General features: G+C 34.8%; 3 protein-coding genes and 1 long non-coding RNA gene across 4 annotated transcripts in view; all 4 read left to right on the forward strand.

The window, feature by feature from the left end:
* The first annotated feature begins 7817 nt into the window (after nucleotides 1-7817).
* On the forward strand, nucleotides 7818-78509 carry LOC129224443 (succinyl-CoA:3-ketoacid coenzyme A transferase 1, mitochondrial-like). The gene is made up of 15 exons (XM_054858898.1): nucleotides 7818-7964; nucleotides 15064-15172; nucleotides 22578-22711; nucleotides 36543-36635; nucleotides 52459-52608; nucleotides 53725-53831; nucleotides 53920-53980; nucleotides 58002-58109; nucleotides 59623-59731; nucleotides 59807-59901; nucleotides 60056-60177; nucleotides 60459-60534; nucleotides 62292-62468; nucleotides 69372-69473; nucleotides 78217-78509. Exons 1-15 carry the CDS (start codon nucleotides 7905-7907, stop codon nucleotides 78250-78252), a joined length of 1539 nt encoding a protein of 512 aa, XP_054714873.1. The 5' UTR covers nucleotides 7818-7904; the 3' UTR covers nucleotides 78253-78509.
* An 8344-nt stretch (nucleotides 78510-86853) lies between these two features.
* LOC129224445 (innexin inx2-like) lies at nucleotides 86854-87987 on the forward strand. Its single transcript, XM_054858899.1, has one exon. It carries the CDS (start codon nucleotides 86869-86871, stop codon nucleotides 87985-87987), a length of 1119 nt encoding a protein of 372 aa, XP_054714874.1. The 5' UTR covers nucleotides 86854-86868.
* A 23062-nt stretch (nucleotides 87988-111049) lies between these two features.
* LOC129224448 (uncharacterized) overlaps nucleotides 111050-125000 on the forward strand; it is a 49833-nt gene continuing 35882 nt past the window's right edge. The window contains exon 1 of the long non-coding RNA XR_008580691.1: nucleotides 111050-111160. This is a non-coding gene — a long non-coding RNA (uncharacterized LOC129224448). The remainder of the gene's footprint in view (nucleotides 111161-125000) is intronic.
* Nucleotides 118362-119901, forward strand: LOC129224446 (innexin inx2-like). Its single transcript, XM_054858900.1, has one exon. The coding sequence runs from the start codon at nucleotides 118411-118413 to the stop codon at nucleotides 119515-119517; it is 1107 nt and encodes a 368-aa protein (XP_054714875.1). The 5' UTR covers nucleotides 118362-118410; the 3' UTR covers nucleotides 119518-119901.

The raw sequence follows: 125000 nt of genomic DNA on the forward strand, positions 1-125000 counted from the left end.
GCCAGGCAGCCAACAAACCAAACCCTACCACCCGCTCGTTCAATAAGCCAGCCAGCCAGCCAACCTCTCAGCCAACCAAATTAACCAACCAACCAACCAACTAACTAGAAAGCCAGCCAACCAACCCTGCCAGGCAGTCAACAAACCAAACACTACCACCGCTCACCCACCTAGCCAACCAACCAAACTAAATAGACAGCCAGCCAACCAACCCAGCCAGGCAGCAAACAAACCAAACCCTACCACCCCGCTCACACCACCAAGCCAGCCAGCCAGCCAGACAACCTATCAACCAACCAATTAACCAACCAACCAACCAACCAACCAACTAAATAGACAGCCAGCCAACCAAACCTGCTAGGCAGCCAACAAGACAAACCCTGCCACTCGCTCACCCACCAAGCCAGCCAGTCAGCCAGCCAAACTATCAACCAACCAACCAACCAACTAACTAGACAGCCAGCCAACCAACGCTGCCAGGCAGCCAACAAACCAAACCCCTACCCACCCGCTCACCCACCAAACCAGTCAGCCAGCCAGACAACCTATCAACCAACCAATTAACCAACCAACCAACCAACTAACTAGACAGCCAGTCAATCAAACTTGCCAGGCAGCCAACAAACCAAACCCTACCACCCCGCTCACCCACCAAGCCAGAAACAGCCAGCCAGCCAACCTATCGACCAAACAATTAAACAACCAACCAACCAACAAACTAGACAGCCAGCCAACCAACCCTGCCAGGCAGCCAACAAACCAAACCCTACTACACGCTCACCCACCAAGCCAGAAACAGCCAGCCAGCCAACCTATCGACCAACCAATTAACCAACCTATCGACCAACCAATTAACCAACCAACCAACCTTGCCAGGCAGCCAACAAACCAAACCCTACCACCTGCTCACCCACCAAGCCAGAAACAGCCAGCCAGCCAACCTATCGACCAAACAATTAACCAACCAACCAACCAACTAACTAGACAGCCAGCCATCCAACCCTGCCAGGCAGCCAACAAACAAAACCTACCACCCGCTCACCCACCAAGCCAGAAACAGCCAGCCAGCCAACCTATCGACCAACCAATTAACCAACCAACCAACTAACTAGAAGGCCAGCCAACCAACCCTGCCAGGCAGCCAACAAACCAAACCCTACTACCCCGCTCACCCACCAAGCCAGAAACAACCAGCCAGCCAACCTATCGACCAACCAGTTAACCAACCACCCAACCAACTAACTAGACAGCCAGCCAACCAACATTGCCAGGCAGCCAACAAACCAAACCCTACCACCCCGCTCACCCCACCAAGCCAGAAACAGCCAGCCAGCCAACCTATCGACCAACCAATTAACCAACCAACGAACCAACTAACTAGACAGCCAGACAACCAACCCAACCAGGCAGCCAACAAACCAAACCCTACCACCCGCTCACCCACCAAGCAAGAAGCAGCCAGCCAGCCAACCTATCGACCAACCAATTAACCAACCACCCAACCAACTAACTAGACAGCCAGCCAACCAACGCTGCCAGGCAGCCAACAAACCAAACCCTACCACCCGCTCACCCACCAAGCCAGAAAACAGCCAGCCAGCCAACCAATCGACCAACCAATTAACCAACCAACGAACCAACTAACTAGACAGCCAGACAACCAACCCAACCAGGCAGCCAACAAACCAAACCCTACCACCCGCTCACCCACCAAGCCAGAAACAGCCAGCCAGCCAACCTATCGACCAACCAATTAACCAACCAACCAACCAACTAAGTAGACAGCCAGCCAACCAACCCTGCCAGGCAGCCAACACACCAAACCCTACCACCCGCTCACCCACCAAGCCAGAAACAGCGAGCCAGCCAACCTATCGACCAACCAATTAACCAACAAACCAACCAACTAACTAGACAGCCAGCCAACCAACCCTGCCAGGCATCGCACAAACCAAACCCTAACACCCCGCTCACCCACCAAACAAGAAACAGCCAGTCAGCCACTCCTATCGACCAACCAATTAACCAACCAACCAACCAACTAACTAGTTAGCCAGCCAACCAACCCTGCCAGGCAGCCAACAAACCAAACCCTACCACCCGAACACCCACCAAGCCAGAAACAGCCAGCCAGCCAACCTATCGAACAAACAATTAACCAACCAACTAACTAGACATCCAGCCAACCAACAATGCCAGGCATCGCACAAATCAAACCCTACCACCCGCTCACCCACCGAACCAGAAACAGCCAGCCAGCCACCCTATCGACCAAACAATTAACCAACCAACCCAACCAACTAACTAGACAGCCAGTCACCCAACCCTGCCAGGCAGCCAGCTAACCAAACCGTACCACCCGCTCACCCACCAAGCCAGAAACAGCCAGCCAGCCAACCTATCGACCAATAAATTAACCAACCAACCAACCAACCAACTAACTAGACAGCCAGGCAGCCAACAAACCAAACCTAACCACCCGCTCACCCACCAAGCCAGAAACAGCCAGCCAGCCAACCTATCGACCAACCAATTAACCAACCAACCAACCAACTAAGTAGAGAGCCAGCCAACCAACCCTGCCAGGCAGCCAACACACCCAAACCCTACCACCCGCTCACCCACCAAGCCAGAAACAGCCAGCCAGCCAACCTATCGACCAACCAATTAACCAACCAACCAACCAACTAAGTAGAGAGCCAGCCAACCAACCCTGCCAGGCAGCCAACACACCAAACCCTACCACCCGCTCACCCCACCAAGCCAGAAACAGCGAGCCAGCCAACCTATCGACCAACCAATTAACAACAAACCAACCAACTAACTAGACAGCCAGCCAACCAACCCTGCCAGGCATCGCACAAACCAAACCCTAATTTCGAAGAAGACCCTAGTTTAAAAAACTTAAACGGGAAAACTAAAAACCTTACCACTTCCTGACATTACAAAAAAAATCTGGGCTGCTTTTAAAACTTTAATATTAAATATTTCCGGGGGAAAGTTTTAAACTTCATGCCTTTGGTCAATGTCTTTAAAGATGGTCTTAAATTACGTTTTATTAGAGACTTCAATTCCGAAAAAATTCGGAGAACATCAATGAAGATCCCCTAACACTGCATGTTTGAAGCTTTATTATCGAAAAATTGAGGGACAGCTCCCGATGCATCCCTTCCCTTAATGCTATCAAAGATGGTAAACAAGAGCAGTTTTAGGACTCCAATTTCGAACAATTTCTGGTGGAAAGTTCCGAACCCCTTTGCTTTTTCCAATGTCATAAAAGATGACCTACAATTGCGTTTTCAGGACTTCACCTTCGAAAAATTTCCGGAGAAGTTCCTACATCGTAACATTCCTGGGGAAAAGTTCTGAACTACATGTCTTTTGCTATGTCTTGAAAGATGTCCTCAATTGCGCTTTTAGGGGACTTCAATTCCAATTTTTTTCCGGGTGAAAGCCCCCGAAACCTCTTGCTTTGCATCATTTTAGATTTCTGAAATTGTATTTCTGCTGTCTAATATCAAAACGCAACAAGAGAGAATTTCTGAATCTGATCCTTTTCCTTCAAGTCACCAAAGATGGCAAACAATTCTATTTTTGAAAATATACCCTGAAAATTTCCAAATTTTTTCGGAGAGGGTCCTTTAAACACCTCATATTTCTATTAAATACCAAAGAACGTCTGAAAAATGCGTTCTGAACAAAAATATTTGGTAGAGAGCCCAAAAACACTCTTACTTATGCAAGGATATTAAACTTTTTAAAATTTTATTTTCGTTAGTCTCTCCCCCCCCCCCCACATGCATTAGTCATTCGCCACTCCTAAAAAGAGTCGTCTGGATCCGCCACTGCTTCAATTCCGACTCCTTTGCCCCAAAATCAGTCAGGGCTCCACAAGCAAGGGGCCGGGTTGCGCCGGACTTAGAGGGAAAGTGACTGACTCCGATTTCGACTTTTGAATCTGACTCCGACTCTTTTGCATCACCAAAATCAGTCCGACTCCGACTCCGCTAGCAGTGGGAGAGTTGATGAGGACTAGGAGGGAAAATGGCAGACTCCGGATCCAACTTCAGTAAATTTAAAACATTCGCGCACCGACTCCGACTCCACACATGCAATGACGGAGTTGCGGACTTGAAGCGAAAATGGCTTACTCCGATTCCGACCTTTGTAATCTTAAGGCCTCTTCGAGTAACCGACTCCGACTCTTTTAACTCAAAATCCATCCTACACTAGCAATGAGATAGTTGTGGCCTTAAAGGAAAAATTATAGACTCTGAATCCGATTTTTGTAAATTTTAAGCCTTTAGAGTATCAACTTCAAATCCTTTATCCCCAAAATCAGTTCGACTCCGACTCCACAAGATGGGAAAGTTGTGAACTTGGAGGTAAAAACGACTCCCAACTCCAGACATTTGTAAATTTAAAACTTTTGAATGACGACTCCATCTCCTATACCAGGGGTGCCCCACCCACCCTAAGAACCAATTGTGAAAATCCCCCCTCCCCAAAGGCAAGAGAACCCGAAAGTGAAAAATAATATTTAAAACATCCCCTCTAAAACTTTCAATGGCGCAGTCAGCGCCATGACCCCCTCCCCCCCCCCAGTGTGACTGCCTTAATTCCATCTCACAAGAGAAAATTCAAATTGAATTGAAAACAGATACAGATGTTGAATTCTCGTGAAAAACTCCTTTGGAATAAACGAAACCAATTTTAATTTTTTCACGATAGTAGATATCAGGGGTGCCCACACTCCCTATGGAGAAGGGCGCGTCCCCTAAATTTCCCGAAGCCCCCCCCAGAAATGTAAGAGCCCCCCCTAAAAATGAAAAAATACCCCTCAACTCCTTCCAAAAAATTTCAATGGCGCATTCTGCGCCATGCCCCCCCCCCCTTTCTTAGGTGAGCACCAATGATTTTACCCCAAAATCAGCCTGACCTCCGATCCGACTCCGTAGCCCTGAAACAGACGGATGAATTTCTAAGAAAACAAAAGATAAGTAATTTACTAAGGTTTCCATATGTGACTGCCTTAATTCCATCTCACAAGTGAAAATTAAAATTGAACTGAAAACTGATAGGCGTTGAATTCTCGTAAAAAGTTCCTTTGCAATAAACGAAACCAATTTTAAATTGTTCACAATAGTAGATATCAGGGATATGCCCACACCACCTATGGACAAGGGCGCATCCTCTTAAATTTCGCGAAGACTTCCCCCCGAAATGCATCAAGAACCCCCCGTTAAAGTGAGAAAAATACCTTCAATCCCCCCCAGAAATTTCAATGGCGCAGCCCTGACTTTACGCCAAAACCAGCCCCAAGAACAAGGGCGCATCTTCCTAAATTTCGCAAAGACCCCCCCCCCCCCTTCGAAATGCAAGAGTCCCCTTAAAATGAGAAAAATATCCCTCAAACCCCCATAAAAATTTCAATGGCGCAGTCTGCGCCATGCCTCCCCCGCTTAGGTGGGCACCCTGACTTTACCCCAAAATCAGCCCAAAGGACAAGGGCGCATCCTCTTAAATTTCCCGAAGACATCCTTCCGAAATGCAAGAACCCGCTTAAAGTAAAAAAATACCCCTCAAACCCCCCCTAAAAATTTCAATGGCGCAGTCAGCGCCATGCACCCCCCTGCTTAGGTGGGCACGCCGGATTTTACCCCAAAATCAGCCCCAAGGACAAGGGCGCATCCCCCTAACCCCACCAAAATGCAAGAACCCCCCTTAAAGTAAAAAAATACCCCCCCTTAAACCCCCCATAAAAATTTCAAAGTCGCAGTCTTCACCAGGCCCCCCGCCCCCGTTTAGGTGGGCATCCTGAATTTACCACAAAATCAGCCCTAAGGACAAGGGCGCCATCCGCCAAAATTTCGCGAAGACCCCCCCCTCGAAATGTAAGATCCCCTTAAAATAAGAAAAATACCCTTCAACCCCCCTTAAAAAATTTCAATGGCGCAGTCGGCACCATGCCCCCCACCGCCGCTTAGGTGGGCACCCCTGATTTTACCCCAAAACCAGCCCCAAGGACATGGGCACATCGCCATAATCCCCCCCCCGAAATGCAAGAACCCCCTTAAAGTGAGAAAAATATCCCTCAAACTGCCCCTCAAAATTTCAATGGCGCAGTCTGCGCTATAACCCTCCCCCCCGCGTATAGGTGGGCACCCTGACTTTACCCAAAAATCTGCCCCAAGGACAAGGGGCTCATCCTCTTAAATTCGCGAAGACTTCCCCCCGAAATGCATCAAGAGCCCCCTTAAAGTGAAAAAAATACTCTTCAACCCCCTTAAAAATTTCATATGGCGCAGTCTGTGCCATGCCCCCCCCCCAAGCTTAGATTGGCACCCCTGACTTTACCCCAAAATCAGCCCTAAGGACAAGGGCGAATTCCCCTAAATTTCGCGAAGACCCCACGAAATGAAGAGCCCCCCCTTTAAAATGAGAAAAATACCCTTCAAACACCCACTCAAAATTTTAATGTCGCAGTCCTGCAACATATGCCCCCCCCCCCCCGCCTTAGGTCCGCACCCTGACTCTACCCCAAAATCAGTCCCAAGGACAAGGCCGCATCCTCTTAAATTTCGCGAAGACTTACCCCGAAATGCATCAGGAGCCCCCTTAAAGTGAGAAAAATACTCTTCAACCCCCCCTAAAAATTTCAATGCGCAGTCTGTGCCATGCCCCCCGCCCGCTTAAATGGGCAATCCCTGACTTTAACCAAAAATCAAACCTAATGACAATCGCGCATCTCCCTAAATTTCCCGAAGATCCCCCCCCCCCAAAATGCAAGAGCCCTCTTAAAGTGAGAAAAAATATCCCTCAAACCCCCCATAAAAATTTCAATGTCACAGGCTGCGCCATGCCTCCCCTGCTTAGGTGAACACTCCCGACTTTACCACCAAAATCAGCCCCAAGGAAAAGGGCGCATCCCCTTAAATTTCGCGAAGACCCCCCTCGAAATGCAAGAGCCCCCTTAAAGTGAGAAAAATACCCCTCCAACCGTCCTAAAAAATTTGAATGGCGCAGTCAACGCCATACACCAACCGCTTAGGTGGGCACCCGTGACTTTACCCCCATAACCAGCCCAAAGGACAACGGCGCATCCCCCTAACCCCCCATAAAAATTTCAATGTCGCAGTCTTCACCAGGCCCCCGCCCCCGTTTAGGTGGGCACCCTGACTTACCACAAAATCAGCCCCTAAGGACAAGGGCGCATTCCGCCAAAATTTCGCGAAGACCCCCCCCCCCCCGAAATGCAAGATCCTCTTAAAGTAAGAAAAATACCCTTCAACCCCCTAAAAATTTCAATGGCGCAGTTTGTGCCTTGCCCCCCCCCCCCCCCCGCCCTGCTTCGATGGGCATCCCTGACTTAACATCAAAACCAGCCACAAGGACAAGGGCGCATCCCCCTAAATTCCCCCCTCCCCGGAATGCATTAGCCCCCTTAAAGTGAGAAAAATACCTCTCAACCTCCTCCCCTAAAAATTTCAATGGCGCAGTCTGCGCCATGATCCTCAATAGGTGGACACCCCTGGGATATAATAATCCGAAATTAAGGCTCAATAGCTTGCTGGCTATTACGCCTTAAAAATTGCTGGCTCGATAGCCCAGTGGCTATTACGCCTTAAAAATTGCTGGCTCAATAGCCCAGTGGCTATTACGCCTTAAAAAATTGCTGGCTCAATAGCCCTGATGCTATTACGCCGGTAATAGATGCCGGGAACATGATTGCCTGAGGCTATGCCGGCGTAATAGCTGGGGAGCTATTGAGCCAGTTACCGGCGCAATAGCCACAGCCTTTTATTTATTACTATTATCTTTTTTGGTTTCTTAAGTAGGTACTAAATGGTGAATGATGCAGTATCAAAATTAAAGTAGTTACTGTGGTGTTTTGCTGCAAGAAAATGCGTGTAATAAAAATTTTGAAACGTGTTCACGCATTGAGTAACAATGCGTATTTAAAGGTAGGATTTAAAATTTTAACAATATAACCTGACGAAACTTATTTTTAATGTACAGTAGGCGCCGCTTAATGTGATCACGGTTAATGTTATCATTCGCTTAATGTTATCAGAATCACGAAGTCCCGGAACACTTGTATGTTAACACACGTTAAAAAAGTCGGATATTGTAATCAGCTTCTTCGTTTATTGTTATCACTTCTTCATAAACTTTCAATTTTCCCCCTGATTTTGTTCCTCAATTAACAGAAATACATAGGCAAACCCTGATGAGACTAACTTTCTGTGCAGCATTTTGTGGTTTTCAATAGCAGTTCAAAATTTTTCTTGGAATGAAGCTACAAAAAGATCGTCCCCAGTGACCACAGACTCCCCCTAAGAAAACTTTCTTTTGCACCTAAACAAATTCAGTCGCTGGACATGGCATTGATGTAGGACCTCCATTGTTGCCATTGCTTTGTAAACTGAGTTAAAGAATTGTGTCGAGATTGAAAACAAGGCGAAGTTAAATTAAAATTTAAACAACAAGCAAAACCATGCTGGAAAAGTTAGAAAAGCTGAACGTGATTTGAAACTGGTTTACGAATGTCAGGGAAAACGGTCATATTTTACTTCACCTATTACTATGTGATTAAAAATTGCGTAATTTACCTTTTAACTTTTTATAATTCAGATATTTCTATTCTGTTAATTTAATAATTTATAATTTAAAACTGCGTTCAGTTGAGTCATTGTGATTTTAATTTGAGGTTGCCAAAATAAATGCACTTTAATTGGAAAAAATTCATTATTTTGTGTCTCCTGGATTCTTTTCGGTTATTGTTATCAGTCTGTTATTGTTATCAAATCATATTTGTCCCAAAGTGATCACATTAAGCGGCGCCTACTGTATGTACTAATGTTTCTTACCTACTCAGTTCTCCCCGACACTTTTCTTTTTTTTTTTTTTTGAATAAAATGAGATGTGCATTTTTAGGTAAACTACTCAGAAGAGAAACATGTTCTGAGTCAACCAAGAAAATTTTTCAGAAATGCTATGTTTTAAATATTGAATTATTGTACTGCTATATAATTCGCGTGTAATTTGTCCATCCCTACAAAGCTAATGCAGGGTTCGTACGCTCCTTCAAAACTCTTCCAATACTCCTTCATTTAGGATATTTTTTGAATGGCTCTTCAAACTCCGTTATTTTGGTTTGAACTCTTTCAAAACTCCGTCTTTCTTAGTTCAAGACTACAGTGCTGGTAAAAAAAATTGCATCACCCTCGCATTTTCACAACAGTGGGATTATGTGAGAAGTTTTGGTCAACCGAAGTTTTGGTCGAACTGAGAAGTTTTGGTCGTTAACGATGAATGTAAGTGAAGTTCTGCAAAACTTATGAAATAAACATTTAACAGCAGGAATCCAATAGTTGTTTGCGTAGATCAGGACTGTTTCCGGGCCAAGGTAAACTGCTGACCCCATGCTGATTTTTCCATTTCTGAACCTGTGTGTGAGTTTAGAGAAAAAAAATTTCTTAACCCCATCTCAATTTAAGTCTAATGGCAGGATAAAGGTTTTTAAATTGTTACTTACCGGTTTTGCCCTATGGCAGAGAGCAGAATCAGCCTGGAAAATGACGTTTGGAATTGAAATAAAGTTGTCCCGGATAGTAGGAACATACCTGCCAACTTTACTGATTTTTCCGGAAGTTTCCTCAATTTTGATCATTTCTCTCGATTATGTTTTAGATGTAAGGAACATTTGGTTGTACTAAGAAGGATAATGAGGAAGTTCTTTATTTCCTAACTAAGAATGAAAAATCGGTCATTAACCTCTACACTGGATTTTTTAATGATCTGCATTTTTTTCCAGTAGATTTTGGCAGGTATGGTAGGAAGCAATTTCTAGTTCAAAATGCCAATATACACCTGAGCGTTTACTGTTCCCTGCACAAAGCGAAGCCTACCAACTCCTCGATCAGAAATATATCTTCAAATCATCTGGGATACAGGATGCTTGACTGTGTGTTGAATGCAGTCAGGATGGTATTCCTCTCCTTTGCGGCGCGGGTGACGCAATTTTTTTAACCAACACTGTATATAGCTGTATAGTCTTCCTCTATGACAGTAACTTGAAATATTTCGATCGAGAACTTATCTTCATCACAAGGGCCATTTTAATGTAGTAATTTCGTACATTTTTTTCCTCACAAAGATGTGATTTACAAATTGATCATCGAAACTATAAAAGTTGCAGGTGAAAATATTATTAGATGACTAAGACATTTCATAAATGAAATAAACCATGCTCAAATGGTGCTTGGCTATTTTTTTAAGTTAAATGATTATTGCTTTTCCCTCCACCCTACTCTCAGTGGCAAAAGTCAGTTTGTCTAATTATTATTTAAATATTTAAAAATGCATAAGCAGATGTACAATATTAAGTGATTGTGTTAAAAAACAATCGTTTAGCAAATTGCAGTTATGATATTGTAAAATGAGTCATCCACAAGAGATGACTTGAGAGCCTTGAGGGGGAGACAGGTTCATGAAATTGTGACAAGTGGAAGAGAGAAGGTGACAGAAAGTAACATGCAGTTATTTTAGCAATATGTTTTTAAAAATATGACATTTGACAAGAAGAGGAGTAAGATAGTGTGTGACACTTTGTGATAAAGGTGAAGGGGGTCAAACATGTTGATTACTCCGTCAAAATCTTATTTCACTCCTTCAAAAACTCCTTCATTTTATTTCTGAAATTGAGTACAAACCCTGTAATGTGACCATTTATTTATTTTTTTTACTAGCTGCATTGCATGGTCTACCTTGAAAATTAAAATTATGTCAAGTGAAGCATGTGCAACAATGGGGTTTCAAGGAAAAAGAGGTGTCAACTTTCTGATTGGTTTTATTCATGCTAATTTAAAATAAAATTGCGCATACATACGATAAATTTCCAATATGAAAATAGAGTTCCATTAGGCTTAACAGTGCTTTTGAATTTTTTCCTTTTTTTTTTTTTTTCAAATTTGAACGAATCCAATGACGTGGGCTTTCGAATGGCGCCAATATCAAACTGGTTGAATAATTATTTCGGGTACAAAGAACCATTTAATGCCATTTTCGGGCCCTAAAATTGAAATTCAAACGGTTCGGTTCTGTTTTGGCATCTAAAAACCCCCCACGTTTCTTTTTGGGTGCCCAAGTACCCCTGATAAATTTGGTCCAGATACGACGAAAACTGGATTTGTACAGGCATTATATCAGGGGTGATTGTGTTCCGGTATTTTACCGGATTTTCGGTATTTTCATCTTGATTTCCGGTATCTTCATCTTCGAAAATATCGGCACTCGTATATTTTCAGAAAAACCCACTTTTGTTAAATTTAGGTTGATGTTGAATGAAACGCCGAAAGTCCAAATCGAAGACGTTTCATTAGGTATAAAGCGTTTAAGCTATCGTCATATTTTGCAATCTCTAATTATTGAAGAACAGCTGGGGTGGAAGATGAAATAAAGGCTAGATAAGAAGAGGAAAGGGGGTTACTTGATATTTTTCCCATTAATATTTTCTTTTGAAGATGTCTAATAGCGTTTCAATGTTGCATATCTTAATATGCAGATGATGTAACTAGGGGTGCCCATTCCCCCCCCCCCCCCCTCCCTACTACGATGGCACCCCTCAATTTTACCAAGCCCCCTTTTCCCTCAAGAATTGCCACCCACTAATAAAAAGATTTAAATTCTTCTAAATTAATTTCTCGAAAAGTTTCTGTATTATAATCTGCCTCATGACCCCCCCCCCCCCCACCCCGACACAAACACATGAAAATCCTTGCTGTAGCTATATTATTAGAATAAATTGCTAAAATATTTATTCACCAAAATGGCCTATGGCTTTTCTCTGTTGCAGATGCTTATGTAATAGGATTTGCAGCCCCCCCCCCCCATTAAATGTTTAATTTAATGACCTATATATATATATATATATCGATATTTGGAGAGCGATATATCGTGGTATTAAACTTCGGATATCGCATAGTCCTATTGCACAGTAATCATAATACATGCTGCCCCTTTCACCCCAAACTTATTTAATTCTAAAACCTTTATGCACTTTTAGTAAATGAATGTAATTAATGGTTAAGGATTCAGATGCAGTGGAGGAAAATAAAACATTCTTTGAAAAATTTTAAGAAATGAGAAAAATTAAAAGAATTTAATTCCCTCCATGCACATGGACGTATTAAGTCCAATTAAAACTTTGAGTTTTAGCCCCAACAAATAATTATGTAAATAAATAATGTGTGCATATACATAATGTATGTATGTATGCCCATCAAAACACTCGTTCTTCTTGGAAAAAAAGTTCAGGTATTTTTTCATGGAGTCACAATTACCCCTGATTATATAAACATACACATATATTCTTTGTTTTATTTAATATTCCCTGAAAGACAGGACATTAAATAATTTGGAGAAACTACATTATGTAGCCTATTTTTTACAATTAGTGTTTATAACAGGAAAGAGCAGAAAAGAAAAAAATGCATTTAATGAAGGGTAATGTAGTATTTAAAAGGGAATTCTCGTCAGTTTTTCAAGTCATCAACATTGCTTTAAGGACTACAATTTGCATGTACATTTTTCATTAGTTCACTTGACATTTCATTAGCAAAAATACCTTTTCTACCACTATTGGACTTGGAGCAAACATGTAATGTATTTTCAATAGTATTACAAAAGTTCGCATCTATCATCGCAAATTATCAGTCTCCTCCTATGCATTTGAGTATGTATTTTCATGGATCAATCAGGACTCAAATCGGGTCTGTTTTGTGTGGCCCTCACAAACTTCCAAAAATTTGCATCATAAAATTGCCCTTTTCACAAAATTCTTTTACCACAAAATTTTTATGTGAGCACTAGGGTGGTCACAAGGTCCATGGGGAAAAACTTTTTTCAACTAATCTTTTGCGGCACCCCTCTAAAATATGCCAACAGACTAGAAAATGATTCGGAAAGTTTCAAGTCATTTCAATGAACCATGGTCATGGAATGGGTTAATAAAATTAACAATTAAATTTCAAGGTTTGAGTAAGCATATAATTGTGGATTGTAGTCACTTTAAACATTCAAATAATGCAGGTTTTTGAGGATTTCTTTGATTCAAGTTCAAGAGCGTAAACCACATTGCTAAGGTTTAGCCTTGAATTTAGTTTAACTTTTATTATCAAAATTAACTTTATTATTGCTATTATTTTTTATTGTTTTTAGCATCTGCTAAAAGGCAGATTTCAATTAATTTTTAATTTTCTCACTGTTTATAATCTATTTTCTTCATTAAAATATACAATCATGTTGTGAATATGCCTAAGTCAGACGCAGAAAGAACAAGAGCTTGGTGTGAGAAAAAAGTACGGGTGAAATGGCAGTTTGGAAAGAAATAAAGGAGATAAGATAAAAGTTTTTCTTCTGTCTTGGATCTTTACAGCACACTTTTTTTGTCACACAAGCGGAACTTTTTTTTTTCCAAAAAGCTATCAAGAAATGTATTCTTTACGAAAATAATATCCATTGCAAGGACTGTATTTTCAAGAAAACTTCTTCCAGGAACTTTTTGACTTTCATTTCTGCCACAGTACTTCCAATATTATTATTATTATTATTTAGCAAGTAACATATAAAAGCCTATTTTTCCTGGGACTACATTTAAGAGTGTGCTTTTTGAATTTTTCCGTGAGCTTTATGTTGAGAAAGGCAAAGTTGCATTGGGAAGGAATTCCTATCTACAAAGTCATGTCAGCTCATTTCAAGCATAGTCATGATTAATTACGATGCAGACACTAACGGAGCGAATTTTTTTGTCTGCAACAGAGGAGTGTCTGCAGGACAGGGGTTTAATAATGTTATTTGCCTTGTAATCAGGGATAAAAAATTGTCCGCTTAACAGGGGTGTCCGTTAGGAGGGGTTTTACTGTACTTACTAGACCATCCCCAGTAAGAGAACCTCATTTTTAACTAACTAGAATATGAAAAAGATCATTATTTCTTATGTCAAATTTTATTTAAAAATTCAAAAAAATATGATCCCATTTAGATCCCAACTTGAAATTTCATACAAACAAAGATAAAATGCACACAAATTTTTGGGAATTTCTTTTAAAAAATTCATTAAAAGTTTCCTCAGAAATTTTAAATTTAAGTTTCATTTTTTAAAAATAAAAATTTTTATGAAATTAGTCATGTTGCATATCATATTAAACAGCAACTAATCTACTTTAAAATGCTTTTTACAGAAATTTTTTATCTATATTTGGTGCTGAGTTATCGTCCATTTTATGTTCAAGCATCCATGAAAAAAAAAAGGTTTTTTCTAAAAGTCTAAGTCTTGTAAATAAAAAAATGAAAGGGATAAAAATCTAAAATATGTGGACTTTTGATTACCTTGAAGAGTACAATTGATGAGCCCAATTTCAAAGAAATACAAAAAGGTGTCGCATTACATAAATTTTATTTTTGAGGTACAAGCGGGGCAAGGCAGCTAGTTAATAAATAAAAACATTTAAGCAAATGAATTCAAACTAAAAACATTTGAGCAAATGAATTCCTAATTAAAGTAGAAATATTGAAGCAGTTAAAAACAACAATCACTTGTTTAAAAAATAATCTTTTTTGGCTTGAAATGACAAAAAAAGCACTATTTGAACCATGATTTGACCCTGAAAATTTTGGAATTGAACTAAACTTAAATTATTTCTTTTTATGCACAGCAGAAAGTTTACTCCTTCAGCTTTATAATGAGCCGTGTTTGATCGTTCTACTAATTTAAATAAATTTTTTGGAACTTTTAGAAAACGGATTAAAAATGCCAAATTTTACTCATACGCTGTAGCTATATCTCAGGAATCAAGTTTTTCAAAGGAAAAATATAACACTTTAGGAGTTCAGAATATTGGAAAATGTTACCTATCAAATTTTATCAAAATCAACAAAAGGCACAGCCCATTTGTTGATTTAATATGAAGTAACCCACAAGCAACCAATAAATTCAATGAAATCACTAATTGTATCATTTTGTATGTTTGTCATTGTAAATAACTTACATATACATTTCAGGTTTTCAATGCCAAATTTTCTTCTACTGTGTGTACTAGAGCTCAATTTTTTGAAAATCCTCATGATGCAGTTCAAGATATATCGGATGGTGCCAAGCTTTTAGTTGGAGGTAACTCTCAATTACATTTTGTTTCTACCGAATATACCATGGGTGCAAGACCTTCCGTCTCAGGACGGATTTCCGTCTTGGACAAAATTTCTGAGACGGAGGTCGGGACGGAAAGAAATTCTATTGCTTTCCTTCAGTTTTTACTAAAAAAAGAAAAATTGAGTGTTCGAAAAATATGCTTTAATTGCAGGATCTTTCCATAACCACGAATTTACATGGACATTCTCTTGATTTTCCGCCATGAGCTTATTTTGTTTACAACGTGCTTTTGGAGGTGTGTGTCCTTTCGTTTTTTTTCTCATTTGCCAGTTCATTAATCGCCCAACCCTTCCCCCACCTTTCATTCTTTTCTGGTTTGTTCCCGCTATCTTGGGGAGACTTTCCGATCAAAACTGGTTTATGTTGCAAAAGTGAAAATCTTATGTCAAATGCGATTTTATTGCTGCAATAAAAAGATTTAAGATTGGCAGAAAAACTAATGGCTTGGAGCCCCGATTGCTTTTACGCCTAAAATTGTGTTTTTGGAACTTCAATTTCGAAATATTGCCGAAGGAGAGTTCTTGAACTCCGTCCCTTCGATAATGCATTCAAAAAGCATGTAAATGTTATGAAAGAGGGAGTACAATTTCATTTTTAAAGCTTCAATTTCGGGGAGAGCCAGCTATAATATTTTTGAAGATCACCCAATATTGTGATTTTGGTACCCCGAACATCCCCTTTCCCTGAACTTTACCAAAATGGCCTATCATTGCGCTTTTTAGACTTCAATTTTAAAAAATTGAAGTTTTTGAATTCCGGGAGAGCCCCCAGACCCCCAATTATTGGTGTTTTTTGGAACTACGATATCAAAACTCTTAAAAGTCAAAAGTGAAAAATTCAAAGTAAACACAGATTCCAAAACTGCCATACTCAAAATCTACAACATTTATAATCGTAAATTTTTCCTTAAGCACGCATGTGTGTATGGGGGGGGGGGACTCAAAATATTTTCCGTCTTGAACACATCCCCAAACTTGCACCCATGGAATATACTGTTTATAAGATAAATAAGTACCTTTGTACTGAAAAGTAAAGTAAGAAATAACAAAACCAAAAGCAAAAATTGCAGATTATTGCAGACACGTGTTTCGACTTGATGAAATGAGCTTATGGAAGAAAAGACATCGAATAAAAGCATTATGTCGGATGTCTTTTCATCCACAAGGCTCATTTCTTTTGCATTGAAAAAGGCGTTCCTTGTAATGCCCAAACAGTGGCGCTGACTCCATGGAGCCTGAGGGGGCAGAGCCCCCCCCAATAAATCAAGAAAATTATTAGTTATATTATGCTTTATAAACTCACAAATTTATCTTTTATGTTCCTTGTTTGAAGATGCAAGATGGTTTACCTCGTAAAATACATTCAGTAATGAGTTAAAACAAATAATTACTACGGTAGAAGCAGGTTAACTGAAAACAAGTGTTGTGAATAATGATAGTGTTGCGGTGCTGCAAGCACACTTAGAATTTGTCCTAGTGCGCGAACTTATGGGTCAAGTCTGTTGCCGGTGGGCAGCGCTTCGGCACGCTCATCTAAGTGTTGCTGATCTGGAAAAAATATATGAGGGTTTCATTTGTATATAAAATGGGAGGCGTGATAGTTTTGAATACTTTTAGAAATTGTGTTTAAAAGAAAATCTTCACAAAATCGATTCACCTTCGCTTCCTTGGAATCAATGTATACCAAACAAGTATGAAAACAATGAAGCCAGCTGATCGCACACTTTCAAAATCCTAAAGGAAGAGTACTACAAGGCACTTTATATTGAGGTTTGTGAAATGGTGCAATCTTGCATTATTGGATGATTTAAATCAACTGGACTCACACAGGTCATTGCAGTTGAACAAGAGTGCTTGCTTTTATTAAACAAAAGTGAAACAAATTTTGAAAAAGTGACTGAGTTTTCAAATATGACCTGGACATTGGGAGACTGTGTTTACACTTAAATATGTTAGTCAATATCACTAATGGAAAAAGAACTGGTCTTAAAATACATGCGCAAATTAAATTACCTTTTTACTAGAGACGTACCGAGTAGTTGCAAAAAATTGAATATTGTCCAAGACATATATACTAAAATTTATTTTAAAAAAAAAGAGCAAGCATTATATTCTGCAATCATTTACAATTAAAATTTATAAGTCAAATTTAAATTTTGAGAATAATGAAGTTTGTAATGCTTTAATGGAATAAATCTTCATTTTAATGTCCCCAAAGTTTATAAAACTTATTTATTAAAAATTACGCAAAAAAGGTAAGTATAGAAAATATGGAATTTTTATATTAAAAATGGATTTTTGCTACAAACAAAAATTAGTTATAAAAAATGTAAAAATACCTTTGCTTAAAAAATAAAAGGTAATAAAACAACGCTAAAAGTACAATGCAGAAACTCTGCAGACACGTGTTTTGGCGTTACAAGGAATTCCTTTTTCAATGCGCAAAATGGGAGCTCGTGGATTTAAAGGCAGCCGACAAAAGTCAGATTTTTTTGCCGTGTGTCTTTACATTCTTTAGCTCACATGTTATACACTGAAACAAGTTCCTTGTAACGGGGGGGGGGGGGGGGGGGGGGGGGCAGAAACACGTGTCTGCAGTGTTCCTGCACATTTGTTTTATTAGCTTTTAAAAATTATTTATGTTTGGCGGACTATAACTATAATTGAGTGGTATAAAGTGAAACTCCTCCTAACGGACACCCCTCTTATGCGGACAATTTTTAATTCCCCAGTTCCAATGCAAACAACATTATTAAGCCCCTGTCCAGCGGACATCTCTCTATTGCGGACAAAAAAAATTGTTCTATTAGTGTCTGCATTAGAGGGATTTCACTGTTATTTGTTTTAATTCCAACTTGAGTAATCATACCTTTTATTTATTTATTTTTAATTTTTAAAATAATTTTTTTGTAAAATTTTTGACACAAACAAAATTGTTTATATAACGCGTAATTAAATTTCAGCAAGAATTTAGTTTTAAAAACTATTATATGGACAAGGAGGTTTATACTACTATTCCAATAAGTTCAAAATTCATCACATGTGTGTCGGTGGTTCTTCTTAAAACATAATTAGTACTTGGTAACTCGACCGAGTAGTGAAAGGCCGAGTACTCGGTAACTCGGTACTCGGCCGAGTAATGAAAGGCCGAGTACTCGGCTACTCGGCCAAAGTGCTACTCGGTACGTCTCTACTTTTTACAAAAATACTGTGAGTGTTTGTATTTATTTTTTCCATTTTTCAAAGCCAAAAAAATATCTGTCAGGCTTGCCGAGTTTTCGAGGTTCTAATGTTGATGATTATATGACTTTAAAAAATACTTGGAAAAAACTTTAAAACTCACTATTTTGCTCTCTAATCTTATATTCCCGCGGCAAGATCCCCCAGTTTGACCCCCCTCCCCCGATTTTTTTTTTTTAAGTCAGCGTCTCTGAGAATGCCCTTCCATTCAAGTCAAGTTTATCACCTTATATTGATGCCTAGCTACGGCAGTGCAACCTCCCCATAAAATAGAACAAAAAAAAATCTTTTTCTAATACAAGTGACATGATTTAGTTGAACCTTAAAATTTGTATATTCAATTTTTAGATGGTTTTATTTCGAAAATGCCACGTCACATACTGTTTGTTAAAATTATACATATCAGAAAATATGGCATTTTCAAGGTACAAAAATCTGACCTTTATTTGGGGTGGGGGGACCTTCGAGGGATTACATAACCCCGGCCCCCTCAATAATTTTTGCGAGTCGGCGCCCCTGTGCCCAAACATGTGACTGCAGTAATCTGCAGTTTGTACTTTTGACGTTGTTATTTCTTACTTTGTACTTATGTATAATTGATTTGCATATATTCGGAGGTGTCCACTAAAAGAATGTCATGGCACAGATTGTGGCATTGAAATTTTTAGGGTAATTGTTTTTAAGAGTACAGTGGAGCTTCGCGAATCCAAAATCCACTTTGCTTATTCTTTTGCAGTAAAGCAATTTTTGTTGACATAAAACTACCATATTTTTAGACCATGAACTGCTGATGATTAATTTTAACCTGTTAAACCTTGACCATGGAATAGACCGTAAAATATTCACCCACCTAATGACCAATGTACCAAAATGTAGTAATTGGGGGGAAATTAAGAACTAACAAGCACTTTTTTCAATGAATTTTTCCTTTTTTTTAACATTTTTTTTAACTTTGAATGTACTTTCCGCACTTATTTTTTTCTTCCTATAATCCATATCACAATTAATTGCCCAATTTGTTTTTTAGCTCGTAAGCTGCGTGTAATACGTCTTATCATGACTTGCAGCATGTTTAGTTTCAAGTTTGTTTTTCATCTTCTGTGTTTGCAACCTTTTTGCCTTGTCAAGCCTACAATTGTTTTGTTTAAAAAGTTTACTCTGATGATTTGGTTACAATAGTATGCATTGTAAAAAAGCAGTTGAAAACTTTGTACTATGGAACGAGTAAAACAACAACAATGTGCGTAAAGTACAAATAAAGTAATAAAATAGAGTTAAAAACTCAGCAAACAGCTGTTTTGGGGCTGTCAAATGCTAGCCCCTTCATCAGTGCATAAAAGAAGAACAAAAAGTCCACACAATGTAGACCGAACGACAAAGGAACAAAAACCAAAGGAAGCAAAGTAAATAGACATGGAAACTGGAAACACATGCGTCACAGAACAGCAACGACACCTATAGTGCGGAAAAACGTCAAAAACAGAAAAAAGTTTTTCAAAATAATATTTCCAAACACCAGGGAATGGGAGTACTCGACAAATCATCAACATTGAAGCAGAATTTTTCCAAATGTAGTAGGATTCCCAAAAATCAATTTTTAACTCTATTTTATTACTTTATTTGTACTTTATGCACGTTGTTGTCATTTTACTCAATAGTATGCATAGTTTTAAAAATAATATCCAGTGTAGGGCAATTAAATGAAAAGTGCTCTTGATACACCAAAAATTTTTTTTTTTCACACAATATAGAAACATCTTGTTTTTTGACAAAAAAATATCTGTTCTGTTCAATTCCAGCATCAATTTTGTGTTTAAAATATTTTTGTATCAGATTCTAACCTCATTTGATAACATTTAGACGAAGTAAAAAAAAAGAAACATTTTTAGTGAAATAAATATAAAATCCATTTTTTTACTTAATCATCATTTTTTTCTTTTTTGAAAAAATTATTAAATATCATGAACACAGATGCTTTACTGTAATTATGAGTTAAACTTTTTTAATAAATATTTTTGATAAGTTTTTAACTCCCCAAAATAGGCAGGTCACTTTTTGTTGATCACACACGTAACGCAAAAAGAACAAAAGTTTTTCTCCAAGGTTAAATTGGGGAACTAGAAGAAAAATATCTCATATCATAAATTAACTTGATGCATAATACCTGTAACCAGACTTTCATCCTCAAACATTAAGCAGAAAATTTTTAACGAGACTTTTTGAAAGATGTCACACACATAATGTTCCTGAATGGTTTTCATTACAAGTTGGGTTTTTGCATACTTTACATAATTCAAGTAAAAATATTGTGTGCTGGCACTGAATCCAAGATTCAATGAATGTTAAAAAAATAATGATATTGATTAAATAAATAAATAAAAAATTAAGAATTGTTTTCATACCTAAAAAGCAATTTAAACTAAGTGTTCACAATCTGCATACTCTAAGATAAAAAGTAAAACGTTCTAAGTACCTTAAATTGCATCTATATTTTTTGAGAATTTTTGATTTTTGAGAAAAAGTCTAAATTCTACGCACAATTTGAAACATCCCAAATCTTTTAAACCACATAAGTATAAGTTAGAAGTTCGTGATAGTTTATTAGCTTGACATTTACTGTTTTGTATACAAATAAAAATTAGTTTCATCATCATTCTTTATTTTGTGAAATTATCCTTTCAATTTAAGTATTTACTAGCTGTGTTACCCGGTGTTGTAGGATCTACTTCGAAAATAATAGTTGCATCAAGTGGCGCATTTTCAGCAATCAGGCTTAGGGTTAGGTTTCCCGTCAATGTGTACAAAAGAGCAATTTTATGCCTCAAAATTTAAGTTTGGACGTGTTTGACTTTTTTTTTAATTAAAAAAAATATGTTATCATTGTTACTGATAGGCCTCACTCATCCCGTTCTACAGATTTTCTGGAAAAAACCCCTAAGGGGTTGACCAACCCCCCCATAGGGGACGAAAGTACCCCTATGTGTATTCTTGACCATCGAAGGACGGAGTTCTGTGCCAAATTTGGCAAGGATCCGATGTAAACTGAACTTTAATATTGAAAACTCCCGTGGGGATGGGGGCTGAAAGCCCAAGAGAGGGAATCCCCATGTAAATTCCTGAGCACCAAAGAACCTCTGTGTGCAATTTGACAAAGATCCGACGTAAACTGGACTTTTGTTAGGAAATCCCCTTAAATTGTTGCACGCTGTCACACACGTAACGCTCTAATGTCACACACGTAACGCTATTAAAATATTTTTTGTTGCTATTGTACGAGCTTTAGAAATTTTTTTTTTAATTGAATACTTATTCAGTATACTTAGACACATGCACAAAAAATACTGCTCATTTACCTTTCAAAACTTCACAGGAAATTACAAAATAGTACGAGCTATAGCTAATTTTCAGATTTTCTGAGTCGCACACGTAAGGCTGTATTTAAACTTTTATAAAATTTTTTTAGAATTGTCCTACGAAAATAAAACTGTCACCTAAAACATCTTACATATCTTCTGTTCATATAGTAGAAACTGCTAAAAAATATTTTTAAAATATCATATTAGTTTTTATTGTTATTTACAACAAAATGGTGTCAAAAAGTCACACACGTAATGCTGGAATGACCTTGTAGATCTTTATTATCTGTGAAGTCGAGTCTTTTGGGAGTATACTAAGGCTTTACTTTATAGTTTCTTATCTGGAATACTACATGTTTTAGTTTTGCAGTTAAGACATGAGAATGCAACAGGTCTTGCCTCATTTTTACACATTATTCCGTCATGCTGATTGCAGCAATCAAATATAATCACATTTATTCTAAAAAATATATTTATATTTGCTTTATAGGCTTGTATTATGTACTACTGAAGAAATAACAAGAAATATCATAAATTGAAAACAGATGCCAAAAGATTGCTGCACAGTTACATGAAAACGGTAATGCTAGGCATGACATGGGACATCAAAATCACATGTGGCAACAATTAAAGATCCATTTTCTTTTAAAATTATTACTTGGATTATATTTCATTTAGTTTTTGTAGTTTCCTTTTCTGGTAAATTTAGCTCATAGATTATTTAACAAATAACGTGTCAAAACTGTAATTTTTAATTCAATGTTTCTTAAGGTTTTGGCTTGTGCGGAATTCCAGAAAATCTTATTAGTGCCATTGTTAACAAAGGTGTGAAAGATCTTACAGTAGTCAGCAATAATGCTGGAGTCGATGATTTTGGGCTGGGATTGTTACTTCAAACTAAACAGGTAACATTTTTTTTAATTGATATTTTTTTATTAGTAGTAGTAGTATTTGTATAAAATGAAATTGAGATATATTTTTTAATGCAGTTGAGTCTCGACTTATGCGAGATAACTTTAATTGTTCTTGTAGCCTTTAAAATAAATTAATCTGTGAAACACCCAGAAAAATGCTTCAGTTTTATTTCTTATGAAGTGTCTAAACTGTATTGTCCGCATGAGGAGTAGAACGCTTCATGAAACCTGTATCTTGTCAAGTCTTTTACCATATCTTGTAACTACGTGAATTTTTGTATTAGCCATGGTATGAGTATTCTTAACAATAAAATACAATGTTCCCACCCTAAAACTTGCACATTTTTTTACAAACGGAGAACAAATAACTTCAAAATCGATCGATTTGAATTCATTAATAACAAGTTCTTCTTGGGTTTAAATAAAGAGTAAGGATATTTTATTTCTTTTTGCTCTTATAAGAAAATATTTTAATAAAATCTGACTGAAAATGTTTATCTTGTTCATTTTGGATCAACGGAGCATTTTTTTTTTTTTTTTTTCAAACAACATGGTGGCGCAAAGAAAGCAAAATATATGTTCGCTATTGAAAATAGAAACGGGAAAATTATTTTGCTTTCAGCAAAATGTTTTAAAATTAAGGAATATAAGAATCAGTGACTTGAATTTAGAATAGTGGTTTTTAACCTGTGGGTCCCAAGGAGTGACCGGACTTTTTTTAGTGTTTTGTAGTGTAGCGCACTACTACTACTTATTATTATTATTTTTTAAGTAGAGAAGCTAGTAGTTCAATACACACACAAAAAAAAAAGGAGTTGGTAGCAATTTGTGGAAACTACTTAGAAATTAATTTTAAAAGAAAAACATTTTATCTTCAGCCTAAGAATTCATTATCAGCGTTTGTACAGATCTAGGCCCCTAGCTAGAAGTTCAAAAATTATTAATTAGATCCTACAAAATATTAGTTTATATAAAATTAGTTCCAATATAGAAAATTAATACTTTTCTCCTCCATTTAAAAGATGTTTTCCTCATGCAATCAATTTTATGTATGTGTATGCCAATGTAAAATTTAAATCAAATTATGACTGATTCTTTACATTTTTCGAATAGCCGAATTGTAAACATTTAAATTTTTCAATTTTTTCTTCCTTTCTTACAGCATATTTCAGTAAAAATGGTTTAAAAAAGAAAAGAAAGGAAGAAATGATAGTTCTAAGTACTATGACATGTTCAAATGAGCTAATTTATTAATTTGAGCAAATTTTCGTTTAATCCTCAAATGATGTGTGTGTTTGCTTTTTTATTTTTTTTAAAAATAGCAACAACATTTCAAAAGTAGTTTGTAGTTGCTTCATTAAAAAAGAAGTAGTTGTAGTTATAATTAGCTACATTTGTAACAAACTAATTGTAGTTGCAGTTCGCTACAAAAAACAAAAAAAATGTAGCTTTTCCAACCACTGGTCCCAACATTATTTCTATTTTAAAATTTGGACTCAGTTTTTAGTCTATGAAATAATAATAATAATAGCATCATTTTTATTTCCTTTGTAGCAATTAGGCCCAAGACTAGGATTTCTCAAGAAAATTCGTTCTAAGGAATTTTCCATACATGGCAACAATGCCAAAAACTAAAAATTGTAATTAAAAAAATAAATGAAACGAAAATAAAGTTTAAAAAATGTTTGATGAAACTTATTAAGTAATTTATTGGGGATAAAAACGTGCACTAATTTTTCAAACTTCTTCTTTTAACAAAGTTCTTAATTTTCTACAAAATTGTACATTTTGGAAAAAGTGAACAACTATCGCTTTGTATCTTGCATTAATGTTTATTCAATAAAAATCACAATCAATGAATTAAACAGGAATTCCTTAAAAATTAAATCATACACCAAAGGAAAACTGCCAAGCCTGTCATTTCCAATTTTCCAGGGAACATAATGCAAATTTATCGAGAAATCACAAAACTCATGCTTACTTATATGTGAATACATCATTTGTTCAAAAGCAGAGGTGGTGGGCTATTGTCCCCTCCTGACCCCCCTAAATGACGAGCCTGAATAGTTTTCTTTTTTTTATTCTCGCTACATTTTACATAAGTCAAAATTGATCTAAAATCTCCTTTCACAATAAATAAAAGTATTAAGGTATTTAGCTTTACCAGATCAATCTGGTAAAGCTAACTGGTTGAAGGAACTTCAACCAGTTTTTCATCATTGAACTTCTCCAGCTTAAATTTTTTTTAACTGAGAAGGGATAGTATATATTTCAGAAATATACGGAATAACTTTTATTTTAATTACTTTTGATTTAGTTATTATTTTTTTACAGAATAAATACAAATATTACCTTAGATGCTTAGCTTTGCCAGATTGATTCAACAGTTTTTTCATCACTGATTTTCTCCAGCTTAATTTTATTTAGCTGCGAAGGGGTAAAATATATCGTAGAAACATACGTAGTAACTCTAACTTAAACCAAAATTAAAAGTAAAACTATTTGTTTATTTAATTATTGCTCCAATGGAAGGGGTTTTTCCTCTAAAATCTTCCCATTCGGCACCACCTTGGTAGCAATGCTAATTGCAGTTAATTTTATCAATTAACATATATTATTTTAAATTCTGCTTATAAGTTGACATTGAGTTCCTATTTCTTCAAAGTTCGTTACATTTTTATGTCACTTTTCGTAACTTAAAAATTATATGTATATATATCTTTTATGATTCCTCTATACAACATGTGTATGTTGAATCAGAAAATTAATATTTGATTGCAATACCTTTCAAGGTTTTGAAAATAGTTTAGAAAATGTATATTATAGTAGTAGCAATCTCTTTTTGACTTATACAACCCATTGTATTACTCACAGTATTACCACACAGCTGCATTCGCATATGTACATGCCAAAAAATATGCTGAAGCTAGTATCTTTTTCATGGAAAAAGACTTAGTATATTTCAAGCAAATGTTCCTGCGAAAGAGACAAACTATTTTATTTAGTTGTTTGTGCATGTTATGGTGGCAGTAAAAGCACAATTAAATGCAAGGATGAAATTGAGAATGAGCAATATTCAAGTGACTTTGCCAGTGACTGAAATTAGTTCCGAATTTAAATTTATTAATCATCATCATTAATGCTAGACATTCAGATATCAGTATGGTTGATGGGTAATTTGCAAGATTTTATTTTTAATTTTAAATTTACTGTTTTACTTTTACATTTAATTTTTATGATCGTGATATATTTGGTAGAAAAATGGTTAATATTTTAAAGCAGCCATGCATTAATTTACTAGAAGCCTCTCAATGTTTGTGACAAAGCTTGTAAAATTGCCTTAAAATTTCAAGGGGGCATTTTCAGCACTTTTAAATTCTAAAATCTTTCACTTATCAAAGCAATATATATCTTTTACTGCTAAAATTTAAAGCGAGAAAATGTAAAAATAAAGGAAAAAGTTGAAATTTTGAAAAATTACTTTGAAGTTGAAAAAATACTAAAATTTTCAAAAGAAACTCGAAGAAATTACAAAAATTGCTACCAGAACAACTCAACTTCAGCGGCCTCTAAAAAAAATGTGCAACTATTTTCATGGGAACATTGAATTTTCTGATATATGATACTTCTAGGCCACTGGAAAACAAATTTTCTCCTAGTTACCAACTGTGGTAAACAAAACTTGATTTCTAGGCATCTTTCAGTGTTTGTCTTGCGGTCTACTGGATGTTACTTTCTTGTTAACTGTTTTATAAATCTGTGCATCATTTCTTTTAAAGCACATTTTTTTTCTATTGATCATGGGGGAGGGGGTGTCTTTGCAATATTTAGGGGGTGCGCCCTTGCTCTAAGGGCTTGTGGGCACTCCTGTCTAATTTTCAAAACTTTCCCAAGGGGGAGAAATTCTGGACACCCTAAAATTGGGGATATTCTATACCTCACTTAAAGGGGTTCTCTGAATCACTCCCTTGTCTCCCTTCAAAAGTTAATCTAGCATACCCATGTCTTTAAGGGGCCAAAGGGCCTAAGCGTTGACCTAAGATTTATAGCGTTGCAAATATACACTGTAGAAGGGCCCTGCAGCTAAATCCCAAAATTTATAGATCAGGGCCTGCGCACACAAAACATGGCTTCATGAATCAAAGAAATGAGACATACATTAAAGAAAAAATTGACAAATGGCCTTTCTTGTCACCAACTTAAAAGTTGTTTGTACTGCAAAAGAGACCCCATGTGTGAAATAGCTTAGGACTCCATTAAGACTAAATACATCCCTGCTCAAGGAGTTTTCAAAAAGCAAAATAACGTATGATATTTCCAAATAAAGAGTTTCTATGAAACTTTGACAAACATAGCATTAAATGAACAACATGAAAAATTATTACCAAGATTTATAATAATCCAAGTGACTTATGTACCTATAACGAAAATGACCCAATTACCTATGTTTGCCGTACTTTTATATGGCAAGAAATTCATAATCTTAAATAATACATAATTAATACATAATATTAAAAAACATAATCTTTTTTTTTGTTTGAAAGCTCAATTATCTATGTTTACCAAACTTTTATGAGTATAAAAAACCATCCAAAAAACTATTCATTAAAGAAGCATTGCTTCTAACGCGAGTACATGAGCACACGCTTCCATTCTGTTGAGTTATTCTCGGTACTTGCACGGCTTTGCTCGCAGTAGAAAATTAAAAGGTCATTTGGTTCGCCTGCATATTTATAAATAATGGATGATGAATTTCTCGCCAATATGCTAGGTTAATTTGCTCGTCCATGTTATGGTAGTTCGCTCTTCCATATTGTGATAATTTGCTGGTCCATGCTGAGATAATTTACTCTTCCATGTTGTGGTAATTTGCTCAGTTAAAGATTCTTAAAATTGGAATAGAAGGAGAATAAGATCAAATTTTCAAAAAATCGCTTTGAGGCGCTTGCCCCTATGCTACAAACTAATTTTGTGCCATGTTTCATGAAAATCGGCTAAACGGTCTAGGCACTATGCGGGTAACAGACAGAGATCTGGACACACAGATTAAAACTTCATTAATAGTAAAGATTTTAAAATGATAATTAATGAATGTAAAAGAAAGTTGTGTGGTGTCCGCATAAGATTTTCAAAAATTCTTTCTGATTGTGAAAAAGTACCAGTCACTTACTTAGTGTAAGAAATAGACTAAGTTTCTCATAATTTCAGTCAGCATGCCACACGCGTCTTGCAAATTTGTGAGAGACACAATTGCACTTACTAATTATATACCACCCTTTGTTAGCTTGCCGTTTTTTTATTTTTTTTTTACATTTCAAAACAAGCTCCTTCTGTAATTTTTCTGGAAAGTGGTGTTTGTGCTATTACTTCTGAAAATTTCCTTTATGTCTCCTGAAATACATTATACCCGCAAGAGTAAAAGGCTGGGTGTATTTTTTAAAATGAAAAGGAACAAGTGTTATATTCAAGATTGCTTTGAGACTAACACATCAGTGGGAAAAAAATTAAATCCTGCGCAAGCTCACTAATGAAAAGTAATTTTAAAAAATAAGGTAGTTATTTACATTTAAGAAATAGCTATTATATTACATGCATTCATCTGAATTCCACTATGACAAAATTAGCAGTAAAACATGGTACACTTTGAGCTCTGGGAAAAATAAACAAATCCTTCCACAGTCAAAGAAATATTAAAGAAGTGCTACAACTAAAAAGCATAACCAGTAATAGATACTTATGCTTGAAATTCAATTTTGAAAATTTCATTTGTATTTTTCATCAAATTCTGTCGTGCTTGATTTTGCCTACAAATTTTTAGAATTTTTAAGCCAAAGATTTTAATTTATTTTTAACAATAAGCAATTAAAAGTAAATATCTTAAATCTTGGATGTTGTTTAAATTTGACTTAATGCAATAAAAAATATTTTTTGTTACTTAGCAATCTTATTAACTAGATAGAAATAACTGCATTTATTTTTATATTCAAATAGGGTATGACCTTAAAATATTTAGATTGTACTATATATTTATTTCTATAACGGATTTTATGCATAATTTATTCATGTATAATTTCAGCTTTTTACCACTGGAATCCCTATAGCAAAATTATTTTTATCTTGTGTATTGCAGCAACCAGGATTAGTTTTTTAAAAAAAATTTTAAAATAAACAGCATTTTGGTTTAAACTGAGTTTATTATTGTAAATGGGGCATTCCAAGGTATTTTTGACATTTATGTAGAGTCCGTAACGTGACCTTTTTTGCCATAACTTTTTTATTTACTGTTTGATTAGCATATTATTTTATTTTGATCTTTTCCTACCAAGACACCAGCTCAAATTAAAATAATTTGCAAATCAAATGGTAAATTAAAAAGTTATGGCAAAAAAAGGTCACGTTACAGACTCTACATAATGTCCAAAATACCGTGGAATGCCCCAAATGCTTTTGGTAAGGAAAACAATTTTATTTTTAAAAAGTCACGCTTTTATGAATTATTCATTAATGAATGTTTATTGTTCATATCTGAACTCAATTTCTTGATGATTAATTGAACAACTAGGAATAAAGTATCTTAATTTCATTTCCTCATAAATATAGCTTTCTATAGGGAAAAAATAAATAACTAACTCACATACATTAAGATTACACATAGCAACAATGCAGCTAGAATTACCTTCTGCTGTTTGAGCAAAATACTCCTTACATGTGTATAAACTAGTGATGTTCCGGATATCCGTATCCGCGGATATCCGAGGGGAAATACAGATCTGTATCCGTATCCGTTACTCTTTTGGCGGATCTTAAACGGATCATTTCTATTCTAAAAATATTTAAATATTTGAATAAAAGACTCTTAAATTCTGTTTAAATTAGGTTTTATTCCCTATTTAAATTTTTTGAGGTATCATTTCAGAAGCCAATTTGTATCCCCTCTCCCCCTGTTGCAAAAAGGAAGGGCAAATAAGTTTTAAAAGTGTGTATCAGTGTGTCTTTTTGTGGCATCATAGCTCCTAAACAGATAAACAGATTTTAATAGTTCATTTTTCATTCAAAAGGTGACTTGATCAAAAGTGTTCTTAGCTTGGCCTCATTTTTGTAGAACTTTTAATTACCGGAGATATTAATTAAAAACCAACTTAACGTTTTTCACAATTAGGGTAGTAAAAATTTACCCGTACGTTAAAAATGTTGGCCCTAATTGAAAGAACGAAGTTTTCTGCATTTGATATTTATTTGAACCTTCCAACTGATATAGAGTAGGAGCTATAATCTTGTTAAGTCAATTTTAAATGCAATTCTAAGCCTTTATACGCGTGATTGGTACCGATTTCATAGTCTGAATATAAGGAGAAAAAGCTCAATAATTTTTACCTGCTGTCAGTTCATATTTGTTAACAAATGTGTAGTCTGACCTGCGAAATTCATCTTAATATGAGGTCAGCTCTCTGGGACATGTTTTGGTTTTTTAATTTTTTATTTAATATTAGTTTTTGTTATTGATTTGGGGTTTCTTTTATTCTTCATTTTTGTTTTTCTGGCATCCTTCCAAAAAAGTAAGACTAAATTCTCTATTGTATTTACTGTTTGTAAAGGTGTTCCCAGCTCTGTATTTTGTTGGTTGGAGTAAGTTCGGTGGAATGGGTCAGTGCTGCATTAATGCTGAAATAAGATGCAAAAAATTATTTCTAGCCTGTCCAGCAGCAGCTTTACACTCTTGTTCCTGTATCCTACATCTACCAAGCAAGCTAGAAATAATTTTTCACATTCCATCTAAGCATCAATGCATCACTGGCCCATTCCTTCCAACTCTCCCTCAATTTTAATGGAGATTTCTTTAAACAGTAAATCATAGTCTTGATTATATTTTTACCGCAGTTGACATTTTTTGAAGAAACTGCCATTATCTGATGGGAATACCTTCCATAACAAATTTTACACTTGGATAGTTGAATTGGGTAAAAAAATTTTGAGATCTGTATCCGCGGATCTTAACACTAATGATCCATGTCTGCGGATCTACTTTTTTAACGATTCGGCACATCACTAGTATAAACTACTTTCAGGGGTCGATCCAGGTTTTATTTTTTGGGTCCCCATTTTGTGAAAAGGCAAAATATTTTTGTGAAATTTCGTTATTTTTGTGAAAAAGCAAAATATTTTTGTGAATTTTCTTTATTTTTGTAAAAAAGACCTTCTCGTGATTTTTTTCTTGGAAAAGATTATATTAAAGCATTTTTAGCTGTCGTATCGTTATAGAAAAGCCCTAGATAGGTTTCAGGGGTGATTGCAAGTTCTTGAAGAATACCTGAAAGCTGACAAGAGAAAATGCGCTGGGGGAAGGGGAAAGTAAGACCCTTAACATTTTATTCGTAATTTGACACATACATTACATTTATTGCTTTTTACAAATATACATATGCAAGGCACACTTTCTTAAGGTGAAAAGTCTCACAACAGATTTCCTGTTTGCTCCTCTCAAATACTTTAAGAGCAATGAAAATTGCACATGCTGCTGAACGTAATGATAACTCCTAATAAATACAATATGAACAGACTCAAAGATATCACATATTTTTTAACACAGAAGTGAAATACTCATTAAAGATTCCATGTATGTGTTTGAAAAACTTAAAAGTAATTAAAACCCAAAATAATACTGCACCAGCATTCAGCGTTTATTTTTTTGACTTTTGACGTTCTTACAGAGTAGGTATTTCGTTTAAAACTTTGCAATTTAATGATGTTAATAAATATATAAGAAATTTTATTTGTTTGCCTCTTAACAAGGTACAGTAAGCATCAAAAGTGCGAAAAATTCGTTTACCATGTCCGATGTAAGGAAATCAAGATCTACAAAACAAATAAAAATATAAAAACAGCATGTAAAATAATTTTATTTTAAGTAAAGTTATTTTAGAATTGAATTTTGAAACTCAACACAAATTAATACTAAATATATATTGCGTAATCAAAGTAAAATTTAGGATTAACCTGAAAACAAGCTACCAATCACAAGTGTCCTTCTCCCGTCCCCCCTCTGACGCTCTCAAGCAAAAACACCTCACGCAGCAAGCAAAAAGATAAGATGGGGAAAGGTGGAAGAGGCTCCCGCGTAGATGCGTACACATTTGCGGTTAAAAAATATTGTGAAAAGGCTGCCTTTTTATAAATTTTTGTGAAGGGGCTGCTTTTACGACGCTGAATTTTGTGAATGGGGCCGCTTTTGCCATGCGGAATTTTGTGAAGGGGTCGCAAAGCGGCCCCAATTTGGCGCTGGATCGACCCCTGACTTTAAAAGGATTGTCAATAATGTTAAAACCAAAGCCTCCGAGGGCTGTTTTTACCCCCAAAATCCTACCTTCGCTGCACCACTGATGTACTGTAAAGCTTATTATATTACTATATGTATCCAGACCTTTTTCTAAATGATTAAAGAAATAATTATAATGAGGGTTAAGACATGATTAATTTAATACCTAAATAAAATCACGTGATTAAATTACTTCAAAAAGTAGCTTTTTATAATAAACTAAATAAAGGTAAAATTAAAATCATATTTTTAATCATAATTTGCAAACATGGGAATTTTTTTCTGTACTACAAATAAATTATTTATTATAAATCAGTCATTTTCTATGAAATGAAAGTTCTTTTTAATGTCATTCAGGGCTCCCAAATGGTCCGCTTTTCCCGCCAAAGTCCGTTTTTTAGGATTAAGTCCGCTTTAGACCGCTTTTTAGCATTTTGGTCCGATTAGTCCGCTTTTATATTGTTTTTACTTAAAAATTAGATTTTAAAAGTTTTCCATTACGTTAAAAGATACTGTACACACAAACACGCGGCCGCGGCGCCTTAACCTGACTTTCCCGTATTATTTCACTTCAGATTGACGTCATTACTCCTCCTTCAATCGCTGCAGCAAGGAAATCCATTAAAAAGAGGTTTGGGTGAGGAGTTATGACGTCGAATCGCGCAGTAGGATGCTACCGATATTTCTCCGAATTTCAGCCTCACGTTTACAATAACGAATAAACTTTCCGATCTTGGATCTCAATAACTCGAATATTCCTTCATCTCAAAGTTTTCATTGGATCCCAAGCTCTTGAGACTGTTGTGTGTGGAAACTTCCCATAACTCGGGAACGTTTTAGCCGGTCCCTTGGGACTTAGAGTTGTCGCGTGTTGACTGTAATCCCTTTGCAAATGAAATCGGAAGTAATCTTGTGATGCATGCGCCATTTTTTTTTACAGGCGCATATGTTCGTAAATTTTACGCCCTTGAAAAACCTTGAAAAGTTCCTGAAAAAAAAAGTTCATTTTCCAAGTGCTTGAAAGTTTTGAAAAATTATGAAAAGTTTCTTTATTCTTGAATTTTTTCAAAAATCATTACAAGCAATCTAAAGCATACTTTAGATTGCTTGTAATTCTTTTAAAAGCATTTCATTAGTGCAATTTTCTGAACATATGTTCCACATGCAGTATCGCGAAAAATTGCTTTCGTGTTTGAGGTTTCAATCCTTTTGCATCTTGTAAATATTTTGATGTTTTTTACAATCGGAAGTTATTTTGACATGTGCTACCGTAGATTAGCTTATTTTTCGTTTAATTTCAGTAATTAACGAAGAAATTAGTTTGGAAACCATGACAACATTGAACTTACTCGGACTTCACGGAAAACTGCTTCTCGCGTTTGAAATTTAAATCCTTTTGCATCTTGTAAATAATTTGATATTTTTGACAGTAGGAAGTTATTTTAACATATACTGCTTTAGATCAGCTTATTTTTCGTTTAATTTCAATAATTAACGAAGTACTTATTTTGGAAACTATGGCAACATTGAACTTACTTGAACTTCGCGGAAAATGAGTTTTAGTGTTTGAAATTTCAATCTTTTTGCATCATGAAAATATTAAAATTATTTACCCAATCGAATGTTATTTTCTCAAATGCTACCTTAGATTAGCATGTTTTATGTTTAATTTAGTAGAAAGTAAATTAATTTATTTTATGGGAAATATGCCAAAATTTGAACTTTGTTCGTGAAAATTTGCTTATCTGAGCTTTCAATCGTTTTGCATCTAAAAAATATTTTTATATTTTTGGCAATTTGAAGTTGTTTTGACATGCTACATTAGATTAACATGTTTTAATTTTTATTTAAATAACTAAAAAATTAATAATTTTTTGTTTTTAATTCAAATTTCTAGTTTTGCAAACTTAATTTTAATTACTATTAGCTTATTTTCGGTTATTGCTGTTTTTTATATGGGGGGATATTAAATGTAAACAATTGAGTGCATAATATTTTAACTGTTTGTATTTGAAACAAATTTGAATTATAAAATTTTATAAAGTTGAATTTATGTACATCATTTCAATCTCATGATGCCTGCTAAAGAGGGGAAATATTCCCTCCATAAAAGTTCAAAGCACTCATGGCCTCGCGATCATGGAGGTTTTTTTTTTTTTAAATCTAAGTTTTATGATTTTTGAATATGAAAAGTGCAAGACTAAGCCTCATGTGATCTGCTTCTCTTTGTGATTAGGCATTTCAGATATTTTTAGGAAAACTTTCAATACCGTAAATTTTTTATCAAAGTGTCTCTTGTAGAAAAAGCAGTTTGTTTTCCTATACTTTTAATATTACTTTCTGTTATTTATATGTTAGTATTAAATGAAATCTGCATGTAATATTTATAGTGCAAATTAAGGGTAGTAACTTGAAAAATATTTTTTTACTCTTGAAAAGTGCTTAAATTTTTTCTCCCAAATGGTATGAACTTTGTGATAAGAGATTAAATTTAAAATTCAAATATAAAATAATTTTATTATAAACTCAGTTGTAGCTTTCTTTAAAATCAAAAGAATATTTTTTAGGTTTCTGTGTGAGTCATGAGGAAGCAGGGTTGGCCGGATTGGACCCAATTGGGTTGGACCCAATGGGTTTTTTTGAAAAAACCCATTTAAAAAAACCCATTATTTAGCCCACTTTTGGGTTTTTTAAAATTTTCTGAGAACTTTTTTTTTAAAAATAGTTAATTTAAATACTTTTACAATTTAAACTTCTTTTTTATTTCTTCTTCACAATAGGCAATGGACATAAAAAATGAATTTTGAACTTTAATAGTATTTCTTAACTCTTAAGGGCATTAAAAAATGCTTCAAAGATTTTAAATAAATATATTTAACCTTTTTCCTTCAACTGGTCAATAAGGAACTCAAATTATCTTGACTAAGTCCTGTCACGTCAGATTTTCTCAATATTTGCAGATTGTACAAAGGATACTACTTTAGCTAAAAGGCTCTCATGTGAATTATTTTCTGCAAACTAACACGTCACAAAACTTGAATAAATAAGGTATATTTTTTAGAAATTAACAGGTTTTACAAATGGTCGGACAGAAAACGGAATAGGATGTACAGTATTTTCATTATATTACGAAAAAGTTTAATATTTCTTACTCTGTACACAGAAATAGAAAAACAGGCAACATAAAATTCAAAGAAATGTCTTGATTAAGCTGGAATTCAGTAAAAAGGGATTTAAACTACTTGAGGTTCTACAGTAGTTTTGCATAACAAAATGAAATACAATAAAGTAAAATACAAAAAAAAAATGTCGAAATTAAAAACAAACAAATAAACAATAGATTTTATCTCTCAAGAAGTAACTTTGCCAATCATGGCAAAGTTCAAAAAAGCCAATCATGGCTGTTGGTAATCATGGAAACTAAAAAAAATCTGAAACTTCTCCATTCTTGAATTTTGTCATCTTTTATACCTTTCTTCAGAAAACGCTGAATTTTCCAGCTTTTTTTATCAAGACAATTTTTGTGCTTTGTCCATATACTTATGCTACAATATGCTACGAGTACCCCACCTTTCCCCTAAAAAAAGACAAAAAAACCCACATTTCTTCTAAAAAACCCAGCCTTAGTTGGGTTTTTTGGGTTTTATTTAAAAAAAAACAAAAAACCCTGGGTCCATGGGCTTTTTTAAAAAAACCCGGGTTTTTGCCAACCCTGTGAGGAAGTGCAAATTTCTCAGCAAATAGATGAAACTGATGAAGATGGGAACAAAATTAGAGACTGGGGAAAACAAAAAGAGAATAACTTTTTTTTTCTTTGATGTATGATAACGCTATTAAGAAGCATTGCAAGGCAGAAAAACATAAAAATAATTTTAAACTAAATAAAGATGAAGCGCAGCTTCATCTATCCTTCAGTGAGACTACCAGCATCCCTGGTTCAAGTCAAAATGTATCATTATGCCTATTTAGTTCTAAAGAGACTGCCTTAAGTGCTGAACTAAGTGCTCCCCCCTCCCCCATCCAAATATTTGAGTAAATAATATTATTCAATGGATAAAAAGATCAGTTTCACAGGTGATAAAAGAATTGTATATCTCATTATTATAGTTAATTTACGAATTATCTTCATGAATTTAGCCCAGCTGGCAACTAATTTGCCTTTTGGTGCTTCCCTGGGTTTAACTATGAGTGGTACTCCCAAGGTCTTCTTTTTGATCCTAACTGGTCCTCTTTAGTCCCCTTTTTGATTGAAAATGGTCCTCTTTTACCCTTTTCTGAAGCTAAAATGTGTTGGGAGCCCTGGTCATTGTAAAATTCAAAGTACCAGGTATAAAGTGTGACGCTGTATATTTTGGGATTAAAAAAAAAAAAATCTTGAATTGTAATTTTTGGATCGGATCACAAAAGTTTCATCAATTTATAATGAGCCAAATTGATGTTCATTATTATGTTTATTGATGTCATGTTTATTCATTTGATGAATTTTATGTTTTGTATTATTATTTATAGATAAAGCGAATGATTTCCTCTTATGTTGGAGAAAATGCAGAATTTCAAAGACAATACTTAGCTGGAGAATTGGAATTAGAATTTGTTCCTCAAGTAAGTTTTGATTCTCTCTTCTGCTCTTGTATTTACAAACCAGGTCTACCCCTCGCCCTTCCCCCAGAGCCTTTGGTTTTTAACACATATTCCAATACAGTAGCATATATACAATCTATATATATAAAAGAGGAGTTTGGTAAATTTGTTCCCTAAGATCTCAGAAACTACCCGGCAGATTTGGCTGAAACTTTCACCGTTTGTTCTTCTTGGTCCTGGGGAGGTTTGTAGACCAGTTCGAAAAAAATCCGATTTTTAGTTCCTTTTTTATTCTAATTTGTCCAAATTTTTGCATAAATGCCTCAATATGACAGTGAAAAAATACGTGCACATATTAAAATTATGTGTCCATCGAAAGTGCTTATTTTTCTGCTGAAGATGGCATCTGTTAGAAAGTTCTAAGTTGTATGAAAAACGAGATATGAGCTTTTTTCGTTCCATGTTCGAAGGCTCTCCTCAACCCAATTCATTATTTAGTGTATCATCTCAACTCTCAGTTGATAGCTGGAATTGTTGTACTCTTCAATATTTTTGCGTTTCGTGTGACTGTTCGAGACTTTTCTGAAGTCAAATCTTAAATCACCGTGTTTTCACAAGATTGGCTGATAATAAAAGGATTTGGCTGATTATTTTGCATTTAAATGGAACTTTAATGAAATTATTGTTATATTTTTATTATTTGTGCTGATCAGACTCATGATCCAATCTACCAGTAGAAATCTCGCCAAACTCTTTGCAAAGATTTCAGAAGCTTATGCGAATACATTTGTGCAATTTTTTCAACTGTCGCTGTTTTTGAAGCCAATGTTTCTCAGCTTTCACCATGTAAACAAAATATCGCCATTAAAAGAATCTTTAAAACTTTTTTCAAGACGTAAAATAATCCACCATAAACTAAATTAGGCAAATCCAGTAAAGAGCACAAAAACTTCCATAAATTTTTCTTTTTACACATTTTCAAACAATTGCCAAATTTTACTACTCATTTTGGAAACATTTTGGATGAAAATGTTTAGCTCCACGTTATGGTGACTAGAAGTATCTCATGATTTGGCGACAATATCTTTTTGACGAAAATTAGTAACAGACCGTTTTAATTTTTGTTAGCTGGCCGAAGACATGGATTTTAGCTGTATTAATGAAGATTTTTACTATGTTTACTAATTTTAATGTAATGGAGATTTTTAGATGAGCCGTTATCGTTATTTCAGAATGGTTGATGTCGATTTTGAGGGACTGACGTCCATATTCTAAGATGACGTTTCGAGAATTCATTAAAAAGGGAATTTTTTTGAAGCTATTGTGCCTATTCTGCTGGGGTTAAAAAAAGGTGTCTTCCCAGTTTAGCTGACGTCTCCCTCCCCCCGTTTTCTGATTTAATCATACCTTTTGATATATTAAAATATTAAAGGCGGGAGGAAATTTGAAGTGTCGGCAAAACTGGGGATAAACCAAAACCAAAAACAGAATGTTGATGTTATTTTGAAAATTTTTCTTATTCCGAAGGGAGGGGGGGGGGATGAATATTTTCCTTATTCAGATAGATATTTTTAGAGGGACTGTTGATGATATTTTAAAACTGAAACCCTCATTCTAACTCTAATCTGAACGTTTTTTCCACTTCATAAGTATCCAGATTTTGATCGTTTTATGTGTTTAAAAAGTATAGTAGCTTAGTCTTATTTAAAAATACTTTACTTTACACCCGTATTGTTTTTCATAATATGCAGCAATATTGAAAATTATTTTAATGCCGTCCGGAATGGTATAAATTCAACGCTGAATGGGACACTCAAATTGATTTCAGCCTTGCCAAAAATGTAATTATTTTCTTGCACGTTCTGTTGTTGATATTTTCAAAATTTATGGAACTCTCTTCTTCATAAGAGACATGTTAGTAAATTTTCAGATGGTTATACGTATAGACGAATATCTCCTAAAAGTCATACCATCCGATTACTAGAGAGCAAACATTCTTCTGGCATTTTTTCCACTTCAAAATGATATATTACTTTTTCGATTTGATATATTTTTTCAGTTTTTTTTTCTCAAATTTAAGCATTATTATCATCCTTAAGATTAAAAATTTCAATGTGTCCGCCATTGTTGTCAAGCTTAGTTTCGTCTTCAAAGTGACTTTAATATTTCTTTGAGGAGTAAACATTTGTATCTTCCAACGTTAAAAAAATATCGTTTTACTATTTTAAAGAAAAATTAGCTTCTAAATAGTAAATTATCATTTGAAATGCCCCGTAAAAAAGTAAGCATTGGTAGATACTCTAGAGAAGCATTGCAAATCTCTGCGAGCAGAGTTGCGGAAACATTTGAAGAGAGAGAGGCACGCCTGGAAAGTGAACGAATTAGAGTTTCTACTTCAAGAGCTGCTGCATCCCCAGAAGAGCGCGACGCATGACAGGAAACTGAACGCTTACGGCACTCTCAAACAAAAACTAGAATAGATCTCAATAAAGCGGCATTTAACTATGAAAAGGACTTTGATTACAAAATGCATCGCGATGTTGTCATTGGTCCAATGTCTACAATTTGCGTACATTGTCGCGCTTTGAAATTTCAAAAAGAGACTCCTGGTATGTGTTGCTCCAATGGCAAAGTAAATTTGCCACCGCTTGCTGAACCAACAGAGCCACTTCTAACCTACGTGACTGGAATTACACGGGCGTCGAAACACTTTCTGCAACACATTCGTAAATATAACTCGTGCTTTCAAATGACATCATTTGGAGCTACAAATATTGTACAATATAATAATTTCATTCCCACATTTAAAGTACAAGGCCAGGTCTATCATCAAATTGGTTCCCTTCTTCCAATGCCAGAGGAAAATCCCAAATTTTTACAAATTTATTTTATGGATAATGTAGAGACCGAAATTGACCGACGATGTACATTAAGTGTTGCTACAGATCGCAATATTATTGCTGATTTACGAGAGTTATTCCACGAACACAACAGCTTGATCAGAGATTTTAAATCTGCATTGGATGGTGTGAGATCTGACGATTTCAAAGTAATTATCAGGGCAGATAAAAAGCCGTCCAATGAGCATGAAAGGAGATTTAATGCTCCTATGGCACCTGAAGTAGCAGCTGTAATTGTCGGGACAGAGATTACAAGGCGAGATATCGTCATCTGCAAACGAGATCAAACGAAGCAACGTGTTGCTGAAACACACCGATCGTACGATGCACTTCAATATCCAATTCTGTTTCCTCGTGGAGAAGATGGATATCATTTTGAATTGTATCAAACAAATCCCACCACTGGTGCTACCACAACGAAAAAAGTTAGTTGTATGGATTTTTATGCATACCGTATAATGATTCGCGCCGAACAATCCAATCATCTCCTGAACTGTCGGCAGCTTTTTCAACAATTCATCGTTGATATGTACGCTAAAGTCGAAAGTGAACGACTAGATTACATTCGCTACAATCAATCGAAGCTCCGAGCCGAAGAGTACATTCATTTACGCGATACAATCGCGAATGAAAAAAAAGTTGCTGACATTGGACAAATGGTTATACTTCCAGCAACGTATACTGGTATACGCAAATATGGACGCCCAGATCTATTTATAACGTTCACATGTAACCCATCTTGGGTTGAAATAAAAGACTTACTTCTGCCTGGCCAGCAATCGTCTCATCGACATGATGTCATTGCGAGAGTTTTTAAGCAAAAATTGATCCGCTTCATGAATATTATCACTAAAAATCATATATATGGAGAAACTCGCTGTTGGATGTATTCGGTTGAATGGCAGAAGAGAGGTTTACCGCACGCTCATGTCTTAATTTGGTTGGTGGAAAAAATTGTTCCAACTCAAATCGACGACTTCATTAGTGCTGAACTACCAAACCCAGAAGAAGATCCTGAGCTATTTGAAATTATCAAAAAGAATATGATACATGGCCCATGTGGGCCCCACAACCCTCATTCGCCATGCATGAAAGACGGTAGATGCACCAAAAATTATCCACGTCAACTGTTAAAAGAAACACAAATCGGTGGCGATGGTTATCCGCTGTACAGACGACGAAAACCTGATGACGGAGGGTATACAACAACTATCAAAATCAATAACATTGATATCGAAATTAATAACAAATGGATTGTGCCTTATTCTCCTTTGCTTTCAAAATCATTCAATGCGCATATCAATGTAGAGTCCTGCAATTCAGTGAATCAATTAAATACATATGTAAATATGTGAATAAAGGTAGTGATATGGCAGTTTTCGGGCTTGCAAATCCCAATGCACCCATCAATGAAGTCGACCAATTTCAAATGGGACGTTATATAAGCAGTAACGAAGCTGTGTGGCGAATATTTGGTTTTGACATTCATGAAAGGTTTCCTGCTGTTGTGCATCTCAATGTTCACTTGGAAAATGGTCAACGAGTCTACTTTACGGAAGAGAATGCACACCTGAGAGCTGCAAGTCCACCGAATACAACATTGACCGCTTTTTTCCAACTGTGTTCAACTGATGAATTCGCTAAAACATTGCTTTATCACGAAGTCCCGCAGTATTACACTTGGAACCAATAAACAAAAACGTTTAGCAGAAGAAAACGAGGTGCAAGACATTCTTCGATATCTGGAATATTTTCTACTGGCACGTTGGGCCGCGTGTATACTGTTCACCCAAATCATGGTGAATGCTACTATTTACGAATGCTGCTTCACGTGATCAAAGGACCAACATCGTTCCAAGCAATCAAAACCATAGATGGTCAAGAGTATCAGACATATAGAGAAGTTTGTTTAAAACTTGGAATGCTTGAAAATGATCATCACTGGGACAATGCATTAACAGAAGCCTCTGAAACACGGCGTGCTGACCAAATACAAACTCTATTTGCCATTATTTTGACAACCTGTGCTCCTTCAGGTCCGAAAGATCTTTGGGAGAAACACAAAGAGAGTATGAGCGAAGACATACTGCTTCAAGCACGCAGAGCCAGCAACCTGGATATACAGTATTCAGAAGACATTTTCAATGCAGCACTAATATCACTCAAAGATACGTGTATCTCAATTAGCAAAAAAAACCTAAATCAACTAGGGCTATTTTCTCCTAGACGTACTAGCATCAATATAATCGATATTGACGTATTGCGGGAAATACAGTATGACGTCAACGCGTTGCAAATTAATGTTGAGACTCAGAAAAAGTTACTGACAAATGATCAGCGACTCGCGTACATCACAGTTATGGAGCACGTGCGAAGTGGAAATGGGGGAATCCTTTTCCTTGATGCTCCAGGAGGCACAGGAAAAACATTTTTACTCAATTTGGTACTCGCTGAAATTCGAATGAAGAATGATATTGCATTGGCTTTGGTGTCATCGGGAATTGCAGCAACACTTCTCGATGGAGGACGCACTGCGCATTCGACTCTTAAGCTGCCGTTGAATTTAAGCCTAGCTGCACACCCCCTTTGCAATATCGGAAAAACATCTGGAATGGCAACTGTGCTGGAAACATGCCGACTCATTGTTTGGGATGAATGTACCATGGCCCATAAAAAAGGACTTGAGGCGCTTAACCGTACTTTGCGAGATTTCCGAAACGATCAGCGTCCGATGGGTGGAACTGCAGTACTTCTCGCGGGTGATTTCCGTCAAACTTTGCCCGTTATGCCAAGATCAACACTAGCAGACGAACTGGCAGCATGCCTGAAAAATTCAGCTCTCTGGAGACATGTGAAGAAAATTACACTGTCGACTAATATGCGTGTGCATTTACTTAGAGATGATTTTGCAGCAACTTTGCCAAACAACTTTTGGACATGGGCGACGGCAAACTTGCTGTTGATCCAGAAAACTTCTGCCAACTACAGTCATCAATAGAAGATCTTGAGAAAAAAGTTTTCCCGAACATTATAAACAATTTCAGGAATCACGATTGGCTTTGCGAACGTGCTATCTTAGCCCCAAAGAATGATGACGTCAATCGAATCAATAACATGATTCAATTGAAACTTCCTGGTGCAATCATGGAATACAAATCCATTGATACAGTCATAGAAGAAGATCAAGTTGTTAATTATCCAGTGGAGTTTCTCAATTCATTAGAACCACCTGGAGTTCCACCCCACAAACTTAGGCTGAAAATTGGTTCACCAATATTGCTTCTACGAAATCTCAACACGCCAAAGTTATGCAATGGAACCAGACTTTCCGTGAAAACACTGATGCCGAACGTGATTGAAGCAACAATAATTAATGGCAAATGTAAGGGTGAAGATGTGCTGATTCCGCGCATTCCTATGATTCCTACTGATTTGCCCTTCACTTTCAAACGACTACAATTTCCTGTGCGCCTTGCTTTCGCAATAACGATCAACAAAGCTCAGGGGCAGTCGCTGCGTGTTGCCGGACTACATTTAGCGAATCCATGTTTTTCGCATGGACAGCTATATGTGGCTTGCTCCAGAGTAGGAACACCAAATTTTCTATACATTTATACACCAAATCAGAAAACCAAAAACATTGTATATCCACTTGCCTTAAGCTGGATGAGAATAAAAGATTACTTTTACTCAAAGTTCGTTCGATTACATAGTTAACAGTCTGAAATATTAAAGAATAAATACCTTTGTGCTTGAAAATTAAATGAATGAATTACCAACGTTTTAATGCCAACACACCCACCATATGGAGATAAAATATATATCTATAGGCAGGACAACGTCTGGCCGGGTTCTGCTAGTATATATATACAGTAGCATACCTACTAACTCTCCTGATTGTTTCAGAAGACTCCACAACTTTGATACTTTCTCCCTAACTACCTAATGAACTACATATACAGTTGGCTCTCTTTTTAACTACCCTCTATTTAACGACGGCTTTTCATGGTCCCAGATTATCCACGGTAGTGTTAAAAGCATTCTATTTAAGGACGTTTTCTACTTAAGGACGATTTTTTGTTGTCCTTGAAAGTCATTAAACAGAGAGCCAACTGTATACCCCAAATTTTCACCAAAACATCGACGTTCCATAGAAAAGAATTAACAGTAAAACAATAGCAATTCCAAAAAAGAAACATTTTCATACGCAACTGTAAAATGCAAGCCTGTCATTTGGGTGATCCGGAGGATGGTTCAATTACCCCCCCCCCCCCCCCCGGATTTAAAAAACATTATGTTATTTTGCTTTTTTGCTTGTATTTTGATGCTTTTTTCCTATCAACTTATACCAGTGATGCAACGAATAGTGATTTGACCGAATATTCGGCCACAATCAAGGCCAAATATTCGGCTATTCGGCCGCCAAATAGTTAACTTGTTTTTGTCTAAAAACAAAGTGCAGGTTCCATTTAAAACATAATTTTGTGTGGTTAATAATTCAATATACATTAATAATGATCACAAAAATGATTTGAAGCAATTTTTTAAAAAAATGATAACATTAGTTTAAACTTTAAAACTATTTGGCCGGAAAATTACAAAAAAAAAGTCTTAGCAACAGTTTATAAATATGAGAGTCCTATATTAAAGCTATGAAAGATATTTTCTCTATTACAGTCGTAAATTCATAAAGTTTCTCAAATTAAAGAAAAAAAATTTCAAATACTGTCGAACTCGCTTATAACGAGCGCAAAGGGCCCACGATGTTTGCTCATTATAACCGATTGCTCGTAAAATAAGAGTTCGTGAAAAAAATCGCAAAAATTCATCATTAATGCCTTTTTTCTTCTTTTTTATCACTATACAGTTCCAAAGAAGTTGGTTAATTTGCTTTGAACTGCCTGAATGTCTCTTTCTTGTGTCATAGTTTTTCAGGAATACATAAAACACACATACATAATTTTTAAATGCTTTTTTACTCCACAAATTAAAAATATTCTGTCATCGCTTGTTCTCAGGATTTATGATTTATCACTAACCTCCAGTTGATTTCGGAATGTTAAAGAAAATTTACCAAAAAAAAAGATAAGCTGGGTTGAAAACCAGTAGAAATTTTATAAATCACGAGGTATTGCTCACTTTAAAAGGAGTTTTGCTCGTCAAAAGAGCTATGCTCCCATAAATTAAATATGGTACCAATCAAATATTCCTAATTTCCTCGCTAAATCCAGGTTCTCGTTAAATAAGGGCTCATTATAATCGAGTTCGACTGTAACTGAAATATTCAACGTGGAATCGCACCATATAAATTTTTTATTGCATAGACATTTCCCAAATTAGCAATAACAAACACAATTTCGCTATGAGAAAATTTAATTTCTGTAGTCATTCAATAGAAAAAAATTAATTTTACTTAGGTAAATCCAGACTTCTATTGGTGTAACTACCCAGGCCCGGACTGGCCAGGTCGGTGAGTCGGCGATCGCCGAGGGTCCCCAAGCTAGGAAGGGCCCTCAAACAAAGTGATTTTTTTTTTTGCGAAAAAGTTTTTTGATTGCCTTGCAACTCTTTCAATCTGTTTCCTTATACTTTTAACCAGGAACAGGGCCTGATTACTAAATAGACCGTAGTCTAATGCCCCTGCTCTTCAGGGGCCCCAAAATGGTTAAAATTGTTTTATCCAATGACTACATGTCTAAGGTTTGCCTGCATGGGGGCATTCAAAAATGTCTTGGCCTAAGGCTCACCACAGTGCTGGACGAGTCCCAAGTTTTTAAAGAGGCCCCGCCAGAGCCCAGTAGCAGAAACTTTCTAGCCAGTCTGCGACACTATTTTCGGTAGTTGAAAATAATCTGCAGCATTGTTATTAGTTTTATTTTAAGTTTTAATAAAATACACAAGTCCTTTGTGAAGGCCAAGACTTGGACAATTTTCCAACTGGCCAGTGGCCACTAGACCCGAAAAACTTGTGGCTACCACTGTCGCTGAGTTATAAAGCAAAAGGGGGGTTGGAGGAAGCAGCTTTCACCACTTTCATAAAAATAAATAGAACTCTACACACTATGAAAACCAATTCTTCAGGACATATTAATTTTAATATGGAAAATTTGCTCTGAAATAGGTTTTTAAATTTTTAAATTAGTAAATGAGAAGTTGGCAGGAAACTGCATTTTAGATGAAATATTTAGCTCATAGCAAAGCCTTCAAATCAATGAGGATCAAATACAACTGTGCAGATAATAATTCGCATTTTTCAAAAAAATATTTTATAAAAAGAAAAAAAATACACGTTTTATTGAACACTTTATGTTATCTTCAATAGTTTGTGTTGAGGTAAACATCCAATTCTGTTTTTGGAAACTTACGTAAGTATTAGTATCGTTTATTTCTATCTTGCGAATGACCAAACATGGCGTCTACGCGAAAAATTCATGGTTATAAATAGATATTTGAATTTGTTGCTTAAAAGTAGTAATAAATTCAAAATCCTTAAAAAACTACAATTTAGGTGAAATAGTCAGTTTTTAGCACATTAGCCTCTAAAGCAATGAAGATAAGATAATATTCTGAAGATAAAATTTTGCAATTTTAAAGACAATAATTAAGAAGTACCAAAAAAAAAAAAAAGACACATTTTGCTTAATTTTCAACAGTTTGCATTGCAATAAACATCCAATTCCGTTTTTGAAAACGTAGGCACTTCTTGAGTCTTACGTACCAACATCTTGGGAATGACCAAACATGGCGACTACGCTAAAAATTAAGATATTAATTTCTGAGTTTGTTGCAAAAAATATTTTCAAAATAAAAATCCTCATGAGACTAAACTTTAGTAAAAAAGTTTTAGCGCTTTTGCGTCCAAAGCAATGAGGATAAGGTGAAATTTTCACATAAAATTTTTCATTTCTCAAGAAAATTATTTTAAAAAATAAAAATAAAAAAACGATTTGCTGTAGATTTTAAGTTATTTTCATTTTTTGGCAGAAAGATAATACATCCAATTCATCTTTGTTTTTGAAAACTTTTGCACTTTTCTACTTCGATTTTGTGAATGACCAAATATGGCGACTATGTTTCTAATCGAAATGCTGAAGCATCCATTGCTCAAAAAGCGATCTCCAAACGATCTTTTCTAAGTTGTATTTTTTTTTTCTTTAATTTATTTGTTTTTTTTTCCCCTTTCTTTCGTTTTGTTCTTTAATAAAATTATCTGCAGGCCGCCGAAAAATTGCGACGCACGTCTCGCAGTTTCTGCTACCGGGCGCCAGAGTAATCCTAAAGCCCTTGATCGTAGGTTTTAAGTAGCGAGACGATGAGTAGTCGGCCATGTTGGGGCCAAACACCGGCTGTCTTTTTATCATGATTGCTATAATGAAATATTTATTTCTTAGTAACTTCTTGTAAATAAATGTCCCTAGATTCTTGAAGATAACATAGATTTGACTGTACATTAAAGGTTTTTTTTTTTTTTTAAATTTTTATTTGATAAGGAAAGGAATTTTGGTATTAAACCATTTTAATGTGCAAAGATGTTTTACAATGATTCTCAATCATTTTGGAAAACATTTTTCACTCTCGTCCCCAAAAGCATCGAAATATAATATTTAAAGAAATGGATATATTGAATGTACTGATTATCAAAAAAGCATAAATAATCAGTGGGGGTGGGGAGGGCAGAGTCGGAAGGTGCCCGAATACTTTTGAGCTTTATTTTCAATTTTATTGAATTTTTCCGTAAATTAAACTTAGTTTGAAAATGCTTATTGTATTTTTTCTTCAGTACCAGAGGTGATCATAATAGCATTAGGTGCTGAATTAAATTTGTAGTGTACAAAAATGATAATTTTAGGTTTGAACCCAATTTCAGAAACACTGATTTTGTTGCACTCAGGCAGAGCTTGAAAAAGGCTTTTTGGTCAGGATTAGAATATAGCGACGTAGATCAGCAGTGGACGGAATTTAAAAAAAAACTTGCTAAATTGGATGGGGATTATGTTCCATTTAGGAGAAAAGGTGTTAGTACCAAAATTTCGTTCATGTGTTTCTCCAGGGAGACTAAAGAATCTCTAAATTATAAGCAAGTCCCTTTTTTACAGTTTAAGAAACTGGTCAGAGTGCGGAGAGGCTCCAGTATGGTAAGCCAAGGTGAAATTTTTAAGTATTTGGTATGGATTCAGAAAAGGGAATTGAACAAAGGCTAGCAGATGACATTGATAGGAACCCTAAAAGGTTTTTTGCTTACGCTAATTCTGGGAAAGCTTAAAACAATCAAATAGGGCCATTGGTTGATGAGTATGGAAATTTAATCCAAAACGATAGGGATAATGCAAATATTCTAAATAACTTTTTTCCAGTGTGTTTAACTATAACTGTATCTCAACAGTTGACGCTAACAATTCACAAGCTATTTTATAGCTTGAGGATTTTGTATTTTCCAGGGAGGAGGTTCTTTTTCATTTGAAAAAAATTGAAGCAACTAAAACTCCAGGACCAGATAATATTTATCCAAAAATTTTAGTAGACTGTGCAGCTACTGGTACCATTTTTTGCCCCTAAGCAGAGGAGAGGTTCTCCTATTATTTGTGCTGATGATCTCCATTTTTTAAGTTTGGCACTTACATCCCTTTGCTTCTCTCTACCTCATATTAACTTGAGTATTGCATTTAATTCGATCAACAAAACAATACCTTTATTGCCTTAAAAAAAAACATTGTTCTGTAATGCGCTCTCAACCTTTCAGGCTCTGGCTATGTGTGCCCATGGAAAGTAATCCCTCCCCCCCATACACAAGGTCTTTTCAAGTAGTGCAATCAGAATCTGAAACTGACACTGCCATTGTTTGCCCTCCACAAATTCTTAACTGATAAAGCACACCTCGCTTTCAATATTTAGTTTGATATTTTGACTATGCATGTAAAACATTTTCTTGCGGCTATAGTATTCATTAAACTTTAGCTAGTTTTACTTGATTATTTTGTGCATCCACGCAGTAGCATAACAAGGGGTTGGCAGAAGTGGCTCTCGCCAGGGGCGCAGCAGCTAGGGGGCAGTAATTCGACTCATTAAAGAAAAAAAATGAACAAATAAATAATTTTAAAAAAAAATGAGTAGAAAATTACATTTATAAATGAAAGTAAAAATAATAAAAAAGTCTCACAAGAAAAAGAGCTAGAGGGGAAAATAAAACAATCCTTAATTCTCAAAAAAAGGGGGGGGTTACCCGTGGTGTGAACTTTTGTTACGATTCATTGAGTTAGCTAAAGACTTATACACACAATTTGCACACCAGGGAGCTGTGGTGGAGAACTCTGTATGCTGGATAATTCCTCCCCCCCCCCCCCCGGGAAGGGGGTGACATTGTGTTGGGTTAGTTTGAAGTATATAGTTTTTCTTAGGCTAAGTATTTATTCTCATAAAAATAAATAATATAAAGTCTTGTTTGAACAAAATATTGAGCGGCCTTTATTTGCAAATATATATTACTTTTATTTTGCCTGTGTGTAAACCGTTATATTTTTTAGTCAATTTCAAATTAGTAATGTTTTTTTATTTTCTTTGCCTTCCTAATTATAATATAGCTTTTTAAATGCTTTGATTTTTATTTAAAAAAAAAGGTTTCTTTCTTTCATTTAGTTAGTGTGTAAATTATGTTTATTGTACATTTTCCTAATGGTTTGAAATAAATACTATTTAAAGTTGAAGCTGTTAAAAAAAAAACATACTTTGCTATAAATGGAAGTTAAAAATGTTTATTCTCATTTGGTTCAAGAACGCACATTATATTTATTAACGAATTGCAAATAGTATTGGTTTTATTGAATTAATGTGAAATGGTGGGAAGAGAACTAAAATTTTTGGGAAGGGGAGAATTCTGAATATGGCAAATAAGAATATTAAGGTCACAATATTGTCGCCTAATTTGTCAAATCAATTAGTTAAATGTTCCCCCAAAAAATTTTTTGGGAGGCCACAGTGACCTCGGTGACTGTTCATCAGGACAACATGGGGGGAGGGGGCACAATTTCTTAAGTTTGCCAGGGGCACCAGACACCCTAGATACGCTACTGCATCCACGCCTCCCTTGAAATTTTTCTACATGCCCTGTAGGGGTTAAGAACCACTGTTCTAAAACATGTAATGACATTTCAAGAGCATAAACTGTCCAGAAAATTTATGCATGCAACTGCCCACCTCATCTTGCAATTGCCCAGCACTAATAACATTAGGTGAAAAAATACATTAAAAAACAATGCTATTAAAAATTATAAATCAACAGGGGTATCATTCTTACGACTTTTTTTAAATTTCTGAGTTTATTTTCAATTTTTTTCATTTCAAACGTTCCAACTATTTCCCTGGTAAGCTCTGAAGAATAAAATTACAAGAGAAGAATAATGAGCCTCTTCAAAATCAGAAACTAAAAGCTGGATCCACCCATTCCTCATCAACTATATATTAAAATCTGTTCGTGTCCGTCTGTCTGTCTGAAGATCGATCTTCTCGAGAACTGCTGCGAATCGAGAGTCAAACGAGATATTAATCAATTTGAAATTTTCCAAAGAAAACAATAGGACCAATCTCGTAATTGTGCGTCTTTAATTTGCAGAGATATTAATTAAAACGTTAATTAACATAACGTTATTCAGGAATTTTTATTTCTCTCCTGTTGCCATTTTGCATATGCGTGAGCAAGTAAAATTCTAATAATTGTTTTAAAAGAGATTTTTTTGGCTGCTGTCCAAATCTTAAAACAATGTTTCCATCTAGAATTTAATTTTAAATTAGTTTAAAATTGGTTGCCCTATTCGGACATAGCCTTTATTTTATCGTCTGTCCTTTTTTTATTTTTTACATTCAACATTCTTAACTCTTTTCAGCGTATGAAAGTTGTTTCTTTAGCTATGTTGATTGATTGTAGTGTAAGTTTATCATTCACCGGCCTCATATTTTGGTACACTTAGGATGTTCGACTAATTATGTTTATTTTGTTGGACCTTTTCCCGTCACATGGATAAGTTTTCGAAATGTAACAAGTCTCTTTTTCTTTCCTGTTTCCATTTTTAAAATACAGTTTATATCGCTAAAAGAACATGTTAAATTAAGATTGTTTGGATTTCTATGTGAAACAGAGTTGAACAAAAAAGATTGTTTTTAAGGATTTTAACTATAGCTAAATTGGAATCTGATGACTTGGTATTAAATTAATGCTTATTAGTAGTTATTTAGTCTTGGTGCTTTAGTTTCACGTAATCATTCAAAAAGTATATGTCATCCTATGTAAAAAACTGATTGTAATTGTATATAAATAGTTCAGATATAGTCTATCAGATGTAATTCATTTTAACGTGAGCACAGATTATAGTTGATAATGCATATATTTTCATCTTTTGTGCTAATTGAAAATACTCATAACTTGTATCATTGATAACTATGATTAACGTTAAAGAGATTTTTGCCAAAAATATGTTCTACTGGTGTTTTGCAAACCCTTCCATTACGCGTATTTTATTTAATCCTTAGCGCTTTAGAAACTGATGTGAGAGTAATACAAAAACATCAATTGGACATCTCTTTCATTGTTTAAGTAGCCCGTGCAACGCTGGGCACACAGCTAGTCTGCATTTATAAAATACGAAGTAACTCCCGATTATCTGCAGAATAAGGTGGCACCGTAACCGCAGATAAGCGGAAACCACGGATAACCCGAATAATAGGTAAAAAATTATACCTAGGATATGCAATAGCTAGAAAATATAATTAACACTCACATTCACGCACATTTAAATTGAACTCCCGATTATCGGCGGTCAGGTTATCGACGGTTTGAATTATTCTCGGGACTTTTCACACTTCTTTTAATAATGTCGTTTAAACTTATGATTCTGTTGTTCGTTTTTGCCTCTTACGAATATTTTTTACATTCAATGTTGGTAGATGCAATGATGCAATGTTTTTAGCTATAATTTAAATGTATCTGTGATCGTTATTGATATTTTTCAGCGAATACTGGTATCAGTGGCGGCTTGTGCCTTGAAAAAGTGAGGAGGCCAGATCATCTGTGCACTTGCAGCCCCCCCCCCCCCCCCGCCCGCTTTTTGAAACAAAAGAAACATTTAAACTTTCTTTAAATTATAAACTTTTTTAATAAAATAAAATTAATTTTAAACTTGGGACTAGCTATAAAATACTTAATCTAATAAGTAAATCATGAAAGATATTAATAACATTTAAGCTATGTAAAATAAACAACATACAGGTAGGGTAACGGATTCTTTGATAACAGTCTCGGCGAACCCTGCTGTAAATGTCGAGGTTCAATGCGTTGGTGTTGAGAGAAAAAGCACACACACAGGTAATCCTCATTAATTTTACTTTTTAACAGATAATCTGCGGATTATACGCAGAAAAATATGATACAATCTTTTTTTTTAATTTCAAGCACATACACACACACACACACACAAAAAAAAAAGATAATAAAGTAAAAAATTATAAATTAGTGTCTGAAAAAAGTGAGGGGGCCCGGGCCCCCTCTGGCCCCTCCCACGAGCTGCCACGGACTAGTATTTTTTACCTATTATTTGGGTTGTCCGCGGCTTTCGCTCATCCCCGGTTAACGTGCCACCCTATTCCAAGGATAATTGGAAGTTTACTGTATAACTAAAAACATTACTATATTGCGTCTACTAACATTGAATATAAAAAAATATGCAAACAGCACAATCATAAAAGTTTTCACAAAAAATTGTGAAAAGACCCGCTGATAATCTGACCACTGAAAATCGAGAGTTTACTGTACTCAAAAAATGGGATTTTTTTTCTTTTATCTGATGTGCCAGGCCCTAAGGGTTCTTCCCTTGTTGCCCCCTCCTTCTTAGTAGTCCTGTATCTTCCTAAAGCCAACTCTCAAAATCAATTGATTTCTTTTTTTTTTTTTAACGCAGGGCTCTTTAGCTGAACGGATTCGAGCGGGAGGCGCCGGAATTCCAGCTTTTTATACACCAACTGCATATGGTACTCTAGTTGAAGAAGGTGGAGCACCAGTCAAATACAATGCAGATGGAAGTGTCGCTATTGCAAGTGAGTCAAAAGAGGTAATTTTTTTAAAATGTCCGACACCATTGAACGGTTATCTTATTCATTGCATTTATACCAACACAGGATTTTTAAAGTTCATCACTGGTGTTTCATCAGTGCTTTATTTAAAAAGAGACATAGAGGAGCACGTTTCCTCTAAATATTTGACTTATTGTTTTGAAAATGATTTTTGAACTAAGCATTGCTTTCTTCTGAAATCCTCAGATGTGCATGTTTTTGAAAAAGGCATAATTGACTCTGCATGTTATTTATCCCCGAAAAATTTTTCTGGAATATAATCATTCTCATAAGAACAGTTGTTGATTAGGGGCATGTATTTTACCTTAAAGCTCGCATAGAAAAATTTTCAATTTTTATTGTGTTATATGCCTTCTTGATTTTGACTGTTTCCATCTTAATTGAACCACTTTCTTGAAATTAGGTTTTTATGACAGGATGGCCACTACTTTCATGGATCAAAGTTGTGGAAAAAAAGTCTTTATTCTGCAAAAAGTTAATTTTTTAAACCATTTTTGTTTCAAATGAATATGAAATGGTTGTATTATTATCTTAAAATTTTTCAGAAACATAGCAAGATTAGAATCTTAAGTTCAAGAGCTGCTTTTGACAATATTTATATAACAATGTATCTTTGAAAACTTCTCAAAATTGTGGAAAACATTACTTTAAAAGTTCAAAGCAAACAATATTTGAATGACAGCTGTTTTCATTGTTATGGTGCATTGATTTTTTACTCACTTAGAAGAGAAACTATGCTGCAAGGCAAATTGGCTTGAAAACTCTATCAGAAAAAAAAAACTAGGCTTTATTTTTGAAACTACAAATTTTGACAATCCCACCTTTCAGACTGCCTGTGTATCAATTACCGTTCATATAGAAGCTGTAAATGCAATTTGTTTGTCTGTGCACCTCTAACAGACACATGGCTGTGATTTTTAAATATGTATGTTATGTATAGCACGATAAAATTTGCAATGAATAACAATTACAAACTCTAAAGAAATTCAAAAGTTTTTAAAGACATACCAAATTTTTAGAGCTATGTTATGCAAATAAAAAGTCGTATGTCACCAAAAAAGGTACTGAAATTCATTCTTTTTTTTTCTTTCCAGGTTAGATTGTTTGATGGACGATCTTATATACTTGAAGAAGCTATTAGAGGAGATTTTGCATTAGTGAAAGCATGGAAAGCAGATAAACTAGGGAATTTAATATTTAGGTAATTGTATACTTTTTTTGCTAAAAGAAAATTCAGCTGTATTTATTCACAGTTTAATAATCCATAATTAAATGTTTTTATGTTTCAGAAAATCTACACCTAATTTCAATGCTCCTATGTGCAAAGCATCTCCTATTACAATAGCTGAGGTAAAAAAAAAGTCTTATATTCTGAGCAACTGTAGTGGAACACTTTAAAAATGTGAAAAAACATTGTTTTTGATCTAAAATATTAATTTAACTCTTTCTAACCAAAACAACTTGCCCAAATTTAGTTTGCATAATGTGTTTTGATGCATAAACAATGTAATCAAAAATTACCCATTAAAAGAGCATAATTTAGAAGAAATTCAGGCCTTAACTACTGTCCAGCTCAAGGTTGTTGCTGCTTCGCCGTGGAAAAGTTCACTTCAAAATTGGTTGAAAACAAGAAAAGTATGAGTTTTTTCAGTCCAAGCATTGGGGAAACAAGTTTTTTTTGAAGCGTCGCTGTTTTTTTTACAGTAAGAAATAAACTTCAATTGAAATCTGGCGCCTAACTCCCAGATAAGGTGTAGACTGCAAAGGTCTTGGATTTCCTTGTTGCGTGCATTGCCCTCTCCAGTTATTAAGAATTCAATTTTGTTGATTCTTCTACTGAGCACCATCAATGCTGAGCCCACAAGATGATCCAGAGGTGGTCATGGCCCTTCCCAAAACCTTGTGCTTGTATTAATTTTTAAGAAGAAAAAGAGTAAGAAAACATTATGAGAAGATAACAAAATTTAACACATGTGTTTTACTTTGACAGAAATTTAGGTCTAATTGGGAGAGAAATTCTGTCCCTCTCTTTGAAAGAGAACTATTATTTACAAAATTTTGCTCCATCGTTTACATCATTTTTTGGCGATCTCTAAATACTGCTATCCTCAGAGTACACCTATTTTTCACGAGACCAAAGAGAGCCTAAATTTGCGTTTTATGGTTTTAATTTCGAAACTTTTCTAGAGGCGAGTCCCCTTTTCCTATGCTCCTCCACAAAAACCACGATAGGTTACCAAAAGTGTATTTTAAAACTTCAATTTTGAACATTTTTTACTTAAACTAGCTTTTAAAATTTCAATTTTTAACATTTTCAACTTAAACTAGTTTACCCAGCCCATATCCCTTAACTTGCTTAAAAGTGGTTTAAAGGGCCCTTTTAGGGCTTTTATTACAAACAAATTTTGGTAGGCATTCTCCCCCGCCTTCCCCCAGTTAATATCGTGATGACAGCTTTACAATGAGGTTTTTGGATGAAGAGCTTACGAATCTTCCATTCTTTTCTGTAATATGTCCAAAATACCTTCAAATTGGATTTTTAGAGCCTCAACAGTAAAATATTTCTAGGAAGGAGAGATTCCAAGCACCGTCACTCTCCTTTTAACTTCAGCAAATATTACCTAAAGGCCCATTTTAGACTCGGCAGCAGAAAAGCTATAGGAATACCTATCCTCTCTCCTAATTTCTCGACATAAAATGGCAGAATATTTCAGTTTCTAAGCTTCGTTTTCAAAAGGTATTTTGGGGTTAGCACCCGGACCCTGAACTTTCTTCTTACATTATCAAAAACAGCGAAAAATGCGTTTTTGGGACGCTAATTCTCAAAAATTACTCTTTGAGACATTTTCCTAGGAGATTCCTGCATCCATCCCCCTTACCTATTGTCTCTAAAGATAGCCTAACATTAAGTTTTTTAAACTTCATTTTGATACAATTGCTGGGCATTTGCTCAGAGTTTTCGAATGGCCCCTCCCAAAATGAGCGACTAGATCCTTCACTGGCTGAGCCACACAATATGTGCTACTAATTTGGACCAAACCAGTAAACATAACATTATACAGTTGAACTTGGTTTATACAAACTGTCAAAAACCCTTGAATTTGTTAGTATTTGGTGTTATTTGTAACAACCATGAATGAGTGATAGGGTGAAAAAACGAGAAATACTGACCTACCTACATTTAAAAAATATTACTACTAATACCCACATTCTATTCGAACTATTTGTATGCAGGGCCGGGTCGTTCCTATGTGCGAGGTTGTGCAGCTCATGACGGCGCAAGAGTCCTAAAGGCGCCAAGCTCTTCCAATCAAAAATAGACTTAAGTGGGGGGAATCTCCCCAACCAAAAACCAAAAAACCTCCCCAACCCCAAAGAAGTGCGCGATCCTTTCGAGTCAGTTTAAAATTTGTAAATGGCAAGTGTTCCATTTTTTGCCATGAAAGTGCGTGTTTGAAATTCTGTAACTTTTGATTGGTTGAATAAAATACAGCAAAGTAGCATATCAAATTGAAGGAAATTTAAAGCTCTACAACTTTGTCATTGATAATTTTCATGAATACTGATCCTGGGAGGCACTAGGAGCAAATGTTAGACAAAAAGAGAGAATTTTTTCAAAAATCATCGATTTTTCAGAACATATACCCAGAAAATTATTGGAAATTTGACAAATATGTTAGAAACAGTTTCATAGTAAGTTTATTTAGCTTCAATTTTTATTTTAAACGCATTTTTTCCACCGTTTCCGACATTTTCTCGAAAAACCCAAAATTTTCTTCCCCCCTCCCTCCCACCTTTAGCTCACCCCCCAAGGTCGGGAACTTTTAGTATGTTTACTTACTAACTACCTCTAACAATATTCTAAAGTAAAAAATTATCGCATATTCCATGCACGCTACAAAGTGTTTATTGACTGGACTAATATTCAATAACAGAACTTGTTATAGGGTTCAAATAGTACATATTTTGTGTGTCAGGATGAGAATGGATATTACTTCGTCTTTGAAAGTTGATCTTTAAAACTACTGATCTCTTCATAGTACATTTAACAGTTAAACCAGTGCTCTCAACATTTCTTTCCTGTGACTTGTGGTAACAAATCTGAAAGTAGATTCAATATTGTGTTGTTCCAATATAAATTTCAAGTTTGTAAGCAAAAGTTTCTACTTGAATTGCCTTGTCATATCACTAACATGTCATACCATAATGATTTTCGCATGCTTAGGAATTTTTAAGTGTAGTTTTTATGATTTTCATCACATAAGATAATGTACTAGTAGTGGCCACAGTTAAGCATATTTTGTGTATTTTTTAAACTGTGGGTCTACAATATTAATTCCATTTTTAAAACTCAATGAGCGTATTATAGCCCAACTATTCCTTAATCGTCCCATTTTCTAAAAATGCCCAAGTTTCAATTTTTTCAATTTTTTATCCATTTTTTTCCCAAACTTCAAATTTGATCCAATAGTGGCCACTCCAAAATCTGAGATTTTCAGTAGTGGCCACATGCATGAGTCAATAGTGACCATCTGACATCCTTTCCTTATAATTTACACTACTTAATTTAAATTCAAATAACTGATGAATAAAATTGATTCAATATGATAGTTGCATTAAGTACCAATGTACAGTGAAATCTCATTACAACAAATACCAATACATTAAGGGGTATTTTTGTCTTGGGGAGGGGTTGTGATATTTCAGGGAGTGTGCCCTTGCTCTTGGAGTGGAATGGACACCTTTGTGATCTTATAATATACCACCAAGTTGATGACAAAAGTGATTTTTAGAATCTGATTTCAATTGGAAGCTGTTGGTGATCCATATAATCATGTTAAAATATTTAGTAAATTACCGCCCATTAGCCAGGGCTGAAGCAGAAATACGTGAAATACACCGCCAGCTCAGTCATTTCCAGCCGAGGACTGCAGTTTCGTGCTTATTAGCACTCATCAGTTAGATTACCTGCTGCAAAGACAAAGGATGTTCAGAAATTTTGTTGGATGCATGTATCAGCAGACACAATATGCATTTGATTGAATTTCTTGGATGTGTACACTTATGTCGTTAATTGTTGTTGTTTTTTTTAAATTACAATAAGAATTTGTTTTTTCCTTAGTATTCAATGTAATTTTGTTGTAATATATGTTGATTAGAATTTTTTAGTACTGTTAAGTTAGACATTATTGAGATTTTGATGCTTAGTACTTCGAAAAAATAGTTGCAGAATTTTTCATTTCTCTAGATTGGCAGATCTGAGTTTATGTTGGACTATGTATATATCTATATTATTTTTATAAATCTGTGTATAAATTATGCAGCACATTTTGTAACTATTAATCTGCAAAGTTTTATTTTTTACCCTTAGGTAGAAGAAATTGTAGAAGTTGGGGAAATACCTCCTGAAGACGTTCACATTCCGAGCATTTATGTGCAAAGGGTATTACTTGGAAAAAGTTTCGAGAAAAAAATTGAAGTGAGTTAACTGATTAGATTTACCGACAATGCTTACAAAACAAAAATAATTGATCACATCTTGGTACGATAGTTTAAACTGTCAGATCAAAAACTTTCTTGTTAAAAACTGTGAATGTCATTAATAATTTCTAAATTTGATTAAAAGAAAATATTAATGATCTGTTAGTTGAATTTGAACTTGAAGTAAAAAATATACTGATCCTCATATCAGCATTATGCTGTTAACAAATAGTCAAACAAAAGTAAAGTGTAGATACAGCTAATATTATTTTTGATTTAAATGTAATGTTAAGATTAAAATGCTTAAAAAAAATGGAACTATGTAATTGAAAAAAAAAAAAAGAATTAAGGAGGAAAAAAACAGAAATTCCACCCCTTCTCACCCACTAAAACATACAAAGACTTAAGCAATTTTTTAAAGCTCAATATTTGGATTATTAACTGAATATTTAGTTTAGTTTAATCTTGAGAAGTACAATATGTTGAGATTACTAAGTTTTATTGAACCGCTTCATAAGTATTCAATAGCTGTGTAATTACTTCACCTTTTACTTGTCTATAAGACTTTTTTTTTTCAATTGACTGTAAGGATGCAAATAATTATGTATAGATAATACTTAAGCACTTAATATGTCGTAAAAAGAAATTAAAAGATTAAAATACTTTATTTTACTAATGATTAGTGCATTAATTATGGGCACTATTAGTGCATTAATTATGATCACAATACAAATGAGCTTACTTGATAGTTAAATATGTAGTGTATAACATTTAAAAAAATATTATGTACTTGTGTCAGGTTAGCCATTTTTAAAAAGTCTGGTATGTGTTTTTAAAGTCCTGTGTACCCCACTTAGTTTGCTTAATGCATATTAGATATTTCAGAAATACAGTAGAAGACCGTTATAATGCACACCTTGGGACCAGAGCTTTTGCGTTATATAGGTCATTTCACAAATTTTGAAACTAATATTCAGAATATATCTATATATTAGCAATTCAGAATGAGTTTTTCTACAGTGAGCATTAAAGCACTAATTATACAATTTGTTATTCACAAATAAATATGCTTTACAATTAAAAGAAAGTGAATTATCCTGCACTTCTGCCAGCTTCATAGTTTGCATAACAGCTGCATTTTCAAGAACCATCTGATATTTTCTGTTTACTGTGAATATTAATTTTCATTTAAAAGCTTTGAATTAAGCTGAAAAGATGAAAAACTGTTTCAAAATTTAATTTTCCTAACAATTTTTATGTTAGCAAGGCAAAGCAAAGGGATTTTTTAAACTTAAAAACCTACTGTTTACTTCTGAAAAGTTGTGCGGTTTGTAGAGAATTACGTTATATAGGTCGGCGTTATAAAGGTATTCTACTGTGTGTGCTACTTTACCTTTAGTCTTTAAATGTGAATTTTTTTTAAATAATTATCATTTTTTACTTGATATATACTTACTGATATATACTTAAGGTCATTTATGTAAACTTTGAAGTGTTTGATTTTTTTTCAGAGATTGATGGTTAGAAAACTTACTACCAGCAATGAAAGTACGCCAGCTGCTAAAGTAAGGGAAAGAATTGTGCGTAGAGCTGCACTTGAATTCAAAGATGGCATGTATGGTATCCTTTGTTTGCTCTTGCTCTTTGATTTATTTTACCAGAACTCATAAGTATTAAATTCTTTAACTTTGTAAGTTAATTTGGGCATTGGTATGCCAGTTTTGGCCAGTAATTATATCCCTCCAGATGTTACAGTTCATTTACATTGTGAAAACGGAGTGCTTGGTTTGGTAAGTTTTGACTTATTTATTTCATTGCAAGTCATTGTACTTTTAAGTTTTGATTATTATGTATTTAAATACTTGTGACAGACCTGTCATTTAGGGGGGTCAGGAAGTGAATTATGAATAAGGATAGTCATGTTGTACATTTCTTCTTTTGTAGGGGCCTTATCCATTAGAAAAGGAAGTTGATCCAGATTTAATAAATGCTGGAAAAGAAACAGTGACTGTTCTTCCTGGTGCTTCTTTCTTTCCAAGTGATGAATCATTTGCTATGATAAGAGGGTAACTTTGTTTTGTTTGACTAAATGAATTTTGATATAAAACCTAAAATTAACAAAGCATTTAATGTACAATTATGAATTTCACTGAAATTTGCGAATAAATTCATAGTTTTTACAATTAATTGATCTTCATTTATTTTGTAACATCAAACAAGTGTTTCTTTGAAAAAAACTTTCCCGGCATATGATTTTTTTAAAGCTAAAGAAACATTATATTTATGAAAATATGTTATGATTTTTTGTGTGAATATTAAATTCTTATGATATTTCTTTTTCTTGTAGCGGTCATATTCAACTTACTATGTTAGGTGCTATGCAAGTTTCAAGATATGGAGATTTAGCAAATTGGATGATTCCAGTATGTCTTATCTATCTATACTATTAAAACCTGTATCTGTCTGTGTGTGTGAGTCTAATCCTATTTTCTCCAAACTGCCAATGTCTACCAGTTCAATAATGAGACCATTGGATACAGTGCATCCAGGGGAAGCCATTCTGCCCTGTCTGAAAACTCTAAACCTTAAAGGGCGGGACATCTAGAAGTAAAAGCATTAGAATCACCAATTGACATCCACTGCAGGTGGCATCGAGCTTCTGTCAAACGGGTTTGACAAGCGAAACGAGCAGGGGGCACACCTAGTTAATTACTGTCTTATAATTAAACACTGTTTTATTTGCAATTCTTTATTCTATATACATTCTCTTTTACAAATTTCAGCAGTGATGGGTTCACCTTTACATTTTCCATAAAATGGTTCAATCTTGTAAAGAATAAAGCTACAACATTTTTCTGAAACTTGTCATCGTAATGCAGCCTTCACTGCTTCCTGAGAAAGTTCATTATCATTTAATTTAAATATTGACTTTAAAGTATATTTTTAGAACTTGGACATTGACAAGAGGATTTTGAGAGAATAAAAGAGATTGGGAATGCTGTATTATATAATTATAAAACTTATCTGATTCTATATTACTGCTATTTGATTTCTAAATTTCTATCGCTGTTGCATCATAGTTGATTCAAGCCAACACCAATTTCAAAATTTTGCTTAAATGCTTACTAGACTTCCCAAAGATCTAGTAAACGGAGATTTTAATAAAATTAATTTTATCTAATAGTCAATAGCGTTTAGGATGGTGATAGATTCCTGAAGTCAAGGATCTTGGAAAAATTAAACAGAATATGAGGAGATAACATTTCCGGGCTTATTGGCCGTGGTCTAATTGGAGTAAAAATTCCAGACGTTTCGGCTTGCTTTGCTGCAGCCATCATCAGTGGTTTGAGTTTGGTGAGACTAATTCCTTGCATCGGTGGCTCCGGTATTTAAGCAAACTGCTGCGCTGCTGGCCCTGATTGGGAGGCATTCTCAAGCCGCTGGTAGAATAAGGTTCCTGATTGGATGAGATTCAAGCCGCAGGGTGAATTTTTACTCCAATTAGACCACGGCCAATAAGCCCGGAAATGTTATCTCCTCATATTGACGCCGGCTGTGAAAGCCTTAAACAGTATTAAACAGAATGTTGGAAAATTTGAGTTACTCAAATGCAGAGAGTCATAAAGTTATAGTAAGAAAATCACAACTCTTGCTGTCATAGTTTTAAATGATTATTTATGTGAATATAACATTAAAAAAATTGGGTAAACTAAGTTCTACTGTATATTTGTATCTTGTGTAACTTAAAAGTGGTAGTCATAGGAGGTTGAAATTTTGTGCATGGGACCTGGATAATTAGTTACACACACCTCCCTTTTTATTTGAAGGGCATGTTTCTCCAGATTCTTTGCCTAATTTTTATGAAATATCAAGTCATTTTTTTTATATCAAGCTATTTTTTCCTCAAGGCAAACTTGATTCTTTTCCATCATTCAATCTATTACCCCTCTTTAACAAATTGTTTCATGCAATCAAATACATTACTAAATGTTTTGTTTTAGATTTATGAATGATTTAGAAAAAGTTTTTATATTTAATCTATTCATTTTTATTTTATATTTCTTCATTTCTCAATATTATATGTGTGTATGATGTGCTGATGATGATTTGTTTATTAAATATAGTTCCTGTTTCATTTCTTAAGATTAAATTTCAGTTCTTTCTCCAATTTTTAATATAGGGAAAATTAGTCAAAGGAATGGGTGGTGCAATGGATCTTGTGGCTAGTAGTATCAGTGGCACAAAAGTTGTTGTTGTAATGGAACACACAGCAAAAGATAATGCTCCTAAAATTGTTGAATCGTGTTCATTGCCGCTGACTGGGAAAAATTGTGTTGATATGATCATCACTGAAAAGGTAACTTTTATATTACGAACAATTTTTTGTTATTTATATATTTTTATCACAGGTGTAGTCACGTGTCTTAATATTAGATTAGTGCCCACATTTTGGTCTTTTCCCTGCCCCAGCGACCTGTGATACAAAAAAGAATTTCGAATGATTTCTTTTAGTGTTTGCTTCCGCTAATAGAAAAGATACCAATTGCTATACCGAAGTACGTAATGAAGAAGTATACTTACAGCTGAAAGAAATAACTGTCAGGGAGGTTGACTAGTTTGTCACGCTTTTGGTCTAAATGACCCACATACATTTTCAAAAGTTATGCAACCTTGAAATTATTGTTGTCACATAAGATAAAACTTGGGGAAGTATTTTGAGTTACATGTCTTGGAAAAGAAATATTTAAAAAATAAATATATTAGTCCCTCATACCGTCGCCTCACAGCAACAGTAGGATATCTTAGTGTTATTCTTGGGATTAGATATCTTAGTGTTGCTCTGAGGCGACAGTACAACAAATTACACTCTATAACGTAAAAATAGATGCATCTAGAAGAAGTTGCCTGAATGAAATAAAGTTTTACTTGCAAGGGCCTCAATATAAGAAAGTGATTGCAAAATGAAAGCAAAAGAATCATTTATTACTGGAAAAACCTTCAAATGAAGGTTTTAGTACCCCGTTTAGACACCTAGAGTGAATGTACAAGAAAATACAAACAAGCATTGAGATATAAGTCTTCAAAGTCCTAAGTCATCTCATTCCACAGTTATCATAAATAGTCCACTGATTCAGTAAAACTTGTAGTCTGCCTGACTTACCGTTTCAACCGATGTGAGATATGCACAATCTGTGACAATAATCCCGGGATCCAATAGGCCAAATAAAGTGCTATTGAAGAAGGAGAAGTGCTCTGACACCCTTGTTGTGTATGACCAAGCATTGTCCTAATGAAGAAAAACTCCTGGGACCTCCGCCATGAATGCAAAGATGTGTCTTAAAAACATGCTACAGACCATTAGGCTGCCATGGTGTTATGGATTAATATTAGAGTTGATTATGTATCATGTCATAGCACCCAATAGCATCACCAGCTGCACATGCAGTGTGCCGCTAAAAAAGAAGCCGCTTAGGGGTTTTTCCCAGAGCTGTGGAGTCAGAGTCTGACTGACTTTGGCGTCAAGGAGTTGGAGTTGTTCGAAAATATGCCAACTCCAACTCTGACTCTGGATTTCTTTTTTTTTCTTGAATTTTCACTGACTCTCCTTGCATTTAAAAAAAAAAATGACTACCAATTAATTTGATTGCATTTATAAATAACAAATAACTACTAATACGAAAATAACTCATCGTGGCATCCAGCTGGCTTGATTGTTTATCGAACTTTCTGTAACGGTAACAATGCACCGTCTCCTAGTTAGCTTATTTTCTAACTTTTTTTAACTGATAGTAACTGTCGGCAAACATTTTCTAAATAATCACTTTCAAATAAAAATAATAATACATTTTTTACCTTGATCTCTGTTATAAAATAGTAAAAGGAATGTATGTAACGCTTAAGCAAGTCAGGAAACTTCTCAGGGTGCTTGGTAAATTCAAAAGAGTGTTGACACAAAAGTGCAAATCCAAAAGATCCGCTAAATTTTTTTAATGTTTTTTAATTCTAAAAACTTTATCTAAGAAAGCTTGAATAACACTGAAAAGTACAAAATAAAATTAGTACATGATTTATTGGTTACAACACTCAACAATTGTAGTTAATCCTAAAATCTTCATATGAAGGTTAATTCTGAAGCTGCCATTAAAAAAATTTAAATAAAAAATTGAACCAAGAAATGTAGGCGTAGTTAAAACTGATGCGCGTGTTCCGTTCATTTCAGAGTGACTGCTTAATTTAGAGGATAACACACATCTACAAAAGCTGGCATCCCTGAAAGCTAATAGATACTTCCATTTCTGCTTGTAAACTGAATGTTTGACTTTCAATCTCATCAGTGGTCAGATTATAAAGACTATTTTTACTAACTTGGTTTGCACTAAAAGTATGAAATTTAAAAAAAAAAGACTTCTTGAATTATAACCTGCAAAAAATGAAATTGCTTTTTATATTGTTATATTTATATGTTGCTTTTTATGTATTTACATTTATGCTAATTCTAAACCAGTTAATAAAATTTGAATGAAAAAAATTAGGGAATAAATATAGGCGGTAGGAAGTTATTCGCTCAAAGCTGCATACTATCCGTTCTCCTCTCAAGTTTTTATTTTTAATTTTATTAACTGCTTTAGAATTTACATAAATATCTATCTAAGAGAGCAACAGCAATTTTCGAGTGTTATAAATGGAAGTCTTTTTTATTTTCTACTTTTTAATGAGAACCAAGCTAACAGAAATAGTCTAGATTTATTTCGTTTTTAAACATTTTTTTCATGTAATGCAGTTTTTCTTTTGAATTAAAATAAAATTACCTTTAGAAGGTTCCAATGGGACTAATGCTGCTTTGTAGACTGCACTTCGTTTTCTTCAGACGATGTTAACTTTCTCTTTTTAGGGCAATCTTTTCGTCAGTTTCATTTTTTTTCTTTGGGTTTAAAAAAGCTTGTTATTCGTTTTGCTCGCTTCATTATGCAACAAGTTTCACTTAGAATGTACTATTCTAAACAGACTTTACGCTTTGGAAATGATACACAGTAAATACTGGCTGAAAAATTAATGTGATTGGATACTCTGGTTAGCAAAGGTCATTTTGACTATGACCTATAACACACGAGACCAACAAAAACCTCTATCGTCTCGAATTTCAGTTATCATTTTCGGATTCAAAGCCCAATGATCTTTAAAGCAACAAACAAAAACATTTTCTTCAACTCAGAAACAGAGGAATTGTCTTCAAGAACTGAGGGAGCAGTGGGAAAAAGGGAGAAATAGGAAGATTAACAAAAGGACAGTCGTTTTGAGCACTTTCTTGGAAGAAGAGTAAAGGGGTGAAATTCACAGGTTTGACATGTAAGATGAACATTTCAAGTTCATGTTAAAGGTCATTCAAGTTAAAAGCCATTTCGCTCTGTTATCTAGATTAGTTCTTTGGTTGCTCTCTTTCTTAAAATTGTGATTCCTTAGAAAACCGAAATGATAGGAGTGAAAAGAAAGTATAAGACTTTTTCAAGTGATGGAAAAAGGAAAACTGTAGAATACTGGCCATGTTAGATTTGCAGCAATTGCTAACCTCAAAACCTCAAGAGAATAAATAATGAATCCAAAAAAAAATCAGGTACCAAAAAGCAATAAAAGACTTTTTCTTGAAAAAGATATGCTTGAAGTTTCTTTTAGTGTCAAAATGATTTCTTAAACTTGCAATAAAGCATTTAATAATGTAATAATAGAATAAATACCTAACAAAACTAATACAGATGAATTTTAATCAAGAGTCCATATTTTCTTTAGTATCAATTTCAAATTTTCATCATCATATTCCAACTTTCTATAAAGTTTCTTAAAGCCCCCATGTCTTAAAACCTCTTCATCTAGAATTTTTTTTCTTTCCTGTGGAATTCGAAATATACAGGCTCGACTGTGTATGCAATGTTCCCACTGCGAGGCTCATAAAATCAAACATATTTAGCAATTTGCAGGATCTATGACAAAGAAAGGCTACATATACGTGGATTTAACAAATTAATCTCATTTCTAAAGCAAAGTGTCAAATTTTACTCAATTATCAAAAAATTGTCGCAGCAGAGGGTGGTGTCTTTATGCTTGAGGGTTACTCATGGAGCCCCCCCCCCCCCTTAGTTACTCCCCTAGGAGTTCAGCTGCTTTATAAAACAAATACCTCAAACAACGAATGTAATAAGTGAAGTCGGCTCTAAATAAGTGATGCATCTACTGTTATTTGGTTTTTATCCTAATGCAAAACTTCAGAGACAGTTATTAAGATAAGTTCATGAAACTGAAGGATAATACATAATATAGGAAATTTCAAATTTTTGTGTGGTAGCACGTAACAAAAAGAAATTCATTAAACTATGTGTTGTAGCTCATTAATAGTTTGTTTTTCAACATGTTTTGTAAACTATTATGAGCATAGAAACATTCATAAAGCAAATTTATTCTGTTTATGCAAAAATGTTCATATTTCAGCTTAATGTCCATATTAAGCTGTTCTGACTTATAGTATGTGAAGCTAAAATGTAGTTCATGATGAAATCATTTCCAATCATGGTAGACATTGTAACTACAGTGAAGCACCCTTTATACATTTCTCTTTTATACGTTTTTATCATTTATACGTTTTATTTCTCGGTCCATGCAGAGTCTAATACATATTAATTATAAAAAAAAATGTTTTATATGTTTTCCTGAAATCACAATTTTATTTACACGTTTTTTTTCTCCAAGTCAAAAGGAGAGAGAATGTGTGATGGAGATAAGCCTTGAAACCAAGTAATGATCATCCTTTCTGCCTCGAGGCAACAAAGAATTTACTTTTGACTTGTGGCAGCAGCGTAAAAATAGAATAGGATTTTGTTTATTACAATGAAGGTGACATAAGAAGAATTTGGCCATTTTCATTGAAAGAAGTTTAATTAGATAGATGTAAATAATGTGTAAATAATCTCAAATGAATGTGTTTTTTAATATGAGCTTTTTCTTTCAAGAACGTCATAAATTGTAATATTACTGCGTAGACAATTTGGCTCACAAAGTTAAGAATGTGTTATGAGACGGTAACATTGTGCATTTCAACCTCAGCTCCTAAGCTGCTGACTGTCCAGTTCCTTAGATATCGCATCTGACCTTGACCTATACTTGCCCAGTTGAACAAAATCCCTATTCCAGTTGAAAATAAGCACCCCACCCGATCACCACACAAAAGGTGATAAGGATTCACGTGCAATATCCAGTCAGCAGGAATCTCTTTCCTAACAGTTTTTTCAGTTTCTGGATTTTATCATTCACTAGCAGTTATAATGACTTCGCGTTGTAGAAAATCACTGTCGTTAAAAGAAAAAATGCACATTTTGAAGGAAGAAGATGAAAATAGACTTTTAAAAAGAGTGGAGCTTGCGAAAAAGTAAGGTTTCTCCGTGTCAACTATAAACACACTCATTTATAAGCGTAAGATAATAGAGGAAAACCAGAGAAAGTGCGTGTAGAGAAAGTGCTTTTATAGTGGATCAATCAGTGTCGCAGTGCCAAAATTCCCATCAGTGGTCCTTTGCTTATTGAGAAGGCAAAAGAAATTTCGTCGAAGTTAAATGTGGAATGTGATGCATCATTTTCTTCGGGTTGGCTTCACAAATTGAAACTAAGACACGGCATTACAGGTAAAATTGTAAGTGGAGAATTTGGAGATGTTGTGGATGACTGGATTCAAAACCAATTGCCAGAACTAATAAAGGGATATAAAGTAAAGGACATTTTTAACGCAGATGATACAGGTCTGTTTTATAATCTTCTACCATCTAAAACTCTTGTAATCAAATCAGATACGTGTCATAGTGGCAAAAAAAGCAAAAGTGCGATTGACCGTGTTATTGTGTGCCAATGCAGATGTGTCTGAAAAATTACCTCCTGTTGTTATTGGCAAATCAAAAAACCATGCTGCTTCAAATATGTGAAAACCTCGCCAACAATATATGTACATGGCTAATAAAAAATCTTGGATGACTGTGTCTTTTTTTACCGATTGGTTAAAAGAGTTAGATGATAAAAAAAAAAAAAAATGGTGAATCATTTTATTCATCAATCAATGTCCAGCTCATCCACCTAATACGGACTTTCTAACAAATGTAACTGTCAAGTTCTTCCCTGCAAATTGTACGAGTAAATTCCAGCCGCTAGATTTTGGAGTTGTTAAATCCTTCAAACAACACTATCAGAAACTCTTAGTTCAAACAGCTATCGCCAGTTTAGACCAAGGAGGTTTCGAAAAAATGAGCATTGACATCTTGCAAGCTATGAATTTCGTAATGTTGGCGTGGGAGAATGTTTTACCCAAAATGATAAAGAACTGCTTCACCATTGGCGGATTTTTGTCTTCAATGGAAGGTCCTTTTGAAAACGCTGAAGTTACTCATTTGGTTCCCCCTGAAAACTGGTCAAATTTAAGTAACGTTTCTTTGTTTGATGAATTTGTTAAATGTGATTCAGAACTCGCAACTTGCTCACTTCTAACAATCGATGAAATGACCATTAATGAAGAAACCAGCAGCGAAGAAGAGGATAATTGTTCTGAAAAGCCACTGCCAGGTTTTCAGCAATCTTTGGAGAGTTTCAACACCATGCAAGACTATCTTATTAGTAGTGATTTAAATAATGTTAAAATGGCACTTTTAACTGTAAACAAAGAACTTTTTTCTGTGCATTCCAAAAGAGCCCTACAACCTAAAATAACAAGATACTTTGCAAATCATACCGCGTGAATATGAAAAGTAATATATTTATATTAACTCTGACATTAAAAGGTTAGTACATGCTTTATTTCATTGTATTACATTATTTCATTTTCCTTATCACACATTAAACTATTTTAGAACTTATAATACTTGTATTACAAAAATACTCGTTTATTTATTTTTTTCCATCTTTTTTTGTAATTTCCGTTTATACGTTTTTTCATCAATGTTTTTTTTTTCTTCAGAGTCCCTTAAAAAACATATAAACGGTGCTTCACTGTATATTGTTAAAATACTTTTTATGTAAGAATAAAGTCAGTGTTCTCCTTTTCTAAGTGAAGTTAAATATTTTGACAGTTCATTTGGGTATACTTTTGGTTTTGAAACTTATTTTCTTAGCAAATTGCTCATTATTTCCTAGATTTGTAAATTATATATGTGTGTTGATTATTAATACCAATTTCTCTTATGTACAGTATCAAAATGAGGCTTTTTGCAATCATTAGTGCATTTTTTTTCAGGGTGTTTTTAATGTTGACAAGGAAAATGGATTGACCCTAGTTGAGTTAGCTGATGGTGTAACAGTTGAAGACATTATATCTACTACTAACTGTCAGTTTGAAGTAAGCTCACTTGTAATATTTTAATCACTTTAGAATGCCTTTCTAGCATTTATAAAAAACAATTTTCAAATTGATATAATTTTGTCATTAAAAATAGGTTAACAAAAAAGAATGATTCATTTGAGTCCACTCCATCCGTGTTTTTTCATAAAATGACACATTGAGGCAAGCACCGTTAATTCACTACTTTTGAGTTTTTGACAGATATATGAATTTAATTAATTAAACGTGTTCAAAACTTTTTGCAGTTAATATAATATTAGAACAATATTATTAGATGGATGATGAATGAGATTTGCAGGGCTCCCAAATGGTCCGCTTTTCCCGCCAAAGTTCGTTTTTTAGGGTAAAGTCCGCTTTAGACTGCTTTTTAACATTTTGGTCCGTATAGTCCGCTTTTATATTGTTTTTACTCAAAAATCAGATTTTAAAAATTTTCATTACATTAAAAGATACTGCGTGTTGACGTTTTTTACGCCCAAACACGCGACCGCAGCGCCGTTTTTTTATTGAACTTGACTTTCTGGTATTATTTCGCCTCAGATTGACAGATTGAGATTTTTGGGAGGAGTTATGACGTCAAATCAAAGCATTTTGCTACCGATATTTCTCACGGAAGAATGTTTCATTAGTGCAATTTTCTGAACTTGTGTTCGATTATGTAGCATCGCGAAAAATTACTTCCTGTGTAAGCGAGTTCAATCTCTTTGCATCTTGTTAATATTTTGATATTTTTGACAATCAGAAGTTATTTTAACATTCATTAACTTAGATTAGCTTATTTTATGTTTAATTTAAAAAAATAATAAACTACTTTTTTTTTCGGAACCATGATAACATCAAACTTTTTTGGATTTCACCAAAAATTGCTTGCTGGGTTTTGAGATTTCAATCTCTTTGCATCTAACAAATATTTTGATATTTTTGGCAATCGGAAATAATTTTGACATAACACCTCCTTAGATTAGCTTATTTTTTGGTTAATTTTAATAGACAATTAACTTTTATGTTTGGAACCATAGCAACATTGAACTTTCTTGCACTTCGCGGAAAGTGCTTGTCGTGTTTGAGATTTCAATCTTTTTGCATCTTGTAAATAATTTGATTTTTTTGGCAATCAGAAGTTATTTTGACACACTCCACCATAGATTAGCTTATTTTTTGTTTGATTTTAATAGGTAATAAACTACTTTTTTTTCGAAATCATGGCAACGTTGAACTTACTCGTACTTCGCGGAAAATTGCTTGTCGTGTTTGAGATTTCAATCTTTTTGCATCTTGTTAATATTTTGATATTTTTGGCAATCGGAAGTTATTTTTACATACGCCACCATCGATTAGCTTATTGAGCAATCACGATTGCTTATTGTTCTCATTTGACCGTTTTTGGTGCCCGTGCCTTTTCCAACTTGGACCAGGGACACCAGCACCACCGCCCACCGTCCTCTGCTGGCGGCGCGGCTGCTCCGGTTTTGAGCTATCCGATCTCCTGATCGGAGGCGTCCATGTCCTACGCACACACACGTTCACACACATACACACACACACGACTTCATACACATACACTCACACACGCCTACGTGCATACACACAGGTCTACGCGTGCAGACAACTATGCACACGTAGGAGGAGAGGCAGGCTTGGGGAGGGGGGACAGGAGCTGTTTCTAGAAACAATAACTCCAATGAGTAGGGTCCTGTCTCAGTTCGTGATTGCGAAAAACATAATTTGGATTCAAAATTTCAGAATTCAAATAAATTTTCTTTTTTTTTTTGTGTAGTTTTAATAGATAATAAACTTACTTATTTTTGAAACCATAGCAGCATTGCACGAACTCGAACTTCGCGAAGAATCGCTTCTTGTGTTTGAGATTTCAATCTTTTTGCATCTTGTACATATTTTGATATTTTGCGCAATCGGATGTTATTTTCACATATGCTATCCTAGACTAGCATATTTTCTGTTCAATTTTAATCATGTTTAGTTTTAGAGAATATTTATTTTTTTTTGGAAATTATGCCAACAGTTACTTCGCGAAAATTTGATTCTCGTGTTCAAGATTTCAATCCTTTTGCATCTTGTAATTATTTTAATGTTTTTGAAAATTGGAAGCTGTTTTGACATGTGCTACCTCAAATTATATTATTTAATTTTATTTTAAAAACTAAAACTTTATTTTTTTTAAATACTCATTATGAGTATTTTCAATTTGAAAATATAGCTCTATGAATCTGAACTTACACATTTATTTATTACATTAAGTTATCCAGTAAAAGCAAGCTCTAATTTACATTTAGTGTATTAATCGCTTAAGTAGCATTTGTATATTTTTGGGTGTGGTGACTTTAATAAATAATTTTCTTTCTCACTAATTTTTATACATACTTGAAGACAGTTACAACATTTTTTGGTGCCCGAACAACTAATACATACATATGAAGAAATGATTTTGGATACTTAGGATACTAATAAATGATTTGCAAACCTCTAATATTTTTGAACTTAGTCAGTCAGTAGCGTAGCCAGAAATTTCCTCCTGCTTTGGTATTTGGTCATAAACTCTCATATGTATATAAACTTACCATATTTAGGCTGGAAATATGTGTAAAAACCAAGGACTGTGGAGGGGGACCTCCTTGGCTCTAAACTATATCTTCTTGTCTTGCTGTACCTTATATCAAAATGAATGGGGTCATTTCCAAAATTTTAAAAGTATTTTTTTTTCTGAAAGAGCATGCTTAAAAACATAGGATCTAACCATTTTTTAAATAATTTCTTTAAGCTTAATATTTTTAAAAAATTACTTAAATCGGTGCGCTTTCATTGTTTACACTTCTGTCGTGTGAAATCAAATGATGAAATGCCATTCAGTGTTGCCATTCACAGTACAAAATATTTAATTCACATCTTTACTCACGTGCATTGGCAACGATATGGTTGATAGCAAACGTAGAGCGCAATTTTAATTCGCTGCTTGATTATCATAACGTGGAAACGCGGTAGAAAGATAAGCCAAAGTGCATCATTTGTGACGTCATAAAGGCCACGCCTTGTTTGAAAAATCGGACATTTAAAAAAATTAATTTAAAAAAAAACTGTATGAAAAATGAAAGTATTTTCTGGGTCCATGTTATTTTTTTCCTCATTCTATCCATTTCAATGACTAAAAGTAGTAGTTTGACTGAATTAAATCACCCCATTCCCTTTAAACTGGTTATGTGAAAAATTTTGTAAACTACTATGTGCTAAGGTGTTTACTGTAATAACTGTATCTAAAAGGTCTTTATTAGGTATGCACTGATTCATTGGTCACTTAGGTGATTATTTTTAATTAGTCAATTTTTACCTGTTAATTAGTAGAAAATTTATTTTACAATTAAAGTTACTCTGTAAGATGGTCAGTTACATGCTTGCTTATCACCCCCCCCCCAATCCAAATGTGTGTAAATAATATAATTCAATGGATAAAAAGCTCAGTTGTACAGAAGGTGATAAGGATTTATCATTAAAAATCATTATTATGGTTAATTAACGAATTATCTTCACGTCACTGCCAGGCAGCTAATTTGCCTTTTCGTGCTTCTGTGCGTTTAACTATGAATGGTCCTCCCAAGGTCCTCTTTTTAATCCTAACTGGTCCTCTTAGGTCCCCTTTTTGATTCAAAGTGGTCCTCTTTTACCCTTTTCTATGGCTAAAATGTGTTGGGAGCCGTGGATTTGCATTGGTAGCTTCACCAGGCTTCAATTTCACACCATTATTTTTTTTTTTTTTTTTTCAATGTCCTTTGAGAGCAGAAAGTTTTTTTTTTTTTTTTGGAGTGCCATCAGTTGAGTGATTCTCTATTTAATGACTTTCAATCATGATTAAATAGGGAGCCTGTCAAACAGATTTTTTTCGTACATAATTTCAACAAAGTCGTTTTTTCTTCACTCTTTTGAAGCTTAGTCAAACATTTTTTATGTGTAGAAACTTATTTTGTTTCATTTTTATTACAATACACGGTAATATTATTAAATTGAAGATGAAAAAAATAATAAGATATAATAAATACCAGGGCATAATCTAGCATTAAGCCCATGGCCCGCCCTGGCCCAAGGGCCCCCTAGCTTTCGGGGCTCACAAAAATTACAGACCATATAAAAATTATGCCAAAATATGGTTTTAATTTGTTTGTTGTGGTGTTTAAAATCACAATATACTGAGTGTGGCAAATAAAAGTGGTCCAGAGAGCCGAATTTACAATTAAAGCATAGTAAAGCAAAGGTTTCCAATCTGTTGGGTGTGCCTCGGGACAATAGAATAATTTAGGGGGTATGCAGCTGTTACCAGCATGTCATTTTTAATACACATACACAAAATCAAATCAGTGTCAGCCTCAAAGCAGAATACTACTAAATTTGCGACGTATGTCGCAGAACAGATGTTTAAGTTGCTATACAATTCTGTTCAAATGAGAGACGAAAACTCAGACAAATTTTCTGCGGAAATTCTAGAAAAATTTGTAGAATTTCTGCAGAAACTGCAGATTTTCTACAAAAATCTTTCCATTAAAGATATAATTCTGCAGATTTCTTCAAATTAGAAGAAAATCTGAAATTCTCACAAATTACACTTATGCAGCTGAAAGCTTGCGCAAAATGTCGGAATTTTATGCCTCATTTGCAGAAACTTTAAAATTTACTTTGAACTTAAATCTGCAAAATGTGTGCAACATTAAAGATGTTTTCAGAAATTCCATAGGATTTTGCAGAAATCATCTTTTGACTGCCCGTACCTACTTTATGCCCTTAATCGCTGTACGGGTTTAGATTTTTCCGGGTTTTACTGGAATTTTAGCTTTTTATGTTTTTGAAGTTTTCTTCCTTGTTCACTTTTTTAGACCTCAAAACAATCCTATATTTTTTATAAATCCCAAAAGATTTTTCTTGCATTTTTCGTTCCTTTTTCTCCATTTTTCCCAATCGATCTTCATTCATCACAATTTCTGCTGTAAACGCATGTTTCGGAAGCATACCAACATTGATTCACCTGTCTCACTGAAAATTGCATGTCTTGCTTGAGATTTCAATCCCTTTGCATCCTGAATATATTTCAATGATTTTAAAAGTTTTGAGGTATTTTATTTTATGCTGCCATAACTTGACTCATTTAATATTATTTTAGTAATTCATTTATTTATTAACTTTATTTTAATTGCTTATTCATACTATGTTAAATTAATTTTAAAAAACGTAGTTTGACACCCAGACTAGGATTTTAATAAAACTTTGTTTGCTTTTTCTATGCATTTGGAGAATCTTACATGGTTTAGGTTTAACAGCCTGTTCAAGTTTTGGAGAGATTTTATAGTTTTCATGATCAACTAATTTTATAACTTTTCTACGTGTACAATGCTAGAAGTACTTGCAGAACAGTTTTGGGCAAATGATTTTACATTGCATAACATCACGAAGTATTCTGCTTTAGGGACTGTCATGAAATATGTAAAAAGCAATACTTCATTGCTAAGACATTTGGGTTTGAACGCCCACACTAAGAACATTGTTACCTTTTCGATGATACCATGGTTTGAGGCATTTTGTACAACTTGTTAAATGTAGTAAAAATTATAAATTGTATTCATATTACAATTTAATAATAAATAAGTTATGCTTTCTGAAAACTATTTTGTATAAAATACAGGGTGCTTATGCTTCAAAAATCCTTAAACTCAATTTTCATTTTCCTTTTTAATGGACCTTAAAACATCTTAGTTTCAGCTTTAAACTCCTTAAGTTTAATTTTTGTATCTTCCAGAGTGCATAAACATTTTTTAAAATCAAAATGAAGGAGCTTTTCAGGACTTTTGAGTCTAAAAAAGCTTAAGGACACAACCAAAAATATCTAAATTAAATTTTCTAAATTGTTTACTTACATTCAACACTAAATCCTCTTCACTAATTTATAAATAAAAAAACTTAACTGCTTATTGCATTAATATGTAAACAATAATTTAATACATAAAAATGTATTTATTAGTGCCCCCACCACCACACTCGTGGAATGGGGAAATTCACACAATGCTCCACATTCAGTAGAAACAATGAAATCTGGAAAGTTGGTTCTGCTCTACTCCTGGGTCAACTTCACTTTGTGAGCTGGATGATGATCTCTCGATGAAGAAGGATCTCTTGATGAAGGATCCAAAATACATTCTGGAAGCACTGCTGAACCCACAGAAGTATCGCAGCCTCATAGATGTCATGCTGGTACACATTTTGTTAGATTTTGACCCCCTCTTCAATGAAAACAAGAGATGCCTTACAGCTTGCGCAAAATGTCGCTCCACATCATGACAAATCGAGGTTTTTGTCAGTGTTCAACAATGTACTGGAAACATTGGAGGACCAGACTCGGTCATTTAGGGAGTTATGCTCCTGCTCCAAAGGGAACAGCTCGTCCGTGAAGAGGATGCTCTTCTTACATTAAGCTGCAAACAGACGCTTGAGTTGATGGCATATTTGGAGCTGTGCAGACTTGTTGCCTTCTGTGAGCCACTGAATTTTTTGATAATTATACAGCTTGAGATGGAGTTCATTTTTGGCTATTTGCCTAACTGCTTCGCGAATGGATTATCACAGGCAATTTTTTGCATGAAGACTCTCTGATTCTGGATGACCTTACAGTTCCTGGCGATACATTTTCATCCTCTTCCAGGTTGGTCACCTTCATGGCTATTTAAAACGTTTGATGTCCTTGGATACAGTCTGTCCTGGCATACTGAGTAAGCGAACAATTTCACACTGTCGCTTTCCTTGATGAAACAGCTCTAATATTACAACATGTTTGTCTGTTATCTTAAAAAGAAAAGGAAATATTTGAGCTAATGAAAACGCAAAAAAGCATGGGTATTTCAACAGAACAACGTTTTATAGGTTACAATTTCGCATCAGTCTGTGTTAAAATTGTCTCTGTTGTTTTGTGTCACCCTGTAGAAATAACTTATTAAAAGTAATGGCAGCTGCCCTGCAAAGCTCCCATCACAATTCAAATAAAATAAAATTCACCTCTCCTTGGAAGAAAATGTTATGTAATAAGAGCATAAATAATTTAATTTAAGAAAAATCCAACTCTTATCTGTTTAAAAAAAAACAATTAGTATGTCGATCATAAAAAAAGAGTAATTATTCCAGCCAAAAGGAATTAGCTTTTTTGCTATTAAATTAAATAGAAATGTACAAAAATAATTTAACCTAGACTACAAGCCTTTTTTTCCATAAATCTCCCCCCCCCCCACCCATCCAAAAGAAAAAAAAAGAACAGAATTTAGTTGAAATTTGCATGAATATTTTTTCCTTAGATCTTTGAGGAGTCCAAGCCTTAACATGCCAACCATAATTTATCGCAAATGCACTTCCATTTCCCTCCTGGTGTTTCAATCGAAATAAAATGAAATAAACACTCAAAGTTCTCAAAATGAAATAATCCATTTGCACACTGCAAACCTTCAGTCACTTTTTGAGCATCGACTCTTGCTTTTCTTTTAGAACATTTTGAAGTGCATTTTTTGGAAGTTTTCAAAACACTTCCGAGAAAAACTTTTGGAAAAGCGTTTAAGAACATCTTTTGAAGAATGATACCTGCCTTTTTTAGAACATTTTGTGACCCACATTTTTACAGCCCTTATGGAATATTCCTTTGTTTTTTATCAGTAAATTTTACTGTTTTAAGCATTCTCATGGGGCAGCAGTCAACTGCCGCCGGGAAATGGGCATTGTTCAGCCAGGAAAGGGCCATCCTTTTGAGCGACAAAGGTGACACTAACTGGCTGGGATTCATGCCTACAAAATTTCTTGTAGTATCACTGAGAGATTATATTGACTGGTAATTAAAGAAAGCTATTGCAATTTTATTTGGACGAAAAAAAGGGATGATTTTCCATGTGCACCAAAATGTGTTTCTAATCTGTTCTCAAATGTGTTTCTAAATTTTAAATTTAACAAATATTTTCTTGAATGAGATACATTCAGAGCACTTATTGATGTATTTTCTGTTTAACAGAGCACATTTAAATGCATAATCAGGAACAGTTTTTCTGAACTAAAGTGTTCCAAATGTGTTTTCAATATATACTGCAAATTTACAGTGAAATATTTATTCATTCAATGCTGTTTCACTGTCAGAAAAAATGGGTAAAAATTCCAAGCAAAGTCTTTCTTTAGTGAACTTGAAAAATATTTCAGGATAAAAAAAAAAAAAAAAAAACCTTCTTTTGTGAAAAATGGATTCTTTCTGAAAAGAGAGAGGCACAACTGCAAAAAGTTGAGAAGGCATTGCAGTAAGAGAAAAGAAAAGTTCTCTAACCTGCTATAGCAGATGTTGAAAGTGACAATCATTCATCTCTTGATGCTTTTGGGCCCTGATCAGAAAGATGTGGAAGGCTCATAGAAGTTGGGCTCTGATATTGCTACAATCTCAACAAAAACATTTAGCCGCAGCTCCTGATAACTGTAAGGTTTGTTGCCTTAAACATACGCTTCTTTTTGTGGGGAACCCTCAACTCTAAGGTGCATCATAAGTCTTCATAGTATTCCAATTCCTTCCAAAACTGTAACAGAAAATTTGATGAGATTGCAGATTGAACGAAATATGTTTTAGCTTAATTGTTGATATCTTTATAGTGTGTGTCTGAAACGGATTGCTTTCAATTTTCTATTTGGTAAATAAAATTGAAATTTCAGTTCTTTTTTTTTTTTCTTTTAGATTTCTCCTGATGTAAAACCTATGGGCCAAGCGTAAGATTAGCAGCTGTTACTGAGAAAACTATTGAAAAGTCTGTAATTTTTTACAAATTTAAATTGTACAGATGAAATCAAATTTTTGGTTTTTACAGAATGGCATGTAACTATTTTAGTCATGTAAATAATTTAATTTCCTATCTTGAACATAAGTACTTAAATTATTCAGAGAGTTGATATCTCTGGATTATGATAAAATACATTTTTATCTTCATTGATCAAAAATCTACTTGTTATTTTATAATAAAATAATACTTTTGAGAAAAAAATAGTTTCTTGTTTTTATTATGTTATGCATTTATATTAATCTTATTTGAAATTATAGTTTCTGTGACCAGAACATGATGCTTAAATTTTGGTCAAATGATTTATTTATTTTATTTTTTAATGATGAAGTCAATCTATGTCTAGTAAAAAGAAAAGTAATTTCAATAATCCGCTAATAAAAACCTGTATTTTAAATTAGTAAAAACTTCATACACTAAGTTATGTATTACATTTATTATTACCATTACTAATCGCTCAGCTTGTTGTTTTTCAACTTGATTTTATCGTTATTTTATTTTCACAATGACTTATGACTTTTACCCAACAAATCCAAAATAATAAACTGGAAATTTTAAGATCAAATTTAAAGAATCCTCATGTAAATAATAGCCAATGATCGAGTAGCGCTCCTGACGTCATCAACAATGAATCTCGCGCCACGGCATGATAATTTGATAATATGTTTTGGTAATGTTTCACATGCAGGGAAAGGCTTTAAATTGTGACAAGGCTGAACTATATCCGATAACTTAACTGTTTTACTGGTAAGACTGTGTCATTTCAGGGGAATCAGGGCCATATACAAGGGAGTGTTCTTAGAGTTCACCTCCTTCCCCCCCCCCCCCCCAAAAAAAGTTTGGTTTGACACTTAAATGTTCGTTTATATTTAAAAATTTCTAAAAAATATTGTTCCAAAACTCAAATGTCTTTCATATGTATATTAATTGAATGCAACGCTTTCATAATAGATAACCCAAAGACTTGAATTGCACAAATAGCACAAAGCTTCGCATGAGAATTTTTAAACCCTCCTCATATTATTTTCTGATTGATTACAGCCCTAAGGGGAATAAAGAAATGAGAAAGTGATCAGCAATGAATGCTATCTGGAGTTGACTACTGGAGTTGAGGGTTTATCCACTGGAGTAGGGTTAAAATTTCAACAATCAAAATATCACCAAACAGGCAATTGCTTCATTCAAATGTAGAAGCAATTTTCACCCATCATACCTTGAAGGGCGATTTTCTAGGATTAAGATAAAAGATTTGGTAATGTAACAACTATAACATTAGACATAAGAAAACAAGGTAATATTATGAAAAGAGAGAGAGAGAGATTGATGCATAGAAAAAAAATAGCAACAAAAGACAGAAGGGAAAAATCGACAATACTAGCAACGCCGTTAGTACTACGGATGCAAGTGTTTTATAACCATTCAAAATCACACAAAGTTTTCACCTAAAAAACACAAATAAATGAAAATAAATTTTCTAATGGAAATCTATAAAAGTAAGATAGTTTACATAATGAAACCTTTTACTGTTACATAAAATAAGTACAGTCATCCCTCACTACTTCGCGCTTCGACTTTCGTGGCTTCACTACATCGCGGTTTTTCTGTTTTTTTTTTTTTTTCAAGTATAGTAATTAGCATTTTTTATGCACTCGTGTAAACTGTTTCCTACATAAGAATAACAAAGTATGTCTTTTAAGTGAGGTAAATCCTTCTGAGGGCTGTAGTTGTACTAGGTGAGGGAGTGGCAGTATAAAATCGTCGAAAGAGTTGGGAATCGCTATCTCATTTTAATCGTTAAACAAAAACTGAAAAGTATAAATCACTGTATTATTACGTCTATAATTGTAAATGGTGTTCAACAATGTACTAGATTTTTAAGTTGTGTTCGTAATACCTTAAATGAGAATAAATGTGGAGGAAGAACAGGGGCACATACAGTCACTAAGTGGCAATTAATTCATCATTGAACAAGTTGAGCTATTTTCATAGATTAATAGTAGTGCGTACGAACTGCATGTGTATGTAGTTTATTTCCCAATAATTAACAATGTGATATCTATTAACATATCTCATTTTCTCATATTTTGTGCAATTTTTTAAGTAATGCAAATGTAATGGTGGCTACGTCTCATGTCTAAGGGGCTCTACCTATGTTAAAAACCTATTTAATTGTCTTAAGTAAGTTTTATGCACTCCAATTAGGAAAATATACGATTTAAAATTACAGAATCCTACTTTGCGGAAATTCAGTTATCGCGGTAAACGAGGGATGACTGTATTGCAGTAATCGGTCAGATAATGCAGTGTTAACTTACATTCTTTTCAAGATTTGTTTCACAGTAACTTTTTTTATCCTTAATATCTGGTTTTCAATAATTGATAAAATGTGACAAGTTTCATTCTTTTCAGGATGTTTACGCAATCTGAAGAACCTTGAAAATAGTTAAATTTTGATCAACTTTTTAAGGCTCTGAAAATCCTGGAAAATTGGGATTATCTGCAAAAACTTCTTAAAATCCGTTGATTTTCTTTATCTCACTTGCCAAGCGCATAACATAAATCATGTACACTCTTTTCACTCCATATTTGTCCTGTACCTACCACTCTTTGTGGTAGAGGTGCGATATCGATGGCAAAACATCGATGTTAGAAATTAAAACATCGATAGTATTGATACATTAACCAAAAAACATCAATGTTTTAAAACATCGTTCTTTTTATCAATGTATAACATATATTTTTGAATATACTACACTAATTTAGGCAATACAAAAGAATACGTATCCGATGAATATGTTGAAAATACTGAAACTCAAATCATGAATATAATTTAATAAGAATAATTTCGCAACATCTTGGTATTATAGAAGGGCAAAAATTGAGAATAAAAAAGCACCGATTAATATAACTAGTTATAGTAATAAGGAAATATATTCAAACAGAATGAAACTAAAAGTAAAATTACATCAAAAAAAAAAAAAAATCTAACTTGTAAGAAAAATGTATCATAGCACTTACCACTGGTCAGTTTAATGATGAGAGAAAGTTGTGCTAATAACCCCAAATATTGGTGTTGACAGTTTGAGAAATAGAAACTTGTTTACTTTGTTCCCCAGAAGCGCATTTCTCTTTTCGCAGACTATCCCACCAGTCAGAGAAACATCTCTTTCCGATGGAACATAAGTTGCCATCACTATCAAATACTTTGAAGCTATTTTTACCAGCTCTGAATTTTTAAAGTTATAATTTCCACCGTAGTAACATAAAACACACATACAAAAACTAAATAAATAAATAAAATTAAATATAAACAAAATAAAATTAAAAAATAATTAAAATTTAATTAAAAAAATTTTTTTAATCCCCCTAAAAATTTTGAAAGTGCAACTTGTGCCATAAGCTCCCCCGTGGGCACCCCTGTATCAGTTTTCTGATAAGCTACTGAGATTTGCTACTTTCTTCCCCAAAGCACTATGACAACCAAAAAACACATTGATGAAGAAGTCTGATGCACCAAGTCGATCTCCATACAATATAGAAGTTCGGCTAGTCATTTTTTCTTCTTCCTCTCCTCTGTCTAATGTGCAGAATCTAATGTGACAACGCTATGAGCTGTGTAATGTGCAGGCGTGGTCAGGAAAACACCAACGGTTTTTATTTATCATCATCTAAAAACATCACAGCTATGTTTATTCATTATTCCTGTACAGTACAGTATTATACAAATGCTACTCTTAATTAGTATTACTGTATGCTGTATGTTTAGTACTGTGCTTCATATCTTTCTTTCATTAGTTTTGTGCATTTGCAATACTATTCATTATTATGTTGAATAACATTCCTTTTTCAATATACTATTTATTCATTTCTTCATGAGGAAAATGGTAATATTTAGTAGGGAAATGGTTTATAGCACTGAGAGTTGGTGTCTATAAGTGTGTAAAACAATTATGTATGTGTTTCAAAAAGTCATATAGATATTGACTCCTCGAAACGCATACATAATTTAACTTAAATCAATCGCCTATTTCACTAAGTGAAATTTAGATCTGCGTGAAGGTCTTGGACAGGCCCAGTATTTAAGGAGGGATGGAGCAATTGACTCCTCCGGCTTTGGGATATCAAATATAGATGGGTATAATATGGTTTTTGTTGTTTTTTGGTGGAATTAGCATTGAGTATGCACTCATCCCCCCCCCCCCACACCGGGAAATATTCAAAATGAGGAGCCTGGCCTTGCAACTCATCCCTCAAAAAGTCAAGACTCCTCTGTATTTCATTTTTAAATTTTCCCATTGAGTGTATATAGTTCATTACAACTCTCTAAAATTACAAAAGAAGAAAAATGTTTAAAATTGAATATGAAGCACAGAAGTCTCATGTGCACAGGCCCGGACTATTCGGCGATCGCCGAGGGCCCCCAAGCTAGGAAGAGCCCCCAAAGGAAGCGAAAAAAAATTTGTAGCAAAAAATGATTTTACAATTCTTTGATTTCCTTCTAACTATTTCAATCTGTTTCCTTATACGTTTTGCCAGGATCAGGACCTGATTACTGAATGTACCAAATAGGCTGTGGTCTAGGGCCCTTGCTTTTTAGGGGCCCTCCAATGGCTAAAGTTATTTTAGCTAATGACTAAAAGTAAGATTTAACTGCATAGTGGCTCCAAAAATATTTGCTTAGAACCTTCCTATATCTTAATCAGGCCCTGTCTGGGATGCTTTTGATCTCTAGTTTTATACAAATAGCACACTGGACCTAATTAAAGCCAGGTAGGGCCCCGGGGCAAACATTATTTTTAGGTTAGGGGCCCGTAGGGCTTTAAATTCTCTGAATTTGTCCCGTAAACAGGGCCGGATTAACAAATAGGCAACTTAGGAATCGCCTAAGGGTCCCCAACAGAAATGTTCAGCCTCCCTGCAAAAAATCATCTGGGCCCCTAACCGCCCACTGAATTGCCCCCCATCCCCCACCCCCTCGCTCAAAAAAAAAAAAATTAAAAGAGTGGTTGTTGTTTGTGTTTGTATGCTTCAATATTTCTAGGTTCAAATTTTGGGGAGGCCTGTATTCAAACTCTATACATTGGCTAAAATAATTTTAGCCGCAAACTAAAGTAGTTTCAGCCATTTGAGGGCCCCTAAATATCCAGGATCCATGGCTACGGCCTAGTTGGCCTATTCAGTAATCAGATCCTGGAGGTGTTTAGGTGTTCGATTTATTTTTAAAAAGATTCTTCGGTTTCTCGGCCCATGGGCCCCTAAGAGGTGTGCCCTCCCCCTCCTCGCATTACAGAGTCTGCGAGTACGCAGATCTCCAGAGTAATCCTAAAGTTGAAAAAAGTTATCTTTTGCAAATTCCAACAAATAAAATTTAACCAACAACTTTTCTTTCCTTCCTTCTTTCTCCAAGTGTACTACCGAGGCCTCCGGGGGTGTTGGCGGTACTACACAGGAGTTCTGTCTTTGTCAATTTGGTTCCACGCATGGTTAAGTTACTCCAGTGACAGGAGTAAATTAGGACCCCTTGGAGAGTGATGTCAGCTTTTGTGATCCAGGCCGCTAAAGGTGCGCTTCTCCACGTTTCTGCAAGTTCTTGTAGAATCAAAAAGATGAGATAAGACAAGAACTTAGAATTTGGGTATGGATGATGACCGTGTGAAAAAAACTCAAACAAAAGAGAAATGCAGGTGTAATAAAAATAGGAGTAAATAAAAACTTCATGACTCGTTCAAGACTCAATGGGTTCATGTTGATTGCTTTAGTGCCCCATCTCCTTTGCTTTTAAACCAGTAAATAAATGGGAAAATTGAATGCATATGGAAATCTTTCCGATAGGGTCCGACTGGATATTGGCTATAAAACTATTCCACGTGGGGTTTTGTCTTCTGCAATCTGCATTATAGTAAGATAATTGAAGGTTTGTATTTTACTTGCGTGCAAGCCAACTATAATTTTTATTATGGAAATTAAAAGATAGATACATTGGGACAAAATAGTGACAAGATGAAGCAAAAAATGTATGATAATTTTCTACTATTAAGGCATTGCTTTAAGCTTAAAATAGCGTGTGATAAAAAAAATCTCAGTCCCTTCCAGCAGTGGCTCACTCACGGAGAGGATAAGAGGCTCCCTCTTAGAGACTAAGCTACCCCTCCCCCCCCCCCCATTAGGCCTAAAAATGGAGAATTTTACATCTGATTTTAAAAATTGTTTTGAATTTATATTTTTAATAATCAAATCAGTTTTCCCGTGCGGGAAAAACAATAGTATTTCCCAGGACAGTAAATACCGGTTGTGGGAAAAATCTTTCCAACCCTGGCCCTGCATCACAATCCTTCTCCACATAGTCTCCGCTTACAAGGTAAATAAAATAAAAAAAAAAATAATAATAATAAAGAAAAAAAAAAGTTCAATTCAGAAATAATGATAAATAAAATAACGCACCTTTAATAGATTTTGTAAAAATGGTATGAAATTTCCTTCTGCTTCAAGTAAAACTTCAAACACATGTTTTTTATACATAAATTTAACTTTAGTTTTATTATTTAACATGTCCAAAAAGAAAAAGCAATTTTTGAAACAATAAAATTCTCACATTTTCGCAGGAAAGGGCCCCAGGAACCTCCGTACCAGGAGGCTGGGGCCCCTTTCTAGCACCTAGCCGACCACCCCAGAAGGAGCCAGTCCGGGCCTGCATGCGCATGTAGCCATCAGATGAAAACTTTTGAAAAGAAGGGAAAGGAAAAAAGCTTCAAGTGTTTTAACCCAATCTGAATATTCTCTGTTTTTAAAAACTTGCATATCAACCATGGAAAAAAGAAATAAATTCTTGACTATTCTTCATACAATGGAGCTGCCTGCAGAAAACTTTCTTTCTTAAATAGTTGAAGTGCAGAAATTAATATGTTAGACTGTTTCAGAATGACTGGGAATGACTAAGAATTCCTCCCTTAATTCTTCAACTAACAATGCTGTTGTCAAACTTTCCCAAGGAACCATGGGCAATCTGGTTAGAAAAATGAGCTGTTTGGACTATTAAAGCAGGTCAGCAGGTGTAATACTTCAAGTAACAAAAGTATTATCTCTGCTGGCACTGTACCACAACAGGAAACAACACAAGCTTGTGGACATCTAAAATAGCAAACAAATAAGGGGGGAGTTGAAAGCGACAGGGCTTTATACCTGGAACAAATGGAATGGCGAATAATAGAGTTCAAAAGAATTCAACAATGAACACCACCTGATGGCAAGGAGAAAGAAGAGGAGGGTAACAGAAGACAAAAGGGACAAGAGGCAGGAGAAAAAGAGAATTTGAACCTCTACTATGAGGATGGCATTTTTGCGGAAACTGCACAAAACGAACTAGAACCCTAGGTGGCTTATTTAGATCTTGAGCACCAAAAAAGTGGGAGGTCAAAGGAGCGTGGGAGGCAGGCTCCGATAGGTAATTCCCCTAAAGCTGACTTTAAAAAAAGGAAAATTGAATTTTAATGTCATTGTTGATTAAATGAAGAATTCAGGCCATGGCCTCTAAAATCGAGACAAAATGGCCACAATAGTCTCCTTTCTTCAGTTTCAATATTTCAGATTTTAATTTTTGTGAGAAAATATAAAGCACACAAAGTCAATTCTTCTTTCTTAAAATACGTGAATCGATCAATTTTTGCTCTATATCGTTAATGTCGAGCTTAGAAAAGTGAATGAGCAATGCCCCTTTACTTTAGGAACTGAGGGGAACCCCCCCCCCCCCGCGAGCCTCCTAACCTATAACAAAATATTTTAAATTTATTTCATTCTTCTATCGAGCATTGCGACTGAGGAATTGTCCAAAACTGTTATAATACCTGTTTTTTTCTTTTTTCAAAATGTTTGCCCCCCCCCCTTTTCACAAAGTGTCACTTTACCTTACCTCTCGCCCATGGGAGCTTAAATCATTTGTGAACCATAAGTTTGCAAAATTCCTTTTCAATGCTTTGTTCTTTTCAAATTTTGTTAATTTTCATTCTTATTTTTAAATATTGATTTGAATGATAATTTGTGTTGCAAATTTCTTCTTATCGATTTCGTTGAATCTTGATAACAGGCCCGTCATTTTGAATTTTTCCAAGGGGGGGGGGGAGCAAAGGGTCTATAATCAATGCAAATTTTATCGAAAAATAACCAAAATCATGTTCACAAAACACCCCAATACTTAAAAATAATGCATTTTCAAAGCCGGGGGGGGGGGCAGTTGACCCCCTAAATGACGGGCCTGTTTGATAAACTTGCGGAATGTAGATTTTTGTTCAAGTGTCAGTGGCGATACGTTGATAATTTTGCACTTCGCTGCTAAAACGCGATAAAATGCCAATAGTGAATCCGATGTTTATGGCAACCCAGCGATGCATGTCGTCAGAGTTTGTAGGCGTGGTTATGATAAATAGGACGATAAGAAATGTCTCACAGTGAAGCGAAGCATTGCTTGATGTGTTATTGCATGTTAGCGCTGTGGGAGCAATCGAATGTTTGGGTTCGTCGAGTTAATGTTTCTATAAATTTGATTTATTTTTTTGACTATGCTTGGCGTTTTCGAGAGTCTTAAAGGTCTTCTAAAGGCACATTCAGTATGTATAGACGGTCCCGCTTTTCGACTTCATTATCGTTGTACTGTATTAATTCTTTTGAGCGCTAGTTTGTTGTTGTCCTGTCGGCAATATTTTGGGGATCCTATACACTGCATTCAAAAAGATGTAAAACGAATCGATGCTGTCGAAAATTTTTGTTGGATTCATTCTACGTTTACCCTGCCTCATGCTTGGAATAAAACTGTAGGAGTGAGTGTTCCTCATCCAGGTATTGATACTCATAAGGAAGGACAAGATAAATTGTATCATGGTTATTACCAATGGGTTGCTCTGGTCCTTCTTTTACAAGGCATATTATTCTATATGCCTCGATATGTTTGGAAACTGTGGGAAAAGGGTATTATGAAATCCTATGCCTTAGATTTGAAAAATCCTTTGTTACCCACTTCTGAAAGTAAAAAAAGTTACCAGTTGTTGACACATTCCTTGCATATTCATTGGGGTCATAATAAAAGTTACTTCAGGAAATACATATTTTGTGAAATCTTGACGCTACTAAATGTTATCTTCCAGATGTTTCTTCTTGACAAATTTTTGGGTGGTGCATTTACTACATTTGGTATTGAAGTAGTAAAATGGACCGACTGGGAGCAAGATTACAGGACTGATCCTCTGGTCAAAAGATTTCCCCGAATGACAAAATGTGTGTTTTATGATTATGGCTCATCTGGTGATGTTCAGAAAGTAGACGCCCTCTGCCTCCTGCCAATGAATATACTTAATGAAAAGATTTTTGTATTTCTTTGGTTCTGGATGGTGTTTTTGTGTGTGGTCTCTGCTATTACCTTATTCTACCGTTTTCTCTTAGCTGCAATGCCTATGCTTAGGTACTGCGTATTGGTAACCAGGGCCCCACAAGCTAGCAAGGGAGCCCTTGATAGACTGGTGGGATCATCTGGCTTGAGTGACTGGTTTGTGCTTTATTTACTCTCGAAGAACATTGATTCCACCCATTATCGTGCTATTGTATCACATTTAGCTGCTGCAATGGAGCAAAATGGATATGTTCCAAGACCATCTTCCTCGAAAGACAACACGACATATGTCTGATGGTAAATTTTTTTTTTAGTATATGTGTTAAATTGACCAAAAATCACATTGAAATGATACATTGCAGTGCGGTTGATCTTTTTATGTGATGTTACTCTTTTTTTTTACACTATAACCTACTGCATGAGAATTCATGAAAATGTTTATTGTGTAATTGTTTGTGCTTTCTATTCATTTTTAATCAGGATGCTGAAGATTTATTGATCAGCATTTAATGTTCTACAAACACATGTGGACTGTTTATTGATTGTTTATTGACAAGGCCTTCTAAACAACATGTTTATTTTAGCTTCCTATTGTGCTGTACCAAAAAGTTTGACTCTATTTTTTTTTTAATGAAATTGTTCTTTGTCTTGCATATGTGCAATATGCTAGCTCATCTTTGTTATTTATTTAAAGTTTCTCTCCTTACTATCTTGTTCAAGTTTGTTAAGATGAGCAAATTTTTCTTCGTATAATGTTTTTTTTTTTTTTATTGTGAACAAAGCTTTATTTCCAGGGTTTGATAGAGTGCTCTTGTTTTTTATGCCATTACTTTATTTTAAGATGAAGTATGAATTTCAATGCTACTTCTCTCAAGAGAAGTAAACTACTTAATGATTTTAGCAGTCGATGGAGCCAAGTTGTAAATTAACGTATTTGTGCCATATATGTTTTTATTACTCTTAATAATGCATAAATTTACATAAAACTTTTTCTGTTAAAAAAAAAAGAAAAGCCAGTATTTTTTCTTTCTTTTTTTAAAAATTAATTTATTTAAGTTTAGTTTGATTAGAGCACCAAAAATTATCTAAATTAGTCAAAACCATCAATCAGCCATTAAGTTTGAGTAAAATGTGATTACCATAAATTGTGAAAAAAAAAAAATTGACAAATTTTCTTTTTTTTTTTTTTGCAAATTGTAAGATTTTAGATCAAAAGTTTTATGTATTTTATTTGACATGCATTTACATTTGTTCAAATTTATTTAATTAAAAAATATTTAATAAATATGTTCTTATTAAATGTAACACACATGCTAAATAAATAAAAGAAATGTAAATAGAGTTTTTAAGATGAAATAGATAATTTAAGTTAAAAATAAATCAATAAATAAATTTAAGCAAATATTTAAAAAAATTAAAAATTCCCCACCCCATCCTGAAAAAGCCCCTGATGGTGCCAACTTGGACCATAACCCCCCCCGCCCCTGGGTGCACCCCTGTTGCCAAATTTCCTTAAACTTTTTAAACTGTAGTTAGTTGTATTTTTACTTCATACTAATTAAAAATAAAAAACGGTTATCCTTGTTTATTTTCTTGTGAAATAAAAATGTATTTCTATTTAACATTCTTAATAAGTAGAAATATTAATTTATAGTAAATAAAGAAGAAAATTTCATCTGTAAAGCAAATAAATTTAGTTGAAGTCTGATTTGGTTTATGTTTTTCTGCGATTTTGAGTAAATTGATGCTATGATTAGAATTAGACAACTGATAATTATATAATATTGTTAAAAATGAAAACGAACTGAAGTTGCTTAATTTACCATTACCTTCAATTTATGAAACTGAGTTTTTGCTACTATCTTAGCCTCTTCAGTTGCTGATCAACTGCTAGCTGATAATTCAACATCTGAGTTTTTTCTCTTACATTGAAAACATCTTTGAATGTGATAATATTAGAAAGTTGTAAAAGTATGAATTAACTTGGTAACTTTGGGACTATATTATGACTGTCATTCATTGTATAAAAAATATGTTTTTGTTTATCAATAATTTGTTTTTTGGTTGCTGAATATTCCATCGGAACTGAAAATTTGGTTTACCTGTGGAACCTGTTGACCAAAAATGAGTATTCGGTGCATCCCAGGTCATTATGACATTGGGATCTATACAAGTATGGGGGTAGCCCATACAATTGGGCTTTATTTTAGCATATGAGCTCAGCTTCCAAACTTCTTTTCAATTCTATATAAATTTTTTACACATTAGATTGATTACATGGGAAAATCAGTTCTGTGAACTAGAAGTTCATTCTTTTGCTAGAATAGAAGTAAAGCCCTTTAAGCATAGGGCTATAAATATCTAAATCAGAGCCATGTCCAAGGGGAGGGTTTTAGGGGTTAAACTCCTCCCATTGAGGAAAAAAAAGCAATAAATCATTAAATGTAAGTTTTAATTAATTTTAGAGCTAATACTCTGATACAGTGTTAACCCTCTTTAATACTTCCCCATCTTTAACAATTAACATTTTTCTGAATTGTAGGATTCCCAAGCACCTTCATTGCTAATTGGAATGACTGAAGAGTCCGGCAGTGCTGAGCATGTAGGGGAAACTTATTTAAAGAAAGTATTAGACAATGATATAGACAAAAGAAGAAAAAAATCAAAGGGACAGGGGAAATAATTACTTTGCTTCTATTAGGTTTTTTTACGGTCAGAAAAGAAAAGCGTATTGGGTATCGTGAAAGGATCTATCCTCAAATATCTTCCCTTGGATACGTCTTTGGTGTTTGATGAATTTGTCGTTTCACAATTCAGAAGAATGTTTCTAAGCAAACAGCAATTGTTTGGTATAAAATTTATATTTTCATTAAATTCCTGTTTGATATTATTTGATGAAGAAAAAAAGAAAGTAACTAGCATTTGGTAGCATAATATTAAAAAGAAAAAAAAATTAAAAAACCATAAAGTGTAAAAAAAAAGTAGTTATAGAACTAAAATGAATTGTTCAACATGTTAGTTTTATTTTGATAATCTATGTTATAAAGGGGAAAAGATTAATCCCCTCCCTTTTTGAAATCCTGGACACAGGCCGGATCTAAATGTTAGTCTGAGAGTGGTTGGTAGACATTGGAAGAGCTGCCTAGCTCTTTTTATCTGTTTAAATTCTTCTAAATTTAAGGGTAAAAATGTTTCAGCAACACCATGTGCAGTTTTTGTTTCTAGATTTATTTGTTATGTATTTTTATAAGCTTATTTATTATGAGTTTTTTTGTGTCAAAACTAAGCAAAAATTTTTTTTACTATTTTTGCAAGATGGCTCTAAAAAAACTGCTGATGGTTGGAAAAATTTTGCAATTTTAAAACCTTGTTGCAATTGTTTAAATCAAAAAAAAAAAAAAAATCTTTTATTAATACATTTCAAAATCAAATTATTGTTATTTGCAATTTTTTTATGGGAAAAAAATGTTCCTTTGTTCTTGTTTTAATGTGGTAACTTTTGTTTAGAATTTTTGGAACTATATTGCGTTTTTTAAATTTAAAATGTATGCATAATTGTTGTACTCTTTTGATAAGTCTTTTTATACAAGGATAAAATGATTTGCTATATGGTATTATTTGTTCATGTTATGCTTTTTTGATCAACTATTTCAAGACTTTAGCACACATCAATAATTCATATTTTTGTAGCAAAACTATGTGAATATTATGTATCCATAATTGATACAGTTGAACTACCTTATAACAAGCCCTGATATAAGGAGAACTTGGATGGAAAGAGGAAATCAGAGATATTCTGTTGGTTTTATGTTAAATCTATAGGAGCAAAACTCGCTTTTAACGAGCCAACCAAAGATATAAGAGCCTCAATACTTATGCAATTAATAAAATTTCTATTAAATTGCTCTAGCTAGCTGAGCAATTCTTTTCTCAGAAAAATTCGTTTTTGATCCCGAAATCAAACAAAAAGTAGTGATGAGTCATAAATAGACTTGCCAGACTTCTGAAATGTTCAACCGGGACACTGGTATGCCCCCCCCCCCTCGTCGCTGGTATTCATAGTGGTTCACACCCCTGGTTGATTTTGAGAGTGTTTTATTGGGATTTCAATGCTATGAGTAAAAGGTTACTAATTATGAACCTAAAAAAGGGGTAGTAAAAAATGACATAAGCAGATAAAATTTGAACATTTCATTTCCGAAATGTAAATTTTTACAATTTATTTCAGTTAGAAAAAACACTTTGAATGAGGAATAAAAAACTTAACAACATTTAGATATGCTTTTCATATTATCGGACTTTTTTTAGTCTTTCTTGGTTTTAATCTTGTTGTAAAAATCTTCACAAGCTAATCTGGAATTAACTTTTTCAAGTGAATGATACAAATTATCAAGTAATTATCCTAAATAACCATTCAATTAACTATTTTTAGACCTTGTCACTTGTAATCAAATTTATCTTTTCCGAAACATGAAGTAAACCGGCCGGGATTTTGTTTAAAAATCGGGACTGTCCCGGTCAAACCGGGATTTCTGGCAAGCTTAGTCATAAACTGTGAGAACAATAGACTCTTTTTTTTCATTCAAAAACTTCGAAACTTTTTCTGAAAAATCAGGGATCCAAATGTTGGTTTTTCAGGCCATGAGTTTTCTCCAATAAACAATGACGTAAGGAAGACAATAAGTCAGTTTAAAGTAAATTAACCAAATTTCTTACTGTATAAAAACAGATACAAAGTAATTATGTAAGAATTTTTATAAATTTTTCCCAAACTCGTCTTTTAGGAGCAAATATTGCAATTCCTTCAACCTCAGCTGATCGTTATAAGCAAGTTCAACTGTACTTAAGAGTTATTTTAAACTCCTATTTTGTAAATGTAAAAGAAGCAGTTGATAACTTTGTACAATCCTATTTTGTGTATGAGTAGCACTTGTGGTTATAATCAAACTAAGATACTGAGTCAGATACAGTGAAACCTGTGTAAGTTGACCACCTGCGGTGCACTACTTTAGTGGTCAATTTTGGAGGTTGGTTTATATGATAAGGGCTAAAATTCCGTGCCTGAAAAAAAGTCAACTTAGACAGGTGGTCAACTGCACAGGTTTTACTGTACACTATCAAGCTGTATGTTATATCTCAGCCCATACTCTTGTATCATTATTTTAACTGTGTTTGAATCTCATCTAATGATTTAAATATTTCTTTGTACCTTGATAAATACTAAACAAAACTTTTGGAATGTTAAAAAGTAATTTACTCATCCTGTTTAGAGAAAAGTTACAAATTGTTTGCATAACTCCGAAACAAAGGCATTACGCATTAATATCAATTTGTGACCTTTCTTTTTAAAATTTTAAATTTTGACATATAATGATTGGTTGATTTTAATGGTAAGATCTGATAATTATTAATCAATCCCTGTTTATCTTTTTTTTTTTTTAACTCTATTCAAGGTTAGCTTAATATATGGGCCCAGGCACAGTACACCCAAGTTTTAGGCTCACCAAATCTGTTGCTTAAGTTTAAAAAAAAAGAAAAAAAGATGAATTTCCTGTTTCACTAAAGCAAAGTGTGAGCATTAAATGTTGAAAAGTCTTCTTAAATTTTTTAGGTGAAGGAAAGGAGAAGTGGGATTTCCAAATTCAGGACACAAAAAACATTTGTGCCCACTGTGCTCAAAAATCATAGTCAGACCCTGACTATTTTTTGATTTCCAACTGATTTTAAAAACTTCCTATATTATTCAGTATTTAATGTGCTTGCGCCCAGGATGAAAATTTTAGAGCTTTACACCTTCGATGGAATATTAATAGAGAAAAATATTTTATTTATAATGAAACTTTTAATTTGTAAATTAATACTAGAACTTAACTGAAAATAAGGTACATTTCTCTTTTTTTTCCCTGCCTTCAAATGTTTAATTGTTTGCCACTCTCCATGATAAAAAATAAAATCTTAGGGATAAACCAAGATGAAAAATATTTTTCAAGGCCTTCCTTTTTTAAATCCTGGATGCAAACAGGTTCGGTAAATTTAATATCATGAATCAGTATTATTATTATTATTATTTGCTTTTGATGATTTTACTTTTACAGTGCCATATTTGATAATCTAGATATACTTACGACCTGTTTATTTTAGAGTGTTCTATTTATCAAAGTTGAAATGTTTTATGGTTTTCATAGACCTAGTGGTCCTGTTTGTATATTCTTTTTATTAGTATTATTATTTTAAAAAAATATTCTTTATAAGTTTAATTTTCTTGTGCAAGTATTATGAGTGCAAACAAAAATTAGTAAATCAAAAAATGCTCTGTTTACAGTGAATAACTATGCAAAATTGAAGTGTACAGTGATTGAGTAGTAACAGTTCATAGTTCAGTGCGCAACAATTGTATCAAGAATTCTAAATTTCACTCATGGATGATCAATATGTGCAACCATTTATAGTTTTTAAATCTTGAATGATTAGCTAAATTTACAAATTGAATTTTGCCAGTGTCCTTTGTTCCTTACATTTAAGATCCATCAATTTACGTGAGAACTTTTAATATAATATTGGTTACTTTCATTTATTTTGTTAATTTTCTTAGATGATGGTTTTATTATAATCATTATGTTTTCTTCAAGTTTCAGAGTTTCTTTGCATGAGATAAAAATGATAAGAATATTAAGCCATTTTTCAATAATTGTAGTATTTACCTTTGTCATATTGCCGATAATTATAATATTGCCTGTTTTGTTTTAAAATATTAATTTTAATATAATTAAATAGTACATTTCAAACGAAAACATGAATTTAAATGTTTTCTGTGATGTTTACTAATAATACTTTTCAAAAATAGTTAAAGTATTACAAGTTGTGAAGTGAAGTGAAAATTGTAGAAAACTTTTTTTCTAAAATCATTTAATTTTTTTTTTCATGTTAGAAAATCATTGCCTTGTTATCAATCATTCAAAATGAAAGATAACGAGGCGATGGTATGAAAATTGTTGTTTTTTGAGCTGTTCAAAATTGAATGAAAAATATATCAAAATTAAATACAGGCAGGGCCGTTCCAAGAGATGAAGGTGCCTGGGGTGAGTATTTTTAGGCACCCCCTTCCTCCCCCCCACACACAGAAGGGTGGATGAACAATGGAAAAGTACCCAACCTTTTTGTATTAATTTCATATATAATTGAACGTGCAATCTTAAACACTTATAGATAGTGCTCTTCTGGATAGGAATTAAATCTAATATGTTAGCTTTTAAAATCTATTTTTAAATAAGAATGATGCTAAAAAAATATTTGTAACGCAGCAAAAGCTTAGTTTAGGGCACCCAGAACGATTGCTTGCTTGCTTGCCCCCCCCCCTCTTCGGACGACCCTGAATACAGGTCCTGGTCCCCCCCCCCCCCCGACTGATGATAGATCATTTGAAAAAAAAATTTGGACTATTCCTTCAAAAGTTATTAAAGGGAAGAGACTGGCAAATGGAGAGGCACATATTATCAAACCCCCAAACCCGACATTAACTTTTTTAATTTTTCAACATGAATTATTTTAGTCCTTTTTCAAATATCTTTTCAACATTGCTTTGTTTCTTTCTTTTAATAGGGAAAGAAGAAAAAAGCAATAGTAGGTTTAAAAGAAATTGTCTGTTCCTTGCACTACTTTATTTGTGGCTAAGAATATTTACCAAAAACTCCAAAGCTATTTCCTTTAAAAAAATAAAAAGTGAACACTTTCTTTTCTGAACTATCTTTTTATCCTATCTCCGGAATGTGCCAAGTAACATCCGTTTCCAATTGTATTTTTCATTTCTTTTCGCATCTTGAAACTTCGCAGCAACTGCAAAATATAAAATTCGAAAAAATATTAAAATACAAATTATTGCGATTGCTCTTTTTTATTTGCTTTGCTTTTCGTTTGAAGGCGAAAGCCAACACCTGCCAATCCCGTATGACGATACATTAACGGTTGAGAGAAGATGAATATTGCGTCATACCCACATGAAGTAACGAGTCGAATTATTGCTGTTCCTCCTGCGAAAGGAAGTTGGGAAAAAGGACAGAAGAAAAAAAGCTAATGTTGTGCCTTTTTTTCTGTGAAACTACTTCGTTTAATCTCCCGGAGCTATTCTTTTGAATTCTCTTCTGTGAAATGGCACATTTATATGTTTTTATTTCATAGCGTTATGGTTTGTTTTTATTTATGTGCCGATTGAAGATATTTAATGATGTCTAAAAGTGAGAAAATGTATCAACCCCGCGCGTAGATAAACAAGCTGTCATATTGCTGGCATTTTTTAAAAATATAATGTGGGGTCGTTTCCGAAATTTTAAAAGTGGTTTTTCTGAAAGAGCATGCTTAAAAACTTAGGATCTGACCATTTTTTAAATAATTTGACAAATTTTAATATTTTTTAAAAAATATTTTAATCGGTGCGCTTTTATTATTTAAGTTTCTGCACATGACATCACAAGGGATGAAATATCATTCACTGATGCCATTAGCGCAGAGAGCAATATTTAATTCGCTTCTGAATTATCACAACCTGGAAACGCGATAGACAGCAAGCGTAAGCATTCAGCGAACCAGTGGAGTAGCGCCAAAGTACACCAGTTGTGACGTCACAACGACCACGCCTTGTTTGAAAAATCGGACATTTAAAAAAATTAATTAAAAATTAAAAAATTTTTAAAATGAAAGATTTTTTTCGCTCCACTTTTTTTCTTTTTTTGCTCATTCTTATTAATTTTGGTGACTAAAAGTAGTACTTTCGACTAATGGAAACAACCCCATTCTTAGCACGGCCATTTAATTGTCGTGCGGATACTGTGAGTTCTAAATGTTATTCAAAACGCCGACAACAATTCAGAATAAAACAGCCCAGATCAATTTGCGATCATTTACGTCCTGAGCTCTTGAACAAAGTGACTTTCCAAAATTTGGATTTCACTTTATTATTTTAATGATTCATTGAACTTTTCCCTCACAGTGGAGAAACAATTTTAACTAACATACTTTGAAGTTGTGTTATGCTCTGATTACAGGGGTGCCCCTCCCTAAATATCGCTAAGACCCCCCCCCCCCTAAGTGCAAAATACCCCTTAAAACACCCCCGTAAAAATTTCAATGGCGCAGCCTGTACCATGACCCCTCCCCCCCCCCTAAGATGGGCAGTCCTGTGATTATACTTCACTTAAATTTTTTATTCACAAGGGCAATTTCTGTTGAATGTAGTTATGTGCCAGATTGTATTCAACATTTTTGGTGCAAATGATTTTAAATAATATAGAAAATATAAACGTCTGTACACTGAACCGTGCAACTCTTTAAATATTTTAAAGTGCATTTTAAATTGTGTTGTACCATGTAACGTTTTGTGAAAAGTTATGTACTTTTTGTGACTTGTTTAGCAACCTACTTAAAGATTAAAAAAAGCACTTTTTACTTGAAATTTTGTTCATTTAATGAGCTTATAAAAATGGAAAACGATCATGTATTTGTGCAACCGTTTCGTAATTAACAAGCCAAAGCTCAATGATTCTGTGATAGAAGTGAGTCCAAGTATTTTATGTATTACGTATTTTCTTACTCAGAACTATATTTTTGTGGTTGCATTGTACTAAGTATTGATTTTTGTATGGTATTTATTTTCTAACATGATACGTATTTTATCTATGTATCTCAACTTATTCTGCCAATTTCATGTTTTTTGTATAAAATAAAATGAATGTGTTTGTGATTTCGATTGTGCTCTGTTCTTCTGTGGAATGTATTGTCCGTTTTTCAGAAGTTGAGACTTGGCCACGCCCCCAACACGTGGTATCGGAAGATTCTATATGCGTCTTTTGGGGATGAGGCTTCAGACTAGTGATGGGCATAATCGAGATCTTTTGATAATCGAGATATCGGGAATCGAGTACTTCTGATAATCGAGTGATTGATAATCGAGATCTTTTTAATTCGAGAACTCGAGCGATTGACTTCTAGAGATCTTCCGAATCGAGTACTCGAGCGATTGACTTCTCGAGATCTTCCGAATCGAGCACTCGAGCGATTGACTTCTCGAGATCTTCCGAATCGAGTACTCGAGCAATTTACTTCTCGAGATCTTTTGAATCGAGTACTCGAGCAATTTACTTCTCGAGATCTTTTGAATCGAGATCTCGAGATGTTTTAAATCAAGATCTCGAGATGTTTGAATCGAGTTCTCGACCAGTATCTAGACTTCCTGAGTTCCAGAATCAAGTTTACTTTTACAGGGGTGCCCGCTAAGGGTGTCCATGGCGCACACAACGCCAAAAAATTTTAAGAGGAGAGGGTGACTGAGAATGTCTTTTAAATTGCATTGGGGGGTAGGGGGCTCTTGTCCTAGGAGTTGCTCCGTAATATTTGAGAGGGTGCGCCATCGCTCTTGAGGGGTCGTGGGAGTGGGCATTTCTGACTTCTAGAACAGTCGACTTTACGAATTGTTTCTGTAGGGTTGCGCACGAGGGGAAGGTGTACCCAGGGCCGCGCCTATCCTATGTGCAAGGTCGTGCAGAGCACGACGGCGCCAGAGCTCTACCAATCAAAAATGCTGTAAATGGGGGGGGGGGATTCTCAAACCAAAAAAAAATTGAACTTTTCATTATATCTCTAAAAGTAGCGGTGAAATTATACTGCTCATTGAAACAAGCAATCTTACTTGATGCCTGTCTATAAGGAAAAGTTATTGCCTTGTTGTGTCTAAATATGCTATTCAAAAGCACAATATTTTACACTGAAAATAGAGGATGCTAATTGATGCATACATTAGCAATTTTCTTCATATGAGGCAGTGAGAAGAAGCAAAGGGATGTAAGTGGACATTTTCAAGTTTTGAATAAAACGCGTTTAAAGATAACATCCTAGGTAGGCTTTCATTGAAATTTTTTTCTAAATCATGCTGTATAGCAGCTACTACCAGGACTACTAGTACCATCTCTTGCCCCAAGACAGAGGAGAGGTTCGCCTACCATGTGTACTGGAAACCTCCAAATTTTTAATTTTGCCACTTACATCCCTTTCCTTCTTACTGTCTCATATGTGGAGTCATGAATGTTATTTCGGTATGTCTATAATTTCATAAGATTGAACATACGAAGCAGCGCTAGAAACTTGCTATTCCACATTTTGGTTCTTGTGGTGATTATGTTATATTATAATTCGTGCAATGGTGTCTTGTTGTGATATTTAATTATTGTTCGTGGTCATTTCACCGCATCATGTTATCATACATAAAAAAAATACGGTAAGCATATTTGCATATTATTTACTTGTGCGTAATATGCATATTTTGTCGACAATAATTTAGATTTACCTTTTAGCTCCGAAAAGTAACGACTTGACCATAGTTACTAAATTCCTCCGTCCCCGTTTTCTTCAGCTATTTGTGTATTAAATTAAAGAAAGAGCTTTGGACAATGTGTTTGTTTTAGATATTGAATTCAATGCCTTTTTAACGATTTCGTGTTTTAGAATTATTCCTTTTACCTGCAAGTTTCAGTTTTAGATTTTAATCTTTGATTCAGATTTTATTCTTCAATTTAGAAATATAATGAGTACCCTCCTATTCCGTGACTCAACCAGAGGAGGGTAGGGGTCCACAGGGCACCCCTCTGGTTGCACCACCCTGTGCCCCCTCCTCCTCCTCCTCCAGAATGCTTAGTTGAATGTTTTTCAAAAATATTTACTATTGAAGGGGGGGGGGACGCGTCTTTGGAAAACAAAGGAATTTTAAAAAGGAAAAATAATGATGTTCGGGTAAAACTTGAATTTCTTTTAAAAAGAAATCTTGGAGTTAAAAATTCTCAATAGCTTCAGCTAATTGGTCAGCTACTCCCCCACCGTCCTATTTCTTTTCTTTTTTCCTTATTATTTTTCTTTTTTCTAGTTCGCCTAAAAGTAAGAAAGTTTTCAAAATGCTACTCCTCCGAACCTCCCCCTCCATTTCAGGCCAAAAGCATTACGGAACATCTCAAATTTCGTTTCCAGATCTTCAATTTCGCGACAGCTCCGAATACGAAACAACATCGCTTGAAACTGCTTTCGAAAATCCCTCAAAATTGCAGTTTTAGAGCTTCAATTTCGAAAGATTGCCGGCGCTATTGTTACTAAATATGGTCTTACAATCACGTTTTTAAACTTCAGTTTTAAAAAATATTCGGGCAAGGGCCTCCGAACCTCCTTCCTTAAATATCATCAAAAATTAGGTTTTTCAAACATAACTTACGAAAAATGTAAGTTAGAATAGCCTTTGAACAACTTCTCCTAATGTCATAGAATACTGCTTAGGTTTTAAGGACTAAAATTTTGAAAAATTTTACAAGGGGAACTACTCCAGAATTATCGTTTTACAAAAATCTTCAAAGTTGTCTACAATTGCGTTTTTGGAAGTTCAATTTCGAAAAATTGGAAGAGAGAAAAATAATTGATTTCTGTCTATTTAAAAAAAAAAAAAAAAAAACGATCGGGTATAATCCCAGAGTTTCCTCCCTTATTTTAACGTCAATAAATATGGCCTATAATCACGTTTTAAATTTTCAACTTCTATAAATTTCCGCGGAGCTCCTTGTATCTTTTTTCCCCATAACAACACCAAAGACCATCTGAAATTTCGTTTTTCAAACTACAAGTTTCGAAATTTTTCCGGGGTGAGCTCCCGGACCCCTCTTATTGAAAGAAATTTTTTTTTTTCAATTTGTGCCCCCTTAAAACTATTTTTTAATTGTGCCAATGCTTCTGTTGTCATGTTTTGACAGGCATAAAAGTTTTATTAATTGTTCATCACTTAGAGATAAGAGAGATTTTCACAAAGTTGCTTTAACTTAGATATTAAAATATTTTCTTCTTCCAAAACGCATTATTAGCATATCAGAGGCGCTGCTTGCTAATTTTGAGATATGAAGTAAAAACGTACACCATATTGCGAAATTAAATACTCACACATTATTATAATTATTATTATTATTATTATTATTTGTAAATTAAATGCCAAACGTATTTTTTTTTTTTTTTCTTTTTCATTTCATATTTTTCTACAAAACCTCTCTCCAGGTGTTAACTATATTTTCCTCGAACGCCAGAGCATAGAGGCGCCCAAAAAACATTTGCACGACGGCGCCGAACAGGCTTGGCGCGGCCCTGGGTGTACCATCAAGCTAGGGGGTCAGGAAGGGGCAATTCCCCCCGGGTTTTCGAAATAATGGTACTGACATATATGTGGGCGTAGGTTTTGTTATTAATTTGTACAATATACATTTAAATGAAGTTTTTGCTGTTAGTAGGAATACTATGCCAGTGGCGTAGCTAGACCCGACTTTCGGGGGGGGGGGTTACTTCTTTTATATATATATATATATATATATATATATATGTATAATTGCTTGGAATTTTTTCCTTTTCTTCTTTTTTTTTCTTTCACTTCTCTCTTCTTTTTCTCTTTTTTTTGAGACTAACTTTTCGGGGGGGGGGTTTGTCCCCAAACCCCCCCCTTAGCTACGCCCCTGTACTATGTATTGATTATATGCCCTTTAACCCCTTCCCCCCCCTAAAGTGTAAAATTTGAAATATGGGCCTGAGAGTTATGATGCATACATAGCCACTGAAACTTCAGTTTAAGGAGTTCAATTGCCCTCGGCCCCTCCTTGAAAAATTTTTCATTTTACATTCAAGTGGAACTAGTTTTCGTTGTTTCCCGATAAAAGTTGCATAGTAATTAATTGAGTCTGTTTTGGGGGATACATTTAATAGTCTTCATTGTGGGTCTCATTCTTGGGGAATGCAGATTCAACGAGAGCTTGATTTCGGAGGCCATCAGGGGATGTTTGATTCTCTTCTACCACGTGATTATTTCGAAAGATTTCGGACGCTTAGTAAGCAAGAAGTTAATAATGTAAACAAGTCGAGGAATCGCCGCTCTGCACAAAAGGGCTCATTTGTTCTTGTTTATAGCTTAGCTTTTTTTTTTTTTTTTTGCTGCTGCTGCTGTTGGTAGTAGGGTTAGTATCTGACTTATATAAGAGAAGGGATGAAGGGTAAAATATTTCTCGCTATGTTTTGGCATTAGGATTCCCGGCGCATTAAATAATAGTGCAACTTTAAGTGGAATCCATTCTTTTGCTTCTTTCATGATTCGCTCTTTTTTATTTTTATTTTTCACTTTTATTGATTAGGGGGAAAATCTAAAAACAATGGGTGCAGGGAGTGAATTTGAGATGTTTCTGAGTACATAAAGAAGTTTTGATGCTTGTCGTGTGGAATTAATTTTAGCTCACATTCTTTGGTCCAATTTTTTATATGAAATTACATTATATGCAGATCATTATTGTCTTTTTTTTTTTTCATTCCGTACGTATGATATTTTTAACTATTCTTGTTTGCGTATCATTTATTTTCGCGTGTGCATACTCTAATAGTGTTATATTCATTATACTGTTAAAATGTTGATTAGTAGTACATTATTTACCCAACTTAAAAATTTGGAGTCATTCTATTGAGATGCTTATTTTATGATTTTTTTTAAACTGCTGAAACTGTTTGGGCTGGCAGCGGTCCATTTCGAAACTTTGGGTCCCGTGGCTCCGTTTCATTTTCCTTGCGTTGGTCCTCAAAAAGGGTTTACTGATTACCAAGTTTCTCTAAAAATTCAGATAATTCGATTTTCAAATCATTCAAAAGCGTCGCTCGATAACGAACATTCAACAACAAGCAATTATCTAGAGGTGCCCACGAGAGGGTAGGGGGAGGTCCATGGTGCAGACCGCGCCAAAATGAAGTTTAAATGAGGAGGGGGTAACTCCAGAAGGCTTTTGGTCTTACTTTAGGAGGCTCTTGTTCTGGGGGTTCTCCGTCGCATTTGAGGAGTATGTTTCCTCACCCTTAGGAAGATAGGCAGCCTTGTATTATAAACACACATCGTTTAAATGTTTCATACACGTTTTAAAATGGTTGTTACAGCGTAACAACCGTTTTAAAACGTTTACTCAACGAAATGTACTATATGGTTAACCCCATTCAGTGGCGTAGCTAGACCCGACTTTCGGGGGGGGTTACTTCTTTTACATATATATATATATTGTATATATATATATATATATATATATATATATATATATATATATATATATATATATATATATATATATATATATATATATATATATATATATATATATATATATAATAAATAAATATATATATATATATATATATATATATATATATATATATATATATATATATATATATATATATATATATATATATATATATATATATGATCGCTTGGAATTTTTTCCTTTTCTTCTTTTTTTTTCTTTCTCTTCTCTCTTCTTTTTCTCTTTTTTTTTGAGACTAACGTTTCGGGGGGGGGGTTGTCCCCAAACCCCCCCCCCCCCTTAGCTACGCCCCTGACCCCATTCGAAAAAAGCACCCGAGAAGCTCTTATTCGAAACTAAATTAGGATGTCCGTTCGTTCTTGTGAGCAACAGAACCCCTCGTGACAATCACCTTCCCCCTCCAAGTACGATAGTCCCAAAAAGAGCAAAAACCCTTCAAAAATTTGATTTTAACCGGTTTGAGTCATAACGTCTCCCTCCTCGCGATAACCTCTGCAAATGAATCACTAGAAAAGTTAACCACTCAAAAGGTTTGTTCAATTTCTCAGGGTCACATTTGAGGGGTTGGGGAAGTAGGAGGAAGGTGTGCCCCCCCCCCTCGATTTTTAGCTAAACTGTTCCCACTTTTTAGTTTCAATATATTATTAATGTAAACAACTCTCAAGTTCAAACCTGTTTGTGTTGCTCAATCACATGTCCATATTATCATTATCCCCCAATTTTTTTGATCTAAATTGTAACTGTCAAGTGCAAAGCAATATGGAAAGCATTTCTCTACCTGTTATTTCAAGATTTCATCAACAGAATACACAAGCCGTGCTCCCCCCCCCCCCTTAACGCGCTCATATGTTATAATTCCTTAATTATTTTCTTTCGAAAATATATCGTTCGATTATAAAGAGATCTCTCGATAATCGAAAATTTGACACCAAACATTCAAATATAACCCCATCAGAAATAAAGCACGCAAGAAGCAATCATTCGATTTTAAAACCATTCCAAATCCATCAATTCCAGGAGCGATGACGCACCACATATGCAGGAGCGTGCACAGAAATTTCGGGGCTCGTCACAAATGACTTTGACGGGCCCCTCTATATTGTGTACCCCTACGTCCCTAATACATTTCACCTCTCATTTTAAAAATCTCGGGCCCGGGCCAACAGGTGTCCCTTTTCTCCCCCCTGTGCACGCACCTGCACGAATGGAGTTCTCCCCCAAGAGCGCTATCCCCGAAAAGAGAAAATCTCCTGAAAATTACAATCCCGCAGTTTGCGTCTTAACTCCCGTCCCCTTCTTCTGGTTGTCACCCCCTGCGAATGAATTACACGAGAACTAGGCTACTTGCTTCATTAAGAAATAAATAAATACCTTTGTGCCAAGAAGTAACAGGAAATAACTAACTTTTGTTGCACAAATATATATATTACTGCAGACACGTGTCTCGGGTTTGATTACCCAATGGTTTAGTCGAAGGTGGACGTAAGGGGGGAGAGGTTCCCTCAGGTTTTAACTAAAGTATTCCCCCTTTTGACATGATATATAATTTTAGTTTTAATGCCCCTCAAGTTAGAACCTTTTTAGCGCTCCCCACCCTTTACTTCCACCACCGGGACACACCACCCATGTCACCCATAGACCCGTCCATGTGTTGATTCGCTAACATATTTCTCCCAAAAATATATCATTGAGCTACCAAATCATCCCAAAGAATCATTTGATAATCAGGCATTCGGCAGCATACATGGAACTAATTACAACACTATTCGAATGCAAGCACAACACACAAACTTCTACAACAAATATTCGAGAGGCAAATCTTTGATTATAAAATCATTTAGATCGCAGGAGTATCCATTCCTCAAGTGTGCTGGCGCACTCTTAAAAACGAACCTCCCCCCCCCCCCCCTCCTTAAGAGCGTCATGATTCCCTTTTCCTGTGCATTTTTTTTTTTCGGAAAACAAAAAAAACAAACAAAAAAACACGCACATTTATATGTCAAAACATTAATTTTTCAAAGCCAGCCCTCTGACAGGGGTGCCCACCCCCCTAAGAGCAAGGGCGCACCCCTCTCCTAAATTTTGCAAAGATCCCCCCCCCCTCGCAAAAAAAAAAAAAAAAAAAAAAAAAAAAAAAAAAACAAGAGCTCTCCAAAAAAAGTAAGAAATACCCCTCAAAACAACGCACCTAAAAATTTCAATGGCGTAGTCTGCGCCATGACCCCCTTCCCCCACCTGTGGGCACCTGCCTCTGACCCACTAAATGACAGATCTGTCCAGGTAACTGAATCCTTTCAGAAGTCAAAGTTCAGATTATCAAATCGATTGAGAAGTACACTGCTGGAGTGATTGACTTCTCGAGAACTCGAGAAGTTCACAAAGCGAGAACTCGAGCAGTCTGTCACTCGAGAACTCGGAAAGTGATAATCGAGCACTCGAGCAGTCCATCGCTCGAGATCTCGGAAAGTGATAATCGAGCACTCGAGCAGTCATCGCTCGAGAACTCGCGAAGGGATAACGAGAACTCGAGATGCGATAATCGAGAACTCGAGATCTATGATAATCGAGAACTCGAGATGTGATAATCGAGAACTCGAGATACGTTAATCGAGAACTCGTAATAATCGAGTTCTCGAGTGATCTTTGATAATCGAGTGATTCGATTATGAGAACTCGATTATGCCCATCACTACTTCAGACCAACACTGAGAAAGGTTGCCAGTTGGCCATCGTTTATCGCAATGGAAGAAGACGAGTGTTCTATAATTTTCTAAGAAATCACCTCCCACCTTCTCTCTCGAAGAAAAGGTGTGCTACATTTGTTAAGATTTGCAGTGTATTTCTATACGTTTCGGATTAATTTATCATTGATTTTGCAAAGGAAATCCTAAACTTTCTGTTTTTCGCACTAACTAAACATTTTCTGCAAACACGGTGAAGAGTTACAGGTGAAATTGGAACGAAAATGTTTCATTCTATTATGCTGGAACTTTCACAGAACTCAAAACGTGGGTTTTAACGCATTTTCTAATTATAAATCTCTGATCGCATTTTGTTAACTTTGCTGGTCAACCATTTCTCACCTTATTTTCGATCCAATTTTCTTCTTTAAAGCGTTTTTTTAAGTATTACACAGAAGTATGGGATAAATGAACTACTTTTGCAATGTTTCGAACTGTTTTACTTCGCATATAATGAAGAATTAATACATTTTCGAATTGCATTTGTTGTTACTTTGCGAATTCGACCCATTTTGAAAATAATTCGTGGAATTTCTGAAGTAAACAAGCAAAAAATAATACCAAACAATCTTTTAACCACTGCATTGAAAAAATAATAAAAAAAAAGAAAACGACAGACGACAACTTTAATTTCGAATTTTTCTGAAAATATTTCTATGTCACCTCGTTTTTGGCCCATTTCAAACAGTGAATATTTTTTAAAAAATGTCGGGTTGATGTAATATAGAGACAGTATAAAAAAGTATTGAACTACTATTTCAATTTCTAGGCACTTCATTTTTAACCACACACATTTAAAGCGTACGAATAATTTTGGAAGCCACAGTAGGTAAGTTGCACTCTGTGTGACACATTTCAGTACTTTAGTACTATTTTTTTTTCAATATAACTTTCATTCTTCAGAAATGAAAAAAGGAACAAAACAAAAGTTAAAGCTTTTCACATGCCAATATGGTTATCTACAGAATAATTGAATGAGTGCCTGAAACAACGTTACTGTTTTGACCTATTTATTTTTGTAAATACGAAAAAAATATATGCTTTTTTTTTAATTTTTGCCATTACTCTAAAAGTAATTCAGTTCCTCTAGTACTTTTACGGAACAGAGTTACGTGTGGGGATCATAAAATAGGCAAAAATTTGTTGCCCGTATTCTAATACAGCTCTGAACAAGGACGGATATAAGGGAGGGGCGCTAAGGGCGATCGCATCTTCCTTGAGTCGAGATGCAGAACTCTTCCACGGCATATTTTTGATACTGAAGTTGAAAATTGTTTTAGCCAATCTTCACTAGTTTTACGAAGCTTGAGCTGTCTGGAAAATGAAATTGTTTCACATATCTTAACACTTAAGAGATAGGGATCCGAACTTTATATAGGAAGTATTTCAAAGTTCCAAAAACTCAATTTTAGACGATTTTAGTGATATTCAATAGGGTTATAGGGTGCAAGGGCTCTTCTCAGGAAAGTTTCGAAAATTGAAGTCCCCTCCCCTCCCCCCCCCCCAAAAAAAAAGAGAAACTATTATGGGACACCTTTGATGGCGTTAAGGTAAGGGATGTGGTTTGGTACACTCCTCTGCAATTTTGTAGAAAAAAAGGCCCTCCCCCCTCCCAAGATAACTGAAATGAGACGATCTTTCATGGTGTTTGGAAGGGGGGGGGGGAGCGGAGGTTTGCGAATTTATAAAAGGGAAAAAGTGTGAAATCAATCGCCCCCTCCTTGAATAGTCTCTGGATCCGTCCTTGACTCTGAATGTAAAAGGCGTAATTTTTAGCAAGAAACGTTGCTATAGTCAACCTACTCAGTTGTTCGACGTATCGCACATTGCTCCCCCCCCCCTCCGCACCATTTAGGTGAGCTAACTTTGAGATTTTTGTGTCGAGAAAGAGCATTAAATTTAGAATTTAAATCAGTAGCCGGTGCGGTTTTCCAAATTTTGAATTGTGTCACTTTCCTTGCCGGGGTGCAAAATGATTCTTTGTTAAAAACATACATGATCTTAAAAATATTGTGACTTGCGCTATCCAGGGGGAGGGGGGAGCCGGTCTTTTCCCTTAAAACAATTGTTAGTGCGATTTTGGTGACTTAGAGCAAATCTAAGGAGCCGTTCACAAATGATGTTACGCTTGAAAGGGGTAGGGAGGGAGGGTTCAGTTTTCATGAACTTCTGATAGTTAGTCTCAAGGGGGAAGGAGGAAATTACAAGAAATGTGACTTCACACATTTTGGTTCAAATAAAAGCGTTCGTTATAGCAAGTGGACGTTAAGCTACTGTTGTACTGAAGTGTTATAACTAACTTCGTTTCTGCCCCCTTCTGTTCATAGAAACGAAGTTAATTAGTCCCCCCCCCCTCCCGCGCTGGCAAATACTCGCCCTGGGAGTACTCGTCATCTTTTAAAACGGCCCTACCGATGAACCTGTAATTTTAAAACAGTATTCCAATCAAAGTCACTTTTTATAACGCACCGAAAATTATTACATATTTCTAAACATTAACATTCATGCTATACATAGAGAAATAATCTTGATTTTAATAATCAATTGTATTAATATATTTCAGATTGATTTTTTTTTCTCATTTACTTTTATTTCTCACATGTAAATCCTTTCTGGAACAACTGGCCAGTCCCCGCCTTTGGTTCAACCAGGTTTTTTTTTTTGTGTGTGTGTGTTTGGGTGGGGGAGCATTTTTTGTTCGAATAATGTTTTCAGCATTTTTTAAAAATAACTGCTACTGTAGATCTACTGATTGTATATCCACTCTAATTGATCTGAAATTTTGTACAATCCATACAGAAGCATCAAAGACTCAGCCCCTGAGAGCTTCTGAGTCATCTCCCCCCCCCCCGCCCTCAAGAAAAGAGAGAGGGAGATGGAGAGAGATGTACTAAGTCTTCAAAAAGAACGCAACCCTTAAGCATTTCAATGCCACAGTCTGTGTGGCACATGGGCGGATTTATGGGGGGTCAGAGGGGGGCAATGCCCCCCCAGTTTTGGGAGGACTTTATGTAGTAACAACACATCTTCCAAAAATTAAAAAAAAAAAATCATTATTTTTTCGTTTTTGAACAGTTCAGAAGAGCCTGGGTGGATTTATAGGGGGGGGGGGCAAAGGGGACAATGCTCCCCAGTTTTGGGAGGAGTTTATATAGTAACAACTTATCTTCCAAAATCTAATAACAAAAAAAAAAAAAAATCATGATTTTTTCTTTTTTGAATAGGAAAAGTTTATTTTTTCTTTTAAACTCAAAATAGCCGTTTCTTACAAAGTTTGAACAATACTGTACAAGTGTATAAACTACTACTCAATTTCAGAGGCTGGTAAGTGCAAATTATTAATAGGTTCTAAAATCCCTGAAAAGAATTGGCGCAGTATAGCCAACAAGGGCTCTTGAAACAAAAACCCAATCTAACCAACCAAACCTTGAAAATAATTAGACAAGTCTTTGAAACTCCTAAGCAAAGTGTGCTTCAATTTTATTTCTTATCAAGTGTATAAATTAAGAATTGTTCAAATGGATAGTATGTTACTCTCTTGATACCTATTCTCTAAATCTGTGCACCATTTCTTTTAAAGTATTAACTTGCATCACAAAGCACTTTTAAAGCGTAAAACTTAAAAAATAAAAAATTATTTGCTTATTATTTCCAATTAACCCTTATAAGAATTCAAAATGCAGAATTTTCTATCCATTTTAGATAATTTCCTCCGGGGGAGTATCCCCCAGGTCCCCTAAAACTGGAGATATTCTATATCCCACTTAAAAGGGAGCATTGCGTTACTCTCTTAATACCAGCCCCCTCTCTTTTAAGGTCAATTTAAAAAGGACAGCATGATTACACACAGTAATGAAAACGACACATAAAAAAGTAAAGAATGGCCTTACGCATCACAGAAAACAGACAAAAACATGGGAGGGTGGAGGGCAATTAAAAATGTTTCTCCAAAAAAAAATCCTGCCCCCCCCCCCAGGAACTCAGTTTTAAATCCGCCTATGGTGTGGCAATGAAATTTTTCTGCCCCCCCCCCCTTTTTTTTATCAGCGCACTTGCAATTTTGAATATAGGACGTAAGTGTTTAAAAGGATATCGTTCAAAATTCAGAAACCCTATCCTTAATAGAAATGTTTCATTTGGAAAACAAAATACCTTTTTTTTTTTTTTGTAAATACAATATTTATCAAGTTTGGCAAAAACCCGGGTTTTTTTAAAAAAGCCCATGGACCCAGGGTTTTTTAGGTTTTTTTAAATAAAACCCAAAAAAACCCAACTAAAGCTGGGTTTTTTAAAAGAAATGTGGTTTTTTTTGTCTTTTTTTAGGGGAAAGGTGGGGTACTCGTAGCATATTGTAGCATAAGTATATGGACAAAGCACAAAAATTGTCTTGATAAAAAAAGCTGGAAAATTCAGCGTTTTCTGAAGAAAGGTATAAAAGATGACAAAATTCAAGAATGGTGAAGTTTCAGATTTTTTTAGTTTCCATGATTACCAACAGTTAAAGCAAAGTTACTTCTTGAGTGATAAAATCTATTGTTTATTTGTTCGTTTTTAATTTCGACATTTTTTTTTTTTTTTTGTGTGTTTTACTTTATTGTATTTCATTTTGTTAGGCAAAACTACTGTAGAACTTCAAGTAGTTTAAATCCCTTTTTACTGAATTCCAGCTTAATCAAGACATTTCTTTGAATTTTATGTTGCCTGTTTTTCTATTTCTGTGTACAGAGTAAGAAATATTAAACTTTTTCGTAAGATAATGAAAATACTGTACATCCTATTCCGTTTTTTGTCCGACCATTTGTAAAACCTGTTAATTTCTAAAAAAATATACCTTGTTTATTCAAGATTTGTGACGTATTGGTTTGCAGAAAATAATTCACATGAGAGCCTTTTAGCTAAAGTAGTATCCTTTGTACAATCTGCAAATATTGAGAAAATCTGACGTGACAGGACTTAGTCAAGATAATTTGAGTTCCTTATTGACCAGTTGAAGGAAAAAAGTTAAATATATTTATTTAAAATCTTTGAAGCATTTTTTAATGCCCTTAAGAGTTAAGAAATACTATTAAAGTTCAAAATTCATTTTTTATGTCCATTGCCTATTGTGAAGAAGATATAAAAAAGAAGTTTAAATTGTAAAAGTATTTAAATTAATTATTTTTTAAAAAAAAGTTCTCAGAAAATTTTAAAACACCCAAAAGTGGGCTAAATAATGGGTTTTTTTAAATGGGTTTTTTCAAAAAAACCCATTGGGTCCAACCCAATTGGGTCCAATCCGGCCAACCCTGATATTTATAGTTCTGAAATTTTCAGTTTAAAAGGTAAAGATTCCCCGTAGACGACAATTACGCGAAGCTAGAAACGAAAGGAAAGAACACAAAGAAATTTTCGTAAATTTAAGTGCCCGCCAAAGTTAGAGTTGTCTCAATCGCAAGCGGTAGCGATCACCCCCGCGCTAAAATTAGCTCTGCTTTCGGGAAGGCGTGCCGAAGTGTCTTCTCCTCATGAATGCACAATATTTAGTGATAAAAATTAAGTTTTCGTTTTGCTGCTAGCTAACCTCTAGACACTTCGTGTTGCTGATTTTCATTGTCAAGTAAGTAATGGCATTTTGTGATAATTTCCGAAAAAAATGCGGTAGAACGTTCCAGATTTTTGCCTGAACTTTCTAAATTTGTACCTACTGCATGGAATTTTTACTGCAACAAAACTAAAACCCGTAAGGTTGACTACCCTTGTTAGTAGACATCCTGTCTAATTCGCCTGCAATTTTCAGGCACAGAGCTAGACCTATATCATGTAATTCATCCTCTGTAAGTTGACCACTAAAGTTAGTGTATCGCAAATGGTCAATTTACACAGCTTTCACTGTATCACTTACAAAAGGAAACAAACTATTGCATGCCTACAAAAAAAAAAAAAAAAAATGAATTCTGAAATTTTGAATTCAAATTATGTTTCTCGCAATCACGAACTGCGACAGGACCCTACTCATTGGAGTTATTGTTTCTAGAAACGACTCCTGTCCGTTATTGTTTATAGAAACGGCTCCTGTCCCCCCAAGCCAGCCCCTCCTCCTGGGCGATTACGTGTGCATAGTTGTGTGTGTGTTAGGCTTGTGTGTGTGTGTGCGTAGACCTGTCTGTATGCACGTAGGCGTGTGTGAGTGTATGTGTGTAAGCGTGCGTCTGTGTAGGACATGGACGCCTCCGATCAGGAGAAGCAAATAGCTCAGGACCGGGGGACAGCCGCGCCTGCAGAGGCCGGTGGTGCTGGTGTGCCTCGTCCAAGCTGAAAAAGGAACCAAACGTCAAGAACGGTCAAGTGAGGACAATGAGCAATCGTGATTGCTCAAAAAACTAAAAACTTCAATTTTTTTTAAATCAAAAAAGTACTTATTTTTGGACCCTGCCAGGACTTCGGAAAATTATATCAAATGTGCAGTTCGGTTTTTTAGCTTCAGGAAAGAAAAAGGGAAATGTCGACAAGATAAATAGATGAAGACTCAAGACTCATATTATGTCATATAATCAGTGGCGCAGTGAGGGGGAGGGGAGGTAAAATATCCCCCAAAGGGCATTGGTTTTAGCATAAATGCGTATTATATGAAACGCGTTTGAACGTATGAAAGGACTCTTAATCAAAAAATCCCCTCCAGAAGGTATTTTTGATCAAAAAGCCAGCCCCAGAAGATATTTTTGATTAAAAAAAGCCCTCCAGAAGTTTTTTCTGGCTGTGCTAGTGCATATAAGTAAATGCTGAATTAATAACTTAAATACGTTTAAGTACAATGAAATGTGATTTCAATTGAGGCAGTGAAATAAATAGAAGTATTCATAAAGTTTCGAGTAAAATGCGTTCAAGTCATAGGTAGGCTTTCATTGACTTTTTTTTTTTTTTTTTTGTAAATCATGCAATATAGCAGTTCCTACGTGGGATACTAGTACCGTCACTTGTCCCAAAACAGAGGACCTACCTTTTGCACTAATTACTCTCCAAAAGTTTTAATTTTGGCACTTACACGTCCCTTTTGTTTCTCACTGCCTCAACTGTAATATTCGAAGCATTATTGTCTGCATTCTTAAGTCAACTGGAGTATCATTTTCCTTCATTTTGAGATTTGTGTTAAAACATCGTATTTGCTTTTATTTTAAGTCTAGAAACGAGCATTTAGGGATGCTAAGTCCTGGGGTATTTATTTTGAGAAGTAAGGGGCCATTTAGTAATTACCTAAGGATGATTTTGGCAATTTTGTCCCCCCCCCTTCCACCTAACCCCCATGTAAAGGTGCGTAAGATTTTCAAAATCTCTCCCCAAATTCTTACGTGAGATTGCATTTCGTTTTTCAAAACAATAAAACGTTGTTAGAAAAGGATCAGTTACACTAAATCTCCCAGTTTGTGGTAAAATCAGATTTTTTTTTCACATTTTTAATTTTCAACAAATACTCACAAATTTCATTACTGTTGACACATAACAATTTTTTAAAAAAGATAAATATCTAGTCTTTGGATTATCATTTATCAGTAGTGAAAGAAAAGATTTTAAATAGTCTTAAACATAACTCAGTTAAACAATCTACAAACCAAAAACACTTTTAAAATAATGATCGACTAGTTTTTAATTAATTTCAAAAAATAATAATCGTCATAATAAAAAGAGTTAAAACGAGTCAATTCAGATCTCCTAGACTGAATGTTTTTTCGTAAATGATGCGACACCCAATTAAAAATAAAACATACTAACATAGTGCGATTCTTTCTTTGTAAAACAAGTAAATAATACAGTCGACTCCCGCTACAACGCGATCTGACTTACGCGAAAAGGCTATAACGCGAGTTTTTCAGGAGCGAGGAATTTTAGAGCTAAAGCGAATTTCTCGCTCTCAATACGAAAATATTTGGAAACTAATTGTGATGCTAAGTTTCGGCTTTGTTATTGACTACTAAACATTGACTTCGTGAATGCACTTATCATCCTTTTAGCATCACTGACTGCGCTAGTTCCCACACCGCACTATAAACATAGCATTGTTAGTGTATATTTATCCCCCCTCCTCATTTTTCACAGCATGAAACTGGAATCTGCTCTTGTATTGTAGATTATAGAAACTCTGAAAGAGGGGGGTTACCGTAGATGTAAATGTTATAAAAGTAAATGCGAAGCTATTGCATTCAAAAATATATTAAAATGATGTTTGAATTGCGCAGCATAAATTAAAATCTTCTCTTTGTAAGTTATAAATGTAAATTATTGTATCTACTGTATAGTATTCTTAAAATGCAGTTCATTATTGTTACGATATACCGTTGTGTTTTATTTTTATGTCTCTCTCTCTCCCACTGACCATTGATTTTGTGCATCTCAGCCAGTATTTTATGTTGAATAATGCAGTTTTTTTAAAAATAAGGTAAAAATTCAGCTCTTTATGTAAGAAAAGGTAATACATAGTTAAAAAATGGTCTGAGACAGTTTAAAAGGTGTTTAAAAATGCCTAAAATGATTGGGTATGTGAATAAAAAAAATCATATACACAACACTTTTCCACGACGCGAAATTTCGACTTACGCGAGGAGTCTTGGAACGCATCTCTCGCGTAAGTCGGGATCCGACTGTAGCTCATCCTAATATGTTTTTTACCTCCCAGACGCAAATGAAATTAATCCATGCCAAACCACTTGACCGCGCGCGATTTCTAATATAAAATAACGACTTGGAAAATATTACGTGAGCATGGGTTTGTCCCCCTCCCCCAAAGTAAGGATATGTAGAGATTCTCCCCCCCCCCCCCGGGGGACTCTTACGTAATTAATGGATGTGCCCTAAGTACTCAAAAAAGCTATTTACCTGGTTGTTTCTCTCTTACCTCGGGGTTCACTCTTTAGTGAACTTGATTCACACAATATACCTGCATTTATGTATAATGTGATATTGCAATATGTAGGGAAGAGGGGGGGGGGGGTGGAGCACATGTGAACAATGTATGTTTTACTCGGAACATTTTAAGTAAAAAAATTCTCAAGTAATATCCCGTTCTACTTCTTCTGCAAACTTTTAGAGAAATGAGCGAGTATATGTTTCTGTGGTGACAACTTCTTTTAGCAGGTGCTGTATGTAATTTTTTCATTGTTCTTCACGTGCAAACATATTTTAAACTTCCCAATAAGCAATACTTAATTTTTTCAAACCATTTTATGAACATTCAAGTAAATTAATGACAGCGTTTAAATTTTCTTTATTAAATTAAGAATTCTTTATTTTTGCTAGTTAGTTCTAAGGTAGAATGGGACACTAGTGAACACAACATCTAGGGGCAAAATGTGAACAGTTCCATATCCTCTTCCTAATAGTAGTACTAAAAGGTATTAAGTGTTAAAAAAATTCAAATATTTATTACTAGTATTTTTCTGCAATCAGTTTATAAATTAATTTTTATGTTCAATATTTGTTTAATTTTTTAAAATTGTTTGAAACTTAAAAGTTGTGCAACAGTTTAATGTTTTTAATACATACAGGAAATAAAAACACAAAACATTTTTATTTAGTTAAAAAACTAAATTTAAAATTCATTAGCAAATCCTGTATGAAGCTTGAAAGCAATAAAAATTGTAGCAATTAGCATATTCTGTGTGAAGCTTAAAACAATTAAATGTAATATAATAAGAATAATATTTACACAATAAAATATTCTTTGTACTATATAGTGTTATAAGTTGTTTACTTCCTTTTACAAAAAAGGAAGTATTATATTCGCGAAAAAAATTTCACTCAAAAATCGGCCTTAGTTTCTATTTTGTTCACTCCCGAATGAATGTTGAGTTTTTTTTTTTTTTTTTTTTTTTCGACCCGACCACACGTGGATAAATGCCTAGGAACGTACAGACACCCGAAATATCCATTTTGACGATCCCCGAGTTAATTACAACGAGTTTTCTCGTGACGTCCCTATGTATGTATATATGTGTGTATGTACGTATGCATCTCGCATAACTCAAAAACGTTATGTCCTAGAAAGGTGAAATTTGGTACGTAGACTCCTAGTCGGGTCTAGTTGTGCACCTCCCTTTTTGGTTGCATTCGGATGCTCCAAAGGGGTCTTTTACAGCTTTTTAGGGGGAATCATTGCAAATTTCAATGCTAACTCAACTGGTGTTATAATTTGTCAAACACTTAGCAATATATCGCCAAGTTTTGTTGTCATCATGGCGAAAATTTGGCGATTTTTTATTTTTTTTAAATTTTTAAGTCTGGTTTTAATTTGGCCAATGTTGGTGATATTTAAAGAGTTAATCACTGAATCACATTAAAATTGCCAATAATGGGGAAATAAATCTGTGTAAAACGTTTTTTTGCTTCGGTTCGCAAGAAACTAGGGATGAAAATATTTAATGTTTCCTTGCTCACTCCATGGCGCTATTATCATTAAATTGGCGTAAAATGAAGTCATGTAATGCACACATCAGCTCGTTTTTTCTTTTCTTTTCTTTTTTTTTTTTTTCTTTCCCCCGTTCTATCAGAGCATGTTACGGAACTTTAAAATTTGATAGTGATCCGAGTTATTTATTTCGAAAAACATATTTTCTTAATGGCACAGTTACTGTACAATTTAAACTGACACAGTATAGGTTACAAACTGTTCCATATAATTGGTATATACGTATATGTTTCATATTGAAGAGTTCTTCGTTGTAACATGATGCTTGTCCTGCATTTTTTAAGCATGTTTATATGCTCCTATAGGAGGCACTTCGATTCTGCTGTTACTAAAATTAAACTTAATCTATCTACAGGGCCTGATTACTGAATAGGCCATCAAGGTCGCGGTCTAGGCAGAGCCGCGCCGTCCCTATGTGCAAGGTCGTGCGAAGCACGACGGCGCCAGAGCCAAAAAGGCGACGAGCTCTACCAATTCAAAATGCTCCAAATGAAGGGGGAAAAACTTTTACCAAAAAAGTAAAATTGAATTCTTCATTGTATCTGATGGCGGTGGTGAAATTATACTGCTCACTGAAACAATTAATCCGTCTCGCTGAGAATTAAAAAAAAAAAAAAATATTGTGTCTAAACATGCCAAGTCAAAAGCGCAATCTTTAGGTTAACATTTTAGTACCTACAAGTAACGACTTGACCATAATTACGTGATTATTCCTCTTCCTCCTTTTATTTAACTATTTGCATTAAATAAAAAAAAAAAAAAAAAGCTTTGGAGAGACTATGTATTTGTTTTAGATATTAAATTCAATACATTTTGTAACGGTTTCGTATTTTAGAACTATTGATTTTACTGAAAATGATTTCAGTTTCAGATTTTAAGGGGGAATATCCTCTACTTCAGTTCAAAAATCTATTCAGTACTCGGTTGTCATGTTTTGACAGGCATAAAACTTTAAAAAATTATTATTCAATTAGAGTTTAGAGAGATATTTGGAGTGGCGTTAACTTTGATGTTTAAAATATTTCCCTTTTCCAAAAACGCATTAGCATATCAAAGGCAGGGTTCGTCAAACCGGACCTAACCCGAAAAACCCCGGTTTTTTCGGGCAGACATCATACTTGAAAAAACCCATCATCTCGGTATAGTGTGTTTTTCGCAGTTTTCTACATTTTGAAACTCTTACTTCAGAAACGAACTAAATATTGATCAATACAAAGTCCTTTATTTCAATCAAACGCCAAGATTTTTTTTTTTTTTTTTTTTAATTGTTGGGGTAAAATGCTTTGATTAACTGAAACTGGCCATCTCTTTTTTAAACGTAACTCAATGCAAGAAAAAAAGTCAGATTTCAAAAGTCAATTTCGATCACCCCTCCCTTACATCCGTCCTTACTCGAAATAACTTCGAGATATGAAGTAAAAACGTACTGTGTTCCAAAATTAAGAATTTAGATTGTTTTCCTTTTGATAAATTAAATGCCAAATGCATTTTTTCAATATTACATTTTTCTACAAAACCCTCCTCCCAGGTGTTAACTATATTTTGCTCCAACGTTACTGCATAAAGGTGCACAAGACATTTACACGACGGCGCCGATCAGGCTTGGCGCGGGCCTGGTCTAGGGCCCCCGCTTTTTATGGAAATGGCTTAACTATTCTTAGATAATGGCTGAAACGGTAAGGTTTAACTACAGGAGCAGGAGGGCCCCGAAAAAGTGCTTAACCTAGGGTCTTTCGATATCTTACTCATGCCCTGTCTAACCCAGTGGTGCCCACCTAGGGGGTGTCATGGCGCAGATTGCGCCATTGACATTTTTAGGGTTGGGGTTATTTTGGGGGTATTTTCCCCTTTTTGGGGGGAAGGGGTTCTTTGCGATATTTAGGGGGGGGGGGGGGGGGCGGGTGCGCCCTTGCTCTTAGGAGGATCTAACCGTATCTTATTTTACTATGTCACTGACTTTTATATCAATGTAACTGGAGCATATTTTCTCTGTTTGATTAACTTTATGAATTTTTTTGTTTCATTTTTTCCTTACACCGGCGATCTTCCAGATCATTTGTTTTTTAGGCATTGGCAGATAGTTTCTTGAATCTTGATAATTTGAAATATGACTTCAGATGTGGATTTTTATCAGTGGCTGTTTTATAAAGTTCATTTTAATATTCTGTAATTTTGCTGTTAAAGTGCGATAAAATGGGCAAAAAAAAAAAAAAAAAAAAAGAAAAAAAAAAAAGAATCCAATGTTGATAGCAATTTTCTGTGTCGTTCGAGCTAGTAGGTGCGGATATGACAAACAGGATGAAGAAATGTCTCACCGTGAAGTAAAACTTTGCTTGATGTTATTGTAGGTATTTTGCCGGAGCAGTAGAATGTTCGTTGAGTTAATGTAAATTTGATTTACTCTTCCGAAAATGCTTGGCGTTTTCGAGAGTCTCAAAGGTCTTCTGAAGGCACATTCAGTATGTATAGACGGTCCCGCTTTTCGACTTCATTATCGTTGTACTGTATTGTTTCTTTTGAGTGCTAGTTTGTTATTGTCATGTCGGCAATATTTTGGGGATCCTATACACTGCATTCAAAATGACGTAAGACGAATCGATGCTGTCGAAAATTTTTGCTGGATTCATTCTACATTTACCCTGCCCCATGCTTGGAATAAAACAGTAGGAGTGAGTGTTCCTCATCCAGGTATTGATACTCACAAGGAAGGACAAGATAAATTGTATCAAGGTTATTACCAGTGGGTAGCGCTGGTCCTTCTCCTACAAGGTATATTATTCTATTTGCCTCGATATCTCTGGAAAATATGGGAAAAGGGAATTATGAAAGCTTATGCCTTAGATTTGAAATATCCTCTGTTACCTACTTGTGACAGTACCAAAAGTTACAAGTTGTTGACTCATTCCTTGCATATTCATTGGGGTCATAACAGAAGTTACTGCACGAAATACGTGTTTTGTGAAGTCTTGGCTCTAGTAAATGTTGTCTTCCAGATGCTTCTTCTTGACAAATTTTTGGGTGGTGCGTTTACTACATTTGGTATTGAAGTACTAAAATGGACTGAGTGGGAACAAGATTACAGAACTGATCCTCTGGTCAAAAGGTTTCCCCGAATGACGAAATGTGTGTTTTATGATTATGGCTCATCTGGTGATGTTCAAAAAGTAGACGCCCTCTGCCTTTTGCCATTGAATATACTCAATGAAAAGATTTTTATAATTCTCTGGTTCTGGATGGTGTTTTTGTGTGTGGTCTCGGCTATTACCTTATTCTACCGTTTTCTCTTAGCTGCAATGCCTATGCTTAGGTACTGCGTATTAGTAAACAGGGCCCCACAAGCTAGCAAGGGAGCCCTTGATAGACTGGTGGGGTCATCTGGTTTAAGTGATTGGTTTGTGCTTTACTTACTTGCAGAGAACATTGATTCCACTCATTATTGTGCTGTAGTATCAAGTTTAGTTGCTGCAATGGACCAGAATGTATATGATCCAGTTGCAGTTCGAGGATTTTTTAAATAGAAGTTTACAGAACAAAATTTAGGGACTGAACTGTGGGCTCGGTGTCAAAAATGCATCCATTAGGCTCATATAGACTGCGCCGGGAATCGGTGAAATAATATAATTGTTTGAAGTATAAATAATTGAATTATAAAATGCAGATGGTTGTGTTCTTGAGTTATTTTTGTGGTACCCCATAATAAGAGGCACCTCGTGTAAAGGAACCTTTTTTTTTCTTTTAAATTAAAATTCACGCCTAAAATTCTTGGTTTGAGCATTTACACTGAAGTAAAATAATAATTCTAGATTCCTGGATTTAATTTTACGCCCAATAATACTTAATTGCATAGTAAAAACAAAAGGTACCCCCAAGCCCGTCATTTAGGAAGGTCAATTGCCCCCCCCCCCCCCGTACTTGAAAACTAATGTGTTTTCACATTAGTGGGCTTGTTTTTTGTTGTTTTCCCGTAAAGTTTTTGCACTCGCTTGTAATAATTTGAAATAACTGGCCTTGGCACTCCACGCTCTGTACTTTTACCTTCTCTCTAGCAAAAACTAAAAGAGCCAGGAACTTTTTAAGTTTACTGCTCTTTATAGGCGGCTATATGCGTAATTTTACTGGAGGGTTAAAAATTCTTTTTTTTTTCTAAAGGTTTTAAAGCTTGAATTTATATAAAGATTTTTTTTTTACTTTCTACCTACTAACTAAATTTGAACCTCATTTCAATGAGAATTTTTGGAATCTGTTGTCCTCATAATGGAGAATATGAAATTTGAAATTTTGTTTATTCATTAAAGCTTACACAAAGATAACTACAGATCATGTATTTGTGCGAACGTTTCGTAATTTTCAGGCCAAACCTCTGTTTTTTGAGTGATACAAATGAGTCCACGTATTCAATGTATTCCGAATTACGTATTAATCAGACCTATTTTTATGGTAGCACTGTACTAAGAATTGATTTTGATATGGTATTTATTTTTAAAATACTATAGATATTTTATTCTAGCATCTCAACTTATCGGCCAATTTCACGCTTTTTTGTATTATAAAAAATGTGTCTGATATCGTTTCTGGATCGTTCTTCAATGGATTGTATTATTTTTTCAATTGTTTAACGACGAAATTTAGGGTTTTATTAATTTTTTCTCATATCGTCACATTCCATTGTTGCCAACATTTCATACTGCTGACCAGTGACGTAGTTAGGGTCATCTTTACGTTTGGAAATTAAAGCGATTGATCAAATTTTGTGTGGTCAAAAAATAATCCTAACGCGCGCTTTAGTTCTATTTTTGCTCCACAGGTAGCAAGAGACACCTTTTCAGGAGCCGACTCAATAGGCCAGGGCCTGATTAATGCATGGTCCAGCGGGTCCATGGACCTGGGCACCACAATTTTAGGGGCACCAAAAAGGGTAAATTTCTTTCTTTCTGCACTTTTTTTTTTTTTTTTGTAACTACAACTTCGGAAATGTACGGATTATCTTGCAAGAGGGACAACAAATTTTTCCTGGACCTGGGCACCACTTTGGCTTGATCGGGCCCTGCAGTAGGCGCGTTTTTATGGGAACTTTCAACCCCAGAAAAACTTGCTTTTAACCGCATTCCGATTATTTGCGGGGTATATGTGGAATTTTCTCCTCCTGCTTTCTTCTGAAGTAAAAGTGGAGTTTTTATCCAGAATGCATTACGCGAAACAAGTTTGTCTACTTGCTGGGTATAGCCGCTAAGGATGCTGGATAAAAACCGCTTTCTCTGATACAATGGAGAACCTCTTTTTACATGTAAAAGTGGAACTTTTCAACCGGTTTTTTTCGGAGCCGAGCGGTTATTTACGAGGTAGAATGGTGTGTTGTGAACGCAGCTTAGTATCTTTATTTATGACCCCACTTAATTCTTAAAAGCCCGTGGCAATCGCTGAAACCCATGGCAACAAAGAGGACGATACAGGGCACCCCTGTTTTCATTTTTTTTGCCATTGATTGGTGAATGCAAGGGTTCCCAGTGCGGTCCCCCTCTTGCGGTCAAAATGGGCGACGTCCAATCAAAAATATAAACAAACTTTGAAACATTGATTATGATTGGTGGATGCATGAGCTGCATCGGTTTAACACAGAAAAGTCAGAAATTGTCAAGTCCGTAAGCGTATTTAGTGGGACCATGCTTTATTGCACGTAGAAAAAGCTACCAAACATCCACATTTCTTTGAGCATTGATGAAAAGCGGCGGAAAAGAAGCATGGTGAAAATCTTCTGCTATGTCGAGTGATTAATCCGCCCTGCAGCATATTCGATTTCCAGAAACCCGAGCTACTGACCTTCCCTCTGGATTTGGACATGCGTCCTCAACCTTTGTCAAAGGACATGGCGCATCTTGGCTCTTGACGTGCCCTCCGCGAATTGCTCTCAATTGATACACGTTCTGGGTTACGTTTCTCCAATCTGCTGAATGTTTCTGAAAACACCCTGAAGGCCGCAGGCCCGCAAAAACAACTCCAGAAAACAGCGTTTAGATTGAATAACAAGGGGAAAGTGCTTGTCTGATTGGCTGGTGGTGTGGGTTATAGTAATTGTATATCATTGAGCTTGCTCTGTTCTTGATCAACGATGATAGCAACGTTTGTCAATTTCATCTGTTTGTCGCGGGAGTTTTTCTTTTTCTGGTTAGGAGACATCAGCTCAAGAGGCTGTTATAACAATAAATGTGGCGAGTTATACATTTAAAATAAAATAGCGTTATTATTTATTTTAAGAGCTGGTTTTCGTAGCGAGTAACAAATTAACATTTTTTTTATCTAGAAACATCTCAAGGCCACATTTTAATGCAAACCGCCAAAATTGCATCCTTAGCAGGGGCGGACTGCGTCCCGCAAGATGGCGCCAACCTTGTCCTCCAAAGGGCGCCAAAAAAAAAAGGTGCAAAAGAAAAAAGTGCAAAAAGAAAAAAGAAATGCAAAAAATAATAATAATAAAGATAATTAAATGATAAAAATACCGATGGTACACAGGTTTACGGGTTTAAAGAAAAGAAAAAAAGCAAAGTAAAGCCGCACAGGTTTGTTAGCGCAAAAAAATAAATAAATAAATAAATAAATAAATAAATGTTAAATAAATAAATAAATAAAATAAATAAATAAAAATAAATAAATAAATAAAAATAAATAAATAAATAAAAATAAGGAAGCTGCACTTAAAATTTTTTTTCTTCTTTTTTTAGATGTTCAGACTTGAAGGCGCATCGGCCCACGGGCCAGTCCACCCTGATCCTTAGCGTCGTATAGTTGCGCCCCCAAACTGAATGTTTATGAGTGGAAATTTTTAATTTAGGGGCTGTCCATAAATAATATCACACTTCTTTTCAACAAATTTGACCCACTCCCCCTGTGTCACAAAGTGTCAAACTTCATCACACCCCCTGTCCTCTCCTTGTCACATGTAAAGCTGTTTTTCATAGGCACAGTTTTATAAAAAATGGGTCATGTCACACTTCTTATTACCCCCCCCCCCCTCCCTTCCCTTTGTCCAAACTGTCACAATTTCGAGAACCCTCCTCCCCATGAAAGAGTGACAACATTTGGTGGGCAGACCTTTTCCGAATAGCTCTGAATTTTACCAACTGATCAAAATGCGAGCATGCACGCTGCATCTAATATGAAAAGAAACATTAGCCATCATTACACAGAAAAAGAATCTGCGATACTGTCTCCAAATTTTCCGAATCATCAAACGAAATTTGCCGGATAATGTAATTTTTTTGGGAGGTCACAATGTTAAGGGAGTCCCTGCTAGCATAGTCCTTATTTGTTTGTTTATTTAGCAGTCAAACCAGTCATGTTGGCGCAGTATAGCCTGTAAAGGCTCTTGAGCCATTAAACCCAATAGAACCAAACAAACCATTTATGAGGGGAAGCAGCAGCAGGGGTATGCACAGAAATTTCGGGACCCGTCACAAATAAAGCTTATGGGTCCCCCCTCCATATTGTTTACTATTACGTCCCCCCCCCCACATATATATATTTCACTCTTCATTCTAAAAATCTCGGGCCCTTCTGGCTCGCAACCAGGCCAATAGGAGTCTCCCCTCCCCCGTGCACGCTCCTGAGCAGGAGCAGAAATGGCATTCAATTAAATCAAGTGGCATTACAATATCCATGTCTTGCAGTACAGTACATAACGCTACAGAGTGTAAAATTACGTTTTTAAACAGAAACTAACAAAAATTAACTTTCATTAATGTACTGAACAAACGAGCTGATGTGTGCCTCACATGACTTCCTTTTACTCCAATTTAATGTCATTTCCACATTTTTGGCAATTTTTAATTTGATTCAATTGTTTACTCTCTAAATATCACCAACAGTGGACAAAGTGAAACCAAATTTAAAAAAAAATAAAAAAAATCGCCAAATTTGTCACCAAGTTGGTGACAAAACTTGGCGACCAAAAAACTGGCGATATATCGCCAAGTGTCCGACAAATTATAACACCACTTGAGTTTACATCGAAATTAACAATGATTTCCCCACAAAAAGGGGCAAAAGACCCCCTTAGGAACATCCGAATGCAACCAAAAGAGAAGGTGCACAACTAGACCCCACTAGGAGTCTACTTGCCAAATTTCAACTTTCTAGGACATACCGTTTTAAAGTTATGCGAGATACATACACACATACGCACATACATACGTACATACGGACGTCACGAGAAAATTCGTTGTAATTAACTCGGGGATCGTCAAAATGGATATTTCAGGTGTCTCTACGTTTCTAGGCATCTATCCACGTGTGGTTGGGTCGAAAAAAAACTCAACATTAATTCGGGGGTGAGCAAAATGGAAATTAAGACCGAATTTTGAGTGAAAATTTTTTCGCGAATACAATACTTCATTTTTTGGAAAAGGAATTAAAAATTAAAATTTATCAATACTCCATAAGAGTGCGTTCAGATTTTCGACGTTCTGCTGTACACAGGGGCGGATCCAGAAATTTTTGTAAAGGGGGTCAAGATTCAATGGCCAGCGTTATACTCCAACATAAAAAAGTATCAGTTGGGGGGGGGGGGGGCAAGGAGGATGGTGGACCTCCTCATATGCTACGAGCCCCCCGCCTCCAAAATGAGATCAAATTTCTTATTATTTCAAATTGCCCCCCCCCCCCCCCTCCTTTCCCTAAATTTTGTACAACTTGTGATATGGATCTTGGCGCAAGTTGCCTTAAATTTTCAGTAACTCATATTTTTTTTGGTAAACAAGCTGGACACGTTGTCGTATATATAAATTTTGAATATTTTTTTTTTTAAAATTATATAACAAAAATCTCAAAAGAGCAATAGCCCAGTAACCGAACTCAGTCAATCTTTTGAAATATGACATGATGAGAAAAAATACCTTGCAGATCGAACCAACCAAAAAAAGGTTAACATTGATTTCATGTACTATTTCTTCGGATCTGAAAATTGAAGTTTAGTAACAATCACAAAACAATTCATGCCACAGGGGGGTCA

Source organism: Uloborus diversus, chromosome 6, assembly GCF_026930045.1.
Source record: "Uloborus diversus isolate 005 chromosome 6, Udiv.v.3.1, whole genome shotgun sequence".
NCBI lineage: Eukaryota > Metazoa > Arthropoda > Arachnida > Araneae > Uloboridae > Uloborus > Uloborus diversus.

Excerpts from the sequence above, each read along its gene's own strand:
- LOC129224443 (XM_054858898.1), top strand. The coding sequence starts at position 7,905 with ATGCGTGTAATAAAAATTTTGAAACGTGTTCACGCATTGAGTAACAAT. Across the intron at positions 53,832-53,919 it reads CTAGGGAATTTAATATTTAG|AAAATCTACACCTAATTTCA; the intron begins GTAATTGTATAC and ends TTTATGTTTCAG. Across the intron at positions 60,178-60,458 it reads TCATTTGCTATGATAAGAGG|CGGTCATATTCAACTTACTA; the intron begins GTAACTTTGTTT and ends TTTTTCTTGTAG.
- LOC129224446 (XM_054858900.1), top strand. The coding sequence starts at position 118,411 with ATGCTTGGCGTTTTCGAGAGTCTCAAAGGTCTTCTGAAGGCACATTCA.
- LOC129224445 (XM_054858899.1), top strand. The coding sequence starts at position 86,869 with ATGCTTGGCGTTTTCGAGAGTCTTAAAGGTCTTCTAAAGGCACATTCA.